Below are 121,896 nucleotides of genomic sequence, written 5' to 3'. Positions count from 1 at the left end.
CTGACGTTTCTCACCTAATGGTTGGGTTGTAAACTCTTTGTGTTAAAGGAAATATTTTCATTTTGTAAATGTACAATGTTTTCTTGGTCCATAGCTAGGGCTCCTAGGTGTTACAATAGTATATACAATAAATGAGCAATAAAAATCCAATGATTCAAGCAACTAAGCACTTTCCTATGCCAGATAAATTCATGTTTGTCATAGTATTTCTGGTACCTTCTTTGTTTAGACTCAGAGGCTCCACACATCTTTGTTTCACGTCTACCATGGCTTTTGTCTTATCAAGAAGTGTGGCCAATGCAAAGTATTGATCAAATTTTCTGCTGGCATGCTAAAGCCATTCCCAGAAGGAGAACTGTCTGCCCTGGAAGGAGCTGAAAAACATAAAGTGGGCTAAAAGGGGTTTTTTTTGATACTCTGTTGCAAACAGCAAAAAACAAACACAGAGACACTTCAGGATTCACCTTTCCAAAACAAATTCTTTCAGTTACTTTTGCCCAGTAATGACTGTTTACAAATAATTCAGTTTTGGATGTTTTACACACAAAAGAGGCTATTATTCTTTCTGTTAATGACACACAATGGTCTGATTCAAAATCGGTGCATGATACTCTATACCTATAGTATTAATGACTACAAATCAAAACATACTGATAGCATTGCATAGCTTATTCCATTATTTGCCAAGTTCCTTCAGATTTTCAACATATCTTCCTTTGAATTCAGATAAAATCCTATCAAAATTATTTTACTGAAAATTAATTTCCTGACACTCAAAAGGCTACATGTCTAAAGTAATAGAGTGGTCTACAAATTGTCTGATTGGAAATGGCATATTTGAACTAATGCAAAATTTAAAATGTAATAAAGAGTGTACTCTATTTTTCTCAAAAAATTTAATTGCAGAATTATTTACAGGAGATGAACATAAACAATACATAAACCAATTGAAAGAGGCAGCTTCATAAAAGAGCCATGGGGCAAAATAGTGAAGCACATTTTCTTACAATCAGCTGGAGGTGAGTAGAGAACCATGAAAAAAGAATAACTCAATAATAAAGCAATTCTCAAATATGTCTCCAAAGTAACAAATAACATTCTGGTAAAGAAGATATTACTGAGAAGCGAGAAATTATTGTAGCAATGAAACAACATACTGTACATTCAATTTAGGTATCCTGCATGCTACTAAATAGAATTTATCAAAAGAACCATAAAAGCATGAGAAAGAGAATTACATAAAATAGTTTAATTCTAGTGAAGTGTAGCTTTATACAGATGGTCAATATTTGGCACTCAGTTCATCCTCATTGTTGATATGATTTCTTATGTATATATATATTTATATATATTTATATATACTTTTAATGATAACTAAACAGCTAGTTTCCTGGTTCTAACATTCCTTGAAATTCTATAGGAGGCATTTAATTTAGTCCTTAGGCCACACTTGATTATTTTGGCATGTCACATGGTAAATGAAAGTATGAGTTTTGTCTCTGTACAGAAAATCCTGCAGAGTCATAGTGGCTTTTCTTCAGGAAAGAACAGGTCTAGAGCAGTATAAGTCAGGCTACTTGAAAGGGAGATTTTCTTAATTCATGAAATTAATATATAAATTGAAATAAAGAATACATACATGCTGAGCCCTTTTCAGATGAGATGGCCATACTATTAGACCTCCAAAGGGTAAATCAAAGCATGGATATGAGCATGTGGATTCCACGGGGAGTTATAAACAAAGCTCGTATTTCTTTGTAAGGACTATTGTCAGACTCGAACCTACTGCCAAGCCCTCTGCTTGATGGTGACCTACTGAAAGGAAGAACTATATTCTGCAAGGTAATTACACACTCGCGAACTTGAACAATGATTCCTGCCTACCTCAGCAGGGCCTGCGGAGTCAGATACTGAAGTATACCGATCCAACTCTGGCATTTCTTTCTGATTTCAGTTTCTTAGCATTGATTCTAACACAACTGAGAGCAGAACTTAACCCAAAGCTCCATAATAATTCATCTCACAAAGAAGAAACTTGTATGACGGTTCAGCTTTAGGAATGGGAAATGCCGTGTTGAATGAAAGAAGAGTAAGAGAAGGAGAAGAGAAATCCCCGCTAATGGACTGTGTTGGTGAATAATGACCACAGCTTCAAATAAACCTCCCTCTCTCTTAAACTCAGGTGAAAATATTCATGGTTTTGTACTACAGAAGTAAAAAATCCTGTCCAACAAAACGAATTTAGAAAAATAACAATTTGGCCCTAATAAAATAGAGGATTAAATTGCCAGCTGATGAAAACTGTTCTGTGTTTGCTCAGTTAAAGAGCAAGCCGTTAGACATACTGATTTACATTATCTGCAATCTGACTTCAAAGGCCCAGTTCTGCTTCAGCAATGAAGGGTAATGGGAGAAACACCCAGGTGTGGACAGGTGGGACTGCGAACATGCAGTCTTCTTCTGTGATCATCATTTATTAAATGCGATACGCATTTAATGAGAAAGGATCTGGAATATCGTTTTTAGATATAACGAGTGCCATGGCCTCTTGCAGCTATTAGAATTTTATTTTGTTAAGAGGAGCTGAATCAGCCTAAACATGCTGGCCAAATTCTCTTTTGGGCAAGTTTCCATTTCAATTTTGGTTTTAGACGTGCTGTCCTGAACAGCCTATTATGTAGTTAAACAGCTGCAGCATTACACCATAGAGGTAGCTGCATTTCAGAGATAAATTAAGCAGTTTCTGTGTATACAGAGTGCTTAATTCCTGCCAGGAGTCAGTGTATGCATATGACTGTGCCATAAAAAACAGCTGTTCCCAAAAGATGGTCCCTGGAGATGAACACGGTGAATAGCTGCAGATGGGCCGTGAGGCCGCACGAGGCAGTGACCCTGCCACAGCTGTCGGCACTGAGGCTGAGCTGCAAGAAAGTGGCACGGTCTCCAGGAATGAGTGCTGACTGTGGTTCTCGGGTACAACTGTCTGGGACCATGACACTGAAAAATTGTTGCAGATATATATGTACGTATATATGTATCCTCTTCCTGTTATCTGCAGTATGAGATGGCTGTCTCTATTCTGCCGATCCTGCCAGTGCAGAGAGGCGTCCCCATCGCTCTGCCACACAAAGAACCCTTAAGGTTGGAGTCTTGGTAAAGAGCAGCTGCCCACACCAAAGCATATGCCTTATGCCTAAGTCCTGTGCCCCACGTTACGCCTCGTGTCAGCTCGGCTGGAGGGCAGCCCTGAGGAGAGAACAGGGCGCTCGAAGGCTGCTCTTGCAGCACGTGCCCCAGATGGCTCTCTTCCACTAGGAGAGCCGGCGGGGGAATGCACTTGTGCAGGAGAGACTTGTGAAGATCCCCGACCAAGGGGACTCAGCTGCAGGTGCCATCAGCCCCTGCGCCTGGCACTGGCCAGGGCTCTCCTGCAGCCCCTCTCAGGGGAGCTCCTCCACCGTGGGGACCTTCACTGCCATCGTCACGAACAGAAAAAGCAGAGATTGTTCTGGAAACTTAATTTGATGCTCTTCATTCCCTGCCTACACTCTGGAAGGATGGTATGAGCATTGCCCTGGCCTCTGCTTGGCACAGGTTGTCCTCTTGGTTCAGCAAGTCTTTGCTTCTCCTTTGGCACAGGCTTGTACTGTAAGGGTCCTCCCAGGTGCTGGGAGGGTGGTGTGGAAAGAAACTCCCCGGCAGGGTGGGGACAGGCAGGAGACCCCCAGTGTCCCGCCGATCTGGCTCACCAGGCGGCCATGGGCAGGGTAACCTGCCCCAGCTGCAGCCCAGCCTGGAGTTTGTGAGTCGGCTAATAAAGTGCTTGGAGATCCTTCTGGATGAAAGGCACTGTATGAATGTGTCAACCTGTTATACGCCAGGAAGCACCTCTCTAGACATTAAAGGGTTTGCTGATATTCTTCACCTCAAATGCAGTTTGCAGGTGGTATCACTGCACTGTAAGATGCTCTGGGAACAGCAGCAGGAAGAACGCTGCTTCACGTTTCATTTAAGCTCTCTGTCTAGTACTGAGGCTCCTGCTACGCAGGATTTTACAGCTCATCCATGCACACAGCTTGACACCTGGAGCTGCACACCAGCTTTAGACTTCAAATTAACATGCACAATGCGGCACTCCATGGGTCAGCCTCGCGTGTGCCCCCTGGCACGGGCACCAACGCTGGAATGCCGAGGAAGGCATCAAACCCACGAGCAGGCAGGGCAGGCTCAAGGCCCTGAACGCAAAGGGCTGAGATGGGCTGATCTGGAGGCTCGCCGCCCTGGGCGCAGGGGGGCTGGGGGAGGACCGGGCATGGAGCGGCGGTGCTGCCCGAGGGTGCCACGGGGCCAGGAGCCTCCAGGGCACGGCTCCAGCAGGGCACGAGCAATCTGCGGGCCATGTACAGCACATCGTCACGTAGTGGCTTTTTCTTTTCCTTGCAAAACCACCCAACGACCAAACGTTCCCTCACTTCATACTAGATGCAGTGCTGAAGGAGATGAAAGTAGAGTACTAATTTACTGATACGGCAGGACATGGGCTTAGTTTAAAACAAATAATTTCCATTATATGAAATGTATTTTACATATATATATGAAATCCACACACTTTCTTATGCACGCTTTAATTCCTTCCTGGTTGATCTCAAATCTAACATAGTGACAAGGTTTAAGCATGAATTAAAATGTCATTTTTTGGTATTAAATTTTACATCATTATTAGTCTTTGCACACTGTCAAAGGCCATTCTAATCAGGTCAACATGAAATAATAAAACACTTCATAATGTACTTCACCAATTTACAAAGAATTTCAAGTCTAAAAAAATATACAAAGCAAAAATAAGTACGGTGAATATTCACAATTTTACCAGTCAGGTCTTTATTTAAATTTTCAGAATCTGTTTATTATACTTGTGTTTTACAGGCAATGAAGAAATGAAGAGACACTTCCTATAATTTTCATCTGTTAAAATAAATATTAGTCCAATTAGTATTTAATTAAAGACTAAACTATTTTGCTATATCCAGCTGTTCTGTGTGGGTTTACCTCATGAAGTCTCTAAGTAGAAAGCATTCCACTTTCTATCTTTATGTTTATTTATGTTCCTCCTATGTTGGTTTTGTAACTGAATTTTATTTTTGTGATGTGGGGTCAGATTACAATTGATCTGTTTATACATTTATTAAGATACCACATGCTGTGTTTCCCATGTCAGGGAGTGAGGCAATTTTACTTTGATTTATTTGCAACACAAGTATGATAAGCATAACGTTATTTTTCAAAACTAACCAGATTTACAATATGTAAATAGAAATGGCTTATTTGCCTTCAATGATAGAATGTTACCTGTACAGTAATTTAATAAATATTGCACTTTGAATGTAACATGCACAGATAACATATTATCAGGTTCTTCAGTAGGCATCTAGTTTACTTTTGAGTCTTTTTTTTTTTTTTTGAACAAAAGTGGAACAAACACAAATCATCCAAAAGCTTATATTGAACATTTTTTTGTAATGGCGTGGGAAATGTAAAATACAGGGTTGGTGTCATTCATGCAGGCTTATTTTTGCCTGAGAACATCCAATAAAATTTTAAAATATCAAAAAACTTATCAAAATATGATTCTAAAATTAAAGGCTTCTATGAACTGCTCCAGGTCAGCTTTATTAGGTCAGCTGGGATCTAAGCTTACCAGTAACCTGTTGTTTTTAAATTTGTCTTTATAAAGTCTGATAACTGGCAGGATCAAATACAACTTGTCATAATCGCAAGACCTGTTGCTGCAGGTGGGGGTTTTCAAGCGAGTAAGTCAAGTGTGATTTCTCCTTGAAGTGTACAGGAAAATTAGATAAAATGTATCAGCTGCCATATATATTTGTATAGGTGCGTGTCTCTATTTTAAAACTAGGAAAGACACTGGCTTTAGTCGTGTGTGGACATTTCTAATCAGCAGCTCCATTTTAAATAAGACATCACTCTTCAAGACTAAAGATGCCAATGTCTGCAGGTACCTTTTTATTTAAAAAACAACAAATATAGGAAGTAGCATCAATACTGTACACTACCTAGCATTCAGTTCTTTCCTTAATAGAAAATGCCTTGAAAACACAGGGGATGGGAAATATAATGTTTTCATCTATAGAAGAATATTTCAGGGATATTTTTTTTTTTTTTTTTGCATTTTTGAAGGTTATACATTCGTCTTGGTTTTTGCTTCCAAATACAGATTAAGGCTATTTGGTAAAGTATATACCAGATATCAGGCTCAATTTACAGGGTTTTCTCCTCACAGAAACTGCTCAAAACTTCATCTCTAAAGATTCATATCTTGAAGCTAAACATGCTTTATCAGCTGTGCTCCAAAGACAGAACTCATGCTTAATACTACACACTGTAGGAAAAAGAGAAGGAAAAAGAAAAACAAAAAAAACCCCAAAAGAAAACAGATTTGAAGCAATGTCAGATCTGCATAACCTATGATACGTCATGTTTCCAGTCATCCATCAGGCTGCAGGGTGAATGGGATTCGGATTTAAAGTGCTCATCAGGTGAAGAACCAAAGTGCTCGAGTATAATTAAATAGCTGTTCTGCCTATGGCTAAATACATTGCATTTGTTAAAGCAGGTAAACAGGGGATGCAGTAGTTGGGGCTGTCTGTCTCACTGGGTTCCAACTGTTTTGACCTAAAGTAGTGTTCAGTAGGATTCAGACCTTAGAATCAGGGGCTGTGGGTTACTCATCTTATTGCGTCTTCACCTGAAGACTTCTAAGTGCTGGGTTGCTCAGTTGGCTCTGGAAGGTAGGTGAAGTGGGATAATTCTGTCTGAATTTGTTTTAAATTAAAGCCTCTTGACTGTGGTAGTTACCACTTCTCTCTTGACAATGCGAGGCTTGAAAATATATTATTTTCCTTATATTCCATGGCTGGCAATCACTTATCTCTTGAGTTATGGGGTAGTGGTTTTTTTATGTCTGAAGCAAGCAAGAAGCTTATTCTTGCTGTAAATGATAGTGCATAGAAAAATAGTTCTAAAAAATCCCAAAAAAACAACTGTAAACCACAGTTCACCTTTACCTTAACATAACCATTTAAACTTAGATATACTTACCACTCACATTCATATTTCTTAAACTGTTTACAACATCACAACTGGCATTTTAAACAAGCAAGATATTTTTTTTCTCAAGGATACCCTGGAAACTCAATTGATATAGCATTTTGAGAGTTTGAAATATTATATGTAGCACAGCTCTTGAAATGAAAGAGAGAAGGTTTATAAAATAAATGTTAACATGTAAAAGAACAGTTAAAAATGCAATGAGTGTTCCAAAGGAGCGAGTATAACTTTTTCTTTACACATCTTGCTACAGAAGGTCTAACTTTTTAAGGCTTCCGTTTTCCTTTCACCCATCACTCAAGTCCTCTTGCATTATAATTTTGCTTACGTTTCAGAGTGTCGTTATACTGCTAACAGCAAACGTTTCTCAGTGGGCATTCCCACCACCACCAGACTTGTACGCTTCTTGGTTTCTGACGAACTTTGGAGTTTTAGTGGCTGGATATCCCTGTTCATCTCCAGAAACTTGACATGACATGAGAGGCCTAATGTTATTTTGCAGTAACAAAGATGAGAAGAGTGGCAGAGCACGTGGGTAAATATGTTAGCTGGGTTCTAGGAAAAGAAACTGGAGGTCAGAGAGATAAATGGGTTCTTTCTTTCCTGCTCTTAACATTTGTAGCACCTTCTACTTGGATTAGCTAATGCCTCTAGTGAATGGTGAGATGCACCCATTTATAGTTTGTTATTCTTATCCCTAATTATCACATGTTTTATAAAAATATAAATAACAAAAAAGTAAGCTGGGTTCCATCTCAAGAGGTGTTTCTTGTTGTCCTCTGAGAATATATTGGATAAGTCAGGTCTTGACAAGCCCTATCCATTGTAGCTGATTGTAAGTCAGACAATAAATACAAAAAGAAGTCGTTCTTGCGGTGAGCTCAGCAAATTCTGAGGAAATCAAAAGCATTCCACTGTGCTTATGGCACAAAGAACACAACAGCAAGGGCATATTTAGTGGAGAGAATGAGACAAAAATTACCAGGTAAGTGACAAACTGTACAAGCATTTTGTTTAAAAAAGGAACTGCAGCATTCTGTCTTTAAAGCCGGGTTTGAGCCTCTGGGATATATATCTCAATGCTGTCTGCACGCTCTGTGGCTGAATTCTGTCGGAAAGAGGCTGCTCTCTTAGCAGCCATTAGCCGTCTTCTAGCTTCTTGTCGCTGTCTGTCAGGTAGGTCCAGAGATTTTTCTCTTGTGATAGGGAATTTTCCTTTTGGGGGCTTCTTTGGTACAGGAGGAGGAACCTTTCTTTCTTCCTGCAATAGGGTATTAAAACTGAGGGTGAACTATGTGCGGCAGGTACTGTCAGCAGAGCATGCAAATTGAAGACATGAAATGCAAAATACTGCTTACATACATCAGGCATGCTCAATTTGTGCTCTCCAATCAGCTGGCTAATGGATTACATGAATAGCTATCCACACCAGGGACACTGACAAAACCATGTTGTTTCAGCAACCATTACAGATTCTGCAGTCCTGTGCCTTAAAAAAGACTACGCTTCCTTCCACTGTCCTTGCAGGTACCCTGCACATGCAATCTGCGTACCGCACTCTCCTAGGCATTTGCTTAGTTTTAGCTGACACGTTATTACATTCAGTATAAACAGAAACACATACTGGCTCTCCAATAAGAATTCAGCGCATCTGCGTGGTATGATCAAGTGAAAAGACTGTCTAAGATTAGCAGGACAGGATTTTTAATGAAATTAATCACACTGAGTTTAGCCTCAGCTGGATTTGAGATAGCAGCTGTGTATACATATCTATTAGTTTAGTCTCCTCCATGAATTGCTAAATGGAAACAAGCAAGCAGCAATCAGAGAGAGAATATAGCGCTAATTGTTCTGCTTGCCAGCCTGGACCATTTTAAAGAAAATTATACTGAAGAATTATCAAATTATAAAGTGAGAATCAGTAGATTTTGGTACCAAAGTTGCTGTAAATTGCTCTGCAGGTTTTAAATCAAGCACTGTTTTCAAGTGTGAAATTGGTATTTTACTCCATTTAGAGGCCATGAAATATCATATAAAGGCCTTAAAAAGATAACGTAGCATCACAGAATAATACAACATTTTAGAATGGAAGTGACCTGTGAAGGTGATCTCATACAACCCCCATTCAAAGCCCACTTGAAATTACATGCAACTTTGAAGTTAAAGTAGGTTCTTCAACATCATATTTAGCACTGGACAGAGCAGCCCCAAAGACAGAGACTCCACAACTTCATATATATAGTATGGTTATTATGAGCCATCATTCTGCATTATCATTTAAAGTAATAGTCCAGAGTATGGGCTGTTCCTTATGGAGAACACAGTTAATTCAATGCACAGCGGGATTCAAATAATACAAAAACTGAATTGATGCACCTATGGTTTACTGACTCTTCATTGTTTGGTCTTTTTTTTTTTTTTTTTTTTTAACGAATTCTGAGTTTACTACCAAAATACATTAGCCAAGACTAAATAACTAAGGTTATTTAAGAACACAGTTCTACATTCTCATCTCAACAGGAACAGTGCAGCAGCTTAAGATGCTATTCCCCATGACAGCTAGCTCTTCCAGTCTTTTTTTTTAATTTTCTGTTTTCAGCCAGGAACATAAGTGCTCCATTCCTGTTGTCCCATCTATTTTTTTCCCCTTTCCACTCTTAGTTTTTTCCCTCTTAGGAACATTGCTGTTGCTGTCACTACAATAATTTCTTACTTCCAGTTGTCACTAGTAAGCAAGAGTTGCAAACTCACCATCCACCAACCAGTTGGCTGAAAATTAAAATCCAAGAGGAGCATGAAGAAATGAAAGAGTTGTCAAAATGCCTCCTAATTCCTCCCAAACCAAACAAGTATTCACCTGAGGCCAACAGTACTGACTCAAACCAAATGCCCTCTTCATCTGACTGATACAATAATCGGCAAGGATAGTGGGATAATCAAGGTGAGAGATGGAGCTCTAGGAAAGGGGAAGGGCAGTTTCAGAATTACATTGCTTTCATGGGCCATGTGCCACCTTTTGTTTGCAAGCATCATGGCCAGGGTGTCTCCCAGGTGGTGGAGTTGCAGGGCAGAGGTGCAGGCAGTTTGCCAGAAGTACTCTCTGCCCCAGACTTTGGTGGGCCAAGCCTTAGTACGACCTGCGCTGTGCCCTGCCACATGCTTTTATCTCACTCCTGTTCTAGTATCGGCTGTTGTGCAGGACAGATCAAACACTGTAGTGCTCAGGTCTGAGCTGCCCCAAATGTACCAGAGCGCCAAGTTTACCTTGATTGAATTCTCAGGCTATTGTCCTCAGTCTTATTTAATCAGAACATCTTTCAGTGCCAGACTTTAGAATGTGAATCCAAATAATTTGAACAAAAGTGTTATGGAGTGGACTAACTTAGCAAACCCCATTTTATTTGTTATACAATTCAGCTCAACATTGTTAAAAAGAAAACCCCTCACATCTGATGAAGGTTTCCGTGTATAAATTGAGCCATGCCAATTCAATACTTTCTAGGGTTAGAAACCTATTGTGTGTTTCACTATTGGAACTTCACTATTCACAAGGAGACTGTAGGACTCCAAATGGGGAGTAAAAGGTATTGTTCATGGTCTGCTTACCTTCCTTTCAGGTGATTCTATTATTTTCCATTCATTGAGTTTCAACTGGTGCAGTTCATCGAATTTCATGCTGACATCTTCAATTGAGAGCTGCAATAAGTCCCAGAAACCTGCTAGGTCCTGGGAAGTTGGTCTCGGCATGGCACTCGGGTCCTGTCATGCACAAAGGAAAGAATATGAATAGACCAGAAGGCTTTAAACAAAGTGCTTTGAGGCAGGAAGGGCATCGTGCCAGATTACATTGCTGCAGTGCTGCTCACTGCTAAGGCTATGTGCGCTTCACAGCTGGGAGCTGTGACTGCAAAGTTTTGCCTCCTACACAACCCAAACATGAATGAGTTGGATGTCTCATACGAGCCTTCCTGAATCCGTGCGGCACGGGAAGTTCCTTAGCACCATATGCTGCGCTGACCTGCATTTCTAAAAAGGGACAAGCCGACAGCCTCTGCCTGCTGATTATTAAAGGGGAGGGGAATGTGGTTTGTATTCTAGCCAGCCTGAAGTCCTTCTGGTTAAAAATTACATTCACGATAGCTGATTAGAAAGCACAACACCATCACAAAGAAGTTGTCAGCTGTATTGAGTCTGGCTGAGCCCCACAGCAGCCCTCACAGTGCTGTGCTTTGCATCGGTAGCTGGAAAGGGGGTGATAACACACCAGTGTTCTGGCTGCTGCCCAGCAGCGCTCGCACAGCACCAGGGCTGTCTCTCCGGCATTTCATCCCCCTCACCGGTGGGCTGGGGGTGGGCAAGATCTTGGGAGGGGACATAGCCAGGACAGCTGACCCCCACTAACCAGTGGGATAGTCCATACCATAGGATGTCTGCTCAGATATAAAAGCTAAGAGAAAGGATAAGGAAGGGGGGGCATTCGTTATTTACAGTATTTGTCTTCCAGAGAAACCACTATGCGTACTGAAGCCCTGCTTCCTGGGAAGTGGCCGAACATTGCCTGTTGATGGGAAGTAGAGAATAACATCTGCTTTCCTTTGCTTCCATGTGCATGCCTTTTGCTATTGCTTCATTAAACTTCCTTTATCTTGACTCACAAGGGTTTGGGTTTTTTTTTTAATCCTATTTTCTCTCCCATGTCCCTATTCTGCTGAAGAGGGGAGTGACAGAGGAGCTTGGTGGGCACCTGGCATCCAGCCAAAGTCAACCCATCACATCAGCTTATGTTACATTGTTTTGCATTTTCAAATACATAAGGTATAAAATTTTTACAGGGATGGTTGGGTTTTGTTCTTCAGGGAGTTGAATCATGCTCAGGAACTGGGAAGGCACTACCCCCAGGTACTGCAATTAAAAGGTGCTATGCGCACCAGACTTAATGGAGCAAACATTAGGGGTAACGATTAGCAAGATGACCCTCCATTTAACTATTAATGTCAATTAATAATGTCAATTAACTGATGTCAATGCTGGATAAAAATTACATTAGAAGGTGCTATGCAGACTCTTAACTCTATGCTCTGTGAGCATTGGTATTAGTTCAAGGAGACAGCTTTGTCACTTTAGTGAAATAGGGCTTAATTGGTAAACATCTCTGTGAAGAAGATGGAGAAATGTCTGTTCCCTTCCAGGGCAGGAGGAAGCCATTAAGATGGTCTACAGAACGGGGGTGGGACAGATGGAACCACAAGCAGGCCAAAGGGACTTGAGATCTCCCTTTTCCAGGGCAAAAGCTGTAATCACTAGTTTACAATGTTAGAAACACTGGTGTGATTGCTGAAGTGCTCTGTGCCCCATCTTTTACAAATCTACTGGACAAAGGCGTTTTAGATATTAAACACAACCCTACATAGTTGCCTAAAAACTGGGAGTTAAGTCAGCGTTTCTGTTCAATTGCTCCCTTGAGTCGTGCATTTCTACAGCTCTTACACTTGGGTTTGCAGGTGCCACTGTGGGAGCCGAGTGCCTGGAGCTGGGCATGACAACATGCATTGTCATCCACACCTAAACCCCTTTGGGAATCTGGGCCAAGAACCAGCCTAAAAGCCTATCCACTCAGAAGTCTTCTTCACTAGAAGAAAGTGTCCTTTACACAGTGAGCTTCAGGGACTTAACAGAACTGGCCACACAGATATAACAGAGTTCAGGGAAACGTGATACAGCTCCAGATTAGTGTTCACTGAAAACAACTTCATTGGGTAGATCCCAATTTACTCCAAAGCCATTTACAATTTATGTCAGGGGTGTTAGTTACTCTACAGAGGTCAATAGCTCAGGCTTCAGGAACTGACTCCCTGTGTGAGATGTGTCAGGACAGTCCCACAGCAACACATCCTATATCACAATCTGTTCTCTCCAGCCTGGTCTCCTCAGCCCTCTCCCCATTTTCCTCTAAACAGCTACAAAATGATGCCACTCCTTGAAATCCATTGCCTTCTGAATGAAGACTAATTGCTCCTCTGTTCTTTTGTGCACCCCACCTTTGCTGGTGGTGTTTGGGAAGACGGCAGCCTCTGGCGTCGCTGCTGGCGTAGGAGCGTGTGGTGCCTTGTCTGGGCACAAGGGCTGCCTCCTGCTGCTAGTGCTTCTGGATCTGTGGTCTACAGATAAATGCTGGCACAAATGATTACTGTTACAACTAACTAAGTTTTGAAAAGATTGATTTAAACCTGTTTCTTCTCAGAAACTCGTCTTTTATTTGTATCTTATTTGGAATTCAGCTTCGCAGGCTTGCCTGTGGAGGAAGCCTAAAGCAAGCAAAAAGTATTTAGCTGGTGCTCAAGCTGCTCTGGTTTTTGCCTGCAACCTTGACATACTGAGTGATGGCCTAATGAGCTGAACAGGATCTGTGCTGACTTGAGAGTATGGAGGAGGACACTTCAGAGAAGAAACAGGGTTTTTACAAGAGGTAATGTGAATAATGCAGGAGGAAGTGTTATTAATTGGTGATGGTTTTTATCTGGCAGTTAGTGGGAACAGTACACTGTAGGAGACAGCCAGCCAGATTCCTAAAAAAGACTTTATTGAAGCTTACATTTTCATGAATTTATGCTGAGAATCTTTTGTAAGAGATCTTAACCCTGAGCATAATTAAATGTGTCCCTTGAAGTTCCCATGACGCTTTAGAAGAGTCCATAGGCGATGGGTGAGTCTCCTGGTAAATTTCAGTCTGAGTAAGCATATTCCTCTTCCTAAACCCTTGCTGCAATTTGAATTGGCAGAAGTAAACGCCGTTGTTCTTTGTCCTACATTTATGCTTATTGTTGTTGAACACTTTTAGAGAAACTGCTGTGTGGTAGCCCCGTAAGTGCTAGATGTTTTCGAGCAAGGGAATGCTGCTATGTGGTAGCATTCCTGTGGGGCACCGAGATGCTGCCTTAGGAGCATATGGAAAGCCTGCTGCGGATATGCACTAAGTGCCTATTTAACAACAAACTCTATCATTAGGCATAGGAAGAAAAGTCTCAAAAGATGAATGAGCTAAGTCCAGTTCTGCAGTTGCTGCTTTTTGCAGAGCCCATTGCTGATTTAATGAAGCTGAAGAACATTCAGAGCTTAAATCTTCAGAGTGGGATAAAGCTGCTGTTGTGGAGTTCAAAGGTTTCTTATCCAAATAAGAAGAGAAATAAAAATCTTGCCAGTGTTTTGGTCACGTTGTCTGCAAAGCTCTAGATTTCTCCTTGTGCTCCTATTGCTTTTGCACATTGTTTACACCTCCGAACAGCTGATGGCTGTGCTGAGCAGGAGCTGCGAGCTGCGCTTGTTATTACAGTAATGCTCTCAAGCACAAGTGCTGGACCCACTTGAAGATAAATGGAGTGGAGGTTAGGCTCTCCAAATCTTAGTTTGCATAGCTTAATCAATCAGGTAATGGAGGGCACTTTGAAATGTGCAGTGAGAAACTTTTAGACATTGATGAAGATTTCCTCCTTTCGCTATGAAACAAATGACTAGATAAGGGAGCAGACGTGATGTATTTGGTAAGACAAATGTGGCCATCTCCTGCTTGCCTGACTTTGCATATTTCTTCTGTCATTCTGCATCTGTAACAGCTGTTAAAATTCTTGTTTTGACAGACTCTTTGAAGTGGATAATTGGATTCTTTCCTAATGAGGACCATATATCTTATCATTTATTATCAGAAGGTAGGACATTTTTGGCATCACTTTCTCAGTAATATTTGATTGCAATGTCAGGAATTCTGGATGTTTAACTTCATGGATGGAAAATAGCAAGTGGGTCTCTGCAGAATTAATATTTTGTCTTTAAAAGTTATGTGGTAAATACTAACAAGTAAAGAAATGTATCTCACCAGACATAGGTCATGCACACATCATGAACATGCACACAACAGAATTTAGCACTTTTAATATTTTAATATATGAGGGGTTGCAGCAGTCAAAAGGTGAAAGTTACACTTGATTTCCAAGTGAGACAAAGAAAGGTGTCCTACCACTAGCCGTAGCTAGAAGAATTACATTCTTCTATTGATTAGTATCATCTTGCCACAACATTTTTATCACTGATGGCTGCTGTCATATTAATGAAGACAACATTTAGAACCGAATTTGTCTTTAATGAACTTCCAGAACAATACAGTAACTCTCATAAGTAATACACTACATCTGTTCCTTTAGCCCTAGGACATCTTATATATAATTGACAATGCAAATTACGAAAACTAATTCTATGAACATTATGTATAGTCCCATTTCCAAGATCACTTCTATTTTCAGGTATGTAGAAAGCTCATTCACATATTCTTCACTATGCTGCTGTTTCTTTTATTCTCCACTTACTGTAATGTGAAAAATTTCTGCTTTCTTAGATGAAATACAGTTACTATTTTAGGGTATTTCAAAAATAAGCCATGATATTATGTTTCAGTAAACTTGCATTTGTTCCCTTCTAATTTTTCTTCTTTAATAAAGAGAGCAAAAAAAGAAAAGACAAATCACAGCCAGACAGAAATTACTGAAATTACATGTTTGTTTTGACAAAAAAACCCCAAACAACCAAACAATAAAAAGTACTAACTCCATACCAAAGGATTAAGTTAAAAAAAAAAAAAGGATCAGTAAAACAAAATATGAAAATGACATTTCAGAATACGATTGTATGGGTACGTTACACTTGTTTTTGTTGTTGCCTTTAAAGTAAAAATATTAAATTATTATAAAATTTAAAGTTATGTTTTGTGGAATAACTACAGATGAATAGCCTTAAACTCTTTAAGAATAGCCAGATGTGGTGACTTACCAGATTTTGCTGACAAAGCCAATAAAATTGCTGGAATTTCTGAGACATGAGGAGCTGAGCACTTCCAACAGCACTTCGGATCTTACCTAGGACTAAGCATACAGACAGGTTATTACCAATAGATGTCTTTTTGGCAGTAAACACAAAATCCAGCTCTAAAAAATATTTATCTGAAATTACTGTTTGTTTTATATGGGAAGTAAATATTTGGTTTTGTTGCTTGTGATGATATACATAAAATATTTTTGAAAAAGATGGAGATCTAGGAAAGCTCTGTGGCACCTTACCCTTTAGCAGTAACAAATGCTATAATAATAACTCAGAACAGCTAAGACTGTATTTGCTTAAGGAAGCAGAAAAAAACAAGGGAATATAGACAGCTTCCTGAAGTGGGCATGCATACATATGTTTTTGAAAACAATCTTAAACTTCAAAGCAAATTACACCCCTCCCCCCCATTTACGTTTGTTTATGTAAATTGAAAGCTGTTGAAATAGTCTTGCCTCACGAACCAGTGAGATGCCTGTTCCTTCTGGTGTCAAAGGGAGCTCTACACATACCTTAGGTAATACCTTCTGGTTCTGCAATCAAAAATTACTTCACTGAGTTACGTGGATGATCCTTGGGTGAGCTCTCTATCCTGACTCTTCTGGGCCTAAGGCTAATACATCAAACTATCACATAAGATACTCCTACCATAAGGATGAGCTCCTCAGAGGAATCACATCTCTGAGACATGTCTTGGTACCACTATTAAGAGTTACCAGTTGCCTATCCAGGAAAATACATGAGGTCCTCAGCACAGGAGCTTCAGACAACGTGGGGCACAACCGGGTGCTGCAGGACTTTGCTGAATCATGACCAGCCCCCAGTGGTTCACTGGGCTTTCCCCAGTGTCGGTGCACTTGCCATTTCAAGTGCACATAAGCACTGGGGAAAAGGGCCAAATTCATTTTACTTGACTTTGCTTCCAAAAGTCATCTATTTAAATCAAAATTTCTGGATGCTTTATTATCAGTAATCTGAGCTCATCTGATTATTTTTAGATGAGCTGAATCTCTTCCTGGAGATGCCTATTTCTTTCTATTGACTGGAGTGCCTAAGGGGACTGTCTCATCCCTAGGAACTAACTCCTCCCGGACTCCCTCCCACATTTGCTGGGATAAACACTATACTTTTGTAGGTAGCAATATACTTTCCTACACAACCTTCCTACACATCCTTTCCTCCACATTCATCTCTCTGCTGAAAAGCAGCACTTTAAAAAGCATTCAGTAGAAGATTGATTTTATCTGGAGGATTTCCAGATCTTTAAATAATGTTTAGGATAAAGACAGAGAGAGGGAGGGGTAGGGGTAGGGGTGAGACAGGAATTACTCTGACATCTCTTAATTCTATTTGAGGAAACCAAATAGATAATTCAAACAGGATGCAGAGGGTGGAATGAAGTGCAGCAGAACTGATCTGCAGCCTGGGATACAGAAAACATTAAACTCTGCCAGGCCTTAACATTTTGTTGTTATTTAGAATAAGCAAAGGAGGGGACTGAGTGGCATCTGAAAACAGTATTTTGGTAGTAGGTAACTACATTTTAATTCTGCTTTCTCTAGACCAGTGAAACACCTGCTTAATTGCAAGTAGCAGCAAGAGATAACTTGGAATTTTTAGGCTCCAGTTCTGTGGAAGCTCTGTAACTTTAAAAGCATGTGTTAGCATGTAGAGCTGTGGTTCTCAAACTCTATTCTGTTTTCTGTTAGACAAATAGTACAGCTGTGCCACAACACTAAACGGAACAGCAATATGCATAATTCATCAGTCCCGTGTGGCACCCATTTGTGAAGGGGTTAAGCAGTTCAGGGCTGTATGAGTAATTCACTGGGGTTTTGTTGGCCAAATGAAATCAAGCACTTTAATTGTTTTGGGGTTTTTGATCACCAAAGCCTTCAGTTTCCTCTATGGAGTTATTGGCGTATGGAAAGCAATGTTGTGGGTGTTAAAACCTGAACATACAGAAACTTAAATAAGAAAGGTTTCATCTGATCTGAAACAAATTGCTTTAATTTTGTTTTCAGCATTTTTAATAAAGGCAAAGACAAGTGACAAACAGCCTTGTATCCTTCTTTTCCCTCGGTGCTCTGTAGCTCAGGACATAAAACAAACTCCCAGCGTGGGGCCAGAGTCCCTCCTTTGCCAGGGTGGGCAACTGTGCTGCAGCAGGTTCCTGGTGTTGCCTGTTCCACGCTATGTTCAACTATTCACTGGGCAGAAAGAGAGTGAGGATGATTCTGTAGGCTGATGGTTGTAGTGCTTGTCTCATAGTAAGTTAAATTCAGGTTTAGTTTCCTCTGCTGAATTTTATCATTCTTAGCTCAAATACATAGCTTGAATAAGGGACATTGTGGAATATCTATAGATGAATAGCCCTACTACAGAAATGTAACCTTGACAGAATCTATATATGACTGATATTTTCTAGTGATTCTCACAATTACCCTAACCCCCATATTAAGTAAACATTTGCTTTATCTTCATTGTCCTGAAGGATACACATCAACAAGCGTTGGTGATTTAAAGCCCACAGTCAGACCAGACAAGACTTAGGCACTGGCAATGCGACATTTTGGTGTGGTACACATCTGTTGGGGATGTAAGACAGTGGTCCTGGGCTACCTGCATGTGTCGCTGAGTCACAGCGGTGAATACACATGTACAATTACAGCCCTACCATTTACTAAAAGGCTAAATCTATTTCCATCTCAATAAGTAAATCAAACATAATAAAACATAGAAGCTGGAATCTCTCATATTCATGCTACTCTGCTTTGCTGTAATTAAATTAAAGTATTAAACACTTCAACTCATAATCTTTAGCACAATATTAATAGACAGCCAAAGCCTTGTTATTAATTTCATGCATTGGGGAATTATTCTGATGAGTGCAGATTGATTATCTCCATGAAAGAATGATGAATGTTAGAGACTGGAGAGATTGAGATGTTTGGTGATGCCTAGAAGATTTTGCTTGTAAATAAATGATTATAAAATCTATCAACACACATAAATATATATAATTTTCATATAATCCATGTACCTCTCTCCATTTAGATAATGTTATATTTACTTGAATGTCAGGAAGGAGTCACACAACCTTATTTCTGCTCCCTGAAGCATATGAAGCACTCCATTTTTGTTGTGTGGTCCTGTATGGCTTCTGCTTTGAAGACATACAAAACTCTGACCATGACTTCAGTGAAAGCAGTCTCAGGATTTATAACCTGGATAGAGATTGTGTAAATTGGTTGCATATAACATGCACAATTAACACAATGGTGTCTTTTCCCCTGCAACAAGCAGATACAAAATTGCAAGTAATATATATGCGTTGTATTGGTTGAGAAATACTTCAAAATTTTGTAATTGACGTTGGTTTCATATCACAAAGGTAGAGGGGGAAAACAGCTCTACATTGATGAACCCAAGATTACAGTCTGATGCTGTAACTCTATTCTTGAGTGGTTAAAACCTTTGCTCAATTGTGCCACTGCTGTACCAGCAATGAGAAACTCCTAACAATCAATCTGTTTCTGGCATTCATTACTGTGTTTTTGTTTTTGTTTTTTTTTTTTTTTAAAATGACATGTTTTACTTTAAATTTTCATTGCATTTGATTATTCCATTTTTTCTTAGTACTTGTAGATAAATTGTTCCACAAACAATATCAGAAAATATGTCTGGAAAAAAAAATACTGAAACTGGCATTTACTTCACCCTCCTAACTCAGGGCACGATACTTGTCTAATCTCTAAATCTAAATTAGTAATCTTCAGAAATACATGTCTTTTTCACTATCAGCAGGTAGGCATAATAATATATGTGTAATCTTCAGAGTGAGATGACATTTTAGGACAGCTTGGCTACCAGCTGGTGGTGCTCTGCAGGGTAGGCAGGGCAATGGGACCCCTGTGCACCAAGGGAGACTCCCTACAAATTTGCTTTTTACCTCAATGGAGCTGAGTTCAAAGAAGAGAAAATTTGAGCAGAAGAATACAAATGCTAGGAGGACTTCTCTGATTCCACACTATGGGACTATCTTTTATTGACTTTAAAGACTGTTTCAGGGCAATTAAGAAATTCTGTAGTCATTCACCACACTCCAAATGTAAATTTCAATAGTTTCTGAGGATAGATTTGTGAAAAGCATTAGGAAATTAGGTGAGTAATTTCTCTTTGGTTAAAGGACAACCCATAAAAGCTTTTATGGATGATTAATTGATGAATAAAAATCGGTTGTGAAGGTTCCTTTGTGGTTTGTTGTTGTTTGGGTTTTTTGTTTGTTTGTTTTTGTTTTTTTCCAAAGTACGGGAGATTTAACTCTGTGTTTTCTATTACTATTTGGCCATATTAGTAAAACCCTTGCAGTGCTGTGGAAATATCAGCCAGAGGATTAGCAAGGAAAAATCCAGCATCCATGGCATGAAGGGGTAAGGGGAGAGAAGGGTGATAATTTGACCTCTCACTCTTTCTAATGCCTTTTTTTCTCACTAGAGAACACTTTACTACGTAGCTATGCCATCAGAGCCCCAAACCATGATGCAAAAGATACCAGCAAAACAACTTTTCCGCTGGCATAGTTTATATTATGGTTAATTTTTTTGCACTTATTTTAGGATTTTTATGAGACTAAACTCTGTGTGGCTGTTCTCCATTTGACTTGTGTACTGAATTATTTCAGTGTCCAAGCATGTGGCATTCAGAAACCCAGGATGTCTTCTGCTTCCCTCTGCCAGACCTCGCCTACAAGCTGCAGGCAGGACTGCAGCTCCCTGCCGCGCTCCTGCTCCCCCCGTCCCTGCACTGCTCTCCCTGCTCCCATCACAGAGCTCGCAGGAGGCAGAGTCCTGGCCCTTTTGGTCTTCAGTAGCTTTGTGACAATTGAGAGTGTTTTTCTTGTCATCACCTGCACACTGTTAATAGCAAACACAATTTTCAGGGTGTAAAACTGAAACTCCAGTCAGCACTCTTGAGAAACACATATCTTTGCTTGAGGGCACCCTGCTAGTGCAAATGATCAGATGACTTACCCTGGGAACAGTTACAGCCACATATATATTCTATATATATATCTATATATGTTATAATAAACACTGAGAACACAAATAATTGCCCCCACAGCCAATATATGAACTTCGCAGAGACTTCAAAATACAATTCATAGCAACTGAGCAAATAAACAAATTCTGTGAAGAGAAAGAGAGAGAGGTTATTTTTGCTGCAATGATTATCTTTTCCTTTCCTAAGACCTGATGAGTGAAGTTCTTAAAATGTTATGGGAGAAAAGCTACAGTGAAAGAAAAAATCAATATAGCAATCAGACAGCTTTCTGTGATCTCAGGGCTATTGTGTTAACGCAGAAAATGAAATTGTTTTCTAAAATGCAGTTCTATTTTAACTCTTCCCATGATTAAAACAAAAAAGAAATGGTATCATAAAGACAGCCTTCTCCTATGAGATACAAAGCTATATTTGGTTTTCAGGTACAATTAATATACCCAGGACAAAAATAAATGTTTCAGCATTAACAGTGACAGTCTGAATGTGCAAACTTTGCTGTGAAGTGTTTTGGGAATAGTAGCTCCTGCTGGAAGATGGAAAAACATATTTAGTTGCTTCTGGCTCCGGCATTTGCATGTATTTTCTTCAGGGAACTGCCAAATGCTCAAATATGTCAAGATACATTTCATGCTGGGATATCATTAAACTTCCGTTCTAGTGGATACATACCTTTCAACCTCCATAGCTCAAACTATGGATACAAAATGTGTCTAAGACTCAACAGGAAAAAAATTATTTGCACTGAAACTTTAAAATGCTGTGAAGCTCATTCCCTCAGTGAAAATAATTCTTTGATAACTTTTACTTGATATAAGCTATATTAAGTGAACGAATACAATTTCAAAGATAATGTAATTTTGAAATTATTGAGGAAAGTCTCTTGAAATGAGTCATGTATAATGACAAACTGGAAGTCTGGGTGTCACTTTTGACAACCAGCTGAAGACAAACATCTGATTTGGCATACACTGTATAGACCTTTTCTATAAAAACTCCTTTAACCTATTGGAGAGGTCAAAATATTCCCCCAAACATAATTAACTAACCCATTTTGATTAGTTTATAAAGGGGATTTCAGTTGTGTTTTAGTTAACTGTTAGGGAATAGCCTTTTCTTTTTTATAGAGTAGTCACTCTGCAAACAAGGAAACACAAAATCTTGATATTCTGTTTTGTTTTCTGACTGAAATATTCTAGGTTAAAAGGGTGTAATTAACTCTGAATATTAATAAAAATTACTGAAGTCAAATTTGTCTTCATGCCCTCTGTACAATTTACTGAAAACTCTCTTCCTAATTGCCGTTTTTCCATGCAACAAGATGTTTCAGAGTACTTCTGGACTGCAAGAGCATAAATTCATATGGTGGGAGGGAGGGTGGTTCTGCACCTGGGAATGGGTGGTCAGCTAAGATCTGCTCCTCAAGTTTTCCTAATGTAGTACACAGATCCATGTTCCAGAGAATAACACCGCTAACTCCCTAGCTGTGTCTCCAAGCGAGGAAGGAGTATTGAAGTGAGAGCATTTCCACTGCTCATTTCATGTGGCTGCAGATTTGACTGGGGCTGTGCATGAGGGTGAGCTTGCAGAGAGAGGAGGTAGGACACGTCCACCCCTTGTCTTCAGGCTCCTCACCGGCCTCCTAGGGAAAGAGAGGGGCTAGCTGCCTGTGTGTTTCTCCCCTTTGCTCCCTAATCATTTTATTCTTTCCAAGGAGATTAAAATCTTGGTTTTTGACCTTCTGCTTCAGATTGTAAGCACTCTTGCCCCCACATCAGTAACAGGCAACCTTGGAAGCAGGTGATTTGGGATACTTAATGATGGCAGAAAAATGTCAGTATTCAGCAGCGCAAAGATTTTGGCAACTTAACAGTAAGATGTATACAGTAAAAACAAGTATTAAAAAAATAATGATTGTGAAAAAAGGCTTGAAATCCTCACACAGGCTAAGCAAAGAAAAATACTTTATCATTCACACTTTAACAGCCCCTAGGAGGGTATTCAAGTCTTCACAGTATTAATGCATAGGGAAAATTCTCAGCTCAGCTCTGCCACGATGAAAACAAGGACAAAAACCAACACTCCAGGAAGCATTGAAGGCTGAAGGAAGAAAACCAGCCTTATGCTCTCCCTCTACCCCAAATCCTATGTTGTTACTTGGCATACTTGTGCACGATACAGTGGAGAAATATGACTGTAAAAAAAAAAAAAAAAGATGAGGTAAAAAAGTAGAAATTCTTTCTTTTGAAAAGGTCAGTGCAAGAAATAGAAATTGGCCTTTTAGTCACCATGCAGGCCTGGCTCAAGACCTGAGGGTAGATCACTGCAAGAACTCAAGGGCAGGAAAGAATACAATCAGGAAAGAGTATTCGGAGGCAATGGTGAGATTCATCAGAGTGCAGGAAAAGATGCTAGTAAGAAAACTTAATATGAACTAATTTGTGATATGTGAAAATCTCAGCTGAGACAATAATTCAGATTGGCAGGGATTGAAATATTTATAAAACTGAGCCTGAAGAACGTGGATAATTGACCTCCGAGGGAATCACAGGGAGCTGGCTACTGAGTGCTAGGACCACTTTGATATATTACTATCATTAATGCTGGCTTGGATCTTGTTCCAAAATAGTCTACATTATTTTTCACTTTGTCCCATCACTCCTTTCAAGGTGTCCACAGGATGTGAGAGAATAATAGTGATTCTTGACAAAACTGTAATAAGAAAATGCAGCTGAACTATCTAATAGTGCATGTGCCCGTGTTACTGCAGAAGTGCTTTAACTATTGTTCTTGCCTACTCCTTTCTGTTCTTCCAACAGACCCTTTACGATAGGCAGAAGTGCCTGTAAAGGAATGAAAACATTTTAAAAATGTCTGTCCATTAAAAAAGAGGCAAATTCTCATGTTTTAGGAAAATGGCAAAAAAATGTTCATGTAGGACCACCTTGTGGGCTCTGGCAAAGACTCAGGCACTGGAGCCATACAAGTAAGTGAGAAGAATGTGTCAGACCTGGAGCTGCGGATGGAGCTATTGCACCATTTGAGCCATATCTAAGACCAGACTTTGATCCTGTGCTTGACTCTACAGTTGGCTCCTTAACTACTATAAAATCTTACTCTGGGAAACACCAGCTTGCATAGCCATTTGCAAGGCAGGGATCTTATATCTAATGGTTCTGTAGACTGATTTTGGTACTACAAAATGAGTAAGGAAAAACTACTGAACACAACTTTATCCTAACAGATTTCTTATTTTAGCAGACATCAATAAGAAAAGACACTGAAATGTTCTTACTTTCTTCAGAAAGGTCATTTTCCTCTGCTTCTCTTTCCATTTCTTTACACCATCCTTCCATTCTCTTAGTTTCAGTATGTAGCAACTTCATAAACCAAGATCCATCACGTCGACAAGGAGACATTCGACCAGTCTCTACTGTCTCAATGGCTGGCTCTAGCCAGGGTTCTGGTGGTGGAAGGTTTGAGGTGTCAACTGGGGTTCTATAATCTTCTCTGTAACTGAACAGTCCCTGTGTCCTTACAGTTCTCACTGCACTGTATTGGGTGGGCGTGCTGGGCTCTGAGTGCTGCTGGAATGACGAGCCAAACTGAAGTCCCTTGTCCTCCATGGTGATGTGTCCTGGAAAGCCCTCCAGCTCCAGGTCAGCCTGGACAGCTGCTGTTACACTGTTTGAGCGCTTGAATCGTCCATGTCTTGGTGAAGAAGGGAGAAAGAAAAGAGATTAAGACGTGTAAATTCATACATGATTATACGGAGGCCCAGAATAATGTTTCAGTGAGCATATTCTAGTCTTCTCCTTGGACTTTATGTTAAATATTTTTTCTTTGTGCATATTTCACCAAAATAAGACAGCGAGTAACAACAGAGAGGAAACCCAAATTGCATAGTGGCATCATTGATCTGAGCAAAGATACAAAAGAAAATAATTTAAATTATCTCTGGAAGCAAATATTGATTTATTCTCATACTGCAAAATGCCATGTATAATTACTAAATGAACTGGAAATAACTAGCAGAACTGCAGAGTTACATCTCCTGTAAAGTACATATATAAAAACTGAGGTATTTTTTACTTGCCTCATAGGATGGCCATTAAATATTGATTTTATATTGTGATAATGCCACAACATTTTAGAAAAACTTTATGTTAAAAAGTTAGATAGAGAAGCAAAGATTATTCGTTCAATCTTTTCACACCTGAACCTATTGTTTCAAATTACTTCTATTCAATGATGGTAAAAGGCAATTAGCATCCTGATGCTGTCTGACAGCTGCTATGAAATGAGATAATGGTCCCACTCCAGTACTTAACAGGCAGTGCCTGCCAGGGATAACCTGTGGGTTAGTGTACTGCCCAGCAGTTTTACAAAGCTAGAGAAGGACTGAACAAGTGTAAAAGCTGATTCTACTTTAGGGTACAGGTACCATGGGTTACATCCTAACCATTACATTCCCCTGTGTGGACTGGGAAAGCCTGGATCAGCCTGAAGGGTTCTATCAAAGGAAGAGTATTCCAATACACAGTTCTTTGTATTTGTTCTGCCAATAATGAAATTATATTCATCCACTACTTTAATTTAAAACTTTCAGTTCCTTCCCTCCAATTAAAACCTAGGAAGTTAACTAAATATTAAGTAACTGCTTAATAATCTCTAAAAATTTTACCAAATGACCAGCGTGCATGTAAGAAATTTGGCTTTGTGAATTATTTAGGGACTTGCCAGATGTTTGTTATTGACTCTGTTTACAAATGTGCATTGCGTTGTGAAAGACTACAGGTTTTTGTACACGCTTGAATTACCGTTTTTCATCTTCCACTTGTATTCCAACGGAGTGGTATTCCCGTAGGCCTCTGCTTTCAGTATCTGAATCAGTTGCTGTTTCCACCTAATTCAACACAAAAGATACATCTGCAGAGTGAGCACCAACAACTCAGCGCTATTTAACCTGCACTCATTTAGAATTAATTCTGTATTTCCTCTCTTACTGCTAAGAAACACCTAGCACAGTAAAATAAATGAAATAGGTATTCAGCCTGGTATTGTTTTGGTGCAGTTTTATAAAACTTTGCATGAGTACTTCTGTTCTGCTATGTAATCCCCTATTTCAAATCTAAGCAAAGGCAATTACTCAGTTCAGTGGAAGCATGAAGTAAGCTTGGTCTGGAAGAGCTGTTCTTAGAATGAGGAAACCACAGGATAGCCCTTTTTTATGCTATTATAAACCAGTCTCATTATAGTCCTTGATTTACAAAATAAAATAAAATCTCAAGTAGCCCGATAAACTTGCAAGTGATAAAAAGAAATGCTGCAATGAAATTTTATCGACAACTGCGCTGACAAATATAGAACCATTTAAATGATGTGAGGGATACAGCAGAATGCCATATCTCACCTTTTTTAATAACATGGTCCTGGAAATGTTATATCAAGCCAGTAATTTATGCACTTTTTATAGTATTCCCATCCAAAATACATTTCCCAAAATATATTCACAGTAGAGTTTTCTTCATAACTGAGACCATATTGCTTTTGCAAGTTTCTGTGGGATTTTATGTAACACTGCCCACCACCACACCACCCCCAAGTCTTTGACACAGACAAAATGAGCGCTGCAGTATGCAAATTGTACTGAATCAAGGGAGAGTCAGGAAAGAAGAAGAAGAGTAGAACTGACTTTTCCTTTCAAATTATATTTTCACTGTTAAATCAAACAAATGGTATCAGCAACCAGTTTTTCAATATGCATGCTGCACGCGTGAATTCAAAGAGCATATCCTATCACGAAGACAAGATGACTTTTTGCCTTGCAGCCATCACAGGCACCTCTGGAAAGAGCTCAATGGCCTTTGCAGCTGCCTCTCAGCTGCACAGTCCTAATCCTACCAGGTTTCTGGAAAGATGCAGAGAGAAGGGGGAAGGAGGGCGGGAAGTGAATGTACCTGTGGACTATACTTCTTGAAGAAGCCAGTTGCTGGTAACTTCTCTTTCCATCTTCAAGCCGTAGCTCCATGTACATTTGCATGGAAAGGAATTCCAGCCAGTAATCAGTACACATTCATATTTACCTGGGTGTGGGTCATGGAAATGTTCATAAAACCAGCTAGTGCAGGAATCCTTTAGTAAATGTTAATGGCATGCTTGAAGTGTACAGTATAGCATCAGGCACGGTTTGCCAAAAGCTCTGGTTATCAGTGTGGCAACTGTCAGGGAAAGACATATTTCCCAGTGATTCCACTTACGCTGCATGAGGTCTAGGGGAAAGCATGTGCTGCCATCTGTTTCCACCTTGGCAGCTGCATGGAAGCTGCTATGTTCACTTGGACGGGCAGCACATTGAGAGAGCTAAGATATCAGACTGGGTAATAGTCTTCAGGATCTGGCATTGTCACTATAAAAATAAAGATCCCTCTTGACGTTGCCAGTGAAAAAAAAACCTCAACCACAGAGGGAGGCAGCTTGGAGAAAAAAAAACCCACAACAACCAACCAAAAAACAGGCAAGTTGATTTCCTAGTTAAGGTGGGTCTTGGCTGCAACATGGGTGAGAAGCTTAAGTTGCACTTGGAGGGTCACCCTCTCCTGAAAGAACATTGCAATGAGTAGAACAGGCACAAGGTCCAGTTTCTTAGCGCAAGAGATATCTGCCAGGAAAGACACCCTGATTTATAACATAGATGGGTACAAAAGAGTCTTGAATAATAAGTTAGAGTCTAAGTGAGGAACTAGGCACTCGGCTAGCCCTTCCAGGGATGTGAGAAAAGCTGTGTATAAAATACCTGCAATAGAGACAGGTTTGTTCTTCACTAGAGCAGAAATGAATTAACTGGGCCAAGAACGAGATACCCATCTAGCCTGTTGTGAGGGAGCAGAGAGGCAAGGCACACTTACAGTTTTGACTACAGTAGTGAGAGCTCAGTCAAATATGCATAGACATGTTTTTAGCAGTGAAGCCAACTTATTCTCAAAGGGAGAGGAGAGAGCAGGTGGTGAATAAGAGCAGACAATGCAAAATACTTAGACTGTGGCTTTTGGGTGTGCCTGTACCAATGCTAGCAGGAAAATGACGTCCAAGGTGGAAGAACATTTTCTAGAGGAGGTCTGTTGATGTTGAAATCCATAACAACGTCTGGAGTGGTCAGGAAGTCTAAACTGTTGCTAAGAACTACAGTATTTGGCTTCATACCCAAAGCAACGAGATTCAATATGAGTTAAAACATAATATAAAACAACAAAAAAACCCCACTTGAGTTTAAACTACAATAAATAATGCCATCAAAGAGCAAGTCTTCAACTAGGGATTTCATCTCCTCCTGGAGACAAGAAGTCTGGAAGATCTTGTTAAAGTTGCAGTGACCATGGCCTTCCAAATCATATCTGATGCATCATGGAACACCTGCGAAAAAGCCAGAGAAGTGATCTTGGTCTCAGACAGTCACTATAAAGCGCTTGTAGGAGAAGAGTGACAAAGGAGACTGTAATTTCTGTTATTGAAGAACAGAAAGCACTTGGGAGTTGGTGGTTGAAAGGTGACACTAGAGGCTTAAGACCATGATCTCAGAATAAAGATTTCTTCCTATGTTCAGAAGACGCAGTGGTTATTAAAGTAGGTGATTGTGATACAGGAAATCTAATCTCCTGAGCATTTCCAGTCTATTGTCTTGGTAGTGAAGGGGCAGGAGACAGGTAATTACCAGGGAATATTGGTGGATTTCATGGTGGCCTTACAGACTTAGAAAAGATAGTCAGATATCTGGTAGTATTGATGTCAGGTTATGGGAACATTCAGTGTCATGCATTCCCCAAGAGGATGCATGAAGGTCTGAGCACTTTGTTTCCTAAGTCATGGAAACAAAGCGCTGGCTGTGACAGAAGGCAGAAGACAAATCTTCTGCAGTGTGTTCCAAGTAAACACAGTGGAAGGCAACTATACGAGCAGGCTCTAACTTCACAGTACCCCAGTGATGAGGGTAATACTTCTCAGGGCAGTGACACAAGGAAAAGGATTTTGCTTTCCTATCTCCTGCCTCAGAAGTTTGAGGTATAATGCACAAAACTGTCAACCTGGACATATGGAGAATAGGTAGTCAGTGTGATTTTGAGGCTGCATGTCTCTCCTTATAGAAGCAGCAGAAAATGCCAAAGTGCCATGACTAGTTAGTCAAAGGCTGGAGAAGAGACTGAGTCTTTGTGCACAGCCTCATATGACAGTGCTGCTGACAAGGTCTAATGACAGTGTAAGGGAGAGTCACAGTATTACTGATCATGAACAGCAATCCCAAGGCATGGAAAAAGTCACTGACTGTTGGAGTTCTTGAGACTTAATACCAGGTAAGACGCTGATGGCATGATGAAGGCAGTACACCTGGATTGCTCTGGACCACAGCTCCACAGCTAAGACTGTGTCAGACAGCCAATACAGCTTCACTAAGGGAAAATCATGCTTGAACAGATTTGGTGGCCTTCTATGATGGGATTACAGCATTGGTGGATATGGGAAGAGGGACTGATGTCACTTACTTGGACTTGTGGAAAGCATGTGATACTGTCCCACACAACATCCTTGTCTTTAAAATGGAGAGACATGGATTGGATGGGTGGACTTGGTGGATAAGGAATTGGCTAGATGGTCACACTCAAAGACTGTGGCTCAATGTCTGGGGAGACCAGTGATTAGTGATGTCCCTCAGCTGTCTGTACTGGGACGTATTATTTAAAATCTTTGTTCAGGACATGGACCGTGAGATTGAGTACACCCTCAGCAAGTTTGTGAATGACACCAAGCTGAGTGGTTGATACTCTGGAGGGAAGGGATGCCATCCAGAAGGACCTTGACAGACTAGGGAGGTGGGCCCGTGCAAACCTCATGAGGTTCAACAAGGCCAAGTGCAAGGTCTTGCATGCAGGTCAGGGCAATCCCAAGCACAAGTACAAGCTGGGCAGAGAATGGATTGATAGCAGCCCTGAGGAGAAAGACATGGGGGTGTTGATGGATGAGAAGCTCAATATCACCCTGCAATGTACACTTGCAGCCCAGAAAGATACTGGTGGATAAAAAACCTGAATATGGCCCAGCAATATGCGCTTGCAGCCCAGAAAGCCAATCACATCCTGGGCTGCATCAAAAGAAGTGTGACTAGCAGGTCAAGGAAGGTGATTCTCCCCCTCTATTCACGAGACCCTACCTGCAGTACTGTGTTCAGCTCTGGGGACCCCAACATAAGAATGGCATGGATCTGCTTTAGCAGGTCCAGAGGAGGGCCATGAAGATGATCAGAGGGCTGGAGCACCTCCGCTATGAAGACAGGCTGAGAGAGTTGGGGCTGTTCAGCCTGGAGAAGAGAAGGCTCCAGGGAGACCTTATAGCTGCCTGCCAGTGCCTAAAGGGGGCCTACAAGAAAGCTGGAGAGGGACTCTTACCAGGGAATGTAGTGATAGGAGGAGGGGCAATGGTTTTAAACTGAAAGAGGGTAGATTTATGCTAGATACTGGGAAGAAATTTTTTGCTGTGAAGGTGAATACACTGGAACAGGTTGCCCAGAGAAGCTGTGGATGCTCCATCCCTGGCAGTGTTCAAGGCCAGGCTGGATGGGGCTTTGAGCAACCTGGTCTAGTGGAAGGTGTCCCTGCCCATGGCAGGGGGGTTGGAACTTGGTGATTTTTAAGGTCCCTTCCAACCTAAACTATTCTATGATCCTGTTCTATTCTATGATTCTATTGGACTGGGTCCAAAGGAAAGGACCAACATCATTACTTCCACTTGTGGGGTTGCTGATCAAGATCCTTGAACTTGTTTGGATGAACTGCAACTCCAACTGATGGCGTCAGGGAGGCAGGCACCGGCTCCGCAGCATTACAAGCCTGAAGATTTGACAAGGGAAAGAAATTTGTGGGTGGCCAGGCTGAAGAAGCTGAGCAGATGGGAATTCAGGATTCATCAGCGTCTCCTCCTCACTCACACAGCTTAGCATGGAGGGACAGGACATTCTGTCTCAGACCACACCTGAGCCGAAGCCAGAAAAAAGAAGCCAAGCTGACATCTGCCCACATGTCAGTCTTTGCCTTCAGTTCCTTCTAAAACATTGCACTTCCTTCACAGAGTGATATCCTTAGGATGACCATTTCTATATCTTATGCTCCTTGGGACCTACTGAACAAGTCCTGTGGCATAAGGTGGAGGCCAGATTGCTGGACATGGACATAGGCTAAGGAAGGTTGATGGTATCATCCTTGAGGGGCTAACATACTGCTACTAATGGTGTGGAGGTAAGCGATGGTCAATGGACAGAGAAGAGACTTTTGTCTTCCACACAGGTATCTCAGCAGCTCAGACACAGTGCTGTTGGAAACATGATGGTCTAAAGATATAAAAAAGGAAAGGTCCATACGGAGATCATCAGTTTGGCTAATTAATATTGTTGGAACAAATCAGGAAGACTGGGTAACACACCCTTTTCTTCTGTATTGCACATCGAAAGCATATCTGCTTTTACCTACTACATTGTTTGGTTTAGTAACAGATAGCAATGTCTTCTTTTGAACTCTGCTTCTGATATGCGGAGGCAGATTTTCCTTTTATATTTTGGATGGACTGCTATCTTTCCATTGATGCAACACAACAAGAAAAAGTAATTTTCATCTATCTGCTTCCAGTGCTTTCTTATTGGTATTTCACCTAGAGGTATATCCTGAATAATTTTCCCAATATGCAATTGACACCTAGAATTTACAGGCATAAACGAAGGAATCTGCCCTAAAATTTTATTCAAAACAAAATTATCAGGAAAATGATGGCTCAGGTATCAAAACAAAAAATGACATTAGTTACGTCTAAATATAAACTCTTGCCAAATTATCCTTCCCTCCAGCTTGCCAAGGATGACACTCACTTAATGACCTGTTGATTGCCTTCATATTTTAATGCTTGCATTTCCTCACTGTGCCTTGTAATAGCAGGAGAATGCCAAGTGTGTGTGTGCACGCACGTACGCACAATCTAGGATTGCAAATATTGTAACAACCAACAAAAAAAATAGATCTGGAAAATGGAGGCAAATGCCAACACACATAAAAGTGGGAAATAAGAAATAATTTGCATTTACAAAGAGAAAAATTATCAAATAAATTGCATTTCTGAATGACAGATATTATAAAGACTCCTGCTAGAAGACAACAAGGAAACTCTTTAGATTTAATCAGATTGGCCAAGCTAGATTTAAATGAGCAGAGGAGAAAAAACAGTGTTTGGTTTGATTGTGTGGCTTCTGAAACTCAAATAAGTCTTAATAAATCTGCTATTATTCTCCAAGATTCATTATTGTTTTAATACTTGCATGGGTTCTAAAAGCCTTAGTATTTGTAAATCGGCCCACAATCTCAGTAAAGCAAAACAATGTGACAAATTATATGTCTATCTGGTTATAAGGGAATCTCACACAGAAGAAGAAACAAAATAATAGCCAGGCACTGACAAAAAGTAGAAGTAAGGAGTAGATCTAACACAGCAGGTCATCTTCTTCTCTCCTTGCAAACAAAGAACTAAAACTTCCTTAAAAATTTGGCACTTTATGCCATGAAAAATATTGTTTCATGGGTTTATAATATGCCCATAAGGCTTTTAATATTAATAGGAAATTTAATGGAACATTTTGAGATTATTTCTATCTTCCTTCTTTTACCATTCACAAAGGCATAACACTCCCCTTTTTTGCTGCCAATACAAGGAGCCAACAATACTATGAATCCTCTGTGATCAGTTACTGCTGACCCATCCAGCCCAAAACTTGAAAACTAAGTATCAGGTACTGGCACTGACTTGGTAATCAACGATCCACAAGTAAACTATATGAACACAAAATTATTAGAATGAATGCAAATCACTATTGCAAAGAAGTTGCTTGTTATAATCAATCTTAGTTTGTTTATAGGCACTTGTTCTAGAAAAGGATGCGTGAACCAAGTCAATTATTCCTTCAAAGTATTTACTAAGCTTTTTTAGCTGATAATTTTAATTACTTAAAAGCAACCTTTATTTCTGTATTGAAATATTATTCTGCTTTATACATGAGCACTGCAACATAATGTTGTAGTGTCCTAAAAATTCCATTCTCAACTTCTATACATACTGTCTCTAAGGAAGGCTTGAAGTTAAGATACTAAACACATAAGAAAAAAGATTTTAACCTGGTGCCTTTTGCTCCTCTGTCATAAGCATCAGTAACAGAAGTCCTTGAGGCCACATTATCTCCCCCCATGCAACTTCACTGCCCTCAATGGGTTTTCACTGCTGCAACCGATTTGTTCTATAATTAGAATTTAATAACAATCTCTCTGATGATGCACAGGAAGGGACATAACTCACCTCTCCTCTCTTGCATAGGCTTCTTAGTGATAACAAGAGGAAAAAGAGAAGAAAACACTACCTTTGACAGTAGATCAAGTACATGTAATTGTGAATGCAGACAAACGTTCTTAGGTACAGGGAGATCTAATCTGTATGCAGTGACTTCAAAGTAGGAAAAATACTTGAAATAAGCTATAGTACTAACTGCTACTGCTTTCCTTTACTGATGGAATACTTTTATCAGCCAAAAACCATATACTTTTTCAAAATAATTTTTAGAAACCCACCAAAAGACTCCTACACTTTTATACTTGAGTGATTTTTTGTGCCTCACCAAAGGGCTCCGTTTTGCTACTCCACTACTTCCCAGCAGAACATGTGGACTACTGCAATACATTGCTTGGCACAGTAAGTTCTAATTACAACAAAAATATCCTACAATGGGTTGAAAACTTCTGCTGCTTTTAAGAAAGCACTTTTTGCTAAAAATTCATGGCAGAGTTTAGAAATAGGATTTGTGTCAAAATAATATGAGATAGTAACAACAAAATAATGCACACAGCAGTGGTTGTCATAATTTTTTGGTGCATTTACTGCTAAGTAGCAAATTGCTCTGAACCAGCATTCTCTAAGGCAGCAATCTGTGTCTTCCCTGCTTTCATTATGTCTGATGGCAGTTAAGAAAACGAGCAACAGTAATTTGTGAAGAGTAAAAAATTAGATGGCTTTAAAATAACCATAGCTTTGTTTTAACTACAATTCCAACTGCTAAGCTTTTTGACAAGCGAGGAGGGCAAAATGCTACCACTGGCTGGGAACTCTGCTATCCAGATAAGCCTGTCAATTCTGGCTTTATCTACCTACCTACCTACCTACCTACCTACCTACCTACCTATGTGTGTGTGTATATATATGTACAGGTCAGTGTTAACTCTAAAGGCTGGGTTATAGCCTCTGTACCATAAAGGTGTTATCAAAACTTTCACTGACTTCTGCAGGCCAAGGACTTCATGCACTTCTCTCACAAAAGTGCAGCTGGACAGTGATTTTAGAAGAATGAACAAGGCATACCTCTAAAACTTTGGATCATTTATGATGCAAAGACCAGTGTAATCAATGCCAGTATTTCTTGCCATTGCTATGCGTACACTGAAGTAGAGCACTGACAAGGATGGTACAACCTAGACAGTACAAAGAAAATGTAGATGCTCATCCAACTAAGTATGCCATGTGGCATACTTTAATGCTTTGCCTTAAAGGGAAATTCCAGTTTGAGACTGCAGTTTCCTGAACAACGTTTTTACTATACAATGTTAATAATTTCATTAAATATATACATAAATATTACACAGAAGATCCCCTTTTGGCACAAAAAATTAAGCAGGCAAGTGATTGCACTAGACCTCCTGAATACAGCTTTTGATTTATAAGAATGACTTGTTTAATGAAGATTCTGGAGATTAAAAAAAACCTAGATAGGTTTGAAGTGTGATCTCCAGACGATAAATGAAGATGACAGAGTCCATTCTCTACGCTACAATTAGTGCTTGTCTCCAAAAATATCGTCATGAATCAGCCTCCACATGCTGATTAGAAAATTTGTTTCCGTCTCATCTGCTTCTGGGATTTCTGTTCATTTTGAGAAGCCTCGATGTCTTTTAAATAGAGAACAAACAAAGGGCTGCATGTTTTGAAATACTTGAAATAAATAAGGAGCAATTTCTTGACATATTTCCTCATATACTTTACAATCCAAATGCTTTTAATATGAAATGGTTTATAACAAGAGCAATTACTGAATGTTAATCATTAGCATATATACAAGGGTGTGCAAAGAAGCAAGGAAAATACTTGAATATATACTAACCTTGTTCTTGACTTAGTGGTTATTTTACTCTAGACAATCTCTACCCTCCATTTTAATTCTAATACTTTGATTAGTCTTCTGCTGGCATGATAGAAGAAAGATATGAAGACTATAGCTACTAGTATTACTAGAGTTTTATCCTTTTCCCTATATATAAATTCTTAAGAATACTGACTAAATTTTCAATCCCAGAATAAGTATTTTGCATTTCATTTGAATTTAGGAATAAACATTTTTTCCAGTGCCTACTGACACATCTGACAATATTCCTCTTGATTTAAATATGGCAGTTAAAAAAAACCAACAAAAACCCAAACAGCAACAAACCAGCTATTTTCTGGAAAAGCTTTGTTTCTGAAGATTTTTTTGTTCAAAATTCCCATCTGGGATAGGGCTAACATACCATGAGATGGGTTACCATATCTCTGCTGTTCTCTGTCCCTGCAGATCGGGCAATACCGATCTTTATAGAAATGCCAATGCTTCCCCTAGGAGCTTGGGTTCCCTATGCGTATGAATACCAATCCTATGGCACATGCCTAGTTTGGCAGAACCTTTTACAAGGACTTCTGTTCATTACATGTACACTACATAAATCATATACACCAAAGACGTGGCAGCCCTAGGCTGAATCCATAGTAGTTCCACATGCAGAGGAGTCACTGGTCATACTTATCTTTGTGCCTCTGTGCTCCTGTATGAAGCTCCATTGGCGAGCATTCTCACACCAGTGTGTTAAAGGAACGAAACATTAAAAAATGCACAAATTAACCATCCTAATAGCAAATTAATTAATGCAAATAAATGCAAATTCAATGCATTACCCTGGCATGGCATGCTAATGAGAAAACAAGTCATTTAGTCAATCAAGGAAATACGCAAATAAAAAACATCCTTTTCTAAGGTGCTTTGATGCAGAAGTCTGAAAGAAATTCGATACTTAAACTGTATTTTGGAGGCATGAATATCTATTTACATAGTTTGCAGTAAGGATATTCTACCATGTGTTTTTATTCCTTGCAAACCTGGCAATAGAAATACGACCAAAACAAAAGCATTTTCTGCTTCAAAATGCTGCAGAAAGGTATTTTTCACACTAATGTGGTTTGAAACTTACTGCTGAAAAAACTGCAAACTAAAATGTGCTCTCTGGATACTGGGTTGAAGGTAATGTTGTGATTTTAACCTTATCCAATGCCAAATGGCGCAACCAAACAGTCCGTACTTCTCAAAAGGTAACAAACAACTTATCCTTCTAAGACCTGCTGTTGCAAACAGTATTTGCCTTTTCCAGTGTGTGCACCTGAGGACCAGTATTATGGGCCAAGCATCAGATGAGAAGTTGCTACAGAAGCGCTGCTGCCTTCATGGAAATCATTGCACAGATGTTTTTGTGGATTATAAGCACGTATTATTAAACACACCACATACCAAGAAGGGTCAGAGCCTAGTGAAAAGTACTGGTCATCACCTGCAGTAAGAAACAGGATCAAGTGATGTAATCAAAGTTTCAGAATTAATTGCTGAGATACCAGCGCTGACTGAAGCAAGACACCAACATTGTTAAATACCACTGTGCACAGCTGCTGTAGAGAAGAGATAACAACACTAGACACTATTCCTTTCTGAATAGTAAGTTTCAGGTCAGGGGCTAAATGTACTAAAAAATTACTTGCTGCTCCTTTCAGATTTTCACTGTTATCTGCTAAGCCCCTTCTCTGAACAATTTAGGATACACTAATTGCTTTGTAAAATATTTGAAAAGTAGCCATCTGAATATTTGACCATTGCTGTTAAATTACACTCTACTCCTTTGCAGCTAAAGAAGCAGAAGCAAATACTTTTATGCTGAGAAATGGACAAGCAGCTTGCTGGCAAAGCCTGTGCCTTCTTATTACTCTAATACGTTGTGGAAAAACAAAATTATACCACACTAAGACGTTAAACTGAAGTTCAATCAGTATCTGTGACATGCTTAACCCAAACACCTTTCTCTGACTGTATTGTGAAATTAATGGAAATGGAATTACTGCTTTTTTAAGAAAATAATGTACTTCCTAGTAGAGGAACAGTCACTCACTGGGCTTTGTTACATGGACTATTACCTTCTCAAGATCTATGTTGCTGTCTCCACAATATCTGTAACTATGCCAGAATGCATGGCATTTCCTCTATAGCTGATCTGGCAAAAGTAAACCCAGTGATGTAAAAGGGGATATTCACATACTTGAAATTAAATATTTTGTAGAAAGAACCCTAAATTTTCCTCTATTCCCGTGTCTCAAAGGATTTTTCATTCTTTGCAAGTTCAACTTTCTGATACTTATTACTACTTGGTATTTCTTAGAGATTTAAACAAATGGCCATTGCTATCTTGCTAGTGCTTTCCATTTGGTAGAAGGATTAGCAATGAAAATTTTCATGTGGAATTACCTTATTTCATTTCCCTGAAACAGCACAACATGACTGAGCATAGTCTGACACACATTTTGTCAGGTGAAATAAATAGTGCAGTTTTTTGATGGACAAATGGAGGAATGCTCAAAGTCCATGTTTATTAATGTTATTTCATTACTCGCCATCTGTAACTATGTTGTATCTACATCAGCACATTTCTTTCTCTTCCTTGGTACCTTCTTCCCAGCACAACTAGAAGAAAGCCCAGGGAGCTCTTTTTAGGTAGAATAACTTGAAGATCCAGCAGCATTACACTTTCCCAAGGTCAAAAGAGAAAGATAATGGAAAAAATAGTCAAGCATTTTAAAGCTGGTGTAATTCTATAAAAAGCACTGTGAATTCATGGAGGGAAGGAGATGAACATGCTGTTCACCTGTAGCTCTGCAGTATAATTTTCATATCAAGTGTTAATGACAGGTAACCTCCCTAAAGATTTATTCATTCATTTTCTTCCAGGTACAGCATATTAGCCAAAGACTTTTCTGCACAGCCACTTTGCCATGATGTGAATTACAATTAACGCTAAGCAGCCAGGGGTTGTTTGTTAGATTATTAGAGCCAGTGAAGCTGAATGACTCATTCTATGCTATTTACAGAAAGAAGGCAAGCAATTCATCACAGGCAGGTGTTAATGATAGGCTACCTGGATCCCTATAGAGGAACGTCGACTCTTAAGAAACTCCTCTGCTTTTGTCACTAAGATGGCCTTGTCACTGGTTCGTATGGAGGTGCTCTGGCTGTCAGACGTGTGGCGCTGTGCAGCTGCAGTTTCCAGGGCAAGGTTCATGGCCTTGTTGCTGTCCAAACTGTCGGTGGAGTTGTACATCCCCCGCGCGTCCTGTGGCCATGGGGAGATCCTCTGAGTCCGGCTGTCGTGATATGCATCCTGGGTGGATTCTGTGCTGCTCTGTGCCGTGACTGAGATCAGTGGCTTGGAAGTGGTACGAGGGGGTACCGGTGGTGGTGTTTTTTTGTAACTTGTGTAAGTTACAGCTATGGAAAGTATTAAAAAAAGAAAAGAAAAAAGAAAAAGAGAAGTCAAGATTAATCTGATGGAACCTTCACAATAGGAATCACCTTAACTTTAAGATTATGCTATTTAAAAATGAAGATCGTGCAACATAGCACTCTGTGAACCTCGCTATTAGTTGAAAGTGTCTCAGAGTCAGGTGGGTATCCACAGCAACATTTCTTTTCAACCAGGAAGCAAGGAGTAGAAATGGGAGTCCCAGATTAAGGTGAAGAAGAAAGATAGTTAGTAGGATTTGTGTGTTAAGGCTTGTGCTGGGTAGGTGCACACTGGGGCTTCTGAGGTTGCTTCCACATACATAGGGTAAAGCTGATAAGAGAAATAAAGAAAGATTTTTCCCCCCTCTTGTTATCACTTGAACTGTGGGCTCTGTATTGATACAGTGTATAAAGAAAATAGCATCAATATACTGGAAAAAATATTATTCAGAAGCTCCTAATTTACAGTATGCCACACTTTAATCTTGAAAAATACTTCCAGGTATACCGGCTGGCATTAGGCAAGATTGGCTACTTACACAAGAAGCATCTTTTAAAAATATCCACAATATAGTTAATAAAGGGAAATTCCAGGCATGCAAAAGATGTTAAAATATATGCAAAGCTACTAGATATTTGGACAAGCAAAAACTACAAGTAATACCAAAAGCAGTGACTTTTTATCTATTATCCTGCAGTGAGCCTTAAATCCTTAGAACATGCATTGAAGGGGAATATACTTAAATGTAGAGAATATGGAAATATAGATCTAAAAATGGGTCTGAAACACTGTGAGAACTGGATACACATGAGCAGAGCTAAGACTTTTAGTCTGATGAGCAGAGCAGGTTTGAGGCTGGTTTAACATAGATTCTGTCTTGCAGCAAAAGGCTCAATAAAACATCCAAGAAAGCTCTACAGATGCAGAATTGTGCCAGTACTGCTTCCTTACAAAATTTTAGAGCTTTCATGGAGATAGACATTTATTCATTAATATCATACATCTGAATTTTCTAATTGTCTAAGCACACTATACTTTTTTAGTACTAATAAGAGCATTTCTGTTACGGAAGTGTTTTTTCCCCAAAGCATGTATAATCATAATTCATAAAATAAGCAACTGATAAAAAACCCACACTGTGATACAGCTTTCCATATTCCTGTACAGGAAAATCAAGTCCAATTAATTTCTTCCATAATTGCAGGAAGATAAAGAAAATTATGATGTTTTCTCATATTAATAATGCTGAAATAGTGTAATGTATACTTGCAGAGGCCAGGATAATAAATGACTTAAGGAAAAGGTTTGCTTTTTTCTGGTGTTCTTAAATGCATTGGACATTGCAACAATGATTCAGGTAACCTCGGAATTCGGGATACTTGCATCCAAAAAGGATTCTACAATAGTTCTTCTTCCTATTATACAAATATCAGCTGATGAGCAATGAAGTCAGAAGCCTCTGCAGCTGTGCTTTTTGATATGAGGCTATGGTGCAGCTTTCTGGAGAGACGAGGCCAGTTTAGGAATTTGCTAATACCTGGGACTGCTGAAACTGTATGGCCAGGCTAGCCTATGGGAAAAGTGAGCCTAGAGAAAACCACGCTTAAGTTTTGATTTTTTTGGTCATACAGAAAAGACAGCAAGGCAGAGCTAGGAAGTGAAAACCTTCATCTGAAGCACATTTTGAATTACTACTGATGCCACTCAATTCTGTTAGAGATTTAAAAAGTCTTGCTCTGAGCTAAATTGCTCTAACAGTGAAACACGTGAAAACACACTCTTCAGATTCTGAGACCATGTGCTTCTCTTGAAGTGCTGCTTTGTTGTCCTATCACCAATCTTATCTCCTGTCTGTTTTGTAACCAGCAGCTAAGAAGAAAGAAAACCCCAGTATTTTTCAGACGCTTTAGGGAATACAGAAAGTTCATGAAAGGAGGGAGAGGCTGTAGAGCTTGGAAATTAAAGATGATGTTTTATGAGCTCAAGCAGTGGCTCTAAGGAATGTCTCCACTAAGAAAGTTGCCATAATACTGCTTCCTCACTTTCCCCCTGCAAATGTAGATGCCAGCGATCAAAGTGCTGGGAAGCATCAGAAATAGAGACAATGGCGTGTGATAGGGTGAGTGAACTCCAGAACAGGAAGCTATTTTTACCTGTAACATAAGACAGGTTATCACTGTTATAACTAATTTACTGGGTTTTATCGTCTGTCTTCATGCACAAGAATAGCAGTGAATAATGAAACATATGGTACATGTGATAATGAAACATCACAAGCAAGTATATCCCTACTACTTGAGCAGCAGATCACTTCTCTCTCTAATGAATATAAATGTTAAACTTCTTTTGAAACCCTTCATAGCTAATTTAATCTTCATTTACATTTCTAAAAAAGAAAAAATTATCCTTGTGGCAAAACCAAAACAGTCACTTCCCTTTTTTTTGCCTTTTTTCCCCCTAGGACTGAATATTTTATTCTGGAAATTTCTGATTGTTTCAGTAGAGTGACATGTCTTAAAGCTACCAAGTATTACAGCTACTGCAGTATTCTGGCAAGCATTTAATCGTGAGCACTAAACAGGAATTAAAAAACCTGTGGATTTTCAACAAGGAGAAGAAACGAGGAGAAAAACTGAAAGTCTGTGAAAAACTGGCTGCATATTTACAGTGAAATATGGCAGGAATAAATGTGATTAATTTCTAAGCTACAGTCACAGAGATCAAATATTTAGCAGGGAATAAAAAAAATCCATCTCTACACAGTTAATGAGTTCATATCTGGAACAACAGTTTCAGAGCCACAGAAATCTGGCACTAATTGGAGACTGTAACAAAATCAGGTAAGAGGATGGAGGCGTGAATTTGCAAGGCAAATCTTGCCACCAAATTCTATTTGCTTTAATCACTCAAGCGGTTCTAGTGAAGTAAATGGGATAACTTAGATGAATAATGTGATCAGGACTTGTCTTAGATAAACTTGGTATGTGTTGCAGATTTAAAAGATGACTACATAATAGACTAGGGGCTACATAATAGATAAGAAGAATATCTACATATTAGATAAGGAGAAAAGTAACCCTGTAATCCGTAGTTTACTGTTCATGCTTGCTCTTAGGTCTCTAATAAGTAAGTATTGGCTTAAGGTCTGAAAGCATGAAGTTTTATGTCACTTCCCATTTTTTTTTTTCCATTATGTCTGTGAATGTTCCTATTATCAACAGTAATGTCTTTTTCTATCATGTCCAGTTCTTGGCCCTAGCAGTTGTACATACCATGCATTATATATGGGAAGAAACATTTCATTTTTCTAACAGAAAATGGAGTTTTCATTTGTCATCCCCTACCTACGCTGATGGACAGGAGCTCCTGTCAGCTTTACATCATTTGGTACCCTGCAACTTTTATTTGCCTTAGTGGTTATTAGTTCAAAGTGAGCACATAAACCCCCCTCAGCGCTGTTTCATGTCTTCCCCATTTCTTGGGCCACCCTCCTACAAAATCCAGAGCTGTGGTGGGTTTTGCTGTCCCTGCAGGGGAGGCTGGTGCTGGGCCATGCAGCCCTGGGGTGCTAAGAGCTGGAGAACAACAGTGCCTGAGTAACTTCATCCAGGGAACTGGTGTTAAAAGCTGAACTAGGAAAAAGAAATCTGGGGTGGAGGATCCTTGTCTTCAGCCACAGCAGTACAAGCTGGGTGTCAGAGGCAGCAAAACATCTGGGGATGAAACACAGCGTGAGGACAGGGGTGTGCAAAAGCAGAGCACCAGGAGGGCAGAGCTGTCACAGTGTGACTTCAGCCTGATTTAAAGTGTGGCCTTCAGCAGGAGCAGACATGCTTCATGTTTTGACATATATCAATCCTGGATTGATAACAATTCTGTTGTTTCTGTGGCTCACAGAAGATGACCAAAGATTTCTGATTTCTTTCATTTCCTTAGTAGTTTTAGTGTGCATATGCTGGGCACTCCTGATACTTCTCTCACCAGTCCTGCTGCTGAGGAATGAGGCTCAAGCAAAGTAAAAGCAACAGCCTTCTGCCACACTGTTAATTAATTTGTAAAATCTAAAGCTGCTCTGAAATGCAAAGAAAAAGAAAGTAGATGGCACAAGAGGTAAATTTATCCTTATAATGTTTAAGCTAAACACAGAAGGAATTATGAAAAAGAAACAAATTTTCCTTCCAGTTCTATTCGAAGGCTATCTTAATATAGAAAGCTGAATTTATTTTTTGCCTTTTTTAATAAAGTGGGGAAAATATTTTTTTGAGCTTATACGATAGTCTGTCTCCATCTGTTAGCTTATGATCATCAACCAAAAATGATAAAAATAGTAAAAAACCTCTTCTAATTCTAAACTATACGAGTTCTAAACCATTTTAATCAAAGTATTAACTGTTCAGGTACTTGCCCCACTTCAACATAAATGTGCAATTGGCTCGACTGGATTTCCCTTTGAGGAGGAAGAGAAATGGAGAGAAACCAAAATGGTTCTGTGCTCTTCATAGTGGGTTAGATTAAATGATGATGAAAACCAGGTACAAATTGTTCAGGAGAAAGGAGCAGGTAGCAATGCAGCATAACATGCATTAATTTGTCACTCAGGCAGTAAAAAGTGTAACACATCAATTTGTTTTTGTAAGGATCACTGCCTTTATGTAAAGACTGCAGTGCCTGTTTATGCCAGGTCCAGTTATTTTTTCCTAACACAACTTATATTTGATAACTGCCAGATGACTGTCACATATGCAAGTTTGCCTGTCAGTGCTGAATTTAGCACAGAGATGGCTACAAGTGACCTGTTCTGTAAAATGCATTAATTTGTCTTATGTGCTTTGTGATCCCAGTCGGGAAGCGCCAGTCAGAACCAGGCATTATGGCAATACTGCAGAGTAACCAGGAAAACAGTCCCAGCACTGGAGAACTGGCAATTCGGTGGTTTGGATATATACAATAAAAATCCAAGGAAAGTGTTCTTGTAATTCATAAGTAACAGATTTTTTTTTTTTTTACTTTAATTAATATACCTGGAAGTAGACTAGCCCTCTTAATCTATACTGCATTTAACTAAACTTGCTTAAGGTTACTGTTGCTACAGCCATAGAAATCAGTTACCCTGCCCATATTTCAGTGCCAACACAGTTCATACAAGAAATAAAATGACTAAAATAATTCCATTTAGATATGACTTCAGGTTATCCATAGAGATTCACAGAGAAAAGGCAGAAAGAGAAATGTGATGTATTTGATGAAATATCAGTGGCCGTAGGTGACATTCTGAACACCTTTCAAAAGGCAGCCTTTTCATAAATCACTGCTGTCAGTCCATTTGCAAGATAGAGTCATCTGAGGGGTTCTTACAAATCAGTGTAACCACTAAGCACTTAGTCAAAATGGCATTATTTAGGTTGAGGTCACAAAGTTAACTGGATGATGAATTTACATAAGAGCACCACCAATTAAAGAAAACAGTTGTCCCTTATGACACACGGCAGGAGTAAACTGGATTTTCTGTTTTGTAAGGAGGTTTATTCAGAAGGAGGATAATTACTCTGCTGGGAGTGTGGAGCTGCCCTGGAGGCAGAGCTCCCAGGGGTATGTTGCTGCAGGCAGACAAGGTTTCTCTGCGTAACCACAGCGCCAAGAGAAACACGGTGCAGGCTCCCAGGCTGATGCTGGATCTTCTGCTTTGCACAGGGAAGGTGAATGCTAGCCTTGAAACCATTTCAGGAGAGGAGAAACAGGCTTTCTCATAATGAAAGGCTACAGTTAAATCTAATCCTGTATGAAAAGACCACTCAGTTATTGGTATAGTCTTTTGACCATCATGCATACTGTTCTAGCCAAAGGTTTCTACATGGCTGTCCTTGAAATGCCCTGAAATCTCTTCACTATGTTCCATCGTGGTCACCAGGACCTCTGAGCTACACTTCAAGTAAAAATGTATGTATGGACGTGTAACAGTTACTTCTTGAAACAAAGAATGATGAACAGTAAAAGACCATTAAGAAGCCAAAGGAGACTTTTGAGGAAAAAAATCTCAGCCACTCAAGGAATTTCTATTTCCCACAAAAAGAACGAACTCTTTGATGATTTTTCTACCAAGCCATGGATGTCAAAAATAGGAATACAAGTCTCTATTTAACACAGAAGATGCTGGGACACATCTTTTTACATATGCCTCTTGTCAACTTCCATTATACACTGGTCTCCAATGCCAAACAAAACTAAAAGGAGACTGTAGGATCAAACAGGCCAGTTCAATTTTTACAAAGCAAATCTGACTTTTAATAAAGTCAAATTTTGAAGTATTAGAAAGGAGGTTCCTTCCTGGACCAGTAATTTAAAGTTCAGTCATAATAAGATGACTTAGAAAAGCTTAGTTTTGGCATGTATAGATTCTGGCTGCTTAACTAAGAAAAAGTGATCAGCTAGAATGAGGGGAAAAGGTTAAGGAAAATTAGTCTGTTCGGATCCAAGTCTGCTGTTTTCGATGTGTGCCATCAGTGGCCACCTCAAAGACCTACATCTGTGATTTGGGGTTTACTTTCTCTTTTCAATGCTGGAGCAGTGTGTGCTCAGGCTCTGCACGGAAAAAAGCGTTTTGCTCCGTGTCCAGACCCTAGGCAGTGCTAACTGAATGTAAATTCAAGTCCTTCAAAGTACTTCACAAACACACCCTCTTTGCACTTCAATTGAAACATTGGCTGTATGTGAGCATAGGGTAGGCGAGGAAGTCACATTGTGCTTTCCTACGGTCTGGCCTCTCGCAGCCCTTTTCTTTGCTGCTCCCTGCATAGGCCCACACCTCCGCTTGCTGCCCTGCTAGTGAAAGATCCTGTCATTTCTGAGGGCTTTCCATGTTGAAGAGTTTCTCCATTTGTAAGGTTATGAGAGTGGTTTTTCGTACTGTAAGAGTACTCAAACATCGCAAAAACAGTCATTAAAACTTACCAATGTCATACTGTGTTTGCAATTCAAGAGAGAATTTTAATTAAGCTAATGCTTTTACTCGAATCCTGGACAGACTTCCCTCAAACATAATGAGATACATTAGCTATTAACATATCTTCCTGCTTCTTCCCTTTTCTCATTGAGCCCTCCACAACGAATCCTAGCTGGTAAAGGGAGCGGGTAGTTAGTTTCTCAGTAGAGTCTTTCTGAGCTTGGACATCCATGAAAAGAACCCTGTTTCTTGCTCTCCAGATTAAGCAGTAAGAAACGGTGATACATTCACAGTGATATTTTTGTAAGGTATTTTCTTGGAAAGACTGCTTACATGCAGGTGAGTTTTATCAGCACAGTCTATATCACAGGTCCTCAAACTACGGCCTATGGGCCGGATAAGGCCCCCCAGGGTCCTCAATCCAGCCCCCGGTATTTACAGACCCCCCCGCCAGGGGTTGGGGGGGAAACCAAGCAGCCGCAGACGACTGCCTGCCACTTCATCCGCACGCCGGCCCCCTGGTTAAAAAGTTTGAGGACCCCTCGTCTATATGATGGGCTGCATTTTATTTAAACCACATAACCCAAAGCATTTTCTGTGTGGCAGGTATCTATAACTTCCTAATCTTTTTTCCTGATGGGTCATTTTACATGTACTATGTTTAGGTAAACCTGGATATTTGTTACACCCCAAAGTCAGATGTTAATTGATGGTCTTATGTTGCCATAGCCCATGGGGGCAAAATGCTGCATGTATCCTGTGCCAGTTTTTTAAGCAGGGTCTTTTAGTAACAATGAATTATACCATACCTTCAAGACAGTATTTCAGAACTATACATGGGAATCCATCTCACCTCATGTTAGCCACTTAAAAAACAGTCATCCAAGTCTACGTGAGTTGCCTGATCTCTTTTAGAATTACTGGGAGAAAAATAAGCAATTCTGGGGGCAATTCTTACCCATCTTAGATGCTCATTTTACCACAAAATGAATCATCCTATGCAGGTGCCTACTTTTCTCCATCAATCGTAACAAAAATCAAGGACAACCAGCTTAGAACAGGACATCTAATTTTGAAATGCCTACAGAGGTCAGATAAACTCCAACCAAAAGCTTTGCCCTTGTGACAGCACTGGTAGGACTCTGGTATGCATTGGGACATAACCTCTCCTGTCTTCCATTACCTGTGTTCAATGAAAAGGTGGGAGCTTCATCTCCTTTGCTCCACACCCCCTGTGAGCTGGCTGTTAAAGCAAGCCTGAGTGGAATTTGCTTGCATTAATGATGGAATCTTAATTTCCTGCTCCTTGATCCCTTCTGCTCGAGCCACTACATAGCAGCTAGTAATAGCTTTGCCCAAGGTCTTTTTGTAGCTCCACAGAGGTATTAAAAGCAAACCCTCAGTATTTCTGTAGCTTTAAATTGACTGCACAGTTTTAGGCACTGGACTAGACTGTACTGTTAATCTCACTGACGACGTAGATACTGAAGTCAGTGGAGTCAGACCAGTTCACACAAACTCAGGATCTGGACCATTATCATAACATAGGCAAAATTTGTGCTTCTTATATTTGCCTTTTTAAAACCTTTTTCAAAATATGTCACTGTAGACAGTGCTATCATATGAATCCCATATAAAATGCTATTTTTTAAGCAGCATCTGTTTCTGACATCTCACTGCTAAAGAGAATCTCTATAGCACTTGTGAAAAAAGACTGAAATCATTAGCATGGCACATAACCTCAATCAGAATTTAGTGGGGTAAGGCAAAATGACTGGAGGAGTTGTTTTTCTTTAAAAAAATCTCTGTGTGCATCAGGTTAGATGAAATATTCAGAGTAGATCAATTTAGCCTTAAGTTCTGTACATCTATCTGATTTTGTACAGAAAACTAACAATTAAGTGCAGATGCGACCACTAAATTTGGAAAAAAATGGAGTCTTAAGTATACAGTACAATCTCCCAGGAGGAGAACAGTATAAAAGGAATTACTGTAATCAAGTCATTCAGTGCGTAAGTTGTTACCTCCATATTGAGGAAACTTAGGTCTGTAGGCAGCCCATGTTACGTAAACGATAAAATCTGTTTTGACAGTGTAATTAATGTTAGTCTCAAAACAGAAATGCAAATCAAACAAGACATCAAGATCAGGAACTGTAAGCCTTTGCCAAAGTTAAGAGACATGTGGGCAACACAAACCTCATGGATTGCTGATGGACTAGTTACAAAGGGTTCTATTTTAGATCAGTTAATTAGTGAGAAATTATAGCCTAACCAGCATCCTGTCGATGGTATGGCGAAGTGCTGACAGCTGTATTGCTCTTCTAAATAGCTCCTATGTGCCTCCAGAATACTGAAGTTGCATTAAAAAAATGCCATCTCAGTTTTTTGGTTGCAGGAAGGAAAAAGGTACCTTTAACTATACTCTATTTTATTTACAGAATGTAGGTGCAGCTTTTCAGGTGTAAAGGTTACATTTTTCACATCATCAAAACAGAAAGAGACAAAGAGAAAAAATTGCTCCAAAAGCTGAAAGTCACTCTTACTGGGCTACTCTTTTCACATTGAAATAAACCAGAAAATTTGAAAACGTTTTTCAATAGATTCAAACCAATATTGCTGTAATTCTGTACTTAAAAAAAAAAAAACACAAAAAACCAATTGCCTTGAACTCCCACATACCTTTGTCAGTCAAGTCAAATAATTTCCATCAGCCTCCTAAACCCACTTATGGTCATATTATGTAGGCTTATCATTGGTTTTGTTGGTATATTTTCTATTCTTATTCTTACAGTAACTATGTGCAGCTTGTGATTTTCTTTAACAGAGAGTAAGGAATTCTAAACTGAATGGGATGAGAAAAACCGTTTGCTTACTTAATCTTAAGGAAGTGTTGCACAGTAGAATAATTTTAACAGTGCATTATGATAATGGCCCTACATTATAGAATGTAAGTGATTACAATATATTTTAATTAAAGATAATTTAATACCTTTAAATCATTCTTTTAATCCACAGAGAGCTGAAGTCCGGACACAATCTGAGAGTGCACTTTTGAGATTGGCAACAATACAGGCAATAGTCAAATCAAGAAATCATTTTACCCAAGATGCAGATGGAGTTACTATCAGTGTCAAAACCAGTGCTCAGAACGCTACTTGCAGGCTGCCAACCCTGTATTTAAGTGCAGCAAATGATGCTCCTGACCCAGTAAAAGCACGGCCTTCTCAGTTATCCTTGCTTTCAGTGCGACTAGGATTTAATCTTTGGTTTCATCCTATAATGCAGTTTGAATAGGCTCGACTTTTATGTCAGATTTATAAAAGTTAGGTAGCTATACTGTGCTATCATTGTAGGCAACAAATAGGGACATCCAGAGGGCAACTTCTTTCATAGCAGATACCAATCCTAAAGAAGATAAATCACATTTCATTGACTATAATAGGACATTAATGTGACTGCCTTTGACAGCTACATTTTAGATATATGTATTAGGTGAGATGAATTTTTATGACTGAAATCTTTGGGGATTTTTTTGGGGTTTTTTTTGTTGGTTTTTTTTTTTTTTTTGTGTGCGTGTTTGGGGGAAGGAGGAAAAGAGTGGAAATATATGTATTTTTCTGGAGACAGAACTATCCCAAAGGATCAAGAAATGCATATAAAAATCATGACTCATTGATAGGTCCTTGATATTCCGTTCTCAGTCTCGGAAAGCCAAGAGATAGGTTACTCAGTTCAAACTCAGTATCTTCCCTAACCCTGTTTGGTTGTCCTCTAGCTGTCCTTGAAGAGTAGCAATGAGTTACTTGCTTGTTCTGATATTTGTGGTTTCGAGTGTGTGTATTTTAATGGACTATATTGTGAGGGTAAACTTTGGCCTTACAGTGAGTACAGAGTTTGCTAGTAAGCATTGGAATGCTGTTAGGTATGTGTAAGACACCTTGCTGTAGGTAGGGGTTTCTTAATTCTGTGTTGGTACACAGTAGGATCCATACACTGTATTCAGTCTGAGTCAAACCCACCTAAAACATCAGTATCTAATGCCTTTCCAGAGATCCTAGGCCCTCCTGCCTAGCTTACAGGTGCTTGCCCAGAAAGATGCAATTCTCTGGTAGGTCCCATGTGGATGTCTCAAATGGTACCAGCCAATTATCTTTGAACTAATCTGAATTTATTGTCATGGGAACTTAGACAACTAGTTTGCACGAAAGCATCTATGTTTAGACAACAATCCGGATGCAAAATCCACACCGCTCAACTAACTTGTCAGGCCAAAGGCTAATTCCCTCTGGTTATGCCCTAGGAATCTTTATTTTATTTTAGTATCTTTATTTTCTCTGATCCTCTGTAAAAAAATCTTTCAAGTACATTTTAAGTATAAGGTTTACCAATTACCCCCTGGGGTAGATCCAAGTCTGAATAAAATTCCTGACACAGAAGTGGAGACTTACATTCAAGCTTATCTTGATGAAACTCCATTTTAGGGAACTGAAAATAGTGGATGGGAGTTGCTGAGAGGCTGCAGAGATGCGCAAGCATCCCAACAGGTTTTTTTATATTAACAAAAAAGAGAATTTGCTGGAAGTAAAACTAAAGGTAACTATAAAAGGTTTTCTTGAACTACTGTGCCTCTCCACTGAAACATAGATATGGCTTTATTTAAATAGTGGAGAACTTTGTCTCTGCCTTCAGGTGCCTCCGTTACTGGGAAGGATTTGGGTGGCAGCTTCCCACTACCATTCTGTTCTCCTGGAAAAGGCGATTTTGCAAGTTAAAAATAATGTTCCTCAGGAGAAGTACATTTGTAAGTGGCAAACATTAATCAAAACGTCCTCGCCACGAGGCAGAACACAGTGAAAGCACCTGAACTGGCCTCCTTAAGTGTCTGATAATACATTTTTGGAAATAGCTTTACCGGCCAATGGACATTCTGGAAGTGGAAGGGTCCCTATAGAAGCGAGACCTGACTTGCCATAAAGGAGTTTATAGTTATTCTGAAGTGCAGCTCTCTTTCTTCACACGTAGCCTCAGCTGGCCCTTGTGCCCTTGCTAGGACCCATGGGAGAGGAATTCCCCTGTGGCTGCATGCATTACAAATAAATAAATATAATGCATCAATTATTGTAAAGGAGCCACAGCAGAACACAACTCACACCCCTGTTGTACTGAAAGCATAACAAAGCTGAGGGCCAATTTGTCAGCAAGCAAAACTGGGTCAACTTTAACAGAGTTATGCTTAGTTACATTAACTAATGGACTGAGGCCCTGATGGATGAAATATTACATGTGAGCTAGTAAAAATTAGTGTCAGAATGCAATCAAAATGATGTCTGTATACCCAGCACAGCAAGCATTGTAGTTCCAGTGCACATCTCATCATTATGGCTCCTGACATACATGCCTTCAACAAAACCCAGGACTGAATATATGCAGAGCTTCTGAGAATACTCCTTAAAGGTTTTTTCATTCATGGAGGAACACAGAAGGAGAAGCACCGGCAGGAGAGGGGTCCTGCTTTCTTACTACAAGGAAACATGATGAACTGGTGCTTCTAGGCTCACCCACCCTGTGAGCTTCCCCCAGCTGCACAGACACACCTGAGGACAAAAACCTCTGGCACCCTCAAGCTGAACAGCTGGGCTGAGATTTACCTCTGTCACTGTTACAGTCTATCATGTCAACAAGGCTTCAAACACTGCCCAGTGAATCACCTTCCTTGCATAATTTTTTTTCCTTATACATACTTGTTTGGTTGTTGTATTATTTTTTTTCTCTGCATAACATGCTACAGAAAATGAAGCTGAGAAAACTGTGAAAACTGATCCCACAGAACAGCTTTGAAGCCAAATTCTGTCAGGGGATGGAGCAGGGGTGTCCTTTTTAATAAAGAAAGAAGCAGCTGTCTGGCAAATCTAATAGGTTACAGAGGAATTATGTCAAGCGCAGAACAGCAGGAGCAAGGGAGAAACACTCATTACACATTTTTTAAACTAACCATAGATGGAGGGCAGTGACTTCATTTTTTATCTTTGCCTCTGCAGATCATCTGTACCAAGGAGAATGAAAATTATGAAAAGCTCCTGGCTACCGCTCCCACTGTTTTCATGCCTCATCAGCCTAAAGAGGCCAGGCAGCCCTGATTAGCACAGCTTTACTCTGTCTCAGGGAATCCCAGACTTACGAACAGTTGCAATGCCCCCTTGGCCATCCTCTATTGAACTCTTTGAACCAAAGGGCCTGTGTCACCTTCATCCTGGTGACTCCCTGGGCCACTTCCACCATGTAGAACAGCTATTAAACAGCAGTGTCCACATAGCAGCAGAACTTCAATATATTTAAAAGAATTAAAGACTAATTATCCCCCCTTTATAAGCCCAGAGCAATGAAAAATGTGTATCCAAGTGTAGAACTGGGCTTATCGTTTGTTAGTGTAAGATTTATTCTCACAGTATAGGCACACCAAGTTGGCACAGCATCAACATATTAACTCAAGTTCCCCAAGTGCTCCCACAGATATATGGTATGCTGCCTGCAGAGAGTCAGAATGCCAGATAATTCCATGGGGCCCCAACAGTAATTAAGCAAAGTCAACAGGCAAATTATAAGTGAGAAAACAGCCTTCTATATCTTATTTGGACTTAAGGTTTTGTGGTTTTAAACATGCCTGTTGTGGATATCACTGCTAGCTGTTACTTAGTAATGGATACCAGTAAAAACCTCTAAGACTCAGCATTTATATCTATAGAGAGAACAGAAACTGTGGAAATGTTACTTCATGCATATGTTTTTCCCTATTTGGCTGGGTTTTCTTAGCCACAGCGTGTTGGATTAAGATCCAAGCAGCCACCTGCATGAAGTATCTTATCCTTGAGGAAATAAAAAAAAAAAGTAATGCATTTATTGATCATAAAATATTTTTCTTTTAGGAACTGAGGAGTGTGTTTTCCCAATTTTTATGTTTATAAACAATTATAAATCCCCTCTGAGCCTTCTCTTCCGCAGGCTGAAGAGTCCCACCTCTCTTATCCTTTCCTCATGGGAGAGATGCTTGAGACCCTTTGTCTTCTTAGTGATCCTTCAGTGAACTCCATTAGCTTCATATGTAGTAGCACCAAACTTTTGCCTGCCCTGGTATCCTCATATCTTTGGGAAAAAAAAAAAAACCACAACAAAACCAAGCCCAAAAGGAATAACTACTTTCATTAGGGTTCAGACAGCAACCAGAGAATCAGTCCTTTCGGGGTCTGCAGGGGTAGCTGTGCTATGGAACAGTACAACTTCTCAATCAAATACCATATTTTCATGCCTTTATGTTTGTAGGTACATGACCATGCAATCTATTTACTGGCAATGAGAGTTTTGTTGCTAAATGTCAAATGTGCACTAAAAATTCACCCTACGTAGCCCCTTGTTTAAAAAATGGAAATCTGGAAATAGCTTTAAGTCAGGAGAAAGGAAACCTGCAATTTCTCAGGCATTCTGTGGAATCGTATGAGCTGTAATTGAAAACTCCCTCATGCAATGTGACCTTGTCTGAATTAATTGGTTTTGGAATTACTGCTCAATAGTTCAGCAAATGTGGAATTCTCCGAGTTTACTCCTTGCCAAGCAGAGTCCTACTGGCTGAGAAAAGTAAAATGGACAAAAGACAGTTCTCTACTTATCACCTTTTTCAGTGGACTCTTCCATACACATGAATTTAGTAAAGCTACCTACTATGAATTAGATAAAAGGAAGTACATATACAACCGATCTGACAGGTTTGCATTTTGCTGTTTTCTAGAAAAATGAAGTCACTGTAATACAGTGTACTGGTCACTTAAGGCGAGTAACTATATCCCCTGAAACCAGCAGTGCTTCTCCAAATATTGACTGGAAATCCATGAAGCAGGAGAAGTGATCTTGGACTGACACCTAAGATAGGATAACAACCCAGGATGCTTTTATGTACCATGACCCAATCCCCATTTTGCTGAAGTCCGTAGCTAGGTAGATTTTTTTGTCATTAAACCTTTCATGAAAACATACAGTTGTAGCCAAAAAACAGGTTAGAGGAAAATGCAAAGTAGTTTTAAGAAACTGAAAAAGATGTTCCCTTTTATTTATCAGACTAAAAGCTGAAGAACTTAACTGAGGCAACTTGTCACAGCACTCTCCAAACTACCACACTGTGACAAGGTCTTTTACCATCTCATACCAGCATACTCTTCATGCCAATCCCTCTGCTGCCTTCTCCTCATCTCACCTCATGCGGGGCATGTGTTCTCTCTTATCTTGCTTCTTCCTCTCTCTGCTTCTTCCTTGGCTGCTCTCTCTTCATTGGCTCTCTACCCCTTACCAGAACCAGCCTCAGCTGCACCTTATCTACATCGGCCAACACCCCTAAAGCCAGCCCACAGTTGCATTTATCAATGCCAATTAACCCAACTTCATTCCTCTACAGCCACTCAGTCAGTGCTAGTTGCTGGAGAAGGATTTCCTACCTCTGACCAGAGTGCTTCAGTTCCTCCTTATACAATATTTAGTCTTTTCTGCTTCAGCAGTTTCAATTTGCATATAAAAGCAATATTCACTGAGCAGATATCCCACCTGATGGGTGAGTGTCCTGAGCAGCAGGCTAGAGTGGTAGTGTCTCTCTCAGTAAAGGTGAAAGTGGTTTATACAATGTGTAATAATGCCATCAGGAGAAACTGAGTGTGCCCCCCACATCTGAAAAGGTGATAACCTGGTTTTGGTTATCCTGGATGGCCAAAGGTGCAAATATCAAATCACTCTCTGTCTCAGAACATGGATTTTAACATGTCCTTTTGCTTCACAGGAGATCATCCTAACTGCTACCTGCAGTATCATTGCAACCCAGTAATATTTCTGCATTCACGGTAAAACCAAACAACATCAGCAGGAGAGAAAAAAAAAAACCCTGTGAGGAACTATAACACATGGAATAAGACATATAGAGTACATCTAACAAAAATAAGTTGGCTTTCTCAGGCAAAGGGCTAACAAGGGAGAGAGTGGTTAATATCTTCCAGACCTCCTCATTGGTTACGTTTTCATAGCACAACCCAGCGTTGTACCAGGGTATTTAAATTAATTTTCAGTAAGACAACCTAGGTATTGCATGTGGGATGATGTGTTACTGCAGCACTGCTCCCAGCCTAGCGTGCTCTGCTTCCCAACAGGGCTACACAGCCAGGGCTCACTACGCACTGAGCTGATGGTGCCACGGCTCTGCTACTTCAGGTAGCTTGCACACCTCCCCGCAGCACTCTGCCACACTACTCAGACTTCACCGGAAAGAAGCCTTCCAAGTGAACACAATAGGGAACCGAGCTGGTCCCACCTGGAAAAGCGACCCAGATTTTGTGAACTCTTCCTGAAAAGCAAAGCATTGCTTGCAAGAGTAGCAAAGATGTAAGGCAGTAATACTTAGGATGACTGCTGCACTCTGTGACTTCCCATTCAGGAAATTACATGTTGTCTGTGATGGAGGGGCAAGGTGGGAGGCAGCAGCAGCTGGAGCTGTATTTTCTCAGCTGTGCATCTGACAGCTGCAACTGGATACAGTTCAGAGACAGAAAGCATATGCTGTCATTCAGGGCTTTTAACATGAAGTACTTTCTACTGGGTTCATTATCTCTTTACAAAATGAAACAGGATGGCTAGAAATGCCATAACCACAATAAAATATGAGTATTAGCAGGGGTCACACAGAGTCCAGGTCTAGCTACAGTGTGTGCGCAAGGCTGGCTGCCTCCTCTGCATTGTCATTTGTCTCATTCATTTACACCTGGGGCAACAGGTAGTGCCCTTTATCTTGTCACACAGACTCCATCAGAGGTGGAGAAGTCTGGCTTCAAAAATAATTAAGGTAATAATTAAGCTGTGTGGGTCTGTGTAAAAGTTATGTGTTTATTAGTACCATAGATATTACCAATGAACCTACTGGGCTTTCTCTGTAAAGTTGTATACATTTAAAAAGAGCTAGTTAGCTCTTATCCCATCGATTAGAAAACCCTGTTTACATTCTCCATTAATAATGTCTCACATAATATTCATCATAGCTGCAAACTTCTTACCTTCTGAAAGGTGCTAATGCATCTAGGAACTTTTTAGGAAAATGCATGCTGTAAATATATATTCCATACTTCTGTAATTGAAATCATAGATCAAATATTGCAGTTTTAATTTTTGATTTACATTTTTAGTTACATGAATTAATTTTTAGCTAAGCCTGTGTGTTATGATTTAATTGCTTTACAACATCGATAAGAGGCAGTCATGACCTATATTACTAAAATTTCAAGTAATAATTAAATTGCAATGCCTATTAATTTTCTAAGAAATTGCTTTAGTTTCTTTGCCAAGAAGAGTTTGCTACATCAGAAGCTAAAAAGGAATTAATGTAATGTAATTTTCCTAAGAATTCAAAAGACTGAATTTGAACTGAAGGCTGATGTGAAACTTTGACCTTTTTGACGTTTATTTGAATGAAGCCCATATAAATGTCAAATATCTGCCAACACCATTTTCACATTCCAGGCAACTGCTTCTTTTGCAGTTTTTAGAGAGGACTGAAGAAGTAAGATTATTTTTTTTTTTTTAATCGTAGTAATGATAGGAAATGAAGCATCTCCCTCCAAAGTGACAGGGCCTGAAGAGAGAAATAGGGAAGATTTACCCCTAGGGGTTTTAAAAATGAGAACTTATTTGGCAACTGAAATTTTCAACTAATAAGGAATTACATAATCCTTAGTATTCTTTAAATCAGATAAATATTACTAATTTGAATATTTACCCTACAGAGAAGCTGAGGAAAAACTTGATCAGTGGTACAGAGAAAGTATTTTGAATATAGAACCACACTCAGAACTGTATATAGTCCATAGGCTTGGAAACAGTTTTGGCTCAGAAAAACATCTCAAATAAACTTTTTACTCCACAATGTCAATATCACCTCCCTACAACAAAGCAGAAAGATTACATATTTGGGCAAGAATATCTATCTGACGTATAATTTCTGAGATGAGGGAGAAGCCTCGCGTGAAACGTAGGTTAAAGTTTTAAAACCCACAGTATTTAATCAGCAGAGTGCTAGTCAATGCAAAACATTTTTCATAAGTATGAAAACACTGGGATACAAACATATTTACTGCCTAATCTGGTTATTTTCCCAAACACATTCTATTATTCAGCTTTGTTGCTTGAGAGAAAATAAAATAAATTCCTCCAGAGAGAATTCTGGGCTTATTTAACATACAAACTCAAGACAGCTTAGGCTAAAACCAACCAACTTAGTAGTTGTGTCTTTTGCCTTGGAAGGTTTCTTCATAATAATCACACAGTACTACAGGACAAAGATGAAAATTAGTCTCTGGAGTAGCAATAAAATCCCATTTTATATCATGATAACATCTCTATTAAACAAAGGACAGAAATATCCCTAGATGTTACATCTAGGCATTGTAGGCCACAACTTCTGATTTTACACAAAGTTATATGTATTAATTAATATATTGTGCTTACCATAAAATAGTATTTTATGCTACTTCTGGAGTGAAAATTTATGTTATCCAACCTCAGCTTACTTCCTTTTTAAGCTCCCACTGATGTGTCAAGCAAATAATTTAAAATTTATTTTTTATGATATGTTTTGAGTTCTGTTTTTACCTTTTGTAGATGGGTAGCCTGCACTGCAATTTAGCAGTATGGGACGAGGACAATATCATAATTAGAAACTGTCATTAACATATTTGGTAACATAAAAGTGAATCTGCATCACTTAACAAAGAATACATATCTGTTACAGATTTAATTACTCTGTTATAGATTTAATTATTTAACTGCAATCTGTGCAATCTTTTCTCTACCAATACTAATCGTTAATATTCTAAAATAAATAAAGCTATCATCTTTGCTAAGCAATTAATAAGAGAAAAGAAAGTAGCCAGAAGCATGTTAAAAAGATCCTAACAGTGAATGGTATAACAATGAACGCTAATGATCACTGATTAGTAATAGCAGATGTGTGAAGCTTGCCATGATGTTTATAATTCAGTGTATTGATACAACTGGTTACACCTTTGCTAAAGGTAATTAATTAATTCCTTGTCAAGTTAATTGTCTGCAAGTGTTTAGACCAAATATTTAAAATTTTGCTTCTCTTTTTCTTTTGGTACTTTAAGGACCTAAATTAAAAAAATCGCAACTCATCTCATTTAGAAAATCAATGACTTGATGGATAAAAATATATAAATGTCTAACAATATCTAAATGATGCTTGCATTTTTATATTTGCAGCTGGATAACACTATGCATGGGAAATGGAGGTTAAAAGTCTAGGTCCATGGTATTATGCTCGCAGGATTCTCCCCAGAAGGAGCTTATTCCAAGCTGTACCCACAACAGTACAGTACTGCAAATCTAAGAATACTGGGTACTACACAGGGAAATTACTTCCAGTGTCAAACATCCTCTTACAAAGCAAGACAACATATTTTTACATGCAGAACAGTGGAAGGGTCAGTGTAGATTCGCTTACCTGTGGTTGACCTGATAGTTGAGGTGATGTTGGATGATGCCATCGCAGGTAAACATTCATCATCTTGGGAATAGCCTGCCTGAATGGCACGCAAGTAACTGTGGCTTCTTGTTCGGAAACATCCAGGGAGGTCAAGGGCATCCATTGCCTGAGCTTCAACTTCACTAAACACTGATTCACACACCGATTCAAATTGCCCATTAACCTCTGCTTCACTCATCTGAATAAACAACAACAATGCATTTGATTTTTGACTTGCTTTTTTGTGATCATCACGGCCTCAACATCTCAAATGGACACCTGTACATTGATGAAGAACTGTTTTAGCAAATAGTTAAAATGTCGTAATCCCTTCTGATCACATTCACATTTTTTCAACTTACATCAGCTGTCTATATGTATATAGTAAGTACATCACACATGCTATACAACTAATTTTACATTTTATATCTTTTGGCATATACAGAGGATTGTTAATACATGATTTAATAGTAACCAACAAGATCACTCTGTGCTGATAGAAATCCACACTCTGCCAGGATAGGGGAATTGAAATCAGCTGTACTAACAGCCTCAGAAGGTGAGGGTGGATTGCCTGGGTTCCTCACTTAACAGCAAAGTTACTACTCATGTGGCTATTTAGTGTACATGGCAGGTTTTTCTTCCTCTCACTATCAAGGGGCTCAAGGAAGTATCTCATGCTTGAAGAAGTGTAAGTTCAGAGGAAGTGATGCTTCTGAAAAGTTTGAGAAATATTGCATCTACACTTATGTCCAGTGAAGCATGTGAAAGAATAACCATTGTCTGAAATAGGGTGAAAAGTGGTCAGATGAGAAAGTAATGCTTGGCTCACCTTTAGCTGAGAAGGGCCCTAAACCACACTCCCTGGTTAACTGGGTTAGCCATTCAGCTACCGTGGGAACATGAGATGCAGCCACTACTGCTGCCTTTTCTGCAGCAGCATTATTTTAAGTCCGATACTTCTGCCACGGGCTGTGTGGAGGAGCCCTGCCTGCTGGAGCACCCGAGACGTGCCTACCTGCACTACCTGCCAGGCTGGCCCCTTGGGGGATTTCAGCACCACCCTCCAGCTCCTGCAGGACTTGGGCAGGAGCCAGCATCTACCTGCTGTCTGAAGGCTGGGCATGATGCAAACCCGTACATTTTTGGGCAGCTTTCATGCTAAACAGGGTTTAGGCAGGCTGGCCAAGCTTAGGGAACCTGGCGGTAGGGAACTGTGTATTGCAGTTTTGAAGATGAGTGCCTAAATTCTACCTTCATCATTTTTAACAGGTTCTCTGAGATCAGCCCTAACTACCCGCAAATGTACCTGGATAATTCAAAATTGTGTTTATACAAAATCAGATAGGAAGCTAACACTGATATGACCTCCTGATAATATATATTTTTTTTTTAAATGGAGAGTGCTAGAAATTAGAATCAGTCTAAATACTAAGTTAAATTTGTAGCATCACTAAACAGCAGACCCAGTTGATATTACTTTTTCTACACGGCTGCTAAGTGCATTTTTCATGATTACTGTTCCTAGTACATTACTCATTATGGAAAGAGAGTGAGCGCAAATGTTTCAAATGTTTTAGGATTTTGATTAAGTAAATGGAAATTTCATATGGAACTTCTGATGATAATGAATAACTGATATTTTAATTTCATGTAAGACATCTTGGCTACTAAATCTCTTCTGAAAGAAATTACATTACCCTTCATAAAGTTTGTTTCTAATAAAGTTAAGTAGACTAATGCAATCTAATGTAAGATTAAAACCCCCTATCTTACTCTGAAATATTTTGCATACATCATTGATCAGGAAATTTATGGTAATGTAGTCCATAAACACTAAGTCCTAACCACTTCTTTGAAACTAAGGTAATTGACAATAGAAAAATAAAAGTTTTAGAACTTAAATTAAAAATATAAACCATGGAACCCAGCATCTTTCTTGACTCCACCCCTGGACAAGAGTGAAAAAGAAGGGCCCTCACAAAAAACATAATTATTAAAAAGGCATTAAAAAATACCACAAATCATACAATCTGCTATTATGTAGATAGGGCAAGAAGGTGATGGTGTTATGGAAAAGGAACAGGAAACAGCAAAGGTTCAGAATTTGTTATTTTAAGATATTCACTGTGTGTAGTATCTATCAAATGCATTTGTTACTGGTCTGGAAACAGCTGAACTGTGAAGTAGGAATTATGTGGTTGACACAAAATCACGTAGTTTAGTGAAGACTGAAAAAGAAAGTAAGAAACTATATCCAGCAGGTTTAATTAATCTGGCCAATTGAGCAATCTACCTGCAAATAAAATCTATTATGGACATCTTTCCAGGTAATGCACATTGGAATGAAGAATTTTAACATTGCTGAAACCAATTAGTCATTATGGACAGCTCAGTGAACATCTCCATGCACAGACATGGCCAAAGAGGCAGAAGATGTTAGAATAGTTCTATATTACAGCATTGTTAGGTGACAGCCAACAGCACTTGCTTTCAATGCAGGACCTAATTCTTATGAAACTTTCTCAAAACCAGAGTGTAATAAAAATAGAAAATAAGCAAACCAGGATAATGAAAACCAATGGGAATGATGGGGACAGGTTTCACAAGGGAGCTATGAAAAATAATGAAAGGTTTGGAAAATGACTGTTTCTAAATCTGATGCGTGCTATACAAGATTACACTTAGATTAATCCCACGTAAATTAAGGAATTTGACTGAAGGGCATTAGTCAGGCAACTAGTCCCTCCCAATTCTCTACAGTCTGTGGAGCCTGACCACAGTTTCCAGAGGGCTTTCAGCCCGCTTGGGATGTGCACTGTTCTGGAAGAAACTCTTTCACTCCATTAACTACAGAGGAATCTTTAGGTGTTGCCTCAGTTAAAAGTCTTTCAAGGTAGATGAGTTGAATCCAGGCCTGAATAGCCATGCAGTACAAATTGAATGTGAATGAATATAAAATTACTTTAAAAAAATACATATTTTTTTAACATAACCATTGTGCACAGTTAGCTACTATACCCTTAGGTGTCTCACTAAATGGTCAAAGAAAAATAAAGTAAGACATGTCTGAGAATAGGGCAGGGCCCACCTGTCATGAAGCAACACAGGGAAGAAATGTCAGGACCAATGAACATTAGAAACTTTATGTAAAGTCCTCTGCAAAACAGAACATGCACATACTTCATCAGGCTGCTTGCACCTCAGGCCTGATTCAGATCTCACTTCAACATGATTTGGTACTAACTAACCAACATAAAACTAGCAGGGTGGAAAAATGCCTCCTTTCAGAAGCCCCCATACACAGAGTAATTGATGGGAGTTATTCTTTCACCCAGAAGTGAGGGACTGAGTTTAGAGGTGAATCACTGCTCCTTTGGAGCATAATTATTTTAATCTATATCTTAACCTGGCAGCCCACATTTGCTGAAATCAGAGTAGATATTTTCAGAGGATGAGTATTATAAGTGAGCGTGCCCCTTATATTCAGTCTGAATCCTCTAAACATTCAAATATTTAATATAGACTAAAATCAAAATACCAGTATTTATGTTTTTAATGAAAAATAAATGGAAAATATGCGTGATAGTGTCCCTTTGCTTCTAGCATTCGGTATTTTCCTTGAAATTTTGAACAAGGGTTACATTCCTTAGAACTGAATTACTTTGACAATTCACATCCTCATTTTGATATTAATTAACCCCCCCCCCCCAAACTAAACCCATCCACTAGTAACAACTCTTGCATCTGTGATTAACCTATAAGAAAAGTTATAACAAGAATTTCCCACCTGACTAACACAGCTGGCCTGACTGAGCGTGCTCACTGCTCTCATATAGCTCTGATTCCTTGAGCGAAACTTTGGGGAATTGTAGTTTGCAGAGGGATCCAGGTTGTGACCCCCAGGCACGTCACTTGCAGTTTGAAGGTAGCTCTGACTACAAAGGAAAGAGGAAGAAAAAAGGAAAGGGTGTAAAACTACAGATGGAATCAATTAGGACACTAAAGACAGTAATTTGTATGAGACACAAATCCATTCCCCAGGGTCCAAATCTCTCTCTATATAAAGCGTCATAGATCTGTTGTAGTCAAACGCCTTAGCACAAGCAGAGAATCTGTCTGCAGTTCTGCTGCCTAGATGATATGAAATTTTAAGTCTTTGCTGTATTTAAACATCATCAATTCTCCTGGCTATTGATGTTGAACTTCACTAGAAGAGAATGTCTAGGTCAACAGGAACAAGAACCAGAGCTAAAGCACAAACCAAAGTAACTAAAAATCTTTCTTCATAGATAAAATCTGCTGCTTGTCATCTGGTTTTCATCAGGGTCTTAGGCATCAAGAGACCTTTTATCTTTAAAGGATTGATATATTTTTACAAAAGATCAAAATATCCCATGTTCAGCTAGAAGAACAGATTAATCAGGTACCTGGAGCAACTGCACGAAGCTCTAGAAATGCTTTTCTTAGAACACATCTTCCAGTTTGGAGGACTGGGACCTTAACACCACACTGGGCCCCTTTCAGTATGCTTTCACTACAGGAGTATGTTAGTCTTCATGTTTTATGATAAATACATTGATTATCTGTCATTCCAGGAAAATAAATAAGCCTAAGAAAAGAACAGTACTTGGGCCTGAATACAAAATTACAAAAAAAAAAAAAAAAGTCACAAATAAGGTTTATCAGAGTTCTCAGGACCTCTGGAAATCAGATTTTAGAAGTCATGTGACACTCATCCCTAGATATCAGTGCATAAACTAATTAACGTTTCAGATAACGTTGGGTTTCCTATGGTAAACAGGCAGGTTTTATGTTTAGCCCTTAACGGCAGCTTTAACAAAAACAGTTTCCGGGAACAATAGATTTGTGCCAGTTGAATGTCTGTCAGTATTGGCAATGCAGTTATTTCAAGCTGAGCTGGCAGAGTTACTCAGCCCAGCAGTGGCTGTGACACATGCCGGGGCTACCAGCAATTTCCCTGTGAAGGGGGAAGCTTCCTCTCTGGAAGGACCAGACCACTCAGTGAATGAGAAAACCACTGGTCCAACTCCTGGTGCAAAATGATGCCGAAACCAGGACCTTTTTCTTAGACCCTATTTATCGAACACTAAGTGTGACCATAGGCTGGTGCTTGAGAAAGGACTCAGCCTTCCTCACTAATATGGACACAACCTGAGTTTGGGCTGGATGCAGTCCCTGAGGAACACTCGGGGAGGAATCTCAGACCTTCTGTCATGGCCCTGACTAGAGAAGCAATGTGTTGAGCTCCATCTTCCTCTGTGGTCACGTGCTTTGATGTCAGACGTGATGACCCAGGGCTCCCTCACATCACCAGCTGCAAGAGCAGATGAGATTTATAGATCCTTTCAAGCTTATACTTGGGAGATCTGTTCTCAAGCACTTCCATGTATTCTCCCTGACTTGGCCATCTCAGGGGCAACATCGACATAGCCTTGCTTCCCCAGTGTGTCTGCCAATGGCTGGGCTATCCGTGCCTCTAAGACAGGCTGCCTTCTTCAGTAAAAAAGGACAGTTTTTTTTTCATCTTGGTGCAAGGCAGGCATTTTTTTGAATTCTTAAGAAATTTCCCTGGAGAAAAGAAATTTTTTTCTTCCCATCTTTATTCAGTGCCTTCTATGGAATACCTCTGTAACCCCACAACAGGGGCAAACTATGTTGAAACTGTGCTATAACTGCTGAAACCAAAATGAAAATGTATGAGATCAATGCAGGCATGTGATCAGAGGTTAATTAAGTCATAACAGTCAAAGTGATTTGCATATTAAGATAGCTGTCTGATAGTGGGTCTAATTTAGTTTTAGATGATAAAAACAAGAACTCTAGCAGCATTTTTTTGTTCCCATAGGTATGAAGACAAATACACTATAACAGGCAAAGCGGTGCAGTCTCCCTAGCTATATTTAGTTGCTGGATGTAACTAAACCTCCTCTCCTTTATAGGCAGCAAGCTGATGACTGTCACCTGCTTTGTGTCATTATGATTCTTTGCATATGCTTTACTAAATCTGGCTGGTATTGTTAATTTAGTATTTTTCCAAACAGATGAATCCCTTCTGGACCTTCTGCTTGTCAGCAGGTGGCAAAATCTGGGATTCCAAGTTCAGAAAGAGTTTGTTTGAGGTTTCTTCATTAAAACATGGGCCACATTAAGAAAAGACAGAAGCAATAGAATAAATGGATAAATTATTAATTACTTCATAAACTATGTAAAATTAATTAAACTGGCTTCTAATAACTGCCTCCTTTGCTAAGTAATGCTCAACAACCTAGTACTTCATTATATACATACCAGTTCCTTGTGAGATATTGCTATCATTAAACACAATCAACAATTTCTACAGCAATAATTTCTTAGGGAAAGAAACCCAGTATTCCATGGTACTGCTAAGCAGCTGAGTTTTGATGGATCAGTTTGGACAGTACTTGAGAGTTAACTAATTTTTCATTTATCAGAGGACAGCAATTGATTCATAGGACTGTAGCAAAATAAAATAAATGTTACATTTCTGTAAAAGCATTTAACATCCATTTGTTTAATACTTTGAATTTTTTCTGATAAAAAGAAATCATTAGTTTTCATTTCTAAGATATACACTCAAAGTTATCTTCTAGGATAAACGTGTCAATACATGGTAAAAATGACGACCTTGTTATAAACATGATCCAGAACCAAAACACCATAGAACCAGAAGTTAGATGGGAAAGTTGCTCTTAAATGTCATTATCTGTTGCTCAAGGAACTTGCATGCTTGCCAACAGCACTACAAAACACATGCCACATGTGACATTGCTAAATGCTGACTTTTTTATGATATCCACTCTATCTATAAGCTTAGGAATAAAATTTTTGACTTCATTTCCAAAACTCCACAACTCTATCACGTTGGTAAAAGAAAGTAATAAGATCATCTATTAGAGAGCATAAAAGAAAATATCTCAGTTGATCACTGAAGAAGGGCAAGACAAGCATGAGCACATGAGATGGTTTGACAGTTTGTTTCCAGGAACGCAAAACAAATACACACATTAACATCAAGGAGATGACTAAAGTTTGGTACCATGGAAAAGGAGCAAGAGGATGAGATGAACAGGAAAAATCAAATTGGCATGTTTGTTGTCTTCCCATTTGCTTTTCCAAAGAGACAAGCTCTTAGAAATGGATTCCCTCTTAAAAGTGCTTTTGCTCTCAAGGGTTGTTTGCCCCTTTCCGTTGGGTTCATAGGAAGTCCAGGGCAGGTAGGAGGAGGTCTTTAAATTTAATGAGAAGTATCTTAGCTGCAAGCAAGGCTAAAATCCTAGAGAAATGTTTGGGAATAAGGCAGTCCCATGTAATGACCTTGCAGGTCTTGAGAACCTCTGCTCTAAAAGTGAAGCTTTAAGACTCCCAGTGAAGCTAGCTAAATCTGCAACAGCACTTTCAGTGCTCAGCAGATTGCCTGAGTGTATTCAAGGACAAAATACTGTAACATAACCACATAAAGTGAGCTATAGCATGGCACACTGAACTGGGACAGTATATCTGATAGCATATCTGGGATAGCATGTCACCCTGATATAGAATGAACGACAAAGAGGTTACGCTGCATATTCCAACAGCAAAAAATAGACAAAGAATAAGGAAAGAGGCAGCAGTCCAAAAAAACCCCCAAACACCTAAAGAGCTCCTGCTTAGCAGTTTCTAAGTCTTGCATCACAGCCTCCCTTTTCTTGCATTCCTCTAGTTTGCAAAAACTCAGGCCTCTGCATCCAAATCTCATATGCGTCTGCTGCTTCTGTCTGAAAGCTGCCCCAGAACTCATATTTACCAAAACCCTGAAGTATAATTCTCCTTCATTCTTGACCAACCCAGGTCCCAATCCTTACTGCTCCCTAGAATCCTCTTAATTCCCAGCTCATAGTTGTCCTGTTCAAGATCTTCCAAAACACCATCACAAAAGCCAGCAATTGGGCCACTTCTCCTACTTCTGTCCTCTGCAGCTTTTGAAACTACCCTGAACGCCCCTGTCAGCAGAGTCCAGCTCACCCGTGCTACAGCCATCTAATCCGGCTCCCTCACTGCTGACATTGGCTTCAACAAAAACACAAACTCTTCTCCTTCTTGCGCAAACTAACTGTTCTTCCCAGCAACTCACCGAGAATGAAATTTAAGAGCTTAATGGAGGAAAATAACTGCTGGAAAATTCCTGTTATTTCAGCCTTACAAGCAACATGATGAGCTAACAAAAACAAACAAACACACACACAAAAAAGAAACAAAAAAGGACAATTTTTTACTTTTTTCATTCCAGAAAAATTTTCTTCTGTGTTTTGCCATGTCTTGTAGCTGTTCTTAACAGAACTCAGTACAGTAAAAATGTAGGAAGAAGTTGAAGTTTACTTGTATTGTAATCAAAAACATTAGGTAACATTTGCCAAGAGATTTCAGGAGATGGAAGAGCATGTCCACATCTCCGTAACTTTTCCCCACTTATGCCATTGTAACAGAAGACTTGTAAAACTGGAAAGCTATTTAGAATGTGTTTTAATGAAAGAAACAATCATGTAAGCTAATCCAATAGCTGCAATCGAGCTTTAAATAACGGTAAGGGAAAGACTCTTATTTTCTCATCTTTAGCCATCTATTATTTAGCCATCTACTTCCTCCTGTATTAACTGTGTATTTTTAAAAGGAGTAGGATGCTTGCTTTGCTGTATAGACAGTAGCTAGTTAACTTTGGGACATTTTTTCCCGCATTACATTGCTTAATATAACTTCTGGAAAGTTTATATGTCCCTGGATAGTGTCTGAAGCAGCCCAACGACTTCAGCAATTAGTGCTGGGGGATCTGTGCACTGCAGCACCTTGCACCACCCGCCTGAAGTCTATCGCTTTGTGTGGTACTCAGCTCATGCTTTGTCATCACTGAGTTCAGATGCTGATGAACACCCAGCATGGTTTGTAGCATGTTTCCTGAATTTTCTTGTCATTGCTGTATGACAAGCATTACCGTAAGGTAGAATTACAACACGCAGGACTCTACGGTGACTTATGCAACCATTGTATGTTTTGCAGAAGACAAACCTTTTTGTCATTTGATGAAAAGGTATGTATGATAGTAAAACAACATGGTTTCACTTCTAGGGCACCTTGAAATGACAGATTTAGAGGCTGACATGGTTTTACAGCTTATAGCTAAGCCAGGGTCAAAACAAAACAAAGAAACCTCCTGACTTCTCCCTACAAATTCAGATTCCTGAGCAGCTGTACTTGATAGTCAAGACAACCCTAGTGCGAACATGGGGTGTGAGTCCTGATAAAGGGATTGCTGTCACACTGTTTTGTTTGTGGTTTCGGGTTTTTTTCCATTTTTTTTTTTTGTTTGTGTTTGGTTTTTTTTACTGTGTGTATTATTTTCTAATAAGTAATTGATATATACTTTGTCACAAACTTTCTATGTTTGTATAAAAATATGAACATGATGTCAGCAACACAGAAAACATTATGCACTTGCCAAGGTCATTCCTTGATTTACTCACATTCAAAATAGTAATTATGACCACTCCCCAGAGTACCTGTTTTCTGTCAAATGTTCAGCCACCAGTGCACCCTGGTCAAGAAGGTACCGAAAGTGAATTAAAATCTTCCTAGGCTTCTAAAATTGCAGCAAGAAAGTCACCTTCTGACTCTGAATGGGTCTATCAGGTTTATTAAGGAAGCATCAGATATAAAGAAAGTCCATTTGCCATCAAATTATTTTTTGGAATTTAATATTCTAAAATCATCCCTTTTTATTTTCATGATCATGCCTGCATTTGTCCAAAAATCTGAGAATGAATGGGAACAATAAAGCAAGTACAATCACTTCTGTTTAAATCAGTATATGCGATTCAGAAGTATCATTCTGGGACAAAAAGATAAAATTTGTAAAAGAATTCATCTTGGGCACCTAAAAGGGAAGTGCATTAGGATTAGCAAGGTAGCATAAGTTATCAAAACCTATTTTATTGAGAGATTTGCATTTCAATGGATATTCATTTCTCTATCTGGATCTATCTTAACTATGTCTTTGTAGGTACATGAAATAACTCATCGACCAGAATCTAATGATTAAGCTTAGCTAGCAGTGCCATTGTATAGCAGCTGCGAGTTATACTGTGTCTCCGTGGAGAGAGGTGCTGAAGTCAATAGAGCTCTGCAAAGGGGCACAGATGTAGCTCCATGCAGCCCATTGGGGAACTCAGAGTATAGACATTAAGTCTGATTCTCCCTTCAGAATAGCACAGTTAGTCTGGTTCTTTGAAAAAAAAAAAAAGTACACATAAATCTGGTAAATTTATCTGTAGCAAAGAATTTGGTTTTTAATCTTTGTCAGACTGGAGCTTCTCTTTGATCAGTGATAGATATGAGAATTTGGGACAGATTAAACTTTTAAGATACTATATATTTCATCATTGACCTACAGCCTTTTTTAAAAAAGGTGCCTAGAAGATATTGAACATCTAATTTGCTACAGGAACATGTTAGCAAAGAGGTGGAGACCGCTGTTTCTGTCCTTATGAAATGCCTACTAATCACTGGTAGAAGAGAACCTTTCTCATCAGTAAGTATTTAGGGATTTTGTAGAACACAAAGCAGAAGAGAATGAGAGGAAATCATCTGGAATAGTTAAAGTCTGGTGGTTTGCTCACTCCTTGTAAAGATACAGAGGATGTAGGCTCAATCAAGCCTGTACTCCAAATCATGCAGAATGTACATGTAATAAAAAAAGTCTGATGTAGGAAATCTAAACTCAGAGCTTTTGTTTGTAAGAGGTGACAGATGTGCCCATATAGCTAATCCTAAAAGTCTTGTTCCAATATGCTATTTTGAGCTTGCCCTGGAGAGTAGGCAGCGAACTGGTCAGCAACAACAAAACTCAGGCAAATGTTACAGCAAAAATTTAGAGGCATTTAAAGCATCATGTAGCAGTTCAGTAAGTGGATCTGAGGATCTAAGCAGGACTCAGATATTGGATGTATGCTCCTATATCCCTTTACGGAATTGTAATAGTCACAATTTTCTTCAGGAAGCTATCTCCCTTTTCTTTTCTTTGCTTTTGGTACATATACATGTATACATGTGAAAAATCATAATTAGGCAGATCACATGTAGACTACAGACCATCGGGACTCAGCAAAGCATCTGAACATGAGTTTAAATTAAACACACATGTAAGTCCATTAAAGCCAATAGGTCTTAAGCAAATAAGTGAACCTTCTTAATGCTGAAGATATTAATGAGACTGTAATTTCTGGGGAAAAAAAAACCAGTAGAATTGGAAGAAGTGAAAATATATACATGATTTCTGCTTTTTAACCAAAAGCATCTTAATTTTCAAATCCTTGCCTGAAGAAGTCTTTCTACACACATACTTTCTAGCCTCATTTAGTTTTTATTAAAAACTAATCAAACGAGAAAAGCAGCTTTTGATCCTTTTGAAATGAAAACTAACATATTTGTTGAAAGCAGGAATGAATAAGCACCAGAAACACACTCTCTTGGACCTCAGTACCTGTGGTTGTGAGACCGGCCTGAATCTTACTGTGTTTTCACCGCAATCCATCACATAATTGCATCCTTCTGACCAAAGCCTATTTTATTCCTGAGAAGACTCTGCACTTTGTTCAGAGCCTTAGGATCCCCTTTCCTCATCCAGGGTGATACGTTTCAGCACTACAACATAAAGCTGGTATTTGCTACAATGAGGCAGGAAACCTGGGCTCAATTACTCCCCCGAGTTTCACACTATGCTACTTCTAAGAGGACAAGGTGCCTAACACTGCTTAAGAACATTTCCTATTACTGTGCAAAGGGAGAAAGGATGGGAACCATCTTCTGAGCCCATAAAAGATACTTCCTAGGTAGCCAGATGACTAGCTGCCTTTCATCAGCATTCACTCTTAACCCTGAGGACTAATCTAACCCAGATCTTATTGACTGCAGCAGAGAACACTATCACTGTGCCAGTGGCCCAATGATTGCATTATTAGTTGATAAGGCTTTGTAATTAGCCCTCAAACTCTCCTCAGTAAATCTCCAATTTCACCCCTCAGAGACTCTGAGTAGATGCTACTACACTATAGGGCCTCAGAAAGCTACTAATGAAGTGTGTAATGAGGCTTTTTAGAGTCAGAAGACTGAGGAAAAAACAAATAAAAAGCATATAAAAGATGAGGGTTACTTTTCTAGCAATTTTTCTGATCTCTTCAATTGAAAACATTTCTCAGGAAAGGCTTCAAAACCATTTCTAATTTAAAATGCAGAAGATGAGTTAATGGTAAATTGAAGTTTACCTTTGAAAATTAACAAAGGCTTGCATCACTGGTGTGCAGCACTGAAATAGGACATTAATTTCTGTAGCAAGGAAGCTGTGCTTAAACTCTCAATCTGTAATGTTTTTGCATCATACCCACTTTTCCACATATGCACACTTACCTACAGCCTGCAACATCAAGACTTCTCTCTGGGTACTTACCAAGTGGCAAGTACCCACACATTCGTCCATCACTAAATGATATGGTACTGGCACTGTCATGGGCAAAGACGGATGAAGAGACAGAGGTTTGGTCTCATGCAGTGCTTCCAAACTTGTCATTTGGTTTTCATTTTCTCATGTTTTAAGTGTGCTACGGTTAGCACATATGGTTACAAATGGTAAGATTTTTTTTTTTTTAACGGAGATTTCCCACATGCTTTAGAGAAGCCTGTGCTGTTCCATGATTCCTGCTGAGCCAAGGGCTCTGGCATTTAAGTGCTGTCAGATCTTGTTGCAGTTTAACTCCCCTGCTGTGTGCTTTGGGGACGTTTTTGTTATAATAGAGTCTGCAGAACAGAACATGTGGGTATGCATCAGGTCATAGTCCAGATATTCTTTAAGTCAGCATAAGTTAGTATGGCCATGGAAAGATGCAATCTCTTACTCTGAAATGGGGAAGAGCAGGGAAAGGTTAATTTTCATTCAGATCACTGATTTGATCTGGTTTACCATAAGCGCAGAAAACATGTCAACCATTTCAGGTCTTACTTAGGTGTATTATCTTCAAATACCGAATAAAATGTTTTTTGAGCCAAGATACCAGACTGTGAAGAAGAGCGGCTGAGATACGGACATGCATTGTGCATGTCAATTGTGCTGTGGGCTTTAATGATGTCCAGTGCACTAAACATCTGAGGGAGGCACAGCTGCTTTCTCTGTGACTGTGACTCAGAGTTCCAGACACTTCCATCCAGGGGCCCAAACCTGGCAGAGGGTTAGATGGAGAATATAGCCAAGACAAATTAAAGCACCACTGGTACTGTACTGCAGTAGTCCACCAAATGGTTTGTGCTATGGCAGATTTCCTTCCTCAATGAAAGACCACATTTTTGTACTACCGATCTGCTCACATGCCTTTCTGTCTGCTCACCCATCAGCTTAAGGTATCTGGACTACCCATCATCACAGTAAAGTCGGCTATCAGAGGGGTTCACAAAACAAAAATACACATTGCTGTCACTGATTTTATTTTACTGTAGCTTAACCTATTTCATCTTCACGTTTGCAGCATCTAGTTTCCTATGAGTCACTTCAGAGCCTAATGGAAACTGCAGCACAGCACAACTACCCATTTGCATGAGTGATAACAGTATGGTCTTCAAATAGAGCGTGTTGACTTTGGGCTAAATGCTATTGTTATCCCTTTTGACTAAATGGTTAGATGGTTTTTAGAGTCTTTTGCAACACTTCAAAAAGGAGATACTGAAAATGAAACTTGCTATTTCTACAGTGCTATCTTGTGCATTTACATAATTGGTATATTAAATACTCTTTTCTTGGAAATCAGAAGCATCAAATAACTGGAATATCATCCTCAGTCATAGAATTGTTTTTCCATCACATAGTCCCAAAGTCTTGTTGCCTTTTCAGCTTTCCTTTCTGGATCCCAGTGTCTCTGATGCTTCCATCTCTCATCTTTCTTGTTTTTGTCACAAAGACAGAGACATGACATTTACTAGGTTGGAAGGATACCCTTCCAAATCCCATGGGTCAGTCTCTCTTCCAGGACTGCACAAAACTTATTTAGGACAAACATTCCTTTTGTTTCAGCTACCAGTTCCATACATTGTTCAGCTGTTTTGACCTTACTGTAAATGAAAATACCTAGCAGCACACTACCTACCTTCTACAAACTACCTTCTGCAAACTACCTTCCAACACAGTTTAACTCCATTCCCAGCAGCATCACAGCACAGCAGAAAGAAATAGACTGGACTGAAGTAGCTTGCATTTCACCTCCAGAAGACCTATATTTGTTCATAGGATACCAAAACTGACATCAGAAAGATTTTGTATGTCTAATGATAATGCAAAATAATAAAATAAAAAAAAAGAAAAATGTGTAATATGTTTTTCTCCTGGGACTACTGGGAGTCAAGATAATTTCCTCAATAAATGGGATTACTGGCAGGATTCCAAGAAAGCAAAAAGTTGGAAAGGAAGCAGATTCAAATATGCGTTCTGTCTCCACCACAGCAAGCCTTATTGCATTATATTTCACTCAAATGCAATTTCATCATAACACTAAATTACATCGGCCTTCAACTTGTAGTGCAATACACTATTTAGTCTTTTGAAACAGCATTCACAAAGAAGGAACCAAAATGCATTTATCTTCAGTAAGTAATCTATATACTTAGAAGCATTTAATTTTTGAAAAATCCAGCAAAATTTGAGTCACTTAGGCTACAGCTATACTCAGAAATAAGCTAGGTTCATTACCTGACCCTTTGGCCAACTGACCTATACGGTTAAACTTTGTTATCCCATAGAGAGGGTGGCTGCATCTAACAGGGTTAGTCTCTGAAACATGCCTGGGCACTATCTAGAGGAGAGCCAGGTGGCCCAGGCTGAAAGCAGGCTGGGGATCATGCTGGTTGTGACAGCAGTTTGACAGAGGTGGTGATCAGATGGCAGTGGTTGGGTATATGCCCTGCTTCTGCCATCTGCATAAACCAACAGTGGCAGACCCTGCACTTTTTTATTCCCACTTGGAATAAAATACGCTCCATTCCAAGAGTAACTTAAAAAGAAATTATTTCAGAATTTTAATGCTTCTGTTAAATCAGTTACACTTACCTATTTGTATGTTGTTAAACATTTTTTTCTATTCAGATGCAAATATGCATTTTTATTGTTTATAAATTTTTAATGTTCAATTTGCTGAATCTTTGAGCAACACAAGCCAACAAAATAGGGGCTTACTTTCATCAAAGTAGAAACAGAATTTAAATGGGAAAACTCTCCTGCAAAGAGGCCTGATAAAACTCAGAGAAACAAGCACACATGTCAAAGGTCTGTTGAAGGTTAAGTGAAGGCTGTTCTACTTTTCATTTTACCCTATTCAGAATAGCGACAGAAAACTAGGCATATTCTTATGAAACCCACCTACATACATTCTGCAGCCAATGCATGTTTTTATACTGCCAAAACTATCAATATTCAGTTTTTATTACAGGTTTACTGGTGCTCTGTCAGACCCCAGTTCTGAGCTATCCTGACACCCAAGCAGATGACTAAGAGTGTAAGCCCTATTTTATTTCTGTGCATTAGCTCCCTCCATCCTGGTAAACAAGCTAAAACGCCAGCTAATGCAGCTGACATCTTGAATTATGTAAGGTCTCATAATACATGCCAGAAATGTTATTCAGCCCTGCTATGCATGCAGGAATGCTGTTCAAAACTTTGGCTTCTGGCTCAGCAGCATGATCAGCAGTTGAAAGGGTGCTCGGCATGCAATGGGGATTACTGAGCCGCGCTCAGGAGGAAGGCAGGCTCCATAACCATCACCCCTTGCTACATCCCTCACAGAAATCCACCAGACGTAAAAGGTAACCACAGTGACAGGGAGACAGAGATGTACTGGGAGGAAATGGCTTGTGGTGAAAACCCAGGTTAAGGACCAGCACTTTGTATTCCTGCGAGACAAGAAATTTTCTGTCTGATTTTGGACTACCGAAATTTGCAGTTTTTTGCAAGGAAAAGATACAAGAACCAGAGTATTTGTCAATTTCTGCTTGAAGTTCACCGGAAAAAGCCTGTATGTTAGGCTGGCAGATTCAAGGCGCACCCCTCAGTTTAAGGGAAACCCGAGGATTTAAAAGTTATCTGTCAACAGCAGCCTGGCTGCTCAATTATTCCTAGTGCAGTGTTTGCAACAAATTCTCAACGGAGCCCCTAATAATATTTCACAGTATTACAAAAACCTTCTTCCTTTTCTGACTGCAGTTATTGGTAACTATGCCATTAAATCCTTTGGGAGCACGAACAGGCACAGCTGTCAACACCAGTACACTGCATCAGCATCTCACCCATATTTTAGTCAATTATATTCTGAGCAGTGTATTTTCATTACATGGAAAAGTGATGGAAGACACAACATTTGGTACTGACCTGCTAATAACCACCTGCCTTCAGGATTTAACAGATCAGAGACTTTCGTTCTTGAAACATATTCTTTGCTCGAATACATACGTCTAGATGCCGTCTGGATCCGCTTATAAGCTGTAGGGGTCTAGGGCAGGCACTGAGACCTGCCACTCAGTGGAAAATTTGTGCTGTTATCTACATTCACTTGCGGGAAGTTCAATCATAGCCAAAACCAAAGAACAGAATAAAATATATTTTGTTTGGTCTAAGTACTTGGAAAATTAGAACTGTCTCTGAGAAAAGGTTTTAGTTTGTGGTACTAGGATGGATATGACACACCCTCCAAAGCAGGATGGCTGCATCCAGACTGCCGCTGGGAAAGACCACTTCAAAACCTTCTCGGTGTACATGGTCAAGTTTCTGTACTCAGGTCTGTGTTCTGGAAATGTTTAATTTACCAGCAGGAACAAAGCTGGTCAACGTGTGGAAGTCTAAGTCGAGTATCTCCTCTTTCCCTGTTGCCTTTAGAAGGGTCACTCTTAACAAGCCACAGACATTAATTAGTTTACTCTCCCTTAGCACACCTTATCCTACAAGGATAATTGCCTTCTTGCAAGACCCACAGCTTTCAGAGCCATTTATGAGAAAATCCAGGACTGAAGAATTCACAACATATGTCTCCACTATGGCTGAGAAATTACAGGCTCCTCATCCTGAGAGACCTCTACTTCCGCTGACAAGTACTCACAAGCTGAAAATTAACCACCTTTTCTGTTTCCCAGAGACTTTCACAAATTTGGACTGAACCAGTTGATGTAGCCAGCACACCTCAAACTCCAAACTCAGCCCAGATACAGTGACTAAGAATACAAAAAAATTGAAATATTGCTTCCAACCACTGTCATTAAGCACTCATCTTTTCATCGTTGGTAATCAGCCAGGCACAGGTCTGTCAGAAATACCCATGTTACAGGCCATGTTTTCATCATTGGAACCAATACTATAGCAAATTCTTCAGATTCACCTTTAGAATTTGGCTCCATTGCCTAAGCATAGGTCTCCAGCACCCTTTGAGATGAACAAGTATCCTGCCTTGATTTTAGTTGCCAATTGAAAGTGAGACCTGTCAGTGTCCTTTAATGCTATCTCAGAAATCTTACATCGGTTCATGGTACAGACACCTTTGTGCATCTGAATTAAGTCTACAGAGATGCATGAGCAAGCTATGTGAAATAATAGAGTTGCAAACTCTAGAGTTGTTCTCTTCAGCAACAGTGAAAGTTGATGGTTCTCCTCCAGATTGCAAGCTAAATAATTAAATTTAATTAAGGACTTCTGTCTAAGGTTTTTGTTTTGTTTTATTTTATGGAAAGATGAGTCACTATGGCATGCTATACATGGTATTATCTACAGAACAATAAACAACCTTTGATTAAAGATTTCAATCTTAATTTCTTCATTTTGTGTATTTCTCCCAGGCAAAAATATCCATTTTCTAAGCTGTGAGAAACACCCAGTCATTTTAATAGAAGCTGCAGATTTGAAATCAGGCTACCACTTTGAAACTGTCTTCAGAAGTATATTTGCCGTTTAGTTATAAAATAATATATTGAAAGAATAAAAAGGAGAGAAAAATAGAGATCTATTGAAAAACATACTTAACTACATATTTTCCTATAGTTTTAAAATTTGCTTTAGTTATTTAATAGGCCATATTGTAGGCAGTATGAATGAAAAAAACACAACAGTCAAACAAAACCCTCCACAATGTTTACATGTGTATGTTACAGTACAGCTGATATATAAAGCATTGTAGCAATAAGAAAGGTGTAAGATGCCAAATATACGACAGAATTATATATTTGTTGTTATACCTAGTATAGAATAGTTATTTGCTATTTAGAGAAACCAATGAAATAAAAAAGACTTGTAATATAAAACAATCCTTCTAGAGAAGAAAAAATGCAGAATTTTAAACTTTTTATAAAAATATGGATATATTTCCTTCAGTAAACATAACAAAATCTTTCTGAGGTAGCATGTGTGTTACACAGATGGAGGGAGATCACAGTTTTTCACCCAGTAATTATAAGGAACTCTAGCTAAATTAAAACTAAGACACAAAAGTTAGCTTTTTAACTACAGTATCATATTTTCTCACGGATACTGACCACTACCAGTAACACACAAAGAAAAGTCACCCAAGTCATGGCAAATTTTAGAAAGGTGTATAACATAGTACAGTGAAACTTACTTTTGATGATCTCCCAGTGGTCTCTGTCCAATGGATTTTAATAACGACTCTGGTCGAACTGTTAATTTTGGTGATGTCTTAGGGCTGGTATCAGAGTCTCCACTTTCTTCATCTCCCATGGCCTTAATATAGCTCCCACTTCTCATTCTTCTGCAGGGGATCTCTTCATCTTTCCCACCACCTGGGTATCCTCCCCATTCATCCTGAGGTACCTAATGGAGACCATAAAACACATCAACAAAATGTGCATTATTCTTTTCATGTATTTAAATGCATCCTTCAATTTTTCATTTTACAAACACAAGCTGTGAATTTTTTATTCTTCAGAAACAGGTAACATAGAAATTTCTAAGGTACCCAAATGATCTGGCAATTTAATTTCAACTTCAAGATTGGAAATTTTCAGTTTAGAAATGCTGGAGCCTAAGGCACAATCAAGTCATGGTTTGTGCGCTGAGCTACAATGTCTTATTTGCAGACAAGCTCTAAATTGCAGGAAGTTTGCACACAGATTTTCAGCTGATAAACAGTAAGTTGATCAGGTGTCTCCAGACCTAAAACTCTCTGAAAGCTGAGCACTTCAGTCTTTTACCAGCTCTTCTCATATGGGGCTTTGGCCGCTTTTCAGGAAGGCGAATGAAGTATTTGAGTTAAACTAAGCTATAATTTTGGCATAAAGGGATAGGATTCTCATTTAGGGTAAATGTCTGTGGAAAAAAAGGCACATGTGGCAATTTGATTTTTTTTCTTATGTAGAAACTGCAAAATAGTTAATAGAGGCTGTATCATATCAGGAATGTAGCCAGTTAATTAAAAATACATTTGGTTGAGGCTGCTTTCATGCAGTTGAGGTCGTTTATCAAATAGTAAGATTGGCAGTCAGATAATCCACAGCTGGTGGATGTATATCTCTCTGCACCACAAATTGGCAGGGAATTGAGCAGGAGTAGGTTTTCCAATCCAAAGTGAAATCAGCCTTGTTTTAAGACTTATGGGAAAATTTAGCAAGCCTGTCTCTGCCAGTATTGCTGATGCTTTGATTTTTTGTTTAATCTTCCAAGATGCTGAGTCCTCTGGTCCTAATCCAGAAACACACTTAAGAATTTACTTAATTTAAAGGATATAAACAGCTCTCTGAAATCCATTATAATGACTCATGGTTAAAAAGAAGGATGTGACAGAGCCCATCAGTGGACTAAGGCTGATGCACTTGGCAGCATCAAATCCTTTATCAACATAATGACTTCATATATATTAAACAGTACAATGGCATTATTTACAAATATACTATAAATCTGAACTTCCAGTTACACATATATTAAGCTGTTTCTGCAAAGCAAGATGTCTGATAAAGACTTTCAAGTCAAACATATTTGAGACCCTCTGCAGACAGAATTCACTGTGGAGCTGAAGCAAACACTCCCCTCAGTTTCAGCAGGAGATTGGACCTAAGTAACTAACATGATCTGCCTGTCACCTTTGCTGCTCTTTCAAGATACATGGCTTAGCCACACATCAGGTGAACAGACCTGGTGCTTGGAGCCCCAAAAAGGGATTAAGGGGGAAGTGAAGTTTTAAACGTGGGTGAACAACTGAAAATAGAGATATTAAATTAAAGAAACAAGCTCAGGAGAGAAAAATGAGGCTGAAGATGAAGACAGATAAGAAGAGATGAAACAGATCACACATATCAGAAAAATGTTAGAGGCAAATATGAGAGAAAAAATTATGAGTTACATTCCTATATAAAGTAATAGGACAGAGCATGAATCTAAATTAAATATGGGTTACATCATGCAAAGAAACAAACTTTTCATATTATTCAGCTTTGGATGGTGATTAGAAAGGGAGTGTAAAAAATCTTCCCAAACTTCAAGCCTGTAAATGTGATACATCACTCTCATTTCTTTTCCAAGACCTAGTATGTGTGAGATTAATGTTGGAGGAAGGTTTTTTGAGATACTAGGAGACCTAGAAGTATTTACATGTAGTGATAGTTGTAATAGCCAGACTTCTAAAATATACAAAATAAATCTATTTTCTTAAGCTTTTTTTTTAATCTACAGCTGGCAACACTATTAACTGTAAAAATCTGAATCAGAGAGCTGTATATGAAAAATTAATTGATAACACACAAACATACTCTCACTTCAAAGTCTTATTACTTTCCTGTCAGCATAGCTAAAAACAAAATCCAAATGCTGAAAAAGCATTTACTGGCATCTACATGGGCCCACTGCAAGCTATACTGTTCAATTTTCTGAACTAAAGCTGAATTATTATGTTCAGTCTTAATATTCTTTTTCAAAAAATTGATAACTTTTTCATAGAATCATTATTTTGGCTTGAAATTTTTTTCCTTCATTTTAGCTCAATGATAATTAAATAGAAAGTTTAAAAAGACATTGATCAATAACCTTTTAATTACTCAAATGCAAAAAAAATTATTAGTTTCTCAACTTCCTTTTGTCTGAAATTCCATGTTCAAATAACTAGATAAGGACTGGATTTAAATGAGTAAACACGGGCTTATTTGTTGATTGAAGTTGAAATCTTACTTTAAAAGATAGGAATGACTGATTTCTTTACATTGAAGTATCTAAAAAATTAAGTTTCTTCACTGTGATAAGGAGCTTCATGAGGATAAATCTTACATTTATGTGTCTTACTATTTTTGTTGACTACATTTCTTTTATTTTCTGGACTCAAATGAATTCACATAAAAGCTAAAACCGCATGGTACACACAAATGCACCAAGAATCCCCTTCTAACTTGTTGACTATCACAGAAAAAATTATGGTTGAAGAAACATTATTCACAATTAAAATATGTGCATATTTCTACCCTTCAGCCATTCAAAGGAGCAGAATACAATGAACACAGGGAAGATGCTTCTGGAGCCTGGCAAGCAAGTCTGACAATGTGCTCTCTCAGAAGGTTTCATGCAGAGCCTAGGAAAACAGCTGGAGCCCTTTCCCTGTTGTCAAAAGCCAAGGAAAGGGCCCTTGACATTGCTTTTCCTCATGGACTGATAATAAAAGCAAAACTTGAGGTCCAGTTTGGCCTGGTTCATCATTTGCTTTAGCTGATAGGTTAAATACTTGGAAAAATCTTCCCAAATCCAGGTCGTCTCAGACCCCAGCATAGCTTTAAAGAAAAGCAGAAGTGTTATACTAGTGTAGGAAAGATTTTTATTTTGAAATATTAACAAAAATATTTAACAGCATGTGTGAGGGTCATTAAACGTATATTTTCCAAAACATGAAAAGGGCTTTGCAGCTTGCAGAAATGCTTTCTTACAATAGTTACCAGCCCCTGAAATTCCCATCTGCAGGGTTTGCAGCTGCTAATTTGGAATAATTACCCTAATTATCTACTGGCATACAGTGATGAGTGCTGTTATTTATAATGTCTAAAAAGGCCTTCCTCCTGTTCTAGATGTTAACATGAATCCCTGTGTATGTAGTTTCTATCCACAGAGGAGTTAGACTGCATATTACCATATGAATTTCCTTTTGTAAGAACAATGAGCTGACAAGGTCTGGATCTTTTCATTTAATTCTGTCACTGGCTGCTGATTTGGTTATAACTATTACAGAGAATGATGAGTCTCTCTTACAATTTTCTCATGCACTGTTGCTGTGAGCAGCAGAACCAGGTTCAGGAATTTGGGACCTTTTAATTGTTCTGCTGCTAATTCAATGTGATATCTTACATTAGTCATCTGGGGCCGATTTTATCAAAGCACCTGGTACCTAAAACTTACTACATTTTATGGAGCTGATGCTGAAAGTGAACTCCAGAAACTTAGGTAGGATTCCACATTCCCTGTACAAGGCATTTGGGAGAGTTAGCTCCTTCAGAGTAGCATCCAAAAGGTCTCTTCAGTTAGCAAACAAAATGCAAAACATGAAGAAAAATCTCAAACGTTTTTCTCCTTTCTTGGGTTTATTGCACGTGATAACAGGCAGCAGAAAGGCCCTTCTGTCATTTCCCATTCACAGCCTAAAACCATCTTTTGAAGAACAAATTCAGATTTTTTTTCAAAGGACTGAGCAGCCTTATTCTCTCCTTCCATGACGAAATGGTTATGGAATTGGGAGACGTTACTGCTCACCTTCTAATCAGTAACAGTTGGAGTGCTCAGGAAGGAGAGGACTTAGACCTGATGTTAAACAAACTGGCATGCTCTCCTCTTTTTGTAACTCATGGCCATTTAATGAAACACTCACAGATTGCCTGGGGAGGGCTGGTTAGAAGAGAAAGACAACATATTTGAGAAGTTGTGGCAGTCCAGTGAAGTTCCCGCTGACTGGAAAAGGGGAAACATAACTCCCATTTTTAAAAAGGGAAAAAAGGAAGACATGGGGAACTACAGGCCAGCCAGCCTCACCTCTATGCTTGGCAAGATCATGGAGCAGATCCTCCTGAAAACTATGCTAAAGCAAGTGGAAAGTAAGGAGGCGATGGGTGACAGCCAACAGGGCTTCATCAAGGGAAAATCTTGCCTGGCAAATTTGGTGACCAACCTGCTACAACAGGGTTACAGCATTGGTGGATGAGGGAAGAGCAACTGATGTCATCTACCTGGAGTCGTGCAAAGCATTTGACATTGTCTCGGATGACATCCTTATTTCTAAACTGCAGAGACATGGATTTGATGGATGGACCACTCAGTGGATGAGAAATTGGCTGGATGGCCACACTTAGAAGAGTTTCAGTCAATGTCTCAATGTCCAAGCAGAGACCAGTGACAAGTGGTGTTCCTCAGGGCTCAGTACTGGGACCAGTGCTATTTAACATCTTTGATGGTGACTTGAACACTGGGATTGAGTGCACCCTCAGCAAGATTCCCAATGACACCAAGCTGTGTGGTACAGTCAACACGCCTGGGGGAAGAGATGCCATCTAGAGGGACCATGACAGGCTTGAGAGGTAGGCCCATATGAACCTCTTTAGGCAACCTATTCCAGCATTTGACCACACTCGGGAGGAAAAAGTTTTTCCTTATATCTAATCAGAGATGGCCAATCTAGGCTACCATTCAGGAACTAGTGTTAGCAGTGTGTATCTAAGAACTACTGATGTCAAAACTGGGAGAACCAATGAAATATTCTTTCTTTTGGACTTTGACCACTGTTAATTCAAGTTTTTTAATTTCAGTTTAGGATTTAGCTAAAATCATCAAATTGGCAACAACCACTGGCATTTCAAAATAGATTTGCTCCTGTTGTTCCACCCACTTCTATGGCATTTCCTCCCAGCTCCCAGAATTTTAAAGGTGTTCCACCACTAAATTGCTGATCTGCTTAAAATCTGGCATATCACTTTACCATCTAAAATGAAACACTTGTAAATAAATGCCTTGGAGCTGACTATCACTTCTTCATATTTCTCATTCTCAAAGGTTAAAATGACGATTACCTATCTCACAGAAGTCCTGTGAAATTTAATTAGCATGCAGATGTAAAATGCACTGAAATATTCATTACGACCTAAATCTTACCTTAGTAATATAAATTTCACATTTTACTAGAAGCTGAAGCTGTCTGTGCATGTAATTAGATTATAGATGTTATAAAGAAGGATAAGATATGAAACACTATGTAGTAGATATGTAATTTTTGTAATTTTATGCTTTCTCAGCCTCTTCACAAAGATGACCCCCCCCCCAAAAAAAAGAACACAATCTGTAGGTAAGAGATTTTCTTTTAAATCATGCCTTCTTCAGAGAGCCTCAGAAAAACAGCCTTTGTGCAAAGCTGTAAGTAGATGGAAGTAGATGACAATCTTACAAGGCAGACAGCAATGCTTTTTAGCATGGTAGAAAGTTTCCTCGATATTATAATGGAAGGTGCGTGTAAAAGTTCTATCTATCTATCTATTAATAACATATATATAAAAATATAAAGTTATATTATAACATTAAAGAAATTTTAGGGTAAAACTGCAGCTGCTACTGTCAGGATGGAGTGCAGCTGGTGTGCACAGTATCTGCTGCCCAGTAGTTCCCCAGGCAGCAGAACCTGCAGCCTCAGCACATGCTGAGGGGAACTGAACTGGGGGTGTGGGGGGTCTGGGGTGAAGGCACCGCGGCCAGGCCCTGTCGTACTCCCTGCAGGGAGGGGAACTTGCTGGTACCATGTACTGATAAAACCACGTAGCAGCTGTCCAGCAGGGAAGGTAGGGGAAGGTGTCGGCTGTTGAACCAGCAACTGGTTCCTTGGATGAACTTTGCTCATTATAATCTCTTTGTAATACCAAAGCACACCTCCATCTCAAAGCTACCCACCTCCAAGGTAAGACCACCCCTCACTGAAAGTGCGCTTTACATTTTTATTGACTGTACCTTTAAAGGTAAAGTGAGAGAATTTTACACCTATCAGTAACAAATGATATTATGACTGGAGTCACTCAAGCTCCACCTAAAAGTAAAGAAATAATACAAAAGTAAGTTAGGAAGAAGTTAGGGAAGTCTCCACTGTAACTGTTGGGACTGACCGATGGGCCAGACCTGTCTTCTCCCCCACGGGGAGGCCTCTTGGGTAAGAGCTATACTATATTCTATGTGTGCTTAATGATTTACCCCAGCTGGCTTTTATCAGTGATTAGACTTTGTATACCATTCTATGCTTGTTCTTGCAGTCAGTGTACTATCAATGGCAAACTCGAACCCTAATCTGTTACAAATCTGTATGATAAAATTTCTCAGCTGAGATCTGTTTTGTGTGTTTCCGGGAACTTGAATAATTGATTTGGTCGTTGCGTCTGTCACCGGGAATCCCTGAACAGGACGGGTGAATCACCCTCCAATGCAGTGTGCTGCCCCATGGAGTCTCTGTAGCGAGCTCTGACAGGCTGGCTGGGTACAAGGGTCTTGTCTTTCCTGGCATGTTGACAGACTAGTTGAACATAAAGGGTTTGGGGAAAACCCTCCCCCTTAATGTGACAGGTGAGAGCTGGACCTCTTGTGTTTTCAAACATTTTGCAGATGAAAGGACAGTGACCAATTACTAGATTTTTCTTCTAATGACATTCCCCTGTTTACTGGATGCAGACTCTAGACCCTATTGGTCTAGCTTTTGCAGGAGGGAAAAGTGCAGTATCTGAAAACAAAAACTTTGTTTCCTCAGACCTAACTTTGTGTCTTTGCCTCAACACCATTCCCTGAACATTTTTGACTAGTTTTTTTCTGTGGGTTTTTTTTTTTTTTAATGTGCTGATTCATTGTTCAAAGAATATGAATTATACAATGAAGCCATTCAAAATCCTCTACAAAATATGCCGGGGACTCCTCCTCACCACTAACAATGCCAATCCTCGTAATTAGGTGTAATTTTCACAAGACACGCCCTACTCCCCAAACTCCTTGACAGCTCAAAAGCACAGAGAGATCTTGCAGCATCCCCTGAAAGGCCGCTGACGCTGTCCATCAAGGCAGGAGCTAATCTGGAAAAGCAAGAGGCATCTTTGCTTGCCAGCCATTCTCTCCAGGCTTTGGTATGAACAGCCATAGTATCACAGGAAGATGAAGGACATGCCATAGATCCCAAACAATATATATTTTACACTGGGTTGAAAAGAACTTGAATTCAGGAATTTGGGAGTTGGGAATGGATAGGACAACCATGCAGATCACAGAACACAAACATAACGTTCCAGCTGGGAGATGTTTGAATAGGCAAACTAAGTGCCAGCATTATTTACTGCCCAATTTTCACGTTCCAAGCAAAGCTGCACTAACTGATACTTGACAGAAAGAAGACTTCTGTCCAGTGTACTCAGGATTGCTTAGTCACCGCTTCTGTATTTTCTACAGAACAGTGTTCTTTTCATTTAAATTATACTTCATAACTCGTATTTCAACAGGGATGAACTAAACCAAAAAGAACCAGTACTATGTTTCGTTTCCTAACTGGTTCCCCAGCAACAATGTTAACTGTAATCTGAGGATGGTTAAGTACTGTAAATAGTGTTGTGAGGACTCTGTGGCTTTGTTTATACTGTTTGGATGAATGTGGGCCAAATGCACACCTCCTGACCTGCTGTGCTCATATTGCTGGCAAAGACCTTTGCAGTTCAGCCACCTGCAAATCCTCTGCTACATTGCTGGGTCTCTCTGGGACCCTCTGGACTCTGCGCCATTTTGACACCGTGGAGTGAGGTGCAGTCAGATGACAGTGGTGGGCTTGTCCTCACTGTAAGTGATTTTAGCCTGCTCAAAGATTTAAAAGATTTAAATCTTTTTAAAAAAAGAGATTTTAGCTCACTGAGATCTGGTGCCAGAACTTTGACACGAGTTGCGCTTGGACTGAAGGGCGGGCTTGGCCTGTACTTAAAAAAGAACCTATATATATGTAGCTTCTCAAAGACACAAACCCAGTACAGGTTCAACCAAGAACCCTGGGTTCCAGTTGGCTGCATATTTCCTTTGGTAAGTGACCCAGGATGCTGCTTTGTGGTCAGCAGAATCTGCTTTAAAGTTATACTACCATCATCTTAAGTGGGGCAGATTTTCCTTAAGCAATATTCAGCTTTTCAAGCAATGCTAGTAATGGTAAAGTGACTTAGAGTGCTGCCTGGAAAATATAATAATAAAGATAAGTAAAGAAAAATTTTCATCTGAACTGGTGAGCTCCTCCAGCTCACTGTGCCACTGCACAATCATCAGTACTAGCAAGACAGAAGGATGAAAATGGTGTGATGATTACCCCATGGCTGGGCATACCTCAGTGAATGAAGTCCCACTGTCCTGCCTGGAGGTCAGCTGGCCTGCAGCACTCTGCACCCATGATACTGAGAAATCTTTGTCTCTAACTGAGTGTGACTACCAGGAATGGTCCCTGGCCTGTGCTAAGCCCTGAGCTGTACCCAGGAACTGTTCAGGGAAATTTGGCTGGCTTGGATGAAAACGATGCCCAAGACAGCTTGAGCCACATAACAGTACAGAGGATCAGGGTGCAGTGCCAAGGAAACCATCCCGACACTATGCAGTTTGATAGCATAGATGTACCATAAGGTAGCAATTATTGTAATAATGGAGGTCCACAGAAGCATCAAAGACCAAGACTTGGAACTTCTCATGATTGCCACGAAATGCAGCATTTCTGCCAATTAAATTGCCATAGTTACACACCCAGAATTTGTTTTTCTATTTCTTTGCCTTTCTGGGCCAGCTTATATCCGCATTTTCCTTTACATCGTTCTCTATAAATTGAATTAATTTAGTTACAATGCAAATTCTGCTAAAACCAAGCGTGAAAAGGCTAAAGACTTAAACTGGATTGCAGCTTATCGCTTACTACAGGAGAATGGGAGCCAGGAATATACCTGCCAGCAGGGCTTCCTGATTGACAGGGCAGCAGACGAAGCCCAAGGGACCACAATATCAGCAACTGAGGCTAACTACAAGTTTTCCTGGCAGATATCTTTGGGAGAGGTAGACTGAATTGCCTGAACCACATTTGCAGAGCGAATGGAACACAGCTATCTGCACAGTACAGTGAAGAACAGCCTGGGTTTTGTGACTGATGAAGCTGTGGGAGAGAAGACCCTCTGAGTGCATGAGGCATGTAGTCCCACTCACCGGGGGTCACCTGCATCCCTGTGGCCTTGCTGCATCACATCCAACACTCCCACAGGTAGCTAGGGGCCTGTGTGGTACAGGGTAGGCACTGCAGTGCCTTACTATTCTGTCCTTTTCTAGCCACTTTCCGAAATGAGAAAATAAAGTGTCATCAGCCCCTTCAGCCCAGGGTCTCAACACTGCATGACTTATCAGCCAAAATCACCTGTAAGTCCCCCTGGAAATATCTTTGCCTTTACCACTGCAGACGCTAAGGGAAATTCAGAGTTGTCACCTTATGTGAGTGGGACAAGACCCCACAGACCATTCATTGTCATAGAAGTATAGAGTAAGAGACAAAAATGCCCTTAAAGGAAGAAAAGGAGAAGTGCTTCCAACACACTTAAAATGCACAGCAACTCTAAAACCACAGAGACTGCAGATGTAGCAAGGACTCCAACGTTGCAGAGCCAGTATAAGAGCTAGACAGGGAAGAACCTAAAAGGCAGCATATTCAGGGCTGACCCAAAAGATGGCCTGTAGTAAACAGGGTCTTATGTAATCTAAGCAGGAAATTATATCACCTTTTAAAAAAACCCAACTTTTTATAGGGCTACTACTGACAAAAAACAGCACGTCTTTAAAACATAAATAATTGTAAAGGCTATGTAATATATATATATATGCCTTTCATCCATTTTTCTCAGTTGAAGTAATGATTGGCAGTTTTGAACAGTTATTTCCAGATGATTCAAATTATTTGGCTGACAGAGTGAAATGGGTATTTTTTCCTGTCTAGATACTAGGTAACGCTAAACTATCTGCACACTTTTCAAAAGACCAGTTCCTCTACCAGAAATACCAGGACCTTGTCCATATAGACGTTCAGCCATTTAAACACACCTGCATCTCCACTTTGAAAAACAACCTTTGAGCACAGCACTGTAAGATGGCCAAAACTAGATGCAAAAAAAACCCCAAACCAAAGCCACGTTTATGAATGCTTCACCATTGTTTACAGTCACCTGTTCACAGGAAAAACAATACAGACTGCTCAGGAGAGGAGCAGGGTCTGCCCTAGGCGGTAAGACTGTATTTTAGGAGAGTGTGCAGTCAAGACAGCTCCGGGTGTGCATCCCTGGCAGTCTCATTTGACAGATGCAACTGGCCTGAGTGTCTAAAATAACAAGCTACTCCTGCCTGAAAACTTCTTCAGACCCAGTAGCACCTTTGAGTAACAACTGCAAAGGTCAGCCTTCAGCTTTGGTGAAGTGAATGCTGAAAAACAATTTGGCATTGCGCTGTACTAACATTATAAAGGAGGACAATTTTCTCTGATTAAAGGGCAGTGGGATCATGGCCTCCCTTTTCCACTCCTAGCTTTGACATTTCTACAGTAATAGGGACTTGCTTTGGCAGCTTTAAGAAAATACTAACTCTGAAATCTTTCTACTCTGGTTTGGAAAAAAGCTTCAGCAGCTCATTTCAGCCGATATGAGCATCTTAGTACATGGGCATGGAAGCGATGTGCTGTTGTACCACTGATTAACACAGTAATTCAAGATACCAGTAATGGAGACAAATGTTTGGTCTGAGCTTTACACCACCATTGATTGAATGTATTTATTTTCTTTTTCTTTCTCCTTTTTCCCTTGGAAGGGGTATTTCAGAAGTATTCTGCGTTTTGTGACACACAAAACCATCAGCATTTTGTAAATACAGGGAAGTGTCAACTTTATTAAATCCTTTTTATTTAACGTTCTTTAAATTGTTAAGTGCAATACTTCAGAGATATGATGGGTAGAGAGAACATTATAAGGAACAAGTACAAGTGGTTAAGCTTGCTGCTCTGTATGGGAGGATTACACCCTTACTGACCTGGGGAATAACTCCAGAGTGGCCCCAGGTGCTGTACCAGATGTTGCAGGCTGACATTAACATTGTGAACAGACTGTAGGGCATTAACGGTCCCATCATTTCCCATATTGTCTGGGCCTCTTCTTGCACATCGCCAGTCCTGACTGGGAGGGCACAAGGCTAGCTGAGACATGCTTGTGGGGCTGGAATGGGCTGTAGCAATCAAAATGGTAGCGCACATGCCCATGCTAATTTAGGATGCAGGCTACCCTGTTAACATATTATCTATACTAGCTCCTACTGCTGTGGAAACAACCCAGTCAATTCTGCAGTGGGCACTGGTCATAAATCATTGTGAAGGCAGCATGGGTGATAGTGATTTGGATGTTAGTATCAAAACTTTGCTAGCTCTGGCTGACTCCACAGTATGCACCAGCTGGTAGAGTATTGGACATAGCTTCTGTAGTTTGTATACAGGTTTTATGTCAAGCAAACAGATACAATCTGGTTTCACAAAGATGAAGTGCTGAGAAAGGTGCACTGAGTTCAGATCCATCCAACCCTGCAAACCAGAGGGAGAGTGCAAAGCAGTAGCATGCCTCTCAAGGGCAACTGTTTCGTTTGTGGGAATCTGTCCTGTCCCCAGAAGACTTCCTGGAAAAATGAGGGCTTAATACCTGTTTATCCATTAGCTTGTCCTCAAAGCTCTTCAGGTAGGCATAACTTAAACCAGCAAAGAGTCTTGTTGAAACAGCTGCTTTTTTTTTTTTTTTTTTCTTTTCCTTTTGTAAGAGACCAACTCTTGTGCTTTTCTTTCATTCTGTAGAGAACACAGCTGACATTATTACCCACATGCTTAGCAGTGCCACTGCTGTAACGGATGACGCTAGTACTTAAATGCACTAGGAGGACAGGAGTGGGCTGAAGCCATTTTTAGAACAACATGCTATTTTCTTTTTTAGTGCTGACTCATCCACCGTACCTTGTGGTATGTTTACCTTGATTGCTTGCTGCTTCACGGGCTGTTGAATGGATCAGGAAGGAATATTAATCAGTGACATGCAGCATTGTGCTCCAGAACTTCAGTGATGGTGAGTGCTATCCTCTTGCTTATCTTTTGGCTTTACTGTAGAAATTATTTTCTTTAACTAGCATTCACAGGCATTTCAGTCCTGGAAACTGTAAGCAACACTTTTGTATTCATCATTTTAGCACAGCTATCTACTTCATATCCATTTTTTCTGATGAAAATCTTTGCTCCTCACTAGTACTCATATCAGAGTGAAATTAATCAAAGTCGTTGTACTGTATACATGTTGAACCTAATTAGCCAAAACAGCTGATGAAGACAGAAGAGATCTCACAACTCATTTATCTTTTTCTTAACATATTTTATATTAAAATTAAAATGACATGGAAGGCAGTAGCAGCTGCTATAGCTAAAACTATGCAATAGTGCGCTTTACTGTATGTGCGATCTACTTGGGCTATTCTGCCTGTTAAGTGAGATGACGGAAGCGTTTAGTGCCCAGAAATGCAGTTGTAGATTGATTTGTCTGCATTCAAAATAGAAATTAAAGGCCCATGCATAAAAACTGTTGCTAGTCATTCACAAGAATCTGACAAATGCTATTAGTGTACAAATGGCTGCTCTCTGACCTTGTGGTGCTAGCTGACCATCCGGTTCACCTTAGAGCAAAGTTGATTTAACAATGAGCTGGAGCCCAAAGGGGCTTCCTACTCTTCCCTTCTCCCTGTACGTTCCCACCACCTCCACGTGAGCTTTAGATAAGAAAAGTAATCACTATTTTATACAGCTTTATTTCTATTAATTTAGTTCTCTGAAACTGTCCACTTCAGGGCCAGGTGACCACCCATGCTGGAACTAGGCGTGTTGACTGCATCACCTCTAACTTACAACAGCACACTCCCCATCCAAGGAGATCCCCCAGCTGAAGGATTGTCTGTGGAGGAGCAGGGAGTGTGAAACCCTAAGAGAGGAGCCAGAGACTAAGCTTGGAGGTTTACCAGGCTAAAGAAATACCTGCTTTCAACTCTAGGACATGATTTAAGCATCTAATGTGCAGATGCTTTCAAAACTTCTCATCTCCTGTTTTCAGGTATCAGTGGATTTGGTAGAAGATCCCTTCTCAGAAAGAAATTTTCTTTCTTCACTCTTCAGAGTTTCAGTTTTAAGGAAAAAGCAGCTCAGCTCAGAGATTACTGTGGAAGGCAAAATGGAAGCCCAAAACCACAACACAGAAAACACAGGCCTAAGGCACTGCCATGGTCTTCCAGTTTGGGACTCCGTATACCTAAACTCTCTAGTGGAAAACAGAAGTGGCAATATTTTAAACAGGCGTCAAAAGAAAAAAAAAAACCAAGAAGGTGACCAGTAGATAGAAAAGTGAGCTGGGTACAGTGAATCCTTGTATAACTAGGCAGCAGAATAAATAGATATAACTATATACCAGGTATACAACTAGGTAGCCATATATATATATCTATTATAAATTTATAATATTATTGTATAGACATAGAATTATTTTTTTATTTTGTGGTATGTTTATGTATTCATATATAAGATCACTGAAGGACTATAATTTCACAGATTTGCTTAAAAAAGTATTTAAAAATATATAACTGACATCACTCAGGAGAAATGGCTTTTAACTTCACGTGTTGAAATGTTATAAACACAGAGATCCTGTGAAGGGCCTGGGGTTTTATGCTAATCTGTTCACTTGTGCACCTCAGGGAAGTCTGCTGCTGCATAATCAACTTCATAATCCCTTGAATTCTCATTGCCAGATATTCTGCAGCAAGGCAGTAAACTCTCCTAGCTAGGGATTCTGACAAGTCTCTCTACCTTTCCCAGTTTCTGAACCTAATGATTATTTTTATCCAATCATTATTTAGTGATGTTTCTTACACTGCCATAAGAAAAATTAAATATCCCTCCTCAGTTTTACAGATAGAGTAATTTCAGTGTGCAGTGATTAACAAATTACATTTCCTGGGTCAGAGAGAAAGTTCATGGCGGAGCTAATAATGGGACTTATATCTCTGGTCTTAATGATTATAGTGTGACGGCACAGCATCCCTCAACGCAGAAGTTTCAAAACTAAGCGTTTGGTTATGACAGTGACAGAATGGGGTCCCTTCAATTTGTTTGCTGACCTTCAGCTAGGGAATAAACCAGCCACTCAGTCTGAAGGGTATCTGTGCTCTGAATGGCATATTTTGTAATGACAATATTCCTGTTATAGAATTCCTGGTATTATTGCTTTGGACACAACTATAGATCCTTTATGGTAGTAATAAAGCACTCCAGTCTTAACAAATTTCCATTATAGGATCCCTGTGGACAGGGAATGGCTACTATCCCATTTTTAAAGGGGCTTAAAACCAAAGACCACAAAGTCTCTGGTGCAGCAAATATTAAAATTCATGTCTCCTAGATTTTAAGCTGGATGAACCTTCCAAATTACTGGAAGAAAATTCCTTTCTGCAGTCATCCCAATTCACAAAAAGCATAAAACAATGACTGCAAAAAATATGCCTTCCTGCTCCCTAGGCTTGCCACTGGGCTTGATCTAAAGTTTAGTGATAACCAAGTTAGCCTGTGAACTCAGTGTTTCATATTCACTTGAGGATGCTAATATGCGTTGGCAGTGAAGAGAAGACTCATGAAAAGTAAAATCTGGTGACTTCTGCAAAGAAAAATGAGATGTAAGGAGTGGGGACAATGAAACATGATGAGAAGGAAAGCACAAAACTCAGCAGGGATGTAGAGGAACCAGAACTGTCTGTGTAGAAGTAGGAGTACGTCATGGTAAGGAAAAAGCTAGACATACCTAAACCTCTCCGTCATGTCAGAGCTGTACACATGGTTTTAGAACACAGACACAAATGCAAGCCTCTGCAGTGGATGTGCTTCCAGTTCTGGCTCGAGTTAGATTAAAAACTTCCAGGCTGTTTTACATACATGAGAACTGTACTTGGATATGATAAAATATCACAGCTGCCAGTCTAAATTGGTATCAACTTGCATGGTAATGCTATGATGTTGCAATTTCTTTATTTTCCTTGCTCTGCAATGAGGAACTTTCCTTGTTTCAGTCGGGAAGACTGATCCCAGATATCGGCATATACATTTGAAAAGATCTGGCTCTTCAAGTGTGACTCATTACTATTGGACCCCTATTGCTCACAGGTGGAAAAGCTCTGCACAGAAGTACAAGGATTGCTGCTAATCTGTGCTTGCTGGCTTCTGCAGAGCTCACAGGAAATGAAAATCTCTAAATACATAAATGTGGAGTGGAGATTTGCCCACGTAAGAATCAGTTACGTTCTGGAGAAAGAGAAGTTCCTTAAAAAAGAGTAAAAGAGAAGGTACTCAGAATAATGTGGGTTTTGCAGGCTGTACTTGCTAAAAGTACCTAAGGGAATATTCGTATACTATGTTTTTCCCAGTGGTAAAGCTAGCTGAAGAAATTATCCTTTCAACAACTCCCTCCTCCTGCTCTGCTCCCACTGCAATTCTCTGTACACCCTGACGTGCGAATGTCACTTCCCATGGGACTCTGCTGGACCTAGGCCATGATGTAAAAGTCTAAACAAAGTATTTTTGAAGCTGTTTTCTAAGCCTATATCACTTTAAGATCCAGATCAACATGCAGCATCATAAATGGCTACATTAGCATTACTTTGGGGTGGCAAATGGCAGTAAGCAGCAGGCATAGAAGTTTAAATATTGGAGAAAGTGGGAGCTTCTTGTTTGCTTCTAGAGAAAACAAGTGTGCTGAACACCACCACAACTAGTCTGAGTGCCAGGCCTGAAATATTTGTCTCCCTGAGGTACCCATGTAACTTTTGACAAGGACAGCTTACAGTACGGTCTCAAAAGAGGCTCAGTTCAATATGATCTTGGGTGACCCAATCACCAAAAGGAAGTTTGTGAGTAATCATCATCATGACAAAGCAATTGAGTACACCAATAAATCTATTCTCCTGTTACTTACAAAAACTCAGAGAAAAGGAATAAAAGAACAAAAAAATTGGATCTCACATAGACGTTTTTGAAAATCACTCATTCACAGATGTATTTGAAACACTTTTTCTAGCCCCCAGACTGCCAGAACTGCTCCTTTTTCAGTCTGATACATAGGTTTTATCAAAATGTTCAGTGTGATGTCCAAAGATGAAAACACATTAATTGACCTTAGATTAATTTATATCACACCAGCTTTATAGTTTTTAATCTGTGCCCTATAAACAAAGACAAAAGCTAGATTTTTCTCACATTCATGGAATATCTGCATCAGGTGAGCCACACAGACATCCCTTGAGAGATACACAGATTACGTTATATATAAAGGACAAGGGGTAATGGTTTTAAGCTGAAAGAAGGTAGATTTAGAGGAAGTATTAGGAAGAAATTCTTTACTGTGAGGATGACAATACACTGGCACAGGTTGCCCAGAGAAGCTGTGGCTGCCCCATCCCTGGAAGTGTTCAAGGTCAGGCTGGATGGGGCTTTGAGCAACCTGGTCTAGTGGAAGGTGTCCCTGCCCATGGCAGGGGGGTGGAACTAGATGGTCTTTAAGGTCCCTTCCAACCCAAAGGGTTCTATGATTCTGTGATTTTTTACAATGATTAATGGCATAAATGGTGATGCTTTTTTTCAGTACAAATCTTAATAAAATCTTCCTCTTACCTGAAGGTAATGGCACGGCCTCAAGGAAGGTTTGATTTCCTGATGAACCAGAGGCTTATCTAAGTTTAGTGATGATTTGCGATAAGCTTCTTTAGCCTGACTTACTGTAAGCGTGGACCAAGAACTCCTTTTCATGTATTTACCATCAGGGGTCATTGCTAGCCCTTCACAAGCCGAACATTTCACATCATTGTTACTTTTGGAAGTCTTCAATGAGAGATCCCCAAAATGCCCCTGGAGAGCCTCAGGATAGCAATGGGATATATGATCTGCATGATGCCTATTTACCACACTAGGGGTTCGGTAAGTGCTATCGCTGTCCAAATTATCATCAGAGCTCCACCAGCTGCTCATTCCTGATTTATGCTTGCTTTCTGGTTTTCTCTCCTTACTTTTACTCCTTTTGCTATGCTTGGAATGGTGCCCATGATGATGGTCATCCCCTCGACTGTCTCCCTTTGTTCCATTAACGTTGCCCTTGGATGATCCCTCCAGGGAATGAGATTTAGTAAAAAGTTTCTGGACGGAATGAACAAGATGGCGTATTCTTCCTGGGCTCTCACTGCGTTGTTCTGCAGCTGTTGAGGTCCTCTGGTACTGTAAAGTGTGAAACCCATCCCGGTGAAGAGGAAGCTGTTTCTCAAATTGGTCCAAAAGATTGGCAGGAATACGGTTAATCTTAGGGTTACCGTGAGACATGGCGCAGTCGTCTCTTGAGTCGTAATGTGAGCTGTAGTGCATTCTGGGGAAAGTGCTACTTGACATGTGATCGCCCATTACCATGGGCATCATCATGCATTCAGAATGAATGGAGCTGCGTGGCGAGCAACGATGGTGGTCCATCGGGCAACTCTCCGTGGGGCTGAGAAGATACGATTGCCTTGGCTCCTGCCCATGGTGGATATGGTCGTGGGTGTGTTCACAATCTTCAGGGGATGCTAAGCCACAAGTATGAGCTGAACATAACTGTGGTTGGTTGCGACTACCAGATAATCCTTTCATATTCCTCGGAGCAGGAGAATATCTTTCTTCATTGAAGTGCTGAGAAGGTGACCATGAGTACTGCTGGTCTGTCAGGAGAACATATAAAACCTACGTTATGTGTCTGATTTCAAGATTAACTTGCAAAATCCAAGTATATTGCATAACTTAACATTTTTTCTCTATGAGCTTGATGGAAAGTCTCACCATTCATGGAATTTCATTCACCAGTATAAAACTGGTAAAAAGCGCCCACTGTGAGCAAATTATGGGGTGAATGCAGCCTCCTTCCCGTTTGCAAAATTCTCTGCTAGCAGTTCTAAATTTTACGAAGCTATTCATTATGCAAATTTACTCAGATTTAATGGATGTATTCAAGTATTCAGTTTATTATTTGATATTTGGAATTCATATGTCAAGCTTCGTGGCTTGTCATTTAAGTTACACAGATCTAGTTTCTATTTCTGTGGTTTCTCAGTTGGATATCTTAACCTAAATGTATCCTTTCTCCATAGAGGCATTTTCGTGTCACAAACTGAACCTTTTCTTAAATGGATCTCAGCTTCAGGATCCCAAGTTCACTGTTCATAAACATAAATAATAAACAGCAAAGAGTAAAAGAATATGAACATGCTGAAATGAAGCTTAATTTTCATATCACTAAAGAGTTTATGAAGAAGCATTTCATACTATTTGAACACCTGTTATCCTTAGTCCAGAAGTATTACCACTATTCCCATAAATGTAAAGTCTTCTCTGTTAGGTGTTTTTTCCCTTATTTTGTCCAAATTACAAAATATTTATTTAATGACTCTACGTTATTCCTGATAAATATCTTTAGGTACAAGCTACAAGGTTTTTGTACACTTGATTATTTGTTCCTATGGATCATGTGCTCCAAGTTGTGGTTATTAAACAAGCATGATTACTAAATAAGAGTAGCTTGTAAGCAAAGATTTTGATACTTGAGCTTTTGATTTTTTTTTCTCTCATGCAATTTCTTGCAGTTGTAAGATGCTACAAACAGAAAATTAAACCCCCCAGAAATGCTTCAATTTGATTTGCACATTCACTTTCCATCTTCAATTTCAGCTTATTTAAGCAACATTTCAAAAGCAGACAAAGATATAGGATGCGAGATAATCCTTTAGAGGATTAAACAGATGCATAAGTGTTTATACAATCCACTTAGCACAGTCTTTTGGCAAATTTGCTCTTAAGACTCTAAATAATCTTGCACAAGTGCTTGATACAAGGAAGTTAAAGGCTTCACCCCGTATGGAAGCCAGAGAATATCTAGTCATTATATATAACAACATAACCAGACACTGGAGACCAGCCTGCAGAGATAACACAGTAGCTAACAGCACTTTGAGGGGGTGCTAAGCATGTGACAAAACTCTCCTAAATCATATTCCCTTTACTAGTGAAAACTCAATGCCTGGATATGGTCATGAAACAGATCAATACCCATATCTCTTTAATTTTGTTCAACTAATAAGTGTTATGTCATGATACCTTCAGTACAGAATGCAATTTGTGAAATTCTTTAGCATCAGCAATCTCATAACCTAAATGCTTTAATCTTCCTATAGTAGAAGATGCTTAGATAGTTTTATTACATCTTAATTTCAACAGACCTCCAAATAATTTTTTAAAATGAATGCAGCATTAAACTAATAATAAGAATAAAGTATTCTTCATCCTAGGCACAATCCTGCCACACTAAAGTCAAAGACGGATTTAAGGGTCCAAACGTCACCTCCAGACTTTATCATGGTGTGAAAATGATGTGTCTGTGCATATATTCTTTTCTGCTTCTGTTTTGTTTTTATACCAGTTTCTTTTACTTAATTCTTGGCTATTTTCACATTAAAATAAAAAACTTATTACTGTTGATTGTTCAGTCTGTTGTACTATTTAGGTTATAATACCTTGCATAAATGTAGTTAAAAAAGGAAACATAACTTTTTCTGAAATAACATAATTTTGATTATCCAATTAAAAGCACAACTATATATAGACAAAGCAGTAAATTATAGCAGTGCATTGGGATTCAGCCACATAAGTAGGATTGTAATTAATGGTATTTAACCCAGCATATTACTAAACATTACCAGGGGAATAATGATGGTCCATGTGTTCAATGCACTTAGTCTGTGCTTTCATGAAGGGTTCCCAAAGCACCTGACAGGGATTACTGCATTATTTCTTACAATTCCATGAGAAACGGAAGGCACTGTTCTCCTTTTACAGAAAAGGAAACTGGAACACAGGTAACATTTTCCAAAGTGCTTGTGTATTTGCTGATTTTCATTTTCACAGTGGTGTGAGCCACAAGGATGTGGAAAGAGGCTCTTCAGTTAAACTGACAGCACAAGGAGCATCAACCCCGAGCCTGTTCGTTACAATCTTGCACATCTATGAATGAAGATAACTCTAGCACTATGTTCCAACAATGCATTTAGGAAAAAAACCTGAAGGGCATGGCAGAGATCCAGAACAAAAGAAAGAGCTAGACAAGAGTAAAAAACTCATTTAAACGAGTTCCCTAACACAGAACTGCTAGTCCCTGGTGATTTCTTCAGGCCTCACCCAGCATCAAGCATAGCCTAGAGGTCTTTAAATGTTTTCATCATGTTAAATCCCTAGGAATATGAGACATCATGATTTGACTGTACTGCATTGGATAATGTAAGAACAGCTTTTACATTTCTCATGACTCCCTATGATTCTAGTTCAGTGCAACTAAAGAAAAATAGTTTTCTGTATGTTGCTTCCAAAGACTTAGAGCATTTTATGTGCCTCATGGAATGTCTGATTTCTTTTCTTTGAAACACAGTAGTTAGAAACTACTATAGGCATTCAATACGCACCATCAAAATAATTAAAAACTGAATTAAGGAGTGGCATTTTTCAAAAGTAGTTTTCCCCTCTTAAATTTGCAATAGGGAGTAACTGATACTAGATAAAGTCTCAAATTACTTACATGTGCATCATGTAAATTTATCACTCCGATTAGGTTTGGGCTCTGCTTGGGACATCAAACCTGTACTATGTCCTAGGCACCATTACCTCCTCTTACAAACCCTCTGAAAATCCTCAGAATTTTGCATTATGATATATAAATTTACCAGGTCATCTGAGTTTTGTACTATTCAGTCGACTTTGTTCAGGAGGCCTATTTCAGGGCTTGAAGAAACAGCTGAGCTATGGCTGAATGAATTACTGTACGGTACCAGACCAGTGTAATTGACCATGTGCTAACTCTTAGCCTGCCAGAAATGCAAAGAAAAATGTGCTATCTTACAATTTAGTTAAGATAACATGATTTTCTAGCATTTGCAAGGGACTAGAAGTGTGTCTGTGGTCAATGTCCACAGCTCAGCTGATGCATAAAAATTTGTAAAGCTGCAGTATCAATGTTTCTGCCTCCATCCTTTAAAAATAAAGTTTGAGATTTTGGTATAACAAAATAATTCCAGATTTATCAAATAATGACAGACTGGACTAGAATTTTAGTCTGTGTCATTGACATCTAGATGTCATGACATCTAGAATAAAATATAACATTTTTGTTTTGGTTTGGTTTTCTCTGTTTTTTTTAACAGCAGCCTCTACATTGTTTTAGGGTAATCACTCCAAAAATATAAAAGTAATTGAGGATACTGATGTCTAGTTTCTTAAAGGAAGTGCCATTGTCGGAACTAAAGAGCTGAGAGGAGACAGAAGAACAAATGAACTTAATCCAAAGAAAACTGAAGAATAGGAACAGCGAAAAAATCTACTATATGTGAGCACATTAATGTCTTTTCTTTGTGTCTCATTAGAGCAAAATGGACTCTTTCCATTGACTTAAATGGCTAGTCAGATGTTACATAAAGACCATGGGGAAGGATCTAGAGGAAGACATAGGCTGTTATGTCAGAGAGAAAACAGTAATTCCAAAATCCTGAAAATCCCTTAAAATTGTTCTTTTCAGAGACTACTATACAGATATGTCATCCTTTAACCTGTGACAGATGGAAGGATTTCTGCATCCTTTCCTGTCTATTTCAGCTCTTTCCCTGTTATGCCATGCCTTTTCCTGCTTTTTTTTTTCCCCATTTTTTTTCTTTTGGACTTTCTGATGCTAAAAGAGTTGCTCTCTTACTCCAAGGAGTTGTTACTTTGCCTGTCTTAAGGGACTGGTCACAATTTTTAGAGCATTCAGGCTTCTTCCTTGTGCCAGTCAGTATCAAGAGAAGAAAGAGAAGTTTGAGGATGAAGAAAACTGTTTGAAATAACCAATTACAATTAGTATTATTGTTCTAGGGCAAAAGGGCTAAAAACCTCTACGCAATGAAAAATAAGGCCTGTGCATCCCTGGAGTTCCTGGAGCACTGTTCTTTGCTAAAGAAATCAATGTGAAAACAGTGGAAATCTCTCTGACATTCAAAAGAAGTGCATGTCCCCACAAACCTTTTTGTACAAATATTTTTGTGTGTTACTTATTGAAAGCAAGCTTTCAGAGCATAATAATAATTCCTGGAACTAGTAAATGGTGCCTGATTTTTGCTTTTATTTATTTATTTATTTTTCACAAAGCACTTCTTTTTCTATTGAGAAATTAATTTAAATTGCTTTAACCTTACAAGCCCCTTGGTAAACTGCTTACCCATCTGAAACATTTGTGGTGTTTTCACTGGAGAAGAGACAGCTCCTTTGCATAGTGTAACCAGTAAAATGCATTGCTGAAAAGAGATGCTTAATCTACCTTTCAAAAAGACGTGGTATGGAAAACCAGACTGTTGCATTGTGCTGCTCCACTCAGTTCAATTAGTGTTGCAATGTATTATGAAAAAAATATACTCACAGTCTAACCTATAACTAATACAAATATTAAGTAGTGCAAAAACAACTATATTAATCAAGTAACTACACATTAAATATTAAAACTCATAAATAAAATGTTTTAGCTGGAGATTTGTCTGCCCAAGGGCTGCGGTAATTAGCATTAGATGAGCACCGTTTCCTCATTAACTTGTTATAGTATTTTTGTCTGTTTTATTCTAACCTTGAAAATTAGTATTTCCAGGGATTGAGAAGAGTGACTAACCTGCCAAGTGCAAGGAAAAAAATCTGGAAATGCCTGAAGTTGTTGGTCTGGTCTCATGAGATTTCCAACCTATTTATGTAGCACAACACTTGTATAAAAATTACATAAAATTGCAAAGATTGGGTGACTACCTGAATTTAACCTTTAGCTTTAGATGGTGACTTTTATTTTCTGTTACATGGAGTTGATGCATTTGCACTGCGTGCAGTGCATTCACCTATCTATGAATTCTTCTATCTGACATCTCAGGTTGCTTACCTGAAATACTGAACTTTGGAGGGTAGCAGTCCCTCAGAAATAAGTGATATTGGCTCTCTCAGGGCTATTGCAACAAGATACTTCATGCACCCAGTCTCCCTGTGCAATCAAAGGAGAGAAGCAGGCAGTCCTGAGAACCTAAAGCCAAACACCAAAATGCCCAAGGCTGTCCAACAAACATTAGCCATGGGCTAGGTGAGGATTCCTGTCTCATTCTGACACTTAAGTGTGAAAATGAAATACCTTTATATTCAGGATCCTGAGCAATCCTTGTGGTAGACACGTATGGCTGTGTTTACACTAGTTGACTAAACAGAGTTAGAAGATGTGCTCAGCACATACGGTTACACTGTTGCCATCATAGTTTCATACTGTGTAAATATTACTCTTCCAACCAATACAGAGATACGATTTCAAGAATAATGTGGGTCAAAGATTGTTACAAATATACTACCTGGATGTGGTTTTATTTTGAAGTGTGAGAAACTGGTATGATTCATCTCATCCTGAAGTACATATCTAAAAAATGTCAGATGAATAACACCCTTCATGTACATATCTATCTCTGCTGACTACAGTGAAAGCTGCAGATGACAAGTGCCAATGCCGAAAACTACATGACAAATATATCAGTTTAGGTAATATCAGGCGCATGTCTAATGCTAAAACATAGCAAATGATTTGACAGCCCAAGCTAATTCAGTGGAACCACATGATGAATAATGACCAAGGGTAAGATGGTTTTTATAACTCCCATGTTAGATAAAAGTGGACATGCAAATTCTATTCCAAAAACATCATCAGTGACCAGAACATACCAATTTGGAGCAAAGTCAGAAAACCCAAAGGGAGAAGTAAGTAGCATGTGGAATGCTGCCATTTATTCAGCACAGTCACAGTTTTGAGCACTGATGCAGATGTCTGCAGGTGAACAAACACTTGATGGCACCCAATCATGTTTTTCAGCACAACAGTTCTAACTTCATCTCTGTCCATCTTACAAATAGAGATTAGTAGACCTGCCAATCCAACATCCCAAGAGATTTATTTCTGAGATAAATAAGCATGATCAGAGAAAAGGGCATATAGTGAACGGAGTGCAGAAGAACTGTCAATGAGTGAGAATGGAATCTCTGAGGTGGTGGGGTGGAAGGGGAGGGTACTGAATTTCAGGTGCCACGTAGTGCAGTATACTGTGAGGAAGAAAAGCACAGAGAACTGTGATCACCAGGGAAAGCTGTGACCAGCAACATGCTAAAGCAGGGTTATGCCACCAACTGCCTGGCCTGGAGAACAGGGCATGCCATGTGTGAAAAAGGAGAAATGTAGAAACAGTATTTGAGGACCGATGACGTCCCACATCTTGTGGGTGGAAGAACGGGCACTTGTATGGGGAGGATGAGAGGCGCAATATTGTGCCCATGCTGTGACAAAGGACAGGACAGAAATCCATGAAAGGCAGCATGGGATTTGCAAGAAGCTCCAGGGTCTGAAGTAGAGGGATGCAGGGAGTCCTCAGGATGATGCAAAATTGACTTCCATTGGCTTGAAGTGTATGATGTCCTAATGTTGACTGGTATGTAGCACACAGACCTTCACAGTGCTTTTCAAGTTTGAGGTATATTGTCACTATTTACCTTTTCAACAGTTCTGTGACAGAGGTAAGTCCACAAAATGATTTATGACTAACATTTTTTTTCATAGAATCTGTACGATCAGTGAAGCTTTTGAAAAAATATAAAGTATCAGGACTAGATTGACCTAAACCAACTAACATGTAAGCTTTCTTCTGGAGAAATACAGCTGTATGGAGTCAATCAGGGTTTCACTATGTGAATATTATTGAACGATTGGTTATAAGAAAATTGATTATAATCCTTCCAAATACGGACCAGAAAAGCTAGCCCAACACCATTAAACTTCTTTGTTTCTTATTGTGCCTGGCTTTATGGACTTCTTTTCCTAAAAGACAAAACTCTGCTTCTTGCAGTTGCTAGCTCAAATACAGGACACCATCAAATTCTCTTGGCATCATTAAAACTGCAACTATTGTCTCAGCAATTAAAGAAAGCCAAAGCAACTGGGTAGTACAGCTCAAAGCTATACACAGGAGTCTACACACAAGTCTGTCTAGAAGTGAAAGGGAAATCCTCGTCACATTGATGGCAATGACAAATCTCCCATTAACTTCACTGGGGTCAGTGTTATTTCTAAATATTTGCTGAGAAAAGTTCTTGGTTCAGTTTACCTATGAATCCTGGTGTTACTTGAAGAGGATCACTAATCAGGGTTGTATTTTACAGAAAACACAATTTGTGCTGCACCAGAATAAGCGTGTTACAAGCCTTGAAGGGTCCTGAGTCAGGAAGATGATGGCATGGAAGGGTGAAACTGGTTCTGCTAAAATACCGCCACTGATAGCACAATGGCCAAGATTAAATCCCAAGGATCCAAACCACCTGGGCTGACTATTCAGCTGCATGGAGCTAACAAATATCTAGGGTTTCTTTTCTAATAATAAATGCTTATCAGTTATTCTTAAATGGAAATCAAACAAAAGAAATAATGCTGATACTTATGAACTTCTCCATCAAATGAATTTTTCTTTTGCTTACTGTTCCTGAATTCTTCTAAATTTGTCCCTTATTTATGAAGACATGGAGGAAGTTTACCATCCTCTGTAATACTGAGGAGACTGCAAGGACTAATGTTTCTACATCCAAGCAAAAATATTTACCATACACTCCTTTTACATTGCCTTTTATTATTTCTTTAAAACATGGATAGATTTTAAAGATTTTGCTTATTTTATAAAGTGCTTTTCTGGGAAAGATAATCTATGCATTAATTCTCAAAAGCATTGATAATTGCCACAGAACATATGACTGTTCAATTTAAAATACCTTTCTATTTCAAAATCTGCTGTACTTTTTTTTTTTTTAAACATTCAGTACAGCTTTTAAATTGTCAGAATTGAAAGAAAGAATTCGATTTTTTGTTTGCTTCAGCATCAGTTCTTTGCAGCTTTTTGATTCACCAAAAAATTCAGAGTTTCAGCCTTGGTCTGACCCAAAACAATAATTTCTTTTACTTTTTGGAGTTCATAATTATCTGCTCAGTTGTACATCCTTGGTGCTGCCTCTTGCTGCTTTATCATTGTATTGTGAACTTTTCTGCTCAGCTCAACCCACTGAGATGGAGGAGGTCTCATCCTGATTTTCCTGTGGGGTGCAGGAAGAAATAGCTGCCTGGTGACAAGTTCCTTTTTAAACCTGTTGCCATGGTTACAGGCAGAATATCTCCCTTTTCCCATAACCTTCAGATGGGGAATTTTTCAAATCAGGGTGCCGTCTCTTCTGCCTGGATGAGCTCTGTTTTGGGTCGTGGTAAACACTTCAAATATTAATTGCCTTTTCCCACAACCATTAGCATACAGATTTTCCATGTGGCAGTGAAGGATCAAACTGTGAACCCTGCTCCTGGAACGAAGTGGTGGTGTCAGTACCCACACCCTTGGCAAGTTTGAGATAGGGCATCTTAATATGCTGCCATCTATTTACTAATAGTAATTACTTTGTAAAAAGATGGAAAAAACAAACAGAATTGCACAAGAAATTCACGATGAAAGGTGACAGCTGAACTCACCAGTGAAAAACTGGATTGTATTAGCAATATTTGCTGGTGTTTATCCTGCTGTACTAGTTACACTAGTGCAAATCCCCTTAGGAAGACGGACTGAATCAGTGACCTACATACCCAGCACTGTGGGAGACAGCCATGGTCAGGTACCTCCATGCTGGAAGCACCCCCAACACTCTGGCTGTGCCAATACAAATTATCCTGTCCTCGACAGAACCTAAGCAGCCTAAAATGAATGTGGAGGCAGAGCATGGTAACTTTTTTTCTGGGGAAATGGAGAGAACAGCGTTTAAGCTGCTCATCATGGGAATACAATTAAAAGGTTGCACATTTTATCCTTTTGAAAGGAGACAATACAGTGAAGATGCTCAGTGAAGAAGGCGGGCATGGCGAAGCAGTCAGATGAGTCAGCCTCTCATCTCCATTACAGCCATTGCACTTTCTATGGGTAAATAAATGTTGCAGATCAGCTATGCAGCCAGGTGTTACAGAGGTCAGCAGGGTATGAGGGACAGAAAACTGTCGCTCCTTTGCTAACATCCTACATCCCATATGTGAAACCTAATTCAGACTGTTTCCCCTCCTCCCCACCTTCTCTCTCTCTCTCCCTTGGAAAAGTCTTTCATTTATTCCAGTGCAGATACTGGAATTAGTAGTCCAGATGTGATCTAACAATGGGATGAAGCTTCCCAGTTTGGAAAAAATGTATTTCCTCTGCAACTGAACTTAGGAGCCTCCTCAGCTGGACAGCCCTGTCATTCGCACAAATCATTTAGGACAAAAATATTTGCTTCTTGGCAAAGTAACAAATGCATAAGCCTCTTTGTATTCTGTAGTAGAAATGAATGAATAATTCATAACAAATAACCTATTTGATTAATCTTACATCCTTACAAATATCTTCTCCTGTTTGTGAACTGACCTTGGGCCTAATGAGATTTTTGCAGAGTTATCTGACGTTATGAGGTGTTTAATTTTTAGAAATAGCTTCTGGTCTGCAGATTGTTAGTGAGCATTTGCTGCCAACAGCCTATAATTACAATGCAGGATAGTTAACAAGTTTTTATATGATGCTTAGGCCATATGACATGATTTTGTTCTATGACTGAAAGTAATTCACAGACTAGGCTCTCAAGCATAACTAAAAGGAATTTAAAGTTCAAAAATTAGTTTCAAAAAAACATTCCCCGTTATTTCATTAACATTTTCTGTGGTCTTCATCATCACATCAGTGAACTTCTACACTACAGTTTCAGGGTACAACAAAAGGAAGGATTTGAAGTGGAATTATTCAGAGGTACAATGGAATTTAAAAAAAGACTCTTTTATGCAGTTTCTGTTCAGCTAGTCCCAATAAGGCAAATAAAATAGTGACACAGAGACATATTGGGACTTCTCATATTTAAAATCTCTTAAATGACTTCTATATCTCCATACCAAACCAACTGTCTATATATTTTTTATTATATGGAATAAAGATAGTCCTGTGGTTAAGAGGATTAACTTGGGAAATCTGCAGTCAAGACTTCCTGTCCAGCCATGATTTTTTTGTGTGATCCAGAATAAGGCCACGGGAAGTGATGACAGCGGTCATGGAGAGGCTTGACCTTGCCTTACTGGGTTAAAGTTAATCTTTGTGGACATCTCTGGTAGACTCCCTGCCTCAGTTCATCATAGCACAGGAATAAAAATAACTTCTGTACCTTTGAGGGTTAGTGTCAGAAAGCAGGGAGGCATTCAGTCTTTGGGATAATGCCCATCTAAGAATTTAAAACAAAGGATTTGTTACTGTGCCTGATAATTAGAAGGACAAGTGTCACTGTACCAGTTCATTTTGTGTGGCCAAGCCACATGGTCTGACTGAAGACCCACCAGCCCCAGTCAAAGCCTACAGCTGTTTAACCATCCCTGGATGCTCTAGGGCAGGGGTCCTCAAACTTTTTAACCAGGGGGCCGGCGCGCGAATGAAGTGGCAGGCAGTCATCTGCGTCTGCTTGGTTTCACCCCCAGCCCCGGCGGGGGGGTTCTGTAAATACCAGGGGCCGGACTGAGGACCCTGGTGGGCCGTATCCAGCCCGCGGGCTGTAGTTTGAGGACCCCTGCACTAGGGGAAAGTAGACTGAGGCATGGATCTGGCACAGAGGAAGGAACGCCAAGCACCCACTGCCAACCCCTTGTCTGTTCTTGGGAAAATTTCCTGTTGTGCCTGTTATATGAAGCTAAAACCCATGAAAAGTGCACAGCGTTCAGATACTGACTGCACTGAGGAAGGCTGGATAATTCGGTAGAGAGACAGACGGACTGGAAAGTCAGGCCTTCACATATTTTTTTATTTCAAGAATGGCTATGTCTTTTCTTCCTTTCAATATGTAAGGTCATAGAGGCATGATCATGCAATCAATAGTGATTGAATAACCATGAGTTACTGTCTGACACTTGAACTATACCAATTAATCAAAAGCATGACTGCATCAACTGTGAAATAAAAATACATTTTTATAACCTGCCTTTAAAGTCCCTTACAGTTTACTTTGCAATCCTGGCAGATTAAGAGCATTATTACTAACTGCTATATGTTTTATAGGTTTTAACCTTTTTCTTAACCTCAACTCAATATCCTTTCCTGAAAACAGTACTTTACTGAAACAAAAAGCATTTAGTGTGTGTTCTCTTTATTTGCTTAACATTAGAAGCTGCTAAGTGTTGAACTTCTGTAAAATATTTTCCTCATCTATAGAAAGTTTATACAATTTTTCAATAAACTATTTTTCCCTCTTCACTTTGTGCATCTACTACCTATAAAAATCTATATTTAGAGAAAAGGTCAGCCCATCTTGCCTGTTCACATGTTTTACTATTTGAATGCCATTTGAACATGGCACATTTTCCATGTCTCTTGTTAAGATTGCACTATTTGGTTTCGACACCCAAAGCAAATTGTTGTTTTACCCTATACATGCCTAAAGTAAGGAAGATTGTAAGAAGTTTCTAGTTTGCATCAAAAGAAGTAGTTTCATAAAATGTTTATTTTCTAATACATTAACATTGTCCAGATTTTATAACCACCAGCTAGAACGCCAGTTTCCATGAGACTTAGAGTGAGCTGCTTGAGATCACACATGTCAGATCTCTTGCTTCTTCCACCATGCCCTGCTGTCATTATCGGGTTGCTTATTTGAGATATTCCTAGTGAAAAGGACAGGAATTTTTGGTGTGAGTGTGAATCTTGTAACCGTGGCAATACTTATCACCTTGAACTCTATTAAAAAATAAAAGGTAATGGAAAAGCTATGAAAGATTGTTCTTGAGAACTGACTATGAACGCTTGGGTAAGCTTTTTTTGAAGGAATCCATTGCATTCCTGCCTGTTTTAACTAATGATGTCTTTTATAGAATCAATAATGTAAAAGAGTTGAGATCAGTCCCATCCCTTGATACTTTTTCCCAATTAAGGCAGTGGATCATTGTATTAATAATATTATTTAGTGACTATTCAGCATTTTCACTCTGGTGAGATACTGTGCGAACATCAATTAATCCCCACCAAAGCCCTGAAACCTCACTAGAAAGTATTAAACCTACTTTAAAACTAAGAGCCTGGAGCCAGAGATTTTTCAGTTCCAGAGAGATCATAACTTGAAGCTCCTTGGGACAGTGAGAGTCTAGAATAATGAATGGCCCTGCAGTTAAAGCTACCTTAAAGATTCTGCATTGTCTTGGGGCAATTGTTTTACTTCTCAAGGAAAGCCCTTTCTGTGGTGTCGTCCCCTGCGCCGCCCCCCCCACCCCCCCCCAAGAAATTAATATCGCTACCAGTACTTCAGACTGAGGCTGCTCATAGAAAAAAATTACATAGTCATTGAGATGTGTATACATATTGAGAGAGAGCCCATTTCCATAACCCAGTGGTTAGAGTATCCTCTCAGATTCAGATTTCCCTCCAACGAATATTTAACTTCATACATGTGCAACAGCAAGCAAAAGTGGAGAGTGAGAAAGAGCTAATAGTTTGTAGTTTTTTCACAAATGTTATGTTCAGTTCATGGCCTCAAACTCAAATCTTCAAGTAACGGAACACAACAATGGGGGACAGACAGACAGATATGCACCAGCTGTCTGTAGAGGTGTTAACCACTAGCACAGCTGTAACTACAAAGCTTGTCTACATCGAACTTAACTGACTATCCCAAAACTTTTATAAAAGTCTTCCCAATTTACATCTCCCATAGTATGCTCCTTGTTTTACAGTGATTCTCTGTAAGGGAGAATGGGACATCATGTGTTTTACATTGCTGATGGTATCCAGTCCACTTATTTTGGCCATCTATGGTTTGGCAGCTAAGCAGGACAGGATTTCCTTCTGAAAATATTAAAGCCACCCACCTCTCTCCATTCATTACCTAGCAATCTTTGGAACATATTTTCAGAGGATACCGATAAGGAGCCAAAATTTAGGAGCAAGGAGAGATCTTTCGTTGCTTTTAGCGTATTTTTTTCCAATCCTCTGGCCATAAATAGCTGAAGTTTTTGAAAGCAGCTTAGATTCTCTGTAGTCTGGTTGTGATTTCATTCAAGATTTTTGCTTTCCTGTTCCTCATTTCTGTTGACTAATCCCTTGTTCTTCTTCCTAATCAGGATTCTGGATGATTGATCAGTTTAGTTTATAGCTTTGTGTTAATCTTGGATTACCTATTTCACATGAGTGTCCCTACTCCTGTAGACACCTGACGTTTAATACTATTAACTTATACATCATTTCCTCTGGCTTCAGAAATCCTGCAGTTCTTTCTCAACCAAATGGGAAGGAGAACAATTTCGAGATACTTCTAGGGCATGACTCATCTCACCCTATGTTAAGTTTCTAAAGTAGGCCAAATCTGCTATGTCCTAGAAAAGTCTATCACTCTTCATTGACTCTCAAGGAAGTTCAGATATCCACAATTTAGACATCTACATCTGAATTACTTTCCACTGTTAGATGAGAAGAATTCTACCCCAGGGCATCTGAACCCCTTCCCGTGTGCTGTGAAATGGGGCAGCAGGGTAAAAAAACCCCAATGTTCAAGAACGCTGAGAGGTGTGCTCATTCCATGACTCCTGTAGGATTCACATGTGAGGTTCCTAGGGAGCCTTGTTTAACTGTATCTTCCCTCTTACACTATTTTAATTAAGATAGAAACTGCCTAAAGGTTCTTCAGTTTCTTCCTTAAAAGATCCTTCTGTTCAATCTTTGTAACTTCACTTTTTTCACTTGTTTTTGAATATTAAGTGGACAAACAAGTCCAATACTGGTATTTTTACACTGAACATTTACGGAACTCCCTGACTTGAGTGTAACCGAGTGGCAACACTACCTGTTTTAGAAAATCCTGTTCTAAGAGCCTATTTAAACATGATGACAATCCCTGCCTGAAGTCATGCTCCTTCTTCAAGCTGTTGGTTTTTTTCCTTAATATAGCACCTATGATTTATCTCCCTATCAGTGTGCAAGAGTTTATAATATTCTTGTCAAACAGAAAAGTACACTAATAACACAAAATAAAGAGTTGTAATATATTAACATCAGCATATGCATAAACAGAAAAATTACTGTTACACCAACTGCTGAAATGTAAGTATGTTCACTTTGAATAAAGGGAGCTTTAACCAGCAAACACACAGAAATGACTTTCCATATTTCTCTTCCAAAAATAACCACATAAATGAATCGCATATAAATTAAAATTTTGATGGATTTCACATAAAACAGTGACAATCTGAATATGAAATTCCACAAACAGAAACTCAGGTTTGTACAATCTCAAAGGTATAAATCTGGCTACACTGAAGCCAGTGGGACATTTTACTACTAGCCTTGTGAGACAGAGGTATCAAGATTTCACTCATGGGCTCTATGAGTTTCTGACTTCTTGCTTCTGTTATTGTTTTAAATTTAAAAGGTAACATTGAAAACTTTCTGCAATTATTGTGTTCTCTAGGAGGTAGGACAAAAAGATAAAGACAAAAGAAGGAAAGCTGATAATTTCCTTTAACACCTTCTTATGAATTCTTGGTTGCCTGGATGTTACCCAAATCTGATGCTTTTGATTCTCTAACCTTATATAGTAGGTGAGAAATTTCCAGGAAGATTGGACTGAGAGGTTTTTGGCCACTCTCATTATCACCGCCCGGTACCATGCCTGCTGTGGGTTTTGTGGCTGGAGAAAGGCTGTACCACAGAGCAGCCTCCTGCCTCCTCACCCCCATGGCTGCACCAGCCTCTGGATGTACAAGCTGTACAAGTTATCTGAGAGATGGTATCTGTACCTAGCTCCTCCTCTGGCGTCCCTGGAAAACTGAAGCCCGACTTGAGCAGATCGCCACCCTCTTCTTCTGAAAAGACAGAAACAAAGTAGCTATTTAATAATGCTGATACTTTTGTATATCCAGACATAAACTCTCCACTAGTTTTTAAACCCACTCAGTGATACCTATGGCCAGTCAGTATCTCTGATACTGTGAAGCTGTTGAGGTGCCATTATCTGTAGTATCTATTCCTCTTTGCAAGTTGTTCTAGTGATCTTCTACTTCTTTTTTTTTTTTCTTCATTTTGCCAAACGTTTTCTCATCACTAGTGTCATAATATTCATAAATGCCTTTTTTTTTATAACATTTTTTACATTGTTCTTTTCAGCTTTGCTTAGTCACATTGAATTCTACTGCCTTTTAGGCTTAATGTATTTATTCCAGAAAGAATCATTATTGTCAGTCCTGCAGTTGCAGCTTTAGCATTTCCCATCTCTGATGATAATAATGCCACTCATGATTCTCAGGCCACTTTCTTTATCTTTTATTCACAACCATTTCAACTCTGCGATTCTGAACACTGATAATGCTGTTATGGTGACTTTCTCCATCAATAACATTTACTTTTGTGCAAGAGACAACTTCTGTAATTCTAGAAAAGTACTTAAGTTCAGACTATTTGTCTATGCTGTATAAATGCAGTGAGGTACGCAGAAACCTGCCAAATGGCCTAAGCACAGCTTTTAGCAACCCTGCCCATGTCGCTTTTAGAATCACAGCTTGTTGCCTCTGCACTGTGCTCTTGTCATGCTGGCATACAGATTAATTTGGACCTGGCACCTAGCTCAGATATTTCTAACACGGAGCTGCATATGGAAAATTGGGCCAGTAACAATTCCTTAAGGTACAAGATTGGCTTGAGAATACACAGATTAGGATACAAAATATTGCAGTGATGTGTTTCATACAAGTACACAATAGTATAGGCTTTTTTAATGTTTTTTCAAATATTTTTGCCCTATTAACCATATTTGCTGATGTCTCAGCTGAGTGGAAATTCTCTGAGTATATACAGCCTTCTACTGTACTTTCTTACCATCTGTGTGTGCTACAAGCACAGACACCTAAAAAGAACAGTGAAAGAGTGGAGTACTCCATAGCCTCTCACAATACATTCAACCAGGAATTCTTCAGAGAAAGATAAAATCAGGTATTGCAGACCACGTTTCTGTAGTGCACAACTGAGGATTGATGACTTCTAAATAACTCACATAAATTCATGTTCTGTATATCCTCAGGCAGACATTCCCATCAGTCTGAACCAACTCAAGACTTTTCTTCAGACTACCTCAACCCCTGTATCAGACAAGCTGGTTTTTGTGGTTCAGCTTACAACACACACACTGTTTTTCCTGTTTCAATGCTCCATTTAACAAATACATGTCTTTTGTGTATTTCTTGGTCTTGGTTGCACTTTTTATTTGTGCTATGATTTTTTTCCCAATTATCTGACAGCAAGCAAAATGAGTGAACATACTCCTGTAGATACTCTCAAACAATTGTTCTTGGTATTGACAATTCATGAGGTTAAGAATATAAAAATGATAACAACGGGTAGTTATAGCACAAACACTGCACAGAAAATAAGTCCCGAGGATGTTAAGAATGTTGGATAAGCTGAACTGTCAAATAAACATCTTGTTTATAAACTCAATTGTTAAATAAACTCACTCTGCTAAAATACAGCCTACTAGAGATCTTGTTAAGTGATGGATAAAGAGTCATACACAATTTAAAAAATGACTGGCATATGAATTTAAATTAAATTTCATTTTCAGAGGTAATGGACAACTCTAATTAAATAAAAGCACAAATTAGGCAGTTTCCATGGAGACTTCGCTCACATGATCTGCCTATGTTGTATAACTCATATGCCTGTCCTCTAATTTGGCTGCAGAGAAATAAGGAATCAAATGAAAGTTATAACAAAAATATTCTGAAAGATCCTTTACATTCATGTAACAAACTAGGAGATCTTACTGTTAACTTCATAATAAACAAGCTTTACATTGAAACAGTAGTTTTGTATTTTTCAAAAAGAAGCTATTAATTTATTCCAAAGTTGTATCATATACATATATTCAGAAACACTTGTACAATAATCCAAAGAAAATAAAATGCTTAACATTATTTCTCCCTTGCAAGAAATCAGCATTATTCTCACAAGCTCTGCTCAAAACTAGACAAAAATTTTAGGGGTAGGCTAAACTAGACTAAATATTTATGGCTTTGGCATGTTTGCAGAAAAAAGGAAGAAAATAAATTTTCTTTTCAAAATGAATAGGAAAGGTCATGCAATGGGATCCTTAAGTCAGATTCTAACTTTGCTGTAAGAAACCCAGTGCAAATTTGTACAATTCAGTCAATCTCTTTCTGCCTCAATTTTCCAGTAGATTTAGGATTAGAATTGATTTCTTTCTCATAGCTATCCTATATGAATACATATGTTAGTGTCAGCGAGCATGTTGCCTAGAAGATCGTATAGAGAGCACAAAAAAGTTAGAATTTCCATTCTGCAAAAAAAGCTGTATTCTGTTTTGAATAGGGTCAATTGCAAATGTTTCAAAGGAACTTAAAACTCCTTTGTGATTTCCTTGGGTTTATGAATCTGCATTAGGGATATGAGTAGCTCTTAGTGATTAGTTTACTTCCTAAGCATGAGTACTTCTAATTTCTTTATATTTTATGATTATACCTATTCACATTACTAATTCATTGTTTAGACTGTCTTTTCAAATGGCTACTGTCAGTTCCTTCAGCCCTTGAAGAGATTAAATTTTTGTATTCTGCACTTATGAAACATAATCTAAAGTCTCAGTGGCTCTTGCAATATTACAAAGACAATCTTTGTGTGAGGTTGAATTGTACTTCAAAGTCATATTATTCCTTCAAAAACAGACATACATGGTCTTTACTTATTCAGTTTACATTTTTCCTAGAAATTACTGATTTTATTACTGACCATAGAAATGAAAAGCATATCCTTCATTCATGAGCACAGCAATAGCCTTCATATCTCATGGTAATGAAGTCAGGCGGATTACCACAGAATTTTTGTGCATGCTGAAATTCAAGTGTCATAAAATGGTGCATTCATTTCATGTCATTCGCCTCCTTTGTCTCATAGATCCACAGTATTTCAGCTTGCCCTTCGGTCAAGGTGGGCCTACTGGCAGAACGTTCTACAGCCGTGGACATAGAGGAAAATGGTAGCCTTAGCACTGTTCCAATGGGCATTGACAAACAAAGATGAGATCATGAAAATAGAATGATTTACAACTTAAGATTTTAAAAAATATACGGAACACACAGTCTACAGACAAGGGACAAAATTACTAGTTAAAATCCCCTCTCAATATACAAACTACTGCACCACAGACTGGTCTAAATAGAAAGCAAAAACCTGCCTCTGAAACTGAAACTAAAAAATAGTGGGAGAAGTCTTCACTCTCAACAGAGCTCAAAATAGCAATAAAAAATGATAGGCTTTAAAAGTACAGAGATATCTACTTCTGTGAAAGCTGAACATACAGTAAAATGATGCTGTGATCTGCATAAATAGGAGGCATAAACTCATTTACATCTAGCATCTCATTTTCTTTTTAAAAAATGTGATGGATCTGTCATGCATTTCAGTGCAACAGTGCACAGACGACACTCAAGACTGTGATAGGAACCTTTCACAGCTGAAGTTCTCCAGACTTAAGCTTGGAAATGTCAGGAGACATTGCTGAGCTGGAACCAGCTTGACAGATCCATATGGCTTACTCAACCCTGAGGCTACTACATGTACAGTGGGAAATGAAATGGACCAGTGCCCAAGATCAAGCTGGCATGGCGCAGCTTTTGTCCTCAGAACAGGATGGGTGTCTGTCAGGAGTGTGCCCTGGCTTGTGCTGTTCCTTACCCTGCTAGGGAGGCATTACCTGGGGAAGTGCTGGCTGGCATGAGCCAAACCTGGGCAAGGGCATGTGCTGTGGTAGGGATGGTTGTTGCCATTGCTCAGGTGTGCGGCGTGTTCCCAACCAGTTACAAGTACAGAGGGACCCTTAGCTTCTACTCGGTTTTTTGTCTCTAGAGAATAGGTTACAGTCTAAGGTAAATCCAAAATAAAACTGCTGAAGCCCACAGAATCACATCTGTTTAAAAACTGGGTAAAGGAGGTGCAGCTGATCTCTTGGGGGATCAACTCTGGATCATGCCTGAGCTGCGCTTGGCATTGGATGGCGGGTGAGTAGAGTAGGATGTTACTTTGTGTTCTGGGTCAGGGAAGTGAAGTTTCTGTACGAGCTAAGGGACACACACTCTCTTCTACCCCGTTGCTGTCTGCCTGTGGTCTAAGTGAGCATTTTGAAAGTCACTGCATAGAAACAATCTGATATCACTGCTTTTCCTGAGTTTGATAATCACCGTACCCATCTTTCAAATATATCATCTCAGGTTTGACCTCTCTAAGCCTGACCTATCCGTTTAAATTCTCTTTCTTCACCTGCAAAGTCTTGCACCAAGATATGCCTCTGTGTTGACCCTCTTTTTTATGCATTCATTCTGCCCTCAATAACCAGGCACACTGTTTCCATCTCCTAATCATACTTTTTTCATAACCCATCCATCCACAAAATAGGCCCCAGTCTCAGTGGACTTGTTGCTCACTGTCCTGGCTTCAGCTGGGACAGAGTTAATTTTCTTCTTGGTAGCTGGTGCAGTGCTGTGGTTTGGATTTGGTGTGAGAAGAGTGTTGACAGCACACGGATGGTTTTAGTTGTTGCCTGGGAATGTTCATACTAAGTCAAGAACTTTTCAGTTTCTCCAGCCCTGCCAGCAAGTGGGCTGGAGGGGCACGGGGAATAGGGAGGGGACACAGCCAGGACAGGTGACCCAAACTAGCCAAAGGGGTATGCCATACCATGGGACGTCATGCCAAGTATATAAGCTGGGGGAAAAAAAAGGAAGGGGGGGGACGTTTGGAATTATGGTATTTGTCTTCCCAAGTAACTGTTATGCATGATACAGCCCTGCTTCCCTGGGGATGGCCAAACACCTGCCTGCTGGTGGGAAGTGGTGAATTGATTCCTTGTTCTGCTTTGCTTGTGTGTGTGGCTTTTGCTTTACCTATTGAACTGTCTTTACCTCAAGCCACAAGTTTTCGCACTTTTACTCTCCCAGTTCTCTCCCCTATCCCACTGTGGGGGAAGCGAGCGAGCTGCTGCGTGGGGCTTGGTCACCAGCCAGGGTTAAACCACAACACTCACATACTTTAAAAGGCTCACATCAGTAAGACTTATAAGCAATGAACTGTCTTCTCCACTGCAATACAAGAGTAAGATTGAACTGCAACCGATATTGAACTTCTTAGTTAATTGGATTTTAATTTCTTTATTATTGGCCTGCTTTGGACCTCCCACCGTTTTTTTACTATGTGTGCTTTTCTTTCAGCCTGTAAGCTCCCTATGGTAGCTGTTGTTCTTTTAGTTCTGTCTTGTATAGCACCTGGCATATTAACTCTGACAACAGATGAAATAAAACACAAATCTTGAAATGTCTGGATTAAACAGCAGGTGCAACTTCATTTGGTCATATAATTGCACAACATAAAATGTGTCCAGAGTATGAGTACCGCATCACTCCATGATCTGAGAAAACCAAATCACCCCTTCTAGAATAGAGATACTTAGAGACTGAGGAGAGAGGTACCTCCTGTACCTCAAAGTCCACTAGCCTGCTGTCCAATTAAAGTATTCCTTGCAGATGGCCTTTGACCCTGGCCAAAGATACCTCCAGTCTGCTCAGGGTATGTGTCACTGAGGACTCTCATTAGGCTGATCCTGACCTAAAGGAAATGACCAAATGCATGCACGCCTGGGTGCTGTTACAGCCCCCTCGCTCCTCCCGGGAGACTGCTAATTGGCTTGGCTTGGATCTTCTCCAAGTGGCTAAAACCACTTGTGGCAAGCCTATTCCTTTTCTAACACAGTCCACAAGAGGTTACATCCAATCAATGTTACAACATCTACATAGTAAATTAGGCATGGCAAAGTCTCATCCTCTGGCCGGGATGCCAACTGGCATGGTCTAGCCGTATCCTCAAGAACTGGCTGGCCTCACCCGAACTGTTACTGGGAATGGTCCCTTGTCTGTGCTAACTCCCTAGTCAAGCCTGGGAATATTTGGGACAGTGAAAACTAAGACAGGAATCTCTCTAACCAACATAATAAATAATCAAATTCCTATTTGTTGGGCCTTTTTCCTGGTATTTAAATTTACTACTACAGATGTAGCCCAGGTGGCAGTATTGTCAAATACAATATTCTTGAGCATTGTTTTGATAGCATGCTGATAAACAACAAATGCACAGAAACACAGCAGGGCTGGGAAAATTCTGATTGAAGTAAAAATTAAAAATGATAGTAGGAGATTTAAGGTTGTTGAAGTTTCCTTTGCAAGAGGCCTGTGTGAAAAGTATTAACAGTAAAAGGAAATCACTGTTTAATTAAGTTGCTTTTGCTCTTCTTGCATTAACTCTCTTTTTTTTGTTCTCATTTTTTCTCACACACACATATAAAAGGTTTCCTGATAGATCTGGCAAAGGTCTGTTCATCCCAGTATGCTGGATCCAGCACTGGTCCAAAGTGGATGCTGCTGTAAACAGGGGAAATACACAGATTGCCTAGAATACCTTTCCAGCTTCCCACAATCGGCACTTAAGGGACTTCCCGAGATGGAATTTTAATCTAGACCAGGGGTCCTCAAACTTTTTAACCAGGGGGCCGGCGCGCGGATGAAGTGGCAGGCAGTCATCTGCGGCTGCTTGGTTTCCCCCCCAACCCCCGGCGGGGGGGTGTCTGTAAATACCGGGGGCTGGATTGCGGACCCTGGGGGGCCATATCCAGCCCACGGGCCGTAGTTTGAGAACTCCTGATCTAGACCATTGTTTTTAATAGCCACCAATGGATCCATCCTCTATGGATTGATCTAATCTTCTCTGAGCCCATTTATACTGATAGCCTCTACCATATCCTGTGCCAATGCACTTTATAATTTAATTATGCTTCATTTGAAAAAGAATTTCCCTTTTGTTTGTTTATCAGGTTGCCGGATAATTTAATCATGTGCCACTAGTTCTTTGGTTGTGAAAAAAAATGGATCATCGATCCCTATTCACTGTGTCTGTATTATTCATAATTGTGCAGACATCTACCATATCCCTTCCTCAGTCCTCTTTTTCCCAAATGAAGGAATCTGTTTAGTATTTTACTATGGCAAAGCTGTTCTAAATCTTTCATCATCCTTCTCACTCTCCTCCGTACATTTTTGTTACTCTGCTATGCCATTTTCAGACATTTTCATTCAAATGGCTTTATGGTACATGTTTTTCCAGTGGCACAATGCGGTTCTCTGCATTTTTTCCCTATTTTTAAAAAAATGTTTTTATCTGCCCATTTCATAACTTAGAGGATTTGTTATTCATATTAAGTTGTGCCCAAGAGACAGAATTTGTTTGGCTTTCCAAACACAAACACATTTCTCATATAAATTACACTAATAAATATTGAAGAATCCCAGCATTTTACATAGCTCAGGTTACTACCAAGACTGCTAAAACAAAACTATCACTCTCCCCATCCCCCGAAGAGCAGGACTAAGGAATTCGTGATCTCTTGCTTTCATCCAGCCTGTCCACTTTTATATAGCACAGTTCCAGTTAGCAGGACTGTGAAACCAGGCTTCAGCTACCGGGCAGAGTACCCACGTACACAGCCTATTAAACCAAGGAGAGGAAGCTGGCTGCACCCCTCAGGTTCTATCTTGGAAAAAGCATAAAATGAAATATATTGAAGGGGATCACAGAAGCTGTCAGGGGTCATCTTGGTTTTGGCATCACCAACTCCCACCTCCTTTTTGGCAGCCGAAAATCATCTAGAAAACACGGGCTGTCATAGCAATATTGTGGTGATTACCCTGAAAGGGTTTGGTTCCCCACAGCAGCTGTTTCTGAGCCAGCCAGGGTCATTTTGCTCTTTGGAAGCCTTTCTGAGCTGCCTTATCCCTTTGACCCCAGAGATCCGCAAGTTCCACTTCCTTGCCCCTCTGCAAGCCATAAATGCAAAAAAGTGTTCAATAATGCTGTGGAGTGTTAAAGAAGATTCACTTTTCAGTCATTCTAGAATTTAAATGACTAATACAGTTAAATAACTCTATCTCTTCTTATCAAAATTAACAAATGACTGCAAGGAAAAAGAGCGAGCCAGTGATAACACATTGTGTTCAGACATGGCTCCATGTGATCATGCACTTCAAACAGCCTAGCAAATTCCTAAAAGCCCTTTCCTCAATTTTTCACAGCTGAATAGCTGTGTCAAGCTCCTGAAGGAGCCATTTACCTTTTATTGCTTTTCAGGATCTGTAAGAGGAATCCCAGATCCTCTGTATTAAAATGTGGGAATAATAAAGAATGTATTAGCTAATTACTGTGAATAATGACCCTCATTCTGTGAGCCCAAGACTTCTGGATACCCCAGAAAAATCTTTAGCTCTTCCCTGCTACAGCTTTTCAGAATTTATCCTTTTCCTTCCTCCCAGATAAAATGCAACAACTGCCTTTGTATGCATTCATCTTCCAGCTGCTGTGACAGCTCATGGAAGGACTTGCAGCTGCCTCCACAGTGGACATCTGAGGAGGTCCAAGAAGTCTATCTTGGGCCTTGGCAGTGAGTAAATAGAAAATGCAGGTCAGGAACACAGAATGATTTTGCACAGCTCCAAAGGCTTAACTGTAGTGTCAGAGAAGTAAAATACTGTGTAAGTCTATTATAATACCTGAAGAAATTATAGGAAAACATACTTCAAAGAGACCAAAGTGAAGAGGAATATCAGAACAATGTGTAGGGCAAAGTCCAGTAGTGAAAGAGAAGTATACAAGTCAGAAAACTTGGCTTACGCCTCTCCTAGAAATGCACAAAAAATGTCCCTGGATTTCCCTGCTTTGTGAAAAGAAAACACAGGTTCTTTGTCTTACTGGATGGGTGTAGATATTTCACGTTCTTCCTTCTATCTTCTGCATACGCACGGAAAATGGAACAGACATTCAGCAAAAATAAAGTGTAGATTAAATTAGCCTTTTCAATATATTTCAAATGCACACATATATTTACTTTACTGTTTGGTAAAAACCATGGCCAGATCTACAACAATTATTACTAGTGGGTCATGACATTCTGTTTTTACAGTTTTGTTTTACGATAGAGCAAAAGGTCTGAGCACTGTCCCCATCTTTCAAATGTTCAATAAATAAGATCTTTTAACAGTAGAGAACAACAGCATTTGTTACCCTGATCTACCATGGTAGAAGACATTTAGCAGGAAAAACCTTTGACCCTGCTGGGATGTGAGGGCAAAGTCAGCAGTTCTGCTGAAAACTGAAATTAGCTATTAGTAGCTGCAGCCATGAAAACCCTCAATAAGGCCTTTTGACATTAGATGATGAAGATCTATATTACCAGAGATGGGATGCATATGGGTTTTTCCGTATGTGAAAGGTTGTAAGGAAAGCACAGAGAGGGTTCAAACATGTTAATTCCTACACAAGCCAATTTTGGTGAGGATTTCTTAAACGCTGGGGTGGTATGATTGACAGCTGATGGGTTTTTTTATTTCATAAATGTAATTGCATAAAATATAATACATAACCTCCTTTTGGCAATTTAAGCAGATACTGAATGCCACTACCTTTTAAATGAGCCATTTTCCCCTTTCAAAAATAGCAATAACCATAACAAAATTTCTTCCTAGAAAGAATCACAGGTCTGGAGCAGCTGTAGCAGGCAAAGACTGATGGACCAGGATGCCTCATCTAGTTGTTGTATGTTTTCATCATCCTGTGGATACTACTGAAGTTATGCTCAGCAGCTCAGATCCATCCCCCAAACTTAATGAATTTTCCAGTGACTGGTCATTAGTTCCTATAGCCACCCCCCCCCCACCCCACCTCCCCCTCCCCGATGCACTTGTAATGCAAGTCTTGCTTTCTCATTTGCTTCCTTTCATCCTTCTCATCTTTAACTGGTTCCCTTGTCCCATATCCCTCTTTTTTCCATCTCTTTCAGAGACTTTGTCTTTTTTTTTTCCTTTCAATTCTCCCCCACCAGTCCTCCCTCTCTTTTCTTCCTCATCCTTCTCCAAACTCAGCCATAATACTACTGAGGCACAAGTAATATGTCACACGTTAAAGCTCACCTGAAGATTTTGTGTATGCATGTGTACTCCCAACTATATGCTCTACTGAGTTATTTATACCACAAGGTCTTTAATGAAGGACTGCAAATAATTAGAAACAGCAACAAAACTGTTTTCCCCTACCATAGCAATTTTCAACCATAAATTTAAAAATCCCAACTTAGAATTAACTTAAAATTAATGAAATTGTTAAGCAAGAGTCTAAAATGAAATAAACTTCTATATTTTCAAAATAATTCCATAGAGTTTTGACTTCTTACACAAATTAAGAGATCTGAAGTAACACATGTTCAAGCTGGAAAAAGGAAACTTCTACAAATGTCACAATGGGGTGCTTGAAAAATTGAAAATATTTTTTGTTCCCTAGCATTTTTATTTAAAGAAGGAATTTGTTTGGAACTGACCCGTAAACAGTTTCAGCTTCAGGAAGGTTTGCTTTACAAAGAAAATGCTTCTGCCATCTACCTCACCCCAGAGAGCTTTCTCACTAATGCATTTGTTTAGCACTCTGCACAGTGGGTGCAACCCTCTCTGGTTGCTCTAGAAACCACGTAATAAATAGCACATATTTCTGTGATTGCTTAGGATACACAGACACATTGACGTGTTACATTTTAAAACCAATTACACCGGGGCTGAGGTGGATCTTTCTGTTTGTCAGTTGTGACATTTGACTACAACCTGTGCAGCTGCTGGGTTATTAGGACTTTCCCTATGACACAAACAGAAATGAAGGTGAGGGAGAATCAATTCTGTCTGTGCCCAGCAAAACTGTGTATTGCAAAATGGGCAGAATCAATATTTAGGATGTTGCAAACAGGTGTGCAGATGCTTGGCCAGTTCCTAATCCTGAAATTCACTGGATTACATCTCACCAAAATAAATGAATTTTTCATTTCATTCTCCAAGCATAGGTTTTTCACTGAAGCACCTCAGAGCCTGGCCACCCTTGTCTTTCACTGTTAGTTGAGAGGAGCAGGCAGGTCTGGATTGATCACTGTCCAGCCCACCTCTCCAGGGACTGAGGAGTGCTGGGTGGCTGGGCTCTTCACTTTTCCTCAGTTGAGGGTGTAAAGCAAAATGACATGAAGCCAGATTGCCGTGATTAGTTAAAAAGGAATTGAGAAACTAAACACAAATACTTGCTCTCAGCAAAGATGCTATTTGTTCAGGTCACCTCACTATCTGCACTGATGTTTGTAGCTGCTACACTAGGGGGTGGACAACCTAATTCCTTCCACATTTAGGTGCTGC

The 121,896-nt window shown here is 39.4% G+C and overlaps 1 protein-coding gene across 1 annotated transcript; it reads right to left on the bottom strand.

The window, feature by feature from the left end:
• Positions 1-881: 881 nt before the first annotated feature.
• DLGAP2 (DLG associated protein 2) lies at positions 882-110,433 on the bottom strand. The gene is made up of 11 exons (XM_037392774.1): positions 110,371-110,433; positions 94,089-95,158; positions 76,947-77,158; positions 62,036-62,183; positions 58,225-58,444; positions 38,379-38,728; positions 25,872-25,957; positions 24,347-24,762; positions 15,943-16,034; positions 10,732-10,884; positions 882-8,386 (listed from the first exon to the last, which is right to left on the bottom strand). Exons 2-11 carry the CDS (start codon positions 95,088-95,090, stop codon positions 8,168-8,170), a joined length of 2,898 nt encoding a protein of 965 aa, XP_037248671.1. The 5' UTR covers positions 95,091-95,158; positions 110,371-110,433; the 3' UTR covers positions 882-8,167.
• Between the last annotated feature and the right edge of the window lie 11,463 nt (positions 110,434-121,896).

Source organism: Falco rusticolus, chromosome 6 (assembly GCF_015220075.1).
Source record: "Falco rusticolus isolate bFalRus1 chromosome 6, bFalRus1.pri, whole genome shotgun sequence".
Taxonomy (NCBI): domain Eukaryota; kingdom Metazoa; phylum Chordata; class Aves; order Falconiformes; family Falconidae; genus Falco; species Falco rusticolus.
This window is presented reverse-complemented; position numbering and strand designations above follow the sequence as displayed.

Bases quoted from the DNA above. Each gene is read 5' to 3' on its own strand.
- DLGAP2 (XM_037392774.1), bottom strand. From the start codon at position 95,090: ATGAAAGGATTATCTGGTAGTCGCAACCAACCACAGTTATGTTCAGCT. The intron at 62,184-76,946 runs GTAAGTTTCACT...TTTCCTTTGTAG, and splicing joins CCACTGGGAGATCATCAAAA to TCAGAGCTACCTTCAAACTG. The intron at 16,035-24,346 runs GTAAGAACATTT...CTGTATGCTTAG, and splicing joins AAATGACCTTTCTGAAGAAA to TCCTAGGTAAGATCCGAAGT.